General features: G+C 43.0%; 4 protein-coding genes across 6 annotated transcripts; 1 reads left to right on the forward strand and 3 right to left on the reverse strand.

Moving 5' to 3' along the window:
* Positions 1 to 4818: 4818 nt before the first annotated feature.
* On the reverse strand, positions 4819 to 20584 carry paox (polyamine oxidase). The gene is made up of 10 exons (XM_020481380.2): positions 19745 to 20584; positions 13437 to 13613; positions 13022 to 13152; positions 12746 to 12933; positions 11700 to 11890; positions 9941 to 10110; positions 9731 to 9816; positions 9511 to 9623; positions 6155 to 6303; positions 4819 to 6076 (listed from the first exon to the last, which is right to left on the reverse strand). Exons 1-10 carry the CDS (start codon positions 19902 to 19904, stop codon positions 5924 to 5926), a joined length of 1518 nt encoding a protein of 505 aa, XP_020336969.2. The 5' UTR covers positions 19905 to 20584; the 3' UTR covers positions 4819 to 5923.
* Positions 20585 to 32335: 11751 nt separating this feature from the next.
* rassf4a (Ras association domain family member 4a) lies at positions 32336 to 111911 on the reverse strand. 2 transcript variants are annotated; one of them, XM_020481381.2, is made up of 11 exons: positions 111776 to 111911; positions 69225 to 69288; positions 68947 to 69022; positions 45751 to 45866; positions 45593 to 45675; positions 41882 to 42045; positions 41350 to 41451; positions 41200 to 41251; positions 40965 to 41086; positions 38881 to 38978; positions 32336 to 34870 (listed from the first exon to the last, which is right to left on the reverse strand). In XM_020481381.2, the coding sequence occupies exons 2-11, from the start codon at positions 69266 to 69268 to the stop codon at positions 34801 to 34803; spliced, it is 927 nt and encodes a 308-aa protein (XP_020336970.1). In that variant the 5' UTR covers positions 69269 to 69288; positions 111776 to 111911; the 3' UTR covers positions 32336 to 34800. The 2 variants fall into 2 exon arrangements, with proteins under 2 accessions (XP_020336970.1, XP_020336971.1); XM_020481382.2 differs by lacking the exon at positions 111776 to 111911 and adding an exon at positions 70619 to 71929.
* cxcl-c13b (CXC chemokine 13b) lies at positions 83499 to 86843 on the forward strand. The gene is made up of 4 exons (XM_020481383.2): positions 83499 to 83689; positions 83951 to 84080; positions 84442 to 84525; positions 85761 to 86843. Exons 1-4 carry the CDS (start codon positions 83626 to 83628, stop codon positions 85816 to 85818), a joined length of 336 nt encoding a protein of 111 aa, XP_020336972.1. The 5' UTR covers positions 83499 to 83625; the 3' UTR covers positions 85819 to 86843.
* Positions 111912 to 116466: 4555 nt separating the features above from the next.
* On the reverse strand, positions 116467 to 121898 carry tmem72 (transmembrane protein 72). 2 transcript variants are annotated; one of them, XM_031823277.1, is made up of 5 exons: positions 121569 to 121898; positions 119032 to 119098; positions 118344 to 118415; positions 117956 to 118095; positions 116467 to 117716 (listed from the first exon to the last, which is right to left on the reverse strand). In XM_031823277.1, the coding sequence occupies exons 1-5, from the start codon at positions 121642 to 121644 to the stop codon at positions 117304 to 117306; spliced, it is 768 nt and encodes a 255-aa protein (XP_031679137.1). In that variant the 5' UTR covers positions 121645 to 121898; the 3' UTR covers positions 116467 to 117303. The 2 variants fall into 2 exon arrangements, with proteins under 2 accessions (XP_031679137.1, XP_031679136.1); XM_031823276.1 differs by having other exon boundaries at positions 117938 to 118095.
* Positions 121899 to 144179: the final 22281 nt, after the last annotated feature.

Genomic DNA, 144179 nt, shown 5'->3' on the forward strand with positions numbered 1-144179 from the left:
GCACTCTGCAGCAATACGCCATCCCATCTGGTTTGTGCTTAGTGGGACTATGATTTGTTTTCAACACGACAATGACCCAACACACCTCCAGGCTGTGTAAAAGGGCTATTTCACCAAGGAGAGTGATGGAGTGCTGCATCAGAGGATCTGGCCTCCACAATCACCCGACCTTAACCCAATTGAGATGGTTTGGGATAAGTTGGACCGCAGAGTGGAGGAAAAACAGCCAACAAGTGCTCAGCATATGTGGGAACTGTTGGAAAAGCATTCCAGGTGAAGCTGCTTGAGAGAATGCCAAGCTGTCATCAAGGCAAAGGGTGGCAGGATATAACCCCACCCACTTTGCCATAGCACAGCCCCCACACCACTAGAGGGATATCTTCAACCCCCAACTTACCATCCTGAGACAAGGCCGAGTATAGCCCACAAAGATCTCCACCACGGCACAACCCAATGGGGGGGGGCGCCAACCCGGACAGGAAGATCATGTCAGTGACTCAACCCACTCAAGTGACGCACCCCTCCTAGGGACGGCATGGAAGAGCACCAGTAAGCCAGTGACTCTGCCCCTGTAATAGGGTTAGACGAAGAGAATTCCAGTGGAGAGAGGGGAACCGACCAGGCAGAGACAGCTACAGTGCCTTTCAGTTCACCTTCACACTCCTGGGCCAGACTACACTCAATCATAGGACCTACTGAAGAGATGAGTCTACAAAAAACAATTAAGGGTTGAGACCGAGTCTGCGTCTCTCACATGGGTAGGCAGACCATTCCATAAAAATGGAGCTCTATAGGAGAAAGCCCTGACTCCAGGTGTTTCCTTAGAAATTCTAGGGACAGTAAGGAGGCCTGCGTCTTGTGACCGTAGCGTACGTATGTACGGCAGGACCAAATCGGAAAGACAGGTAGGAGCAAGCCCGTGTAATGCTTTGTAGGTTAGCAGTAAAACCTTGGAATCAGCCCTTGCCTTAACAGGAAGCCAGCATAGAGAGGCTAGCACTGGAGTAATATGATCAAATTTTGGGGTTCTAGTCAAAATTCTAGCAGCCGTGTTAAGCACTAACTGAAGTTTATTTAGTGCATTATCCGGGTATCCGGAAAGTAGAGCATTGCTTGTAATCTAATCGAGAAGTGACAAAAGCATGGATTAAGTGTTCGGTGGTTCCCACCGTGAAGCATGAAGGTGTGATGGTGCTTTGCTGGTGACACTGTCTGTGATTTATGTAGAATTTAAGGCACACTTAATCAGCATGGCTACCACAGCATTCTGCAGCGATACGCCATCCCATCTGGTTTGTGCGTAGTGGGACTATCATTTGTTTTCAACACGACAATGACCCAACACACCTCCAGGCTGTGTAAGGGCTATTTCACCAAGGAGAGTGATGGAGTGCTGCATCAGAGGACCTGGCCTCCACAATCACCCGACCTTAACCCAATTGAGATGGTTTGGGATAAGTTGGACTGCAGAGTGGAGGAAAAACAGCCAACAAGTGCTCAGCATATGTGGGAACTGTTGGAAAAGCATTCCAGGTGAAGCTGGTTGAGAGAATGCCAAGCTGTCATCAAGGCAAAGGGTGGCTACTTTGAAGAATCGCAAATATAAAATATTTGTTTGGTTGCACTTTGTTTTATTTCATAGCTTATGTTTTCACTATTACTCTACGATGTCGAAAATAGTAAAACCATTGAATGAGTAGGTGGGACCAAACATTTGACTGGTACTGACTGTATATATACAGTTGAAGTCGGAAGTTTACATACACCTTAGCCAAATACATTTAAACTCAGTTGTTCACAATTCCTGACATTTAATCCTAGTAACAATTCCCTGTTTTAGCACAGATAGGATCACCACTTTATTTTAAGAATGTGAAATGTCAGAATAATAGTAGAGAGAATAATTTATTTCAGCTTTAATTTTTTTCATCACATTCCCAGTGGGTCAGAAGCTTACATACACTCAATTAGTATTTGATAGCATTGCCTTTAAATTGAGTTACTTGGATCAGACGTTTCGGGTAGCCTTCCACAATAAGTTGGGTAACTGAGCCAGGTTTGTTGGTTTGTTGGCCTCTTTGCTCGCACACAATTTTTCAGTTCTGCCCACAAATTTTCTATAGAATTGAGGTCAGGACTTTGTGATGGCCACTCCAATACCTTGACTTCATTGTCCTTAAGCTATTTTGCCACAACTTTGGAAGTATGCTTGAGGTCATTGTCCATTTGGAAGACCCATTTGCGACCAAGCTTTAACTTTAAGACTGATGTCTTGAGATGTTGCTTCAATATATGCACATCATTTTCCCCCCTCATGATGCCATCTATTTTGTGAAGTGCACCAGTCCCACCTGCAGAAAAGCACCCCTACAACATGATGCCTCAACCCCGTGCTTCATGGTTGGAATGGTCTTCTTCAGCTTGCAAGCATCCCCCTTTTTCCTCCAAACATAACGATGGTCATTATGGCCAAACAGTTCTATTTTTGTTTCATCAGACCAGAGAACATTTCTCCAAAAAGTACGCTCTTTGTGCAGTTGAAAAACGTAGTCTGGCTTTTTTTTATGGCGGTTTTGGAGCAGTGGCTTCTTCCTTGCTGAGCGACCTTTCAGGTTATGTCGTTTTACTCTGGATATTGATATCTTTTGTACCTGTTTCCTCCAGCATCTTCACAAGGTCCTTTGTTGTGCATGACACAAGTCATTGATTTGTACTTTTCGCACCAGTTTTCCGCATTATTGTGTGCTCCCATGGTGTTTATACTTGCGTACTATTGTTTGTACAGATGAACGTGGTAACTTCAGGTGTTTGGAAATTGCTCCCAAGGACGAACCAGATTTATTTTGATTTTCCTATGATGTCAAGCAAAGAGGCACCGAGTTTGAAGGTATGCCTTGAAATACATCCACAGGTACACCTCCAATTGACTCAAATGATGTCAATTAGCCTATCAGAATTTTCCAAGCTGTTTAAAGGAAGAGTTAATTTAGTGTATGTAAACTTCTGACCCCCTGGAATTGTGATAGTGAATTATAAGAGAAATAATCTGTCTGTAAACAATTGTTTGCACAAAGTAGATGTCTTAACCGACTTCCCAAAACTATAGTTTGTTAACAAGAAATGTGTGGAGTGGTTGAAAAAGTGGATGCAAACTTCCGACTTCAACTGTATATATATATATACATACACACACAGTTGAAGTCGGAAGTTTACATACACTTAGGTTGGAGTCATTAAAACTTGTTTTTCAACCACTCCACACATATATAAATATAAGAGAGAACAATATAAAAACACTGCTCAAAAAAAATAAAGGGAACACTAAAATAACACATCCTAGATCTGAATGAAATATTCTTATTAAATACTTTTTTCTTTACATAGTTGAATGTGCTGACAACAAAATCACACAACAATTATCAATGGAAATCAAATTGATCAAACCATGGAGGTCTGGATTTTGAGTCACACTCAAAATTAAAGTGGAAAACCACACTACAGGCTGATCCAACTTTGATGTGATGTCCTTAAAAACAAGTCAAAATGAGGCTCAGTAGTGTGTGTGGCCTCCACGTGCCTCTATGACCTCCCTACAACGCCTGGGCATGCTCCTGATGAGGTGGCGGATGGTCTCCTGAGGGATCTCCTCCCAGACCTGGACTAAAGCATCCGCCAACTCCTGGACAGTCTGTGGTGCAACGTGGCGTTGGTGGATGGAGCGAGACATGATGTCCCAGATGTGCTCAATTGGATTCAGGTCTGGGGAACGGGCGGGCCAGTCCATAGCATCAATGCCTTCCTCTTGCAGGAACTGCTGACACACTCCAGCCACATGAGGTCTAGCATTGACTTGCATTAGGAGGAACCCAGGGTCAACCGCACCAGCATATGGTCTCACAAGGGGTCTGAGGATCTCATCTCGGTACCTAATGGCAGTCAGGCTACCTCTGGCGAGCACATGGAGGGCTGTGCGGCCCCCCAAAGAAATGCCATCCCACACCATGACTGACCCACGCCAAACCGGTCATGCTGGAGGATGTTGCAGGCAGCAGAACGTTCTCCACGGCGTCTCCAGACTCTGTCACGTCTGTCACATGTGCTCAGTGTGAACCTGCTTTCATCTGTGAAGAGCACAGGGCGCCAGTGGCGAATTTGCCAATCTTGGTGTTCTCTGGCAAATGCCAAACGTCCTGCACTGTGTTGGGCTGTAAGCACAACCCCCACCTGTGGAGGTCAGGCCCTCATACCACCCTCATGGAGTCTGTTTCTGACCGTTTGAGCAGACACATGCACATTTGTGGCCTGCTGGAGGTAATTTTGCAGGTCTCTGGCAGTGCTCCTCCTTGCACAAAGGCGGAGGTAGCGGTCCTGCTGCTGGGTTGTTGCCCTCCTACACATCTCAGGATGTACTGGCCTGTCTCCTGGTAGCACCTCCATGCTCTGGACACTACGCTGACAGACACAGCAAACCTTCTTGCCACAGCTCGCATTGATGTGCCATCCTGGATGAGCTGCACTACCTGAGCCACATGTGTGGGTTGTATATTCCGTCTCATGCTACCACTAGAGTGAAAGCACCGCCAGCATTCAAAAGTGACCAAAACATCAGCCAGGAAACATATGAACTGAGAAGTGGTCTGTGGTCACCCCCTGCAGAACCACTCCTTTATTGGGGGTGTCTTGCTAATTGCCTATAATTTCCACCTGTTGTCTATGCCATTTGCACAACAGCATGTGAAATTTATTGGCAATCAGTGTTGCTTCCTAAGTGGACAGTTTGATTTCACAGAAGTGTGATTGACTTGGAGTTACATAGTGTTGTTTAAGTGTTCCCTTTATTGTTTTGAGCAGTGTATATATAAAAGAGAGTACAAAACATTTCCTATGAAAGTTTTTGTGCAATACATCAGTTTATTGATATGAACAGTATATTTAAGAGGACAGATTTAAGGCGTGATATTAAACATTACATAAAAAAAATAAGACACTGAAAGTAATGGTGAACATTGTGAAATCTAAAATCATTAGATTTAAATACCAATTGTTAACAGTAAAATCAGACACCATGAGACTGAGTGGCTTGCAATTAATTTGATTTAAGTAATAATCAAAACAATTTCAAATCGTGAATAATCTCCTAAAACAAATATTTGGTAAAGATCATAATATTCAACAAATGGTTCAGTAGCAATAGGTTCTGGGAACATTAACCCACGTTGGACAGTCAAAGATATGGAGCCCTTTTGTGTAAGATCAAGTTGACCCTACACACTGTTTTAAGTTCTATTTTTTGCTTCTCCCCTAATGATTAATATTAGGACTTGTAAGCGGATCCTAGAACTAAACATAAGGGTAACTTATACCCAGAGATATACTGAACAAAAATATAAAACAACATGCAAAGTGTTGGTCCTATGTTTCTTGAGCCAAAATGTAAAAAAACAAACATTTTTTCACAGAAATTTTCCATACACAAAAAGCGTATTTCTCTCAAATTTTGTTCACAAATTTGCTTACATCCCTGTTAGTGAGCATTTCTCCTTTGCCAAGATGATCAATCCACCTGACAGGTGTGGCATATAAAGAAGCTGATTAAACAGGAAGATGATCACACAGGTGAACCTTGTGCTGGGGACAATAAAAGGTAACAGGAATATTTATGTCCATTATAAAGCCATTTTGTGTGTGTGTGTGTGTGTGGGGGGGGGGGGGGGGGGGGTCATTCTAATTGGCTGGGCCTGGCTCCTCAGTGGGTGGTGGTACCCCTGTCCAGTCTTGTGAAATTAATAGATTAGGGCCTAATTTATCTATTTCAATTGACTGACTTCCTTCTACGAACTGTAACTCAGTAAAATCTTGTTGCATGTTGCATTTATATTTTTGTTCAGTATATAACACTTTTACAACGAGTGAGTTCTTGTCCTTATAGCTTTGATCTGGTTGGCTGGAATGTGCTGGGGGCGGAGTAGTGAGATATGAGTCTACCAGCTTCCCTCCAGCCAGTAAGCAGCGCTCCATGGACAGTGGAGAAGAAGGAAGGATGGGTGGCTTCTCCAGCAAACAACACCTGGAGAGGCTGAGAGAGAGAGAATATGAGAGAAAGTGGGTCAAAAGATGACAGAATACATCACATGAACTGTGTATGTGTGTATACCTGTTCCCCTTGTTGTGGTAGTGGTTCAGCCAGGTTGTGTATATCCTGCAGTGAGGTTCCAGTAGCGGTGTAGGTGTAGGAGCCACAGGTCCATGGGTCATGGAACCACTGAGACCTCAGGACACGCCGTGGGGTGATGGTTGGGTTCCCTACACACACAGACAAACACACAGAAACGTAACGTTATGACTAACTACTGTTCCCTGAAGGAGGGAAAAGGAGGTACAATCCAATCTAATTATTAACTCAGTCTTTTATACACTTGGGTAAAAAGGGACATTTTCATCATACTGACATGCTCTCTGAGCTCCCTCGGGCGTGGCTAGTTACAGTTACATGATCTCGTTAGGAATGTGAATTTAGTTTATCTTTACAAAAATATTATCGTCATCCTTGTTATTTCCTACACAGCGTAAAGGATGTAAACCTGATATACACAGTGTGAAAGCTCTTCAAGTTACAAGATTTGTTATATCACTTTTATACCATTTTTAATGACATCACAAAATAGACATTCATTTCCCATATTCCGTCTCTCATCATTCCCCACATTCAGATGTTGAAATATTGTCCCAGTGTTCACTGTTGGACGTTAAGAGTTTTTGAGCGGCAAAACCTTCTGTAACAAATGTATTCCATTCACCAATACTAGAGACCAAATGGAATTGTCTGCTGCCTACAATTTACGATTGACGTGAGGTGTCATAAAACCCCCACACCAATTCCTCCTCCCCTCTGCGGGTGAGAGGGCTCAGTAGACACCGATCCATTGTAACCTGATCTTTGGATCCTATCAGGAGAGTCATGACAAATTAAAGATTTTGTCCCATCCTACAGTGCTTACGAAAGTTCAGACCCCTTCACTTTTCCACATTTTGTTACATTACAGCCTGATTCTAAAATGGATTAAATTACAAAATGTTCCTCATTCTACACACAATACCACATAATGACAAAATGAAAACAGGTTTTTAGATTAAAAATATATATATTAAATAGTATTCAGACCCTTTGCTATGAGACTTGAAATTGAGCTCAGGTGCATCCTGTTTCCATTGATCATCCTTGAGATGTTTCTACAACTTGGAGTCCACCCGTGGTACATTCAATTGATTGTACATGACTTGGAAAGGCACATACCTGTCTATATAAAGGTCCCAGAGTTGACAGTGCATGTCAGAGCAAGAACACAAGCCATGAGGTCGAAGGATTTGTCCGTAGAGCTCCGAGAGAGGATGGTCCCCAAGAACACAGTGGCCTCCATCATCCTTAAATGGAAGAAGTTTGGAACCACCAAGAGTCTTCCTAGGGCTGGCAGCCCGGACAAACTGAGCAATCGGGGGAGAAGGGCCTTGGTCAAGAACCCAATGGTCACTCTGACAGAGCTCCAGAGTTCCTCTGTGGAGATGGCAGAAACTTCCAGAAGGGCAACCATCTCTGCAGCACTCTGCCAACCAGGCCTTTATGGTAGAGTGGCCAGACGGAAGCCACTCCTCAGTAAAATGCACATGACAGCCTGCTTGGTTCGCCAAAAGTCACCTAAAGGACTCTCAGACCATGAGAAATAAGATTCTCTGGCCTGAACACCGTCTGGACGAAACCTGGCACCATCCCTAGAGTGAAGCATGGTAGTGGCAGCATCCTGCTGTGGGGATGTTTTTCAGTAGTCAGGATCGAAGGAAAGATGAAGAAGAAAACCTGCTTCAGAGCGCAGACTGGGGCGAAGCACACAGCCAAGACAACGCGGGAGTGGCTTCGTGACAAATCTCTGAATGTCCTTGAGTGGCCCAGCCAGAGTCCAGACTTTAACCCTATCAAACATCTCTGAAGAGACCGGAAAATAACGGTGCAGCAACGCTCCCCATCCAACCTGACAGAGCTCGAGAGGATCTGTAGATTACAATGGGAGAAACTCCCCAAATACAGGTATGCCATGCTTGTAGCATCATACCCAAGAAGACTCGAGGCTGTAATCGCTGCCAAAAGTGCTTCAACAAAGTACTGAGTAAAGGCTCTGAATACTTATGTAAATAAGATATGTTAAAATAATAAATTTAAAAAAGTAAGAATCACCCCTCCCCTCACTGTTAAAGGAATAGTTCACCCAAATTACATGACAGAAACCCACACTTTGGTTTTGTTTACCTGGCCAATGTTTCAAATGCGAACTTTTTTTTAGCGTTTGTGGCACAGATCCAGTGCAAGTCAATGGAACCTATATTAGCATTTTCGCACTTCATATCCAAGGATGAAGAATCAATACTCCGAGCCGCAGCTCCATACTAATTGTCAGACATGGAGCACTGATACAATATACTCGTTGTTGGGGTGGGACTGGCGTGGTGTGCCCATGGGTGGCTTTTTACATTTTTTTTTTATGTCCAAATAAGTTCGATCCAAATCGGATGTTAGGTACTATACTAAAATATATGAATCCTATAAATTAAAAAATGCCAATTTGGGTGCAATCAATTAGCTTAATTTCCCAGAGATCAAAATTCTATTTCAACAAAATAATGTTGCAGGAATGCGAATTTTATCAGTTTTGAACATAATAAACAATTTCTGAACAATCTGAGATGAGGTGGGTGTCATAACCCCTTTTTCTTGTACTTTTTGAGGTGGAATGACCCAGGGGCGATTCATAATAAAATAGAATTCCCAGGAATGACAAGTGTTGAGCTCGAGAAAGACTACTCCTGTCGGGATCCAACCCTGCTTGTTCCCTCGACTCCGTTACCAACAACCAATCGCCTACAGAGCCCATAACCTGTACCACTAGACACCTCAAAGGGACTAGTGAGCTACAGGCAGGAATCATCAATGAATCCCAGTAATGAGACACCAAGGGGGGAGGGGCGCATTGGTCGCTCAGACCTGTGTTAAGGCCCCTCGCTCCGGCGGTTAGCCTAGCCAAGTTTAAAGGGGCTGCTTCCTCATCAGAGGTGCACACAAGACCCGATTCCTCGAAATCCTCCAACTCCAGGAATTGGAAATAGGAATGGGGTTGCCATTAAGCTGGGGGAAAGCTTCATTCACAGGAAGTCAAGGCTGCTAGCTGATGTTAGCCAGGAGTCTTTTCAGTCCAAGCTAGGCTAGATGGCCTTATTGACCAAAGCAAGGTCCGTTTAGAATAACCAAGCGACTTAACACTATACTAAACAATAGAGCTACCCAAGCAACTCCACCGTGGGGAAGCAGGAATACCTAGTAGTAGCTAGTTCGCTTCTACGAACTATAAGGGAACAAAAGATTAACACACTACTGACTGAAGTGTAGATTACAGACATGAAAGTACAATGGGTTAAACTGCGTATGAGGCATGTGATGGAGGGGTTAGATGTTAGAAGGTTTACCTGTGAACCTGCGTATCAGGTGTGTTACGGAGTGTGTGACGTCCTGTTCTGGCAGAGTCTCCATGAACTCAGACTCATGGCCAGCGATCCAGCCACACAAAACATGGCCATACCTGGAGAGACAGGGGTAGAGAGGGGGAAAGAGGGTGAGAGGCAAGAGGCGTGGGGAGTTCAAGACATTGAGTTAGAGATTTTTAGTTTGTGTGTATGTCTTAGTTACCGCTCAGTGGGTTTGAGGACAGTGAAACCAAACAGTTTCTTGATCCAGAGTCTCTCCACATCTGATACCTGGTCCACCAAGTCTGACTAGAGGGCAACAGTAAAACTTCTGTTACTGTCTGTGTGTTTGCAATGATAGATATATATTGTGTTCCTCAAGGATCCGTTTTGGGCCCAATACTCTTTTCACCGCATGCTTTGTGTTTCATACCTCGTCTTCCCAGACCAGGTATATGACCTCACAGTCGTCGTCCCACCAGGGTTGGTCAAACTCCACAAAGATCTTGTTGTTGGTTCCAAAGCCCATCCTCTGAACAGAGTGCAGCTTGTGGAGGGGTAGAGGAGGGGAGAGGAGGGTACCATGATGCTTCTTCAGATAACCTGATAAAATAATTGTAGATATTATTAGGTACACTGAACAAAAATGTAAACACTTCATGTAAAAAGTATTGGTCCCATGTTTCATGAGCTGAAATAAAAGATCCCAGAAATGTTCCATATGCACATTATGCAAATTTCTCTCAAATTTTGTGCACAAATTTGTTTACATCCCTGTTAGTGAGCATTTCTCCTTTGCCAAGATAATACATCCACCTGACAGGTGTGGCATATCAGGAAGCTGATTAAACAGAACTATCATTACACAGGTGCACCTGTGCTGCGGACAATAAAAGGCCACTAAAATGTGAAGTTGTCAAACACAATACCACAGATGTCTCAAGTTCTGAGGGAGCGTGTAATTGGCATGCTGACTGCAGGAATGTCCACCAGAGCTGTTGACAGATAATTTAAATGTACATTTTTCTACCATAAGCAGCCTCCAATGTCATTTTAGAGAACTTGCTAGTATGTCCAACCGGCCTCACAACCACAGACCACGTGTAACCATGCTAGCCCAGGACCTCCACATCCAGCTTCTTCACCTACGGGATCGTCTGAGACCAGTCACCCCCGACAGCTGATGAAACTGGGGGTTTGCGGAACCAAAAAATGTCCATACAAACTGTCAGAAACCGTCTCAGGGAAGCTCATCTGTGTGTTCGTCGTCCTCACCAGGGTCTTGACCTGACTGCAGTTCAGCGTCGTATCCGACTTCAGTGGGCAACTGCTCACCTTCGATGGACACTGGCACGCTGGAGAGGTGTGCTCTTCACAGATTAATCCTGGTTTCAACTGTACCGGCTTGCTGATGTCAACATTGTGAACAGCGTGCCCAATGGTGGCGGCGAGATTATGGTATGGGCAGGCATAAGCTATGGACAACGAACACAATTGCATTTTAGCGATGGCAATTTGAATGCGCAGAGATACCATGACGAGATCCCGAGGCCCATTGGCATGCCATTCTTCCGCCTCCATTACCTCATGTTCTAGCATGTTCATGTACGGCCCCATGTCGCAAGGATCTGTACACAATTCCTGGAAACTGAAAATTTCCCAGTTCTTCCATAGCCTGCATACTCAGACATGTCACCCATTGAGCATGTTCGGGATGTTCTGGATCGGCGTGTATGACATTGTGTTCCCGCCAATATCCAGCAACTTCGCACAATCATTGAAGAGCAATGGAACGACATCCCACAATCAACAGCCTGGTTCTGACCCACGCCCCTACTTTAAAAAAAATAGCTATCTGCAAATCTGGACTGATTTCCTTATATGAACTGTAACTCAGTAAAATCTTTGAAATTGCTGCATTTATATTTTTGTCCAGTGTAGTTTGAGGTTGTTCTAAAAAAAAATGTAAATGAGAGGAGAAGAGAGACATGGCATGGTGCCTATTTTAGGTAGCCTGTCAGCACAGAAAACTTCCAGTTCTTTGAGACGGTACGGTCACAATGTTTGTTACTGGTTATAAAAGGTTAATGTTTAGCAACTTAGAAGAGATGTCATAAAATGTAATATAAGAGAACATTTTAACAGTAGTCATTTGACATCTGTGTGTGTGTGTGTGTGTGTGTGAGACCTACCGAGAGGGACAGTGAGGATGACGTGGTCCGCTGGGATTCTCTCTCCATCTTCACACTCCAACACAACAGGGTACTCTCTCCCTCCTTTCCTCACCACCCTCTGCCAGTGGACACAGCTGACTGGTCGATGGTAGGAGACTATCCCAGCAGGAAGCTCTTTCATCAAGTTGTCGATTAACCCTTCATAACCTCTGAAAGAGACAGAACAGCAGTCTAGTCAAGTCACTCACACAGCCATGGCACTCAGCGGTAAACTGAGAAAGGTGCAATCGAGGTCCACACACACACACACACACACACACACACACACACACACACACACACACACACACACACACACAGCAGAAGTATTTTTTGACAGCCTAATTTAGATATTTTATGCTTAGAATTTACGACATTTGGTAGGCTATTTGTTACTCAACTTGTTTAGAATTAGATACACGCAGCTTCTCTTCGGGCATTACTTGTTGCCCTAGAATACTTAATAAAGCCTTGCTCACCAGAATAAAGTCATAACATCAATAGAATAAATGTATCAATAATCTAGCTGACATCTGTAAAGTTCTTCTTTAACGTTTAGAGACCAGGGAGAAACTGCAATAACCCGGAAAGATTTTCTGTAAAACTTCCAAATGACACCATTTTGACCGGTTTTATGAAAAGCTGTGAAAACAATCCATCAAGATTCAGATAATAATATTTCAGCTGGTCTTGGATGCATATTTTATGTGGTTAAAATAGCCTACTGTCAGCTTTATTTCTCCGAAAAAGATGGCACGTTTGCAAAGTACTTAACGGTCCATACGCAGTCTCTCAAGATGCTGAAATAAATACATAATTTCTCTCCACTCCTGTTCCAGAGACAAAATTGTTGCTTGCCGTAAAACGATACACCAAATGTTAATTTGGTAGCCTACTAATATTATATTAGGCTACATTGTGAGAGGTTATGGGAGTACAGTCATTGTGCAGATTTCAGTTACTATTCCATTTAACCCAGCCGCACCCCTGCTTTCCTCATCCCCTGCGAGCCCACACAAACTGACCGGGGGAAGGTGCAGTCCAATCCAGGCAAGGTCTTGTACAGTCCAAAGGCTCCCAGGCCCAGCGTGTCCAGAGTGTGTGTTCCATTCACACAACACTCCGCCTTCAACAGAGTACTGATCAAAGACAGACGGACAGACTGACAGGACAGACTGTCACCTTGCCACCGCTCTGCTGCACGCTGACGCACCTACACACACACACACGGACATTTAACAGGCAGACAAGAGATATAGGTATACGGTGTGTATATGTGTGTGGGCGCATGTGTGACGTACCTCTGTCCTTATGAACTCTCCGACACTGCTATACGGTTCTCCTCCCTGTTCGCTGAACTCGCCTCCCTCCTCCAACACCTCAGCAAACAGCTCTACAGCAGGACCCATCAGCTCTGGAGTCAGCTTATGACCTGGTAGAAACATAACACAATGCTAACGAACTACCGACTAGCTAAGACTTTGCATGAGCCAATATTTTTTCTATGGGGTTCATACATTGACCGACAAAAAAACAAAACAAAAAGGGAACGGAGAGCGCATCCACAGTTTGGTCTGTCGCTTGTACATACACAACTCATGTTAGTTCAACTCATTTTAACTTCTGACGGACAAAAAAAAGAAAAAAACTGACTGGGTGACATAATATTACATTTTCATCCATTAAAATCAGTCTCTGTCTGGCCCAACTTTTTACCAGAGCTGGAGAACCAGTTTGGTACCCATGGTGGGTGACCTCCTATAGCCAGGTCCTGGTTCTCCGGAGTCAGGCTCTCTGGGTCCAGCAGGCTGTACTGTCTGGACAGACAGAACACTGGGTTAGCCTCCGACGGACCATGGATCCAGTTAGCACCAATCTCTATGATGTTATTACCTAGAGGAGAGAGTGGGAAGGGAGAGAGAGAGAGTGTAATACATTCAAACAAGTTTTAGCGACACACAGTATACGAGTAGGTTACACAATTACACAGCAATAAAAATAAGTGCTATGGTTTTATGATACAGACTGTAGTTAAGGACGCATCATGGTTTGATATATTACCGCATATTGATAAAGCTACAGCCTACTGTATCACATGCTTTTTTGACAATGTTTATTGACACCGGTCATATTCAATGGGTGTTGCCCATTTCTAAAGTCATCAGTTATTCTGCACTCTGGCACAATCAGATGAGAGTGCCCTGAAATCAGAGTAGATGGCCAGACTGCAGGAATGTCCACCAGAGCTGTTGCCAGAGAATTGAATGTTAATTTCTCTACCATAAGCCACCTCCAACGTTGTTTTAGAGAATTTGGCAGTACGTCCAACTGGTCTCACAATCTCAGACCACGTGAAGCCAACGCCAGCCCAGGACCTCCACATTTCACTTCTGCAGGATTATTCAGGGTGGGGAGTTATTTCAGTCTGTAATAAAGCCCTTTTGTGGGGAAAAACTCATTCTGATTGGCTGGGCCTAGCTGACATTGCAGTCAGATTATGGGTTAATACATTTATTTCAATTGATTTCCTTATATGAACTGTAACTCAGTAAAATCTTTGAAATTGTTGTATGCTACATTTTTGTTCAGCATATATTGGATCTTTGTCCAGCTACTGTGAAAAGTTTGGATGTGTGTAAAACCATCCATAGTCTGCATTGTTTTAACATTATATGCCCACAGGGAGAAAGGATGGTGCCTGTAAGTGTGACATAGCCTATTTAGAATTGGAATTTTATTATTCACTCTTTTTAGGCCTTATCAATAATTTATTAATGTAATCTTGCTTATTGACAATGTTTGGCATGTCCATGCACAGCCATAATGCAATTTACAATAGGCCTAGATCCTATATCAGTGTGAATGCTATTGCAGCCATGCAATTAGTTAGAACAATGTGGACTGCAAACGGATTCAAGTTAACATATTTATCAAAGATAGGTCTACATTGTTATTTTATTTCTGTAAGGCAGTAGTCGATGTGAGTAAGACCTTTAAACAGGTCAACATTCACAAGGCTGCAGGGCCAGACGGACTACCAGGAAGTGTACTCCGAGCATGCGCTGACCAACTGGCAAGTGTCTTCACTGACATTTTCAACCTGTCCCTGGCCGAGTCCGTAATACCTACATGTTTCAAGCAGGACACCATAGTCCCTGTGCCCAAGAACACCAAGGTAACCTGCCTAAATGACTAGCGACCCGTAGCAGTCTGTAGCCAAGAAGTGCTTTGAAAGGCTGGTCATGACTCACAACACCATTGTCCCAGACACAACCCAATTTGCATACTGCCGCAACAGGTCCACAGATGACAATCTCTATTGCACTAAACACTGCCCTTTCCCACCTGGACAAAGGAACACCTATGTGAGAATGCTAAAAATTGCCAAAGACTCCAGCCACCCTAGTCATTGACTATTTTCTTTGATACCGCACGGCAAGTGGTACCAGAGCACCAAGTCTAGGTCTAAAAGGCTTCTGAACAGCTTCTACCCCCAGCCATAAGACTGCTGAACAGCTAACCAAATGGCTACCGGGACTACATGCATTTTTACGCTGCTGCTACTCGCTGTTTATTAACTATTATCTGTGCAAAGTAACTTTACCCCTACCTACATGTACATATTACCTCAATATAGCCCCGTTATTGTCATTTTATTGTTGCTCTTTAATTTTAGTTTATTTAGTCAAATGTTTGTTTTTTCTTAACTCTTATTTTTCTTAAAACGGCACTGTTAAAGGCTTGTAAGTAAGCATTTCACGGTAAGGTCTACTGCACCTGCTGTATTTCGGCACATGTGACAAATAAAATGGTATTTGATTTGATTTAGAAATTAGCCCTGCTGTCACCATTTAGACATTGATACCACATTTGCATTTGCTCATCGTGGAGTTTGTCTTACACAGTGTAGTGCCTTTTAGAGTTGAAGAACACCAACCAATGCAATGTAGAATCAGTTTATTAACAGGTGACAAACAGATTATTTTACTATTGTAACATGCAGTGGGGAGAATTCTATTGTCCCCGTCAGAAGTCCAGGCTTTTGACATAGATGGTAGAGCTCTCATCTCTGGACCACACAAGCTTTAGATTGCATACTGCTAAGGCACTTGTTGCTCTCTACATCGGTCAGCTACATTGGTGACCAGGGTGGGATCCTTTCGATCAGTGGAGGCTGGTGGGAGGAGCTATAGGGGGACGGGGTCATTGTAATGGCTGGAATGCAATGGTATCAAACTCATTAAACTTACGGAAACCACGTTTGACTCTGTTCTATTAATTCAATTCCAGCCATTACAATTAGGCTGCCTCCTATAGCCCCGCCCACCAACTGCCACTGCTTTCGACATCCCTATGGGGCCTAGGCACACAAATTCTGAAGTATGCATTGATTTAATGCATGCATTAAGAACAAATTCTTATTTTCAATGATGGCCTAGGAACAGTGGGTTAACTGCCTGTTCAGGGGCAGAACGACAGATTTGTACCTTGTCAGCTTGGGGGTTTGAACTTGCAACCTTCCGGTTACTAGTCCAACGCTCTAACCACTAGGCTACCCTGCCGCCCCGATGACAGTTCTACAGTCAACAGAGGCCCAGGCTTTTGGCATAGATGGTAAAGCTCTCCTTTCTGGACTGCAACATGGTAAGATTGTGCCCTCCACAGCACTTGATATACATTGATTGGTAGTTTAACCTATAATTAGATACTTCAAATACTGCCTGAGACACCTTTGCTATTTGTCTCCGTACTCAATAAATGGTGAAACACTGTCATGGTGTTCTTTGTTTTCGAATGTATATGCATGAAACATACATCATGAAAACCATGTCTCACACTCAGTCATAGTTTGTAGAATAACAAATGGATTGGTAAGATTTAGGCACAGTCACCTTTTATGAGGTTAGTGGGAAAGTTAAACATTTAAACCACCTAAATATACTCATATTCACTTAACATTTAGTATTCATCATTCTCCATACCTTATGTTCCAATGCATCAAACTCTATGCATGCCCACCATGGAATTGGTCAGCTGCTATTTGAGAACTAATCTGGTTTAGAAATCAAAGTGGTTATCTTATTACACAGATTGTATCGCAAGTTATGCCACAGTGCCTTCAGAAAGAATTCGTACCCCTTGATTTATTCCACATTTTGTTGTGTTACAGCCTGAACTCAATGGATTAAATATACTTTTCTCAACCATCTACACATAATACCCAAAAAGTGAAAACATATTTTTTGAAAAATTAAATACAGAAATCGTATCTATATAAGAATGCACACCCGAGTCAATACACGTTAGAATAACCTTTCGCAGCGATTAAGACTCTAAGCTTAATCGCTGGTTAAGACTAAGACTAAGCACTTTGCACACCTGGATCGTACAATTTTTGTATAAAATTCTTCAAGTTCTGTCAAGTTGGTTGTTGATCATTTCTAGACGGCCATTTTCAAGTCTTGCCATAGATTTCCAAGCAGATTTAAGTAAAACTGTAACTAAGTCACTCAGGAACATTCTTGGTAAGCAACTGCAGTGCATATTCGGCCTTGGGTTTTAGGTTATTTGTCCTGCTGAAAGGTGAATGTCTCCCAGTGTCTGTTGGAAAGCAAACTGAACCAGATTTTCCCCTCTAAGATTTAGCTCTATTCCGTTTCTTTTTATTGTAAAAAACGCATTAGTCCTTGCCGATGACAAGCATACCCATAACATGATGCAGCCACCACCATGGTTGAAAATATGAAGAGAAGTACTCAGTGATGTGTTGGATTTGCCCCAAACATAAGGCTTTGTATTCAAGACAAAGTTAATTTCTTTGCCACATTTTTAGCAGTTTTACTTTAGTGCCTTGTTGCAAACATAAGGCATATTTTGGAATATTTTTAGTCTGTACAAGCTTCCTTCTTTTCATTCTGTCAATTAGGTTAGCCATGATATATCAGACCTATACCACAGGTATGACAAAACATGTATTTTTTGTGCTCGAATTACGATGGTAACAAGATTATTATAGCAATAAGGCTCCTCAGGGTATTGTGGCAACGCATTGCATCGTGCCTAAGTGTCACGCCTTGGTCTTAGTATTTTGTGTTTTCTTTAATTATTTTGTCAGGCCAGGGTGTGACATGGGTTATTGTGGTGTGTTTTTGTCTTAGGGGTTTTGTGGGGTGTCTACGTAGTCTATGGCTGCCTGAGGCGGTTCTCAATCAGAGTCAGGTGATTATCGTTGTCTCTGATTGGGAACCATATTTAGGCAGCCATATTCTGTGAGTGTTTTCGTGGGTGATTGTTCCTGTCTTTGTGTTTGCACCAGATAGGGCTGTTTCGGTTTTCACATTACGTTTATTGTTTTTGTAGGTTCGTGTTTCTTTATTATTTAATAAACATGGATTGCAATAGACACGCTGCATTTTGGTCCGATCCTTGCTACACCTCCTCGTCCGAGGAGGAGATAGAAGAAAGCCATTACACTAAGAACAGCCTCTAGCAGTGGTATATTGGCCATATACCACACCCCCTTGGGCCGTATTGCTTAAATATGTTTTGGCAAATATGCATTTGCAGCGGTCTCCAACACAGAACCCAAACTGGCTGTGCGTGCACCATCGTGCATACATTTCTTTTGTCCCCCCTCACACCCTACGCGTTCACGACACGCAGGTTAAAATATCAAAACAAACTCTGAACCAATTACATTAATTTGGGAACAGGTCAAAAAGCATTAAACATTTATGGCAATTTAGCTAGCTAGCTTTCACTTGCTAGCTAATTTGTCCTATTTAGCTAGCTTGCTGTTGCTAGCTAATTTGTCCTGGGATATAAACATTGAGTTGTTATTTTACCTGAAATGCACAAGGTCCTCTACTCCGACAATTAATCCACACAAAATGGACAACCGAATCATTTCTAGTCATCTCTCCTCCTTCCAGGCTTTTTCATCTTTGACCTTATATGGCGATTGGCATCTACACTTTCATAGTATTACCACGACAACCAGCAAAACAGTTTGTCTTTCAAGTATAACCAATGAGGAGATGGGAGAGGCAGGACTTGCAGCGCAATCTGCATCAGAAATAGAAAGGAGTTATATTTTAGCCCTTGGCATAGCAGACGCTCGTTGGCGCGCAATGATTGAATAACATAGATTTCGAAATGTATTTTGCGACGCGAGCGGTGTAGTCCGCCTGTTAACCTCCATTCTAGCATACATGATTACACACACCTTTCCACCTTTTGTTTTTATTTGGGATTCTATGCAAAGTATATTATTACATGTTTCGTTAAGCTTGCAGCTAGTTCCTTGAAATTAGACAATCATTTTAATTCACTGACAGAGATATGGATAATTAAACACAAATTGACGTTTATAGTAGCTGGCTAGGCTAGTCAAACTGTAATATTGCCTAGCTTTCAATAAATTGGCTAAATGGTCAACGATGTTACCTCTTCACAGGATCAAAACAAATCGTATTGCATGCTGCATATTTCAAGTGCACTCGAAAACAGATATTTATCTATAGCTATTCCTCTTCATCAGACAGCAACTTGCGTTTTCACAACAGGCTGTGTTTACGACTAGAAATAGTAGATAGAAGATTGACTTCATCACGAGGTGTACGAGAGTTCAAATACAGCCGTTCGCCACATTTGCCCGAGTAGACAGTGTTCAAGTATACTTTCTATGAGAAATTTCAAGGTGCCAACACATGTTATGGTCATCATAAGAATGTTTTACTGTCATATGCAACAACACAAAACAGCTCCTTCCTTAGACTGGGATCGTTCAAATTCACGCTTTTCGCCTATCCCCTTGATGGGTGCAGTTGGTGAAGTGAAGACATAACTTCATGACCTTTGATCACATGATTTTTGTAAAGTTCTTGCAGTCGAGATGTAAGCGTAAATCGGACGATTTTATCCCCATAATGCAACACTTTGAAAAGCGGTGAGAATCGACTTGGCAAAAAATGTGATCCGATCGAACCCACCCATTTCTCTCCTCATGTTCCCTCTACACTCACCCATTTTGCCTGTCTTTATCCTTCCTCCACTCCGCCCCGTCGCTTCCAGGATCCTCACATTGCGGAAACCATGTTTGGTTAACTTCAAAGCTGCTCCAATACCAGATATTCCACAGCCAACTATTACTATCTGCGAGTCCATACCGTGCCGAAAAGCCATAACGGTATCCTGATGTCTATCAACTGGTCTCCGTCTCTCCCTCTAGCTTCTTATTCTTCTTCGATGGGGTTTAACGGCGGTTGGCATCCAATGTTAATGGTTCATTACCGCCACCAGCTGTACGGGGTATTGAATAAGAACAACAAAAAAACATTCGGGGAAAGGTGGAAAACGACATCACACTAAATAAAACACGTAAAATAACAAGTAAAATAAAAAGACCATACTTCTTCAATCACAGTCCACTCCAAAATGCATCCCTACACAGGCTCAGGGGCCTGTGTACATTCACAGACAGGATTTATTGCACTGCATCGGCTGTGAAATCGCGAAGACCCCAAAAAACGTCAGCAGCATTCACAATGACTCCAATTTTCTTAGACTTCTTCTCCACTTGTGCTGTACAGTTTATAACTATTGCAATAAATAATACAAAGTCCACCTTTTTAACATGTAACATTTCACTATCCCTCAGTTGATGAGAAACCTTTGCTGGTTGGGGTGGCTCTACTTAACATTGCTTCTTCCCCACCACACGCTCCTTTACATTTTCTCACCACCTCCAGATAAGAGACACGTTGGATGCTCCTTACCCTTGCCACCTCATTCTCCTTCACCCTTCATCGGGCACTCCAAGAATTCAGGTGCATGTTCACCACCACAATTGCAGCATTTCTTCCATCCTGCACACTTGACACATGACCAAATATTTTACATTTATGACACTGAAGGGGCTTGTGCACAAAAGCTCTTACTGCGCATCTCATGAATCCTAAATGTATATGAGGGGAGGGGGGGGGCTTGCCTGTTTTGCATGTTATTTTAGCATTAATACGTGTCACATATCAGTTTACAACAATGTAAAAAATATATACAGAATTTTGTTATTAAAGCTGCATACAAACTTTGTCTCTTTTTTGTTTGCTTGAGTAAGGCAGCTCAAATGCAGGTGTTTCGGGCAAGCTCAGTGCTTTCTGTGGTGGTGGTGGGGCAAGCCAGCAGAAAATACGGAGCGTTGCGCCGTGATTGGCTCAGTGTTCTCTCACTCATGGGGACACTACTTCACCGCTAAGTCTAAGGGTAGACCTAAAAAATGTTTGCCCTTTGGATGCTGCCATAGAGTTACAATAGAAGTGCCCAGCCAAGAAGGCTCAAGGTCATTGGCCACAGATAAAATGACGTCAAATCACATTATATGTACAGTAGCTTTGATTGGACTGATCGTGTAAACGTCATACTTTCACAATCTTAGCTAGCAGTCATCATCATGAATAAAGTCAACAATCTACTGGTAAATCCTTTTTAATCCATGTCATATGAAGAGAAAAAATGAAGAGAAATTATAGATAAAATGCATCGATGCTCATCGGCCATTGGACATAAACATTACACAACAAGCTGGAAATTGCAAATTCAACAATGAGAGGTTCGGAAGGAATCAGTGACAGTGGCTGTGTGGTCCCAAATCTGGAATTAAGGGTCTCTTTTACAAGTTTAAAATGCCATGCTGTCAATGAAGCTCAAAACTGTTAACTCTGAACTGTGAAAACTTGACTTAAGTGAGTTCAAGTGAACTGGGAAGTCAGAAATAAACGAGCCTCGACTGGGAAAATACGCTTTGAACGGTCATCCAACTCAGAATTTGTAAATCCGTCCTCTTTCTAGAGCTACGACCTGAAGACCAATGACATCATCATGATTCAACCTTGCTTTTTTCCCCGTTGTTTTGAAAGTATCATATATCCAGAGAATGCCAGACTTGATGACAACATTTTCCCACGAAGGACCACAGCACAACAAGGTGAGTCCAAAAATGTATTACATGCTGCTGCATAAATTATGTAATATGTCGGGAAATGTATATTCTGTAGCTAAGAATGTGATACTACGTGTATGTTGTGTAGTAAAATGTTAGTAGCCCATGTGCCTCACCCTAATGCTTTGGTCTATTTACCCCTATTATTTTGCCTACTGTTCTGACTTGGTGGTGCACATGTAGCCTATAACCAGTTTTAGAGAAATGTAATCATCGAATATTGTAAGAGATTTCATTGTCTGCTTATATGCCACTTTTATTTATCCTACGGTTCTGACTTGGTGTACAGGGAGAACACTGTAAGAACGGCCATGTTCTGAATTCTGTCGCTGTGCATTTCAAAAGTGCTAAACAAATAGTTATATTGACTACGTCCGCCCTAGCTCGCTCATTAACGTTTTAATCAAAATGACGGATTGCCTCATATTTGCTTGTCGTCCCCTTTATGCCATAGTTTGTACATCTCAATTGACATTAGAAACCACATTTGTTTAAGAAAGTCAGCCATATCAACTATGTTTTTTTAAAAGGCAGTAAATGAGTCTGAATGAACTGTTTTGCTGCCAGACAAGGCTCCACTGATAGCCAGATGTAGCGGTGGTAAGATGTTGGCACTGCTGTTGGGACAGCTTTATGTAGGCCCTAAAATTTTGTGGGCACCGTTTGTCACCATTACAGTGCAATTAATATACTGTTTAGTGTTGTGTTGTGTATGACATGCATCCCACATAATTGTTTTTTGTTGCCCCACCAGATTTACATGCTAAAATCGTCAATGGAAGGGAGAGACTCTTCATCAAAGAACAGTAGGATGGATGAAGTGAACTTCTTTTCTCCATCCACCATACAGGTCAATCGACGTGCACCAACCACTCCATCGATGTCTTCAGTTACATCCTCTACCTTTATTTATCGCGCCACCCCAGAAATAACTCCCTTGATTGGCACCCTGCTGTGAAAATCCATGCAGGAAACATTCCACTCCGATATCTTTTTCAGTCTTAACACACAATTCTTCTTCTCTGCAGACACGCAAACAAATCTAATTAAGACCACACCGTGACGCTCACACTTTCTTCCAACACATTCCAGATTTTCATGGAGACGTTAAATGGATTTCCCAAGTAGCATTTATCCAAAACCCTAACCTTCCTATTTTCCAACATAGCTTTACTTCTCGTTTCCCTTTTTCTTCGCCACTGTAACCCACTCATTCTCACCTTCTGTACGATTAGCTTCACTCGACTCACTAGCAGTTTCAAACAAAACCTCAGTTTACGCCATGTTCCGCATCCATTACAGCTACTCTCTACTCGATCTAGCAGTACAGCTATCTGGCAGAAGAGCTTCCTAAGAGGGTTGTTGCTTCTTCTTCGGTGGGGCTGTTGGCATCCAACGTTATGATGCATTACCGCCATCTACTGTACTGGGGTGTGGGCCAGAGACAAGGAGAAACTAAATCCTACCTGCCAGCCCCTTTTCTCTAAAAAAGACAACAAAATGTTTGAGGCTGTATCTAATTACGTTCTACTCAGTATACTCTTTAAACTCATTTCCTGTATCCCCTTCTCCCTCATACTGGATCTCAGCCTCTCTCCTTCCCTCCCATACTACCCACAATGTTTTAGTACATGCTCCACTGTCTCGGTTTCCTGACAACAATCCCACTTTCCTGTTGGATGCTTTTCCTTTCACATTTAAAGTCTTATTCAACTGGCTGTGTCCCACCCTTAATCTTGTAAAAAAATAAATTGCCTCCTCTCTTCTGTCTCTTCCTTCTGTCCTTCACCTTACCGTGAAATGCTTACTTACAAGCCCTTAACCAATAATGCAGTTCAATAAATTGAGTTAAGAAAATATTTACTCAATAAACTAAAGTAAAAAATAAAATAAAAAGTAACAATAAAATAACAATAATGAGGCGATATACAGGGGGTACCGGTACTGAGTCAATGTGTGGGGGTACAGGTTAGTAGAGGTAATTTGTACATGTAGGTAGGGGTAAAGTGACTATGCATAGATAATAAACGGGTGGCCATTTGATTAATTGTTCAGCAGTCTTATAGCTTGGGGGTAGCTGTTAAGGAGGCTTTTGGACTTAGACTTGGCGCTCCGGTACTGCTTGCCGTGCGGTAGCAGAGAGAACAGTCTTTGACTTGGGTGACTGGAGTCTTTGACAGTTTTTTGGGCCATCCTCTGACACCGCCTAGTATATAGGTTCTGGATGGAAGGAAGCTTGGCCCCAGTGATGTACTGGGCCATACGCACTACCCTCTGTAAGCGCATTATGGTCAGATGCCGAGAAGTTGCCATACCAGGCGACGATGCAACCGGTCAGGATGTTCAATGGTGCAGCTGTTGAACTTCTTGAGGACCCATGCCAAATCTTTTCAGTCTCTTGAGGGGGAAAAGGTGTTGTCGTGCCCTCTTCACAACTGTCTTGGTGTGTTTTGACCATGAAAGTTTGTTGGTAATGTGGACCCCAAGGAACTTGAAACTCTTGACCCGCTCCACTACAGCCCCGTCGATGTTAAAACCTGTTGCGACTCTAGGGGCAGTATTTTCATTTTTGCAAAAAAAAACATTCCGTTTTAAACGGGATATTTTGTCAGGACAAGATGCTAGAATATGCATATAATTGACAGCTTAGGACAGAAAACACTCTAACGTTTCCAAAACTGTACAGATATTTTCTGTGAATATAACAGAACTGATGTTGCAGACGAAAGCCTGAGAAAAATCCAATCCGGAAGTGCCCCAGGTTTTGAAAGTGCTGCGTTCCAATGCGTCCCTATTGAGCTGTGAATGTGCTATCAACCAGCTTACGCTTTCTACGTATTCCCCAAGGTGTCGACAGCATTGTGACGTAGTTTTACACATTTATGTTGAAGAATAGCCGTAGGCAGCTACATTGCGGAAGTGGTCACCTGATGGCTCCCAGGGTGACTCTCGTGTAAAATACAGAGGTAGCCATTACTCCAATCGGTCCTACTGAAAAACCAATTGTCCCGACGGATATATTATCGAATAGATATTTGAAAAACACCTTGACGATTGATTATAAACAACGTTTGCCATGTTTCTGTTGATATTATGGAGCTAATTTGGAATATATATATATCAAATATATATACTTTTTTCAAATATAATACAAACAGAGCTATTTCGCCTACAAAAATAATCTTTTGGGAAAAAAAGAACTTTGGCTATTTACCTGGGAGTCTCGTGAGTGAAAACATCCGAAGTTCATCAAAGGTAAATGATTTAATTTAATTGCTTTTCTGATTTTCGTGACAAGGTTGCCTGCTGCTAGCAAGGCATAATGCTATGCTAGGCTATCGATAAACTTACACAAATGCTTGTGTATGCTTCTGAGATGACAGGGTGATTAACAAAAGGCTAAGCTGTGTTCCAATATATTTCCCTTGTGATTTTCATGAATAGGAAGATTTTCTAGGAAGATTTATGTTCGTTGCGTTATGCTAATTAGTGTCAGTCGATGATTACGCTCCCGGATCCGGGATGGGGAGTCACACTGGGGGCCTGTTCGGCCCGCCTTTTCCTGTAGTCCACGATCAGCTCCTTTGTCTTAATCACGTTGGGGGAGAGGTTGTTGTCCTGGCACCACACGTCCAGGTCTCTGACCTCCTCCCTATAGGCTGTCTCATTGTTGTCAGTGATCAGGCCTACCACTGTTATGTCTTCAGCTAACTTAATGATGGTGTTGGGTCGTGCTTGGCCATGCAGTCATGGGTGAGCAGGGAGTACAGGACGGGACTAAGCACCCACCCCTGAGGGGCAGCCGTGTTGAGAATCAGCGTGGCAGATGCATTGTTGCCTACCCTTACCACTTGGGGGCGACCCGTCAGGAAGTCAAGGCACTATAGTGTTGAACGCTGGGCTGTAGTCAATGAACAGCATTCTCACATAGGTATTTCCCTTTGACCAGATGGGAAAGGGCAGTGTGGAGTGCGAGTGAGATTGCATCATATGTGGATCTGTTGGGGCGGTATGCAAATTGGAGTGGGTCTAGGGTTTCCGGGATGATGTTGATGTAAGCCATGACCAGCATTCCAAAGCACTTCATGGCTACCAACATGAGTGCTATTCTAGTCTGTGCTAGCTGTGCTAGCAAAACAGTGCTGTAGCATAGCATCTGCGTCGTCTGACCACTTCCACATTGAGCGAGTCACTGGTATTTCCTGCTTTAGTTTTTGCTTGTAAGCAGGAATCAAATGGATGACGAGGGAGAGCTTTGTATGCGTCTCTGTGTGGAGTAAAGGTGGTCTAGATTTTTTTCTTCCTCTGGTTGCACATGTGGCATGCTGGTAGAAATTAGGTCAAAGTTTTTAAGTTTGCCTGCATTTAAATTTACCTGCATTAAAGTCCACTAGGAGTGCCTCTTCTGGATGAGCATTTTCTTGTTTGCTTATGGCATTATAAAGCTCGTTGAGTGTGGTCTTAGTGCCAGCATCGGTTTGTGGTTGTAAAAACTACAAATATAGATGAAAACTCTTGGTAGATAGTGTGGTCTACAGCTTATCATGACATACTCTACCTCAGGCGAGCAATACCTCAAGACTTCCTTAATATTAGACATTGCGCACCAGCTGTTATTGAGAAATATACACCCTCATCCCTCGTCTTACCAGACATAGCTGTTCTGTCTTGCCCATGCACAGAAAACCCAGCCAACTGTTTATTATCTTGTCATCTTTCAACCACGACATGGTGAAACGACACAATCCTCTATCCCATGCCCTCCAACACCCTTCCACATCTTGGAATCTCCCTCCTACACACTGCTGTGATATGACCATAAACGTTGCACGTAGTGACAGTATGCGTTCTTCTTCTTCTTTAAGTTTTATTGGCAAATCACAACCAGCTGACAGGTGCATACACCGCCACCTACTGTACCGGAGTGCGAGGCCGGCACGATCTATCTACATACACTATACTCTCTTAACTAACCCTGAATTTCTAATAAAACCTCACTACTCCCATAACCCCCTCCCAAAATACCACCCACTCCCGTCTAACCTCTCTGACCCTATTAAACAACCTCTCCCTTTCTACATCATACATTTCACAAAACAACCGTTTCCTCTACCATACAGCGATTACACATTCCAGTACCATGTTTCCCTATCAATTTCAAAGATGAATTCAGTCCCGTATGCCCTAATCTCATCCTACACAACATAACCTCCTCCCTTCTGTTCCCATTATATGAGAGCATCTCCCGTACAGATTTCCTTGTACATGTACTATAAAAATGTGACGGGATTACTACGTTCATTCCATTGTCTCTGGAATCCAAAAGAACTGAATTTCAATACATTTTTTTTAACCCCAATAGTAGCATCATTATTTCTAACCAGAAATCCTCACGTTCTGACTTTCCAGATATTAAACTACACAAAACTGATGAGTCCAAACATATTACTACTCTTCTTGGTTGCACCTCCTCTATCCACTGCAATGCAGCAATTATCGCAACCATTTCTGTTGAATATACAGATAAATCATTTGTTAGTCTCTTACATAGATTAATATCGAACTCACGAATAAATACACCTGCTCCTGTCTTCCAATTCATGGGATCCTTTGAACCATTTGTATACACTGCAAAGCAAGAATAAAACGGATTACTTGTCACGTCCTGATCTGTTCTGATCTGTCACCTGTTCTTGTGATTGTCTCCATCTCCTCCAGGTGTCGCTTATTTTCCCCAGTGTATTTATCCCAGTGTTTCCTGTCTCTCTGTGCCAGTTCATATTGTATGTTCCCGTTTTCTTCAGACTAAGATCAACATATGGTCTTGTATAAAACTATGGTGGCACATTTCCTAATGCCACAGATGGCCATATAACAATATCTCTGAGTCCATATTCTTCAACCCTTTTTCAAATCTCTGGGCCAAAACCCCTCTTTTGATATCATTCTTATTCCCAGCAGTCTTCCAATACTGTCAGTGTAGGATGATATACTATACTACCCTTCAGTCTTGCCCATTCTTGCCCATTCTGCTAGCTTAACTCTTCTAAGGGATAGTGGCATTTCCCCAGTATCTAATTGTAAAGTCTCAACCGGTGTAGTTTTAGATGCAAAACGCAACAGCAATGTAAAAACCGCAAAACCATTTACAAAGCACGCATCCATTATCTATGGATGATCTCATCAAAGTAGAGCAGCCGGCTCCCAACTTTCACCTACAAGAGCCGCTCCTAGAGCCGACTGGTTTCCGAACGACCCATCACTAGTACTGAGGAGTATTTCTGTCTATAAAAAAGCCCTTTTGTAGATAAAAACTCATTGGCTGGGTCTGGCTCCACAGTGGGTGGGCCTATGCCCTCCCAGGCCAACTAATGGCTGCGCCCTTGCCCAGTCATGGTGAAATCCATAAATTAGGGCCAAGTGAATTTATTCCAATTAACTGATTTCCTTATATGAACTGTAACTCTGTAAAATATTTGAAATTGTTGCATGTTGCGTTTATATTTGTGTTCAGTATAGTTTTCCACATTGTATTTTGGCGATTATTTTTGGTGATGCGAATATTGGGTCGCGACAGGCAACCTGGTTCAATTCCGGTCCCGTCTCAAAACCAGTTGAAAACCCGTGCTCTTTTCTATCACTTCTCAGAGAGACAAACCCAGGTATAATATAATCCAATTGCGGTTTAAGCCATGTTTCTTGTACAGTATATCCGGTAAAACATCTCAATAATGTTTTAACTACTTCAATTCTTATCCATTGGCTATCAAACTCCTAGCATTCCATTGAACAACAAAGACCACCATAATACTATTGATTTGAATTCTGGTTCAGCATCCGATGTATCATTTCTACCGTAACTTCAGATATCCCTATATTGTCTTTGGCTGCCTTACTACTTATGTTATTCATGCAGTCCTGCTCTTATATGGAGCAGTCATATTGATTTCCCAACACGTGAAGTCCAAGAGGTCTACATATTTTCCTACCATGGTCCTCTCTGTAATTGACCATTTATACTCGCGTATCCCATTAACAACCCGGCTGTGTTTCCACTGGCGCCTTCGGAGCCGCCACTATCTGCCAATATGTTTCATCTGGAGTAATTTCAACCCTAGGTTTGTTATTCACTTTCCGAACAGCGTTAGCATAGGATACATTGTTTGTAATTTTGTACCGCTGCGCTTCCATGGCTTTATGTTGTACTTCACATCCTTCGTGTGATGCAAATGTTCTCCGTCACAGTTACAACGTTTAACTTTAGCTTCAGGATCACATTTCCCACGCTCGGGATCCCCACCACACTTAGCACATCTCATTTTATAGATAAAAAAACCAATATATATTCTTATTTTGCACATCTCATTTAACCTTTTCACACATTAGCAACATGCCCTATCCGTTGGCACTTAAAGCACCAAAGAGGACTCTTTAACCAGATAACTGAGTGATCCCTTCAAATTGTAACAATACAGTTGTAGTGTCCACTCGACTGCCACTCTTTTTTGCTTTCCATCCTTTTCGTGTCAATAACTTTTCCTCCTGTCAGGGAAGCCTTGACTGCTTTCCAATGGAATCTCAAATTTCACCAGACCCCCATTTTGTGAGTTTAATTTAGACTATTTGCAAGGATCAGTACCATCCCATAATCCAGCAGGTTGGCAACCTTAAATCACCCCAATCTCTTCCCTATAACTGCTTTTGTCAAATGCAAGGGATGGAAGTACTTACTTGCTGGTTCTGGGAACACTACCATATCTTTTTAACTTTATACTCTAACCTCTTTGTCTACAGTGGTCCTGCACTTTACAGTTCTACAGTACTCTCAACACTACTCATTGTCTCCCCAGCAGTATTCATCCCTCCATCACCCTCATTACGATTTTTCTTACTCCTATTTACAACAGGTGTAAATAGCTGATCATCACTGGTTTTTATCATCAATTATCAATAGCCCTAATGCTACCATCTGAACTATCCGCCATGCCGACCCTAGTCACAGTACTGTTGTGCCAAATCCGCCAAAAAACAAACAAATAAAGATACAGTTTACCAACTGTCCAAAGCCAAGGTGCGCAGCTACGCTGACTTTGAAAATTGCCCCGCTGCCGCCTCGATCACGTCACGACAAGAATACTTTCATCTTCGCGGTATAGTATATGGTATATTGGCGATCACACAATTTAATGTGCATCCTGCCACCTACCGTGTGGGATGGAAACAGGATTCCCCCCAAAACTGCCCCCAAAAAACTACAAAAAACTAAAGAAATAAACTAAATCAAACAACTTTTCTGTTAAAAAAACAAACAGATCTGATCCCTACACAGGCTCAATGGGAACCTGGGAGGGGGGCTCTTCCGGCGCCAGTACCTCTTGCTTGTCTTTAGATGTAAACGTTTCTTAGACTTCTTTGAGGCTTGTGCTGTACAGTTAATAACTGGCAGTGAACGCAACAAAAATCCACCTTTTTAACACACAGGGTATCTTTTGTCTTGAAGCAAACATTTACTGCACGCTGCGGTGCATCCACTACCATATATTCACTAGCATCCCTTCGCATAGGAGATTAGATTGACTGCTTTAACTTTTGCCACCTCAATCTCCTCAATCACCACAATTGCAACACCATCGTTCTTCAGTATACTCTGTCCATCTGCACACACTTGAACCTTGGCAAAGTCCTTTACAATTATTGCACTGGTTTGGGAACGAAAGCTCTTAGAACATATTTACATAACCAAGCTTCACATGTGTAGGTATTTGCTCTTAATCAAACAACAACAGGACCGACAGACTTTCTTCTTTTTCTCCATTCACCCAGCGGGTCAGAGGCCGGGTACCAACTACACCAGGTATTCTCTTCAGGTATTCAACCTGAACATACGTCATCACCCCTGAGATGACTCCTTTGACAGGTGCTCTATTCCGAAGTTCAAAACACAAAACTGTTGTCTGTTGTCCGGATTCTTTTGAGGCCCACTGAAATCTTCCTCTGTTCTTCAGAAATGAAGTTAATCAAATCACTGCTTGATTCGAACTCAGCATCCACTTACGCCATCTTATTGCTTTCTTCTTCTTCGGTGGGGTTTAACACCAGTTAACATCCAATAATGTTTCATTAACTCCTCAAACTGAACTACAGTATAAATCCATGACAGTTTGTGATACAAAATTGGAAAATGGGCAACGGGAAAAATAAATGTAAAGTATATTTTGAATTGCCCTACCAACTAACTCTAAACTCATTAAAACCCACCTTTTGTCAAATGTACATAAAAAGTATGTTTTGGGATTTTAGCAAACAGGGAAATGGTTACAATCCTTTTTCCACCATACATTTTTCCCATAGGGGATTTTATTAACACTTAAAATAAGGTCTGTGTTTCGTGTAGGCTTACCCTGGCATGACGTTTTGATAACTGTGTAAATCTCTCTAGGACAAGGCGACTTTTAGTCATCCTAATGGATCCTATAGGATTCTCTCAAACCTATAAAATTGTGTCACCTCTATCAGAATCCTATTTGACTACTTTTTTTACTAATGGAATTCAAAAGGTCTTCCCCTTTACATTGCTTATATGCATATACAAATTAGAAGGAACAGACATTTTTAGGTACAGTTTTACAAAGATATTAGTATTTCTTTCATTTCATATACACTGCTCAAAAGAAAAAAGGGAACACTAAAATAACACATCCTAGATCTGAATGAATGAAATATTCTTATGAAATACTTTTTTCTTTACATAGTTGAATGTGCTGACAACAAAATCACACAACGATTATCAACGGAAATCAAATTTATTAACCCATGGAGGTCTGGATTTGGAGTCACACTCAAAATTAAAGTGGAAAACCACACTACAGGCTGATCCAACTTTGATGTAATGTCCTTAAAACAAGTCAAAATGAGGCTCAGTAGTGTGTGTGGCCTCCACGTGCCTGTATGACCTCCCTACAACGCCTGGGCATGCTCCTGTTGAGGTGGCGGATGGTCTCCTGAGGGATCTCCTCCCAGACCTGGACTAAAGCATCCGCCAACTCCTGGACAGTCTGTGGTGCAACGTTGCGTTGGTGGATGGAGGACGGTGGATGGTCTGGGGAATGGGTGGGCCAGTCCATAGCATCAATGCCTTCCTCTTGCAGGAACTGCTGACACACTCCAGCCACATGAGGTCTAGCATTGTCTTGCATTAGGAGGAACCCAGGGTCTACCGCACCAGCATATGGTCTCACAAGGGGTCTGAGGATCTCATCTCGGTACCTAATGGCAGTCAGGCTACCTCGAGCGAGCACATGGAGGGCTGTGCGGCCCCCCAAAGAAATGCCACCCCACACCATGACTGACCCACCGCCAAACCGGTCATGCTGGAGGATGTTGCAGGCAGCAGAACGTTCTCCACGGCGTCTCCAGACTTTGTCACGTCTGTCACATGTGCTCAGTGTGAACCTGCTTTCATCTGTGAAGAGCACAGGGCGCCAGTGGCGAATTTGCCAATCTTGGTGTTCTCTGGCAAATGCCAAACGTCCTGCACGGTGTTGGGCTGTAAGCACAACCCCCACCTGTGGACGTCGGGCCCTCATAAGTGTGATTGACTTGGAGTCACATTGTGTTGTTTAAGTGTTCCCTTTATTTGTCTTGAGCAGTGTATAATAGTCAGCTATGCCTACAAAAAAATGGAATGTTCCCTTTACCCTCTTTATGTTGGGACAAGGTGAGGAAAATGTAACCCTGTACCACCCGTGTGTGCCGTTAACCACTTTCTGTACCCCTCTCTATATCGGTCTCCTGATCTGTACTTACATCTGCCCAGTCAAAACAACTCCAATCTCCATACTTTTTTTTTTTTTTTACCCTAGTCCAAAAATCCAATGGGATTCCAATTAAAACATCTTATTAGTATCCAAAAGAAAATCCTATCAGATTTCGGAACCAGTCCTATTCTAGATACAATTGTATAGGGTAGGTTCTATCCTATAGGATAGGATCAAATCCTATAGGAAAGGTTTTAAAATCTGATAGGATTTTTAAAATCATAATCCTATAGGATTTTTTGACTATGTCATAGAGATAGATAGAGGTCTCATCTTTGTAGCTGTGCCATTATAGAACCTGTGACAGAATGGGAAGCGCCATTGAGGCTATCTGTCACGAGTCAGACCGAGGGTGGCTTCCCTTCCCGGTCGTCGTCACCGGCCTATTAGCTGCCACTGATTGTCTTTCCTCCCCCTCCTTGCATGTTTATTGGTAGCACCTGTTTGTAAATGATTCTTTGGGCTTTATTAGACAGCCGGCCTGCCTGTTTGTTGTGCGGGATTGATTAATTATTGTGACCTTCGGCTCTGTAGTAGAGGAACGTGTTTGTTCCTGGTCGTGTGTTTCAGTTGTAAATTTTTCAGATAGAACAAGGAGCAATTAAGGTTAGTTATAAATATCTTTGATGGTAGCTAGGAGAGGGGCGAAGGTCCGATTTAGGGCCTAGTAAAACCTTGTGGACAGATTTATTCCTCTCTCAGACTGTCAATGGGGTCAGGATAATTCCAATATGTCAGACCTATCGCGCAGTCATCAATAATTCAATGTGTCTGGTTGATTTCTGACTACTCTACTTTCCCCAAAACACTGAATATGGTGACTGTATGTGGATACTTCTATTCACTATATTCTATTATATTCTTCAAATACAACGTTAATTTGGCACCAGACCACACTACTGTTTAATACTAAATGCAGAAAAATTGCATAATAACAATATGGAGCGTAATAATACTGTGATCTCTCAAGATAAGGATGGTTGAACAAAGGTGCTGGTTATCTACACTGGAGTTAACCCTGCAGCTTCCTCAAGCTGCCGCTGCTAAATATGACAACACTTTTTTATTTTCTGTCTTTCACACGTGTCTCCATTGTGTGATGAACCATTGAAAAGGGAATCCAAACTGTCATTTTTTTTCAACTGTATATAATTGCAAACTAAAACTAAAACTCTTTTTTTACATACAGTGGAATGCTTTGTGTTTGTGGTAATATTTGTTATCCCCACACCCCTGCTGTATAACCCTGATGGGCTAGCCAATACTTTCTCTCTAACACACACACACACACACGCACACACACACACACACACACACACACACACACACACACACACACACACACACACACACACACACACAGGTTGGCAGGAGTCCAAGTCCTATTAGAGTTACAGTATTTATTAGAACAGAATGGAACAAAACCTCTAACCTCTCTGATGAGAGAGACATACATCCTGTAAACAGTCTGTTCTGATTCAACTACTGTAACAGAATAAAGGACTGGCGTGACACCTCTCTCTCTCTCTCTCTCTCTCTCACACACACACACACACACACACAGGTGGAGAGGGTCACTCACTCTCAGAACAATACTAACTCTGCTTCAGTCACCCTGGAAACAACTTTACCCCTTTCTGTGGGAGAACAATGAGGTGTGTGTGTGTGTTGTATCTGTGTGGTAAAATACAGTATGGGCCTAACAGGTCTGCTAACCCTGCAGAAACCTGTAGCATAGGGGAAAAAAAGCCTGCACGCCCTGTAGCTCTCTCATAATCTGTTACAGTTGCTAAATTAGAAATTGGCCTTGACGGAAATGTTGCCTTTCGAGGAAAGCTCAGTTTTAGAAGACCTTGACCTCTAAGACACACAGGAATCAGTATTTTACCAACGATAGTAAACAACAAGATCAATGGAAAGTATTCAATCATAGACAATACAGTAGCAAAAAAGTTACAAATTCTATGAATACAGTTCATTTGCGAAGTGACAAACATTGATGCAAGATGTGGCAGTATTGCATTCTTATTGCTGTTTACATTACATTCACTACGGTAGAAAGCTTTCAACATGTCTGTAGTTTTCATTACTAGAAAAAGCTATACATGCTATGGTTCAACTGTAGTTGTACATGAAGAAAGGTCTCAGTGCTCAAACAATCCGCTTGACTTCCTCTCACTGTAACAGTGTAATGGTCCGGTGAACACGCACACACGCACGCACGCACACACACACACACACACACACACACTCAGACTCAGACTCAGACTCGGTCAGTAGTGTCAGTGATGCCCTCCAGCTGCTGTAGAATCATGGACTTCAGTGCGCTGTACCTATGGACACACACACACACGGTATGGTGGTGAATGGTAGTGGCCTTATTACACTTTGACAAAAAATGATTTCATATTTATATTCTCCTAAAGGCATCTACAAATAAAAGTGTATTGGTTGCGTACAGAGTTTAGCAGATGTTATAGCGGGTGCAGCGAAATGCATGTGTTACTAGTTCCTGTGTTACAGTTCAGTAAAAATGTTTAAAAAGTACACAAATAATAATCAAAAACTAGAATCAAGAAATAACAAATGTCAGGACAAATCCAGTTGCAAATCCACCCAAATAACACTGTACCAGTTATCCAAAATGCATTCTATGCGAATATACACCAAAACTACCTACTAAGATTGATATGTACAGCAGTATAAATATTACAGTGAGCTATGTCAAGAATCCAGTATATAAATACACGGTGTGTATAAACAGTGTAACAAAAATGCAATTATATACAGTGGTAGAATATTAGAATGCACTATGTGAAGAATACAGTATATTAATAAGAATCCGGTATATAATCCAGTATATAAATAAGAATCCAGTATATAAATATGGGACCCTGAGTGGCGCAGCGGTTAAAGGTACTGCATCTCAGTGCTCGTGGCGTCACTACAGACACCCTGGTTCAATTCCAGGCTGTATCACAACAGGCCGTGATTGGGAGTCCCATAGGGCGACAGACACAATTGGCCCAACGTCACCCGGATTTGGCCGGTGTAGGCCGCCATTGTAAATAAGAATTTGTTCTTAACTGACTTGCTTAGTTAATAAATAAAGGTTCAATAAATGTTTATAATAATAAATATGCAGTGTGTATAAACAAACAAAAATGCAATTATGTACAGTAGTGAAATATATTAGAATAATGTCTCATACATGGGACAGCAGCATTGGCTGTGTGTGTTTGTGTATTGGCGTATGCGTGTGTGTCTTCGGAGACTGCATGTGTATAAGGTGTCTGTGTGTGTTTTGTGTAAGTGAGTCTATCTTTGTCTCATACTACTTACTACTCTCACTAACTACAGGATGGCTGTTCAGCAGTCTGATGGCTGGATACTCTCCCTCTTTGTCTCTCTTTACCACACCTGCTGTCTGAACCTATGAAAAGCCAGCTGACATTTACTCCTGAGGTGCTGACCTGTTGCACCCTCAACAACCACTCTGATTATTAGTTGACCATGTTCGTCATCTATGAATGTTTGAACATCTTTTTTATATTTTTATTGTATTTCTTTATTTCACCTTTATTTAACCAGGTAGGCCAGTTGAGAACAAGTTCTCATTTACAACTGTGCGACAAAAACAACAACAGAGTTACACATGGAATAAACAAACTTACAGTCAATAACACAAAAGAAAAATCTGTATACAGTGTGTGCAAATGAAGTAAGGAGGTAAGGCAATAAATAGTAATTACAATTTAGCAATTTACACATATGACCAGATGAGGATGTGAAAGTAGAAATACAGGTGCGCAAAAGAGCAGAAAAACAAAAACAAATATGGGGATAAGGTAGGTAGTTGGTTGGACGGGCTATTTACGGATGGGCTATGTACAGCTGCAGCGATCGGTAAGCTTCTCTGACAGCTGACGCTTAAAGTTAGTGAGGGAGATATATGTCTCCAACTTGTGATTTTTGCAATTTGTTCCGGTCATTGGCAGCAGAGAACTGGAAGGAAAGGCAGCCAGAGGTGTTGGCTTTGGGGATGACCAGTGAAATATACCTGCTGGAGTGCGTGCTACGGGTGGGTGCTATGGTGACCAGTGAGCTGAGTTATAGCGGAGCTATACATAGCAAAGACTTAACGATGACCTGGAGCCAATGGGTTTGGCGACGAATATAGAGTGAGGACCAGCCAACGAGAGCATACAGGTCACAGTTGTTTGGAGGTTTGTTAACACAGTGTGCAAAGAAGGGCCAGATGTATACAGAATGGTGTCGTCTGCGTAGAGGTGGATCATAGAATCACCAGCAGCAAGAGCGACATCAGAGAATTGAACCCTGTGGCACCCCCATAGAGACTGCCAGAAGTCCGGACAACAGACCCTCCGATTTGACACACTGAACTCTATCTGAGAAGTAGTTAGTGAACCAGGCGAGGCAGTCATTAGAGAAACCAAGGCTGTTGAGTCTGCCGATAAGATGGTGATTGACAGAGTCAAAAGCCTTGGCCCGGTCGATGAAGACGGCTCCACAGTACTGCCTTTTATCGATGGTGGTTATGATATTGTTTAGGACCTTGAGTGGGGCAGAGGTGCACCCATGACCAGCACGGAAACCAGATTGCATAGCGGAGAAGGTACGGTGGGATTCGAAATGGTCGGTGATCTGTTTTTTCACTTGGCTTTCGAAGACTTTAGAAAGGCAGGGCAGGATGGATATATGTCTGTAACAGTTTGGGTCTAGAGTGTCACCCCATTTGAAGAGGGGGATGACCGCGGCCGCTTTCCAATCTTTAGGAATCTCAGACGATATGAAAGAGAGGTTAAACAGACTAGTAATAGGGGTTGCAACAATGGCAGCAGATAATTTTAGGAAGAGAGGGTCCAGATTGTCTTGCCAAGCTGATTTGTGGGGATCCAGATTTTGAAGCTCTTTCAGAACATCAGCTGTCTGGATTTGGGTGAAGAAGATGCCGGTGGGGCTTGGGCCATTTGCTGTGGGGTGTGCAGAACTGTTGGCCGGGGTTGGGGTAGCCAGGTGACAAGCATGGCCAGCCGTAGAGAAATGCAAATTGAAATATTGTGGATTTATCAGTGGTGACAGTGTTTCCTAGTCTCAGTGCAGTGAGCAGCTGGACTTTACAGTGTCCCTAAACTTTTTGGAATTAGTGCTGAAGGGGATGCACATTTCTGTTTAAAAAAGCTTGCCATTGCTTTCCTGACTGTGTGTATTCGTTCCTGACTTTCTGCTAGTGCAGTTCGCCACAGGGTGTTTTTGTGCTGGTCAAGGGCAGTCAAGTCTGGAATGAACCAAGGGCTCTATCTGTTCTTGGTTCTACATTTTTTGAAAGGGGCATGCTTATTTAAATTGATGAGGAAAGCACTTTTATAGAAAAACCAGGCATCCTTCCAGGATACCCGGGCCAGGTTGATTAGAAAGGCCTGCCTGCAGAAGTGTCTTGAAGAACGATCTAGCCTTAATGGCTATGTACTCTTATAATCTCCACCGGCACAGTAAGAAGAGGACTGGCCACCCCTCAGAGCCTGGTTCCTCTCTATTTTTCTTCCTATGTTCCAACCTTTCAAGGGAGTTTTTCCTAGCTTGCTCTTTGGGGTTTTAAGCTGGGTTTCTGTATAAGCACTTTGTGACATCTGCTGATTTAAAAAGGGCTTTATAAATAAATTGTATTGATTGGCTTTATAAATACATTTGATTGACTGAAGCTACAGACAGGATTACATAAGTATTTAAGTAATTTAGCAGATGCTCTTATCCAAAGCCACCTACATTAGTGAGTGGAGACATTTTTCATACTGGTCTCCCTCGGGAAACGAACCCACAACCCTGCATTGCAAGTGCCATGCCCTACCAACTGAACTGGTGTGTGTGTGTGTGTGTGTCAACACAGAGTAATGTTGTTCAGTAGGACATTACATTTTGTTGGTGGGTGAAAGTCATTCTATTCAACACAATGTTTACAGAAATAACACACTAACAACACACTAAAAGACAAACCATAGAAACAATATACAATAATGACAAGATGAACATTCAACTTTTACAAGACATCTTCCTCTAACCAAACTAACTGTATCAATGGCACAGCACATTATCCAAGGCAAGTTCTGTATACTGCAGCTAGCCATTGTGTCACGTTCTGCAATGTTTACTTCCTTTGAATGAAAGTTAAAACATAAATTGTGTTGTACAGTACTTTTTGCACAGTTCAGAATTGTTTTGCGAGAGGAAATGTTGCTCAAAAACACAAAAAACACATAAAACACGTAAAAACCACCCAAACCCCTGAAGTAAACTTGTTTGTTGTGAAGAGTGACATACTTACTTTCTGGTCAGTTTAGAAATCTCTCTCTCCTCTTCCTCTTTCAGTTTCTCTACAAAGCTATCCAGGACTGGCATCTCAAAATTAATGTACTGAGCCACCTGGGAAGAAACAGAAGTATTGTCATATAACACCTGCAATATTTTCTCATAACATGAAGTAGGCCTATCATTTATTTTTTACACGTGAGTAGAAGAAGCCAAAATGAGAGTAGAATGGTTGGACTCTTGCACACTATGTACTTGCAAATAAACATTTATCAAATATGTTTATATGACGACAGATCTGTCAGATATAGAGTTCAAATGTGTTACATTTTGAGTTCGCATCCCAAAATTATACTTTATATAAACTAAGCAGGACCCTGTCTTTCAAAGATAATTAATAAAAATCCAAATAACTTCACAGATTTTCATTGTAAAGGGTTGAAACACTGTTTCCCATTGTTCAATGACCCATAAATTAATGAACATGCACCTGTGGAACGGTCGTTAAGACACTACCAGCTTACAGACAGTAGGCAATTAAGGTCACAGTTATGAAAACTTAGGACACTAAAGAGGCCTTTCTACTGACTCTGAAAAACACCAAAATAAATTGCAATGTCCGTACTGTGAGACGCCTAAGACAGCGCTACTGGGAGACGGGAAGGACAGCTGATCGTCCTAACAGTGGCAGACCACATGTAACAACAGCTGCACAGGATCGGTACATCCGAACATCACACCTGAGGGACAGGTACAGGATGGTAACAACAACTGCCCGAGTTACACCGGGAATGCACGATCACTCCATCAGTGCTCAGACTGTCCGTAATAGGCTGAGAGAGACTGGAAGAATCGTTGAAAGAATGAGCGTTACACCGAGGCCTGTACTCTGGAGCGGGATCGAAGGTGGAGGGTCCGTCATGGTCTGGGGCAATGTGTCACAGCATCATCGGACTGAGCGTGTTGTCATTGCAGGCAATCTCAAAGCTGTGCGTTACAGGGAAGACATCATCCTCTCTCATGTGGTACCCTTCCTGCAGGCTCATCCTGAAATGACCCTCAAGCATGACAATGCCACCAGCCATACTGCTCGTTCTGTGCGTGATTTCCTGCAAGACAGGAATGTCAGTGTTCCGCCATGGCCAGCGAAGAGCCCGGATCTCAATCTCATTGAGCACATCTGGGACCTGTTGGATCGGAGGGTGAGGGCTAAGGCCATTCCCCCCCATAGAAATGTCAGGGTTGCTGGTGCCTTGGTGGAAGAGTGGGGTAACATCTCACAGCATGAACTGTGAGATGTTAAAAATCTTGTGCAGTCCATGAGGAGGAGATGCACTGTAGTACTTAATGCAGCTGGTGGCCACACCAGATACTGACTACTACTTTTGATTTTGACCCCCCCCCCCCCCCCTCTTTGTTCAGGGACACATTATTCCATTTCTGTTAGTCACATGTCTGTGGAACTTGTTCAGCTTTTGTCTCAGTTTTTGAATCTTGTTATGTTCATACAAATATTTACACATATTACGTTTGCTGAAAATAAATGCAGTTGACAGTGAGAGAACGTTTCTTCTTTTTTTCTGAGTTTACATCACACAAAACCGCTTGACATAGAAACACCGGAGTTTCTGAAATAATAACAACAGACTTTCTGGTTTTTGATGCCACTAGGGCATTTGATTGCAGGAAAGAGCTACTACATGTTTATTTGCAAGTCCACACAGTGCACCAGAGTCCCATTAAGCTGAAGATAAATACAACGCACCCACATAACTATGATGACACAGCTGTATTGGAAAAACAACAATAAAAGTATTTCAATTTGAGCCTAACATTACACTGAACAGAAGGATATATTCACTGTCAACAATAATGTAGCAGCTGCAATAACATTCTGCAATTAAACAGCCACTGCCCCAATTGTTAATACAGTCCTAACAGGGAAGTCTATCATCAGCATTCCATTAGATCAAATACCACTGATTATGTCACTGGGATATCGCTATGGGTCTGTATTTGGAGGGCCACCACAACATGGAGGCCCAACCTCTTAGAATACACATACAGTATGAAAGAGAGAGAGAGAGAGTGCAGGCTCACGTCATGTGTGACCTCCTCCCCAAGATCCGTCTCCATAATAAAGATTTTGGAGATCTTCTCACAGGGTCCATGAAGCACACGGTACACCAGAGGATACGCACTGTCCTTCAATGGGGTTCTTTCTGCAACACACACACACGCAAACACGTACGCACACACATAAATATACTATTCCATACATACCCAAGCATAAACACACACACACGGCACAAAGGAACGAGATGTGGTCACTTACCACCAGACTCGTGGACCATGTAGAGAACAAACTCATCTGATTTATTCTCCACCTGGAGACACAGAGAGTCAGAAACATGACAATCACATCTGAGAAACTAGTGTGTGTGTATTGTGTGAGTGTGTGCTAAAATGTGTGTGTATAACTCACTCTGAACTTTTGTAGCAGCAGGTTGAGGACCTGTAGTGTTGTCATGGAGCTGTTGACTCGGACGTTAGTGACCGACCCGAACGCTGGAGTAAATACTGATGTCTGGCGAGAACACATGCACGAGTGCACACACACACACACACAGCAAATATATACAGTGAAAAGGGCAGTGGGCCCAAAACGGATATTTGAGGAACAATATAATTTACATTTCAGTAATTTAGCAGCCTCTGTTATCCAGAGAGAAGTATGTGCAGGTAGTGCATTCATCTAAAGGCAACTAGGTGAGACTTCCACGTATCACAGTCATAGTAAGTTCAAAAAAATATGCATAAATGAAGCAGATATCATTAAAGTCAGTGCTATAGTAAGAAAAGACAAGTGCGAGTGTTAGTGGGATTAATCAAGATACTTTTTGAAGAGGTAGGTTTTCAGATATTTTCTGAAAAAGGGCATATACAACTTTGGAGTCACCAGTAAGCACAGCAATGTGTGTGTGTGTGTGTGTGTACATACTGTATGCATGTGTTACCTTGTGGTTATAGAAGTGTCCATTGATGGAGAATCTGTGTGAGCGTAAGTGCTGCAGGTCGGAGTGTGCGTGTGTCTTTGACCTTCTGGTGACCCCCATGAAGGAGGCATCACTCCTGGTTCGCAGCAGCTGGGGGACCTCCTCATCGTCCTCCTCCAGACTACCTGAGGGAGAGAACAAAGAATTAGAACTTCCGCCTCCTTCTGCTCCTCCTCCTTACCCTCATCACCCCCCCCCCCTCATACTCGAACTCAAAAGTAATGTTTATACAGTGTCTGTACAGGCCATAATACCTTTAGTGTATTTATAGATATGTACAGGACCTTCGGAAAGTATTCCGACCCCTTGACTATTTCCACATTTTGTTACGTTACAGCCTTATTCTAAAATTGATTAAATAAATGTTTTTCCACAACAATCTACACACAATACCCTATAATGACAAAGCAAAACAGGTTTTTAGAATTGTTTGAAAAAGTATTTTTTTAAATAACAGAAATACCGTATTTACATAAGTATTCAGACCCTTAGCTATGAGACTCCAAATTGAGATCAGGTGCTGCCTATTTACCTATACAGTATAAGGTCCCACAGTTGACAGCCCATGTCAGAGCAAAACCCAAGCCATGAGGTTGAAGGAATTGTCCGTAGAGCTCTGGGACAGATCTGGGCAAGGGTAACAAAACATTTCTGCAGGTCCCCAAGAACACAGTGGACACCATCATTCTTAAATGGAAGAAGTTTGAAACCACCACGACTCTTCCTAGACCTGGCCACCCGTCCAAACTGAGCAATTTGGGGAGAAGGGCCTTGGTTATGGAGGTGACCAAGAACCCAATGGTCACTCTGACAGAGCTCTAGAGTTCCTCTGTGGAGATGGGAGAAACTTCCAGAAGAACAATCATCTCTGCAGCCCTCCACCAATCATGCCTTTATGGTAGAGTGGCCAGACGGAAGCCACTCCTCAGTAAAAGGCACATGCCAGCACGCTTGGAGTTTGCCAAAAGCCACCTATGGACTCTCAGACCATGAGAAACAATATTCTCTGGTCTGATGAAACCAAGATTAAACTCTTTTGCCTGAATGCCAAGCTTCACGTCTGAATGAAACCTGGCACCATCCCTACGGTGAAGCATGGTGGTGGTGGCATCATGCTTTGGGGATGTCTTTCAGCGGTAGGGACTGGGAGACTAGTCAGGATCGAGGGAAAGATGAACAGAGCAAAGTACAGAGAGATCCTTGAGGAAAAGCTGCTCCAGATCTCTCAGGATCCCAGACTGGGGTGAAGGTTCACCTTCCAACAGGACAACGACACTAAGCACACAACCAAAACAATGCAGGAGTGGCTTCAGGACAAGTCTCTGCATGTCCTTGAGTGGCCCAGTCAGAGCCCGGACTTGAACACGATGAAACATCTCTGGAGAGACCGGAAAATAGCGTGCAGCAACGCTCCCCATCCAACCTGACAAAGCTTGAGAGGATCTGCAGAGAAGAATGGGAGAAACTCCCCAAATCAGGTGTGCCAAGCTTGCAGCCTCATACCCAAGAAGACTCAAGGCTTTAATCGTTGCTACAGGTGCTTCAACAAAGTACTGAGTAAAGGATCTGAATAGTTATGTAAATGTGATATATTCTATTCTAAAAAACAGTTTTTGATTTGTCATTATAGGGTATTGTGTGTAGATTGATGTGGGAAAAAACGATTTTAGAAAAAGGCTGGACAAAACCCTGTCGTTCTCTGTAAACATCAAAGCAGTGACTCCCTCCTGCAGGTTAATGCCCAGAGTACGACCCTACCTCACATAGAAAGCGGCGTAGGTCCTAATCCAGGCACTTGTCATCTCCCGCCTGGACTGCTGCAGCTCACTGTTGGCTGGGCTCCTGCCTTGTGCCATCAAACCCATGCAACTTATCCAGAACGCTGCAGCCCGCCTGGTGTCACCCTGCTCTTCCGCACACTCCACTGGCTTCTAGTCAAAGCTCGCATCCCCTACAAGACCATGGTACTTGCCTATGGTGCGGCAAGAGGAGCTGTCCCTCCCTACCATCAGGCTATGCTCAAAACCTACACCCCAACCCGATCACTCTGTTCTGCCACCTCTGGTCTCTTGGCCCTCCCACCCCAGCGGGGGGGGGGGGGGTCAGCTCCCGCTCTGCTCTGCCCAGTCCAAGCTCTTTTCTGTCCGGGCACCCCAATGGTGGAACCAGCTTCCCCCTGGAGCTAGGACAGCAGAGTCCCTGCCAATCTTCTGAAAACAACTGAAACCCTACCTCTTCAAAGAGTATTTTAAATCATCCCACAGCAACCCCCTCACACCCCCTTCTTACACTGACCTCCCCACCCACCCCACAAAAAAAAGACTCACTGTTGACTTATTGTATTTGTTGTTGCTCTGACTGCTAATAATTACTTATTGAGGACAAATATGTGATATGTGGTTGTCTGACTTAGCTACACTACGTGACCAAAAGTATAGGGACACCTGCTAGTCGAACATCTCATTCCAAAATCATGGGCATTAATATGGAGTTGGTCCTTCTTTGCTATAACAGCCTCCACTCTTCTGGGAAGGCTTTCCACTAGATGTTGGAACATTGCTGCAGGGACTTCCATTCAGCCACAAGAGCATCAGCAAGGTCGGGAACTGATGTTAGCAATTAGGCCTGGCTCGCAGACAGTGTTCCAATTCATCCCAAAGGTGTTCCATGGGGTTGAGGTCAGGGCTCTGTGCAGGCCAGTCAAGTTCTTCAACACCGATCTCAACAAACCATTTCTGTATGGACCTCACTTTGTGCATGGGGGCATTGTCATGCTGAAACAGGAAAGGGCCTTCTCCAAACTGTTGCCACAAAGTTGGAAGCACAGAAGCGTCTACAATGTAATTGTATGCTGTAGCATTAAGATTTCCCTTCACTGGAACTAAGGGGCCTAGCCCGAACCATGAAAAACAGCCCCAGATCATTATTCATCCTCCACCAAACTTTACAGTTTGCACTATGCATTTGGGCAGGTAGCATTCTACTGGCATCCGCCAAACCCAGTGATTCATCACTCCAGAGAATGTGTTTCTACTGCTCCAGAGTCCAATGGCGGCGAGCTTTACACCACTCCAGCTGACTCTTGGCAATGCGCTTGGTGATCTTTGGCTTGTGTGCAGCTGCTCGGCCATGGAAACCCCTTTCATGAAGCTCCCGGCGAACAGTTCTTGTGCTGACATAGCTTCTGGAGGCAGTTTGGAACTCGGAAGTAAGTTTTGAAAGCAAAGACAGATTATTTTTACGCAGTACGTGCTTCAGCACTCGGCAGTCCTGTTCTGCGAGCTTGTGTGGATATCACTTCGTGGCTGAGCCGTTGTTTCCCCTTCACAATAACAGCACTTACAGTTGAACGGGGCAGCTCTAGCAGGGAAGAAATGTGACGAACTGACTTGTTGGAAAGGTGGCATCCTATGACGGTGCCACGTTGAAAGTCACTGAGCTCTTCAGTAAGGCCATTCTACTTCCAATGTTTGTCTACGGAGATTGCATAGCTTGGTTTTCGATTTTATACACCTGTCAGCAATGGGTGTGGTTGAAATAGCCGAATCCACTAATTTGAATCGGTGTCCACATACTTTTGTATAAAGTGTATCTTAAGATGACTGTAAGTCGCTCTGAATAAGAGTGTCTGCTAAATTACTCAAATGTAAATGTCTGTGTGTGTGTACTTACTGGTCAAGGCAGGGTCAGTAGTTCTGTCGAGTATGTTGTTGTTAGATTCTGTCTGCTTTGGAAGAACCTGGGATCTCTCATTCCTACAAACACAAATTCTTGACATAACTGATTGGCACTCACATAGGCTTAGTGCATTTGTGTGTGTGTGTGTGTACCTGTTGACCCCTCCGTAGTGGAGTCTCTCGTTGTCGTCGTGCATCTGCAGTCTGATTGGTCGCCGCAGACCCCAGTAGATATTCAACAACCCCTCGACGACCAGCGCTTGCTCCTCCTACACGCACACACACACACACACACACACACACACGGTGTGTCTGTATAAAACGTGCTGCCTCATGCTCTACTCATTCTCCCACTCAATCACACACGGTCGTGTGGCCGGTCACACACTTGCTCTTCGGACCAGCTACAGGTCTGTCAGTCTCAGAGTGGATTTTTACTGTCAGTGCAGTAAGCAGAGATTGTAATGCACTTCATCACAGGTGAGCTCATCTCCAATATCATTGCTCAAATCTTCAGCTAGGTCTAAAATTTGAGGATATGGTACTTTTACCACTGGTCAAATGTTATTTTGTTTAGGCAGAAAATGTAGCTGGTTTAAAGTATAATTGCTTTATCTGGCTTTTTAAAAATAATTTATATGTGCACAAAATATTTTTGGGGATTTCCTTTATAACATATTGACACAGTAGTATAAAAGGTGAGATGTCACCATAGAAAATTCCATAGATCCTACTATCCATGTGGGTTTTCCAACATACGTAGATGTTGGAATATAGAATGGTAATGGTAATAGTAAGGAAAAACACACGTGAGTCCTCGCGACTCATTGATACTATCATTCCTCTAATTTAGTAATTGTCTTACAAACACAACACAGATCTCTAAACCTCCTGTCTCTCCTCTCTCTCCTCTGTAATATGAAGCATAGATGGCTGCTTCTGCCCCTACCTCACCTCCCCACCATCACTGAGACCTTGGAGGTCCCGGCCCACCAAGCACAGTCATTCTCTCAGTCTCTATCCCAGTGCTCCCAGTCCCTGGAGGGGTTTATAACCAGTATCCAGGCCAGACCAGTGGCGCACCCTAGCTGTGGCCCCGTAAGGCTCCAGAGGATGGCTGTTCTCCAAGTCCCAGATGAAACACTCTGTCTCAGCTTCGCTGCCCCGCGCCATCCGGACTAGAACCACCAGCCCCATTACCCCCACAGGCCAAGCGCTAGAGCAGCTATCAGGCCTGCAGGCTGGGGAGGGAGAGGGAATGTGCAGGTTGAGACCCCATGGAATGTCTGTATGGACAAACACACACACACAAACAAAGACTAGGGGCTCTATTCAATCAGGTCCGCTTTAGCCGACATTGCTCGCTCCCTTGCTCCCTTGCTTTTGGTGGTGTTGGCAGTGGAACTGCGTTAGAGCTGTCAATCTACAAGTGACTCCTGGCATTATACATAAAGTGGACATTGCTATTTGCTGCACTGAGTCACAATAAGAGAATTCACATGCAGCCTTGTGCTCAAGTTTGAACACTGGAATGTGAGATGTAATCTAAACCTCGATTAGGCTGATCTACTGTATATATATCAACGAATTGGCGATTGCACTAAAACAGTCTGCAGCACTGAAGTCAAATGTATATTGTTTGCTGATGATCTGGTGCTTCTGTCCCCAACCAAGGAGGGCGTACAGCATCCCCTAGATCTTCTGCAGAGATTCTGTCAGACCAGGGCCCCGACAGTAAATCTCAGTAAAGCAAAGATAATCGTGTTCCAAAAAAGGTAGTTGCCAGGACCATAAAAACAAATTTAATCTAGACACTGTTGCCCCAGAGCACACTATACTTACCTCGGCCTAAACATCAGCACCACAGGTAACTTTCACAAAGCTGTGAACGATCTGAGAGACGATGCAAGAAGGGCCTTCTACGCCAACAAAATGAACATAAAATTCGACATCCCAAATAGGATCTGGCAAAAAATACTTGAATCAGTTATAGAACCCATTGCCATTTATGGTTGTGAGGTCTGGGGTCCTCTCACCAACCAAGAATTCACAGAATGGGACAAACACCAAATTGAGATTCAATCTCAATTCAAAAACAACGTAAAACGCCAGCAGAATTAGGCCAATACCAGAAAAGTTCAATTCTACAACCACCTAAAAGGAAGCAATTCCCAAATCTCCATAACAAACCATCACCTACAGAGAGATACACCTAGAGAAGAGTCCCCTAGCAAGCTGGTCCTCGGGCTCTGTTCAAACACAGACCCCAACGGTCTAAATTTGCAAAAATGCTTTGTTTTTGCTTTGTCATTATGGGGTATTGTGTGTAGACTGATGAGGGAAAAAATATTTAATACATTTTAGAATAAGGCTGTAACGTAACAAAATGTGGAAAAAGTCAAGGGGACTGAATACTTTGTGAATGCACTGTAAATCCTCATTATTTCGTAAGATGGTCATACCAAGGATCATTTAGCTATTTTATTTAGAATTTTATGACCCCTGTTGGTACAAAAAATATATACATACACACACACTACCGGTCAAAAGTTTTAGAACACCTACTCATTCAAGGGTTTTTCTTTATTTGTACTATTTTATACATTGTAGAATAATAGTGAAGACATCAAAACAATGAAATAACACATATGGAATCATGTAGTAACCAAAAAAGTGTTAAACAAATCTAAATAGATTTTATATTTTATATTCTTCAAATAGCCACCTGAGATTCTTCAAATAGCCACCTTTGCCTTGATGACAGCTTTGCACACTTGGCATTCTCTCAACCAGGTTCATATACATTTCAACAGGTGTGCCTTCTTAAAGGTTAATTTGTGGAATACGTTTCCCTCTTAATGTGTTTGAGCCAATCAGTTGTGTTGTGACAAGGCTGGGGTGGTATGTAGAAGATGGTATTTTACCAAATATGGCTAAGTCCATATCATGGCAAGAATAGCTCAAATAAGCAAAGAGAAACGCCAGTCCATCATTACTTTAAGACATGAAGGTCAGTCAACACGGACATTTTCAAGAACTTTTAAAGTTTCTTCAATTGCAGTTTCAAAAACCATCAAGCGTTATGATGAAACTGGCTCTCATGAGGACCGAGTCATGACTTTCCCTCTTGAGTGAGGATCATAGCTGCCAGATCAGCTCCCCCCCTCTCTCCCACCAGAGTTTTATGACTTAACTGCTGGGTCATTTAATACCTTGCAGAAACTCTCTCCCGCTCTGCAGAAATGGAAGTTGAAAATCCCTTTGTTACAACAGAGAGATTTTGTAGTACAGTAACATCCAAGATTGGATAATGAAGCAATATTTCTGTAATCTAAACATTTGGAATGGTTTGTGGCTATTTAAAGAATAATCATGTCCAACATTTATTGTTTTGTGATATCATGAAAGACATTGTAATGTAAACATTGTAACTTTAAGAGCTTTTACAATATATATGTCAGAGTTGCATCTAAATGTTGTAAAACTTATATGATTAAATATGAAACTATTTGTGGGAAGACAATGTGATTTTAGTCTTCTAAATGAGAAGTTGTATTTTCATATAAACCCGGGCCTAGTATAAAACCCCTCGTGACGAAATCCACATCAGACCAAGTAGGATGACGGTAATAGAGACCATAAAAACGCGGAGCGGTGGCTGCACGTTGAAATGGTAGGAATTTAAAACTCTAGAGACCAGACAGCGTGAAGCGGTGGCTACACGGCTGAGAAATGGTTTACAGGTTTAAGTAGACAATAGACATGAACTTCACATTTCATGTTTGCATATTTAATGCATCAAGATCTATATATAATATATTTTAGGAATACTTGTCAAGGCCGTCAAAAGAAGTGGACCAAAGTGCAGCGTGGTGGGCGTACATTTTCCTTTTTATTTAAAATGTTGCCAACAAAACAACAAACAAAGCCACAACCATGAAGCTTACAGGGCTATAGTGCCACTAACAAAGATAACTACCCACACTGAAAGGAGGGAAAAAAGGGCTACCTAAGTATGATTCCCAATCAGAGACAACAAAAGACAGCTGTCCCTGATTGAGAACCATACCCGGCCAAAACATAGAAATAAAGAAACATAGAAAACAAAACATAGAATGCCCACCCAAATCACACCCTGACCAAACCAAAATAGAGACATAAAAAGGCTCTCTCAGGTCAGGGCGTGACAATACTAAAGATTCCAAACTGAGAGCAAGATAAATCTAAATGTGTTACAAGTGCTTGGTTTGGGCCGGAACACACCGGTACTGAGTACCGGCACCTTAAATTATCTACTGTTCAAATATTGGCACAGTTCCGGCACCCAAAATGAGTGCCGGCACCCATTTCAGTCCACTTCAACCACTGTCTGAAACAAATTTTACTTCTGAGATTCTGTTCTCTGTGCCGCTGATAAATAGTGCTGAGCGATTAGTGCTTTTTGAGGCCTGTTCGCTGTCAGTTCGATTGAACAAAATTTAGTTTTTATTTAATTTACTCCAGTAAAAAAAAAAAAACATTAAATGCACTTTGCATTATGTGGGTTGAATGCTGTAACACAGAATAACACAATAAAGTCCCATGATTGTAGTAACTGCCCATTATACTCCTTATCACTTATTAACCATAAATTATTCACATTTATTTACTTCAATAAAAGATGTGAGTTGTTGTATATTTAATTTGTTTTATTTGATGACTATTATTTCATTCCAAGTCATCATCACATCTCTATAGAACTGCTGCCTATGCTGTCTGACAAAATCACTATTTTGTAGTTCTTCAAAGTAAATAATGCATACTTTTATGAACACTAAATACCAACTATCAATCACTTAGATATTTTGTATTTCCAGGTAGAGATACCTCGGGAAGCAACCGCTGCTTTCTATATCACCTCACGATAGCGCATTCTTCTCTGTTCCATAGCAGTAATAAAAGAAACACATACAGGTAAAGTAGATAAATAAAGGGAGCATTTAAGCAGACAATGAAAGCTCTTACAATATTTGATGATTACATTTCTCTAAAACAGGTTATAGGCTGCATGTGCATGACCAAGTCAGAACAGTAAGTGAAATTGAGGGGTAAACAGACCAAATTATTAGGGTGAGGCACATGGGTTACTAACATCTTACTACACAACATACATTTAGTATTACTTTCTTAGCTACAGTATACATATCTCCCAGGGATATTACATCATTTATGCAGCAGCATAGAATACATTTTTGGACTCATCTTGTTTGTGCTGTGCTCACTTGAACAGGAAGGTGGCATGGCGGTCCTTCGTGGGGCAAATTTTGTCATCAAAGTCTGGAATTCTCTGGATTTATGGTGCTTTTAAAACAACTGAGAACTCTGAAAAAAACGATGTCGAATCATGATGACGTCATTGGTCTTCAGGTCGTAGCTCTAAAAAGAGGCCAGATTTACAATTCCGAGTTGGATTATCGTTCAAAACTAATTTTCCCATTCGGAGCTTGTTTATTTCCAACTATCCCGTTTACCTTGAACTCACTGAAGTCAAGTTTTCACGAGCGTGGCACAAATCGTGCTTCATTGACAGCATGGCCAATGTTAAAATGTTTATAATTTTAAAATTGTAGCCCCTTAATCCCAGATCTGGGACCACACAGCCATTCCACTGAATAGCAGGCTAGTGATTGTTTTGCAATGCTTGCAGTTAGCCACTGTCACTGATTCCTTCCAAACCACTCATTGTTGAATTTGCGATTTGTTGTGTAATGTTTAAGTCCAATTGCCGATGAGCACCTGTACATTTTATCTATAATTTCTCTTCATTTTTTCTCTTCATATGACATGGATTAAAAAGGATTTGCCAGTAGATTGTTGACTTGATTCATGATGATGACTGCTAGCTAAGATTGTGAAAGTATGATGTTTACATGATCAGTCCAATCAAAGCTACTGTACATATAACGTGATTTGACATAATTTTATCTGTGGCCAATGACCTTGAGCCTTCTTGGATGGGCACGTCTAGTGTAACTCTATGGCAGCACCCAAGGGGCAAGAATTTTCTAGCTCTAAACTTAGACTTGGCAGTGACATAGTGTCCCCATGAGTGACAGAACACTGAGCCAATCACGGCGCAACGCTCCGTATTTTCTGCTGGCAAGCCCCACCACCACAGAAAACACTGAGCTAGGCTGAAACACCTGCATTTTGGAGCTGCCTTACTCAAGAAAACAAAAGAGACCATGTTTGTATGTGGCTTTATTAAATCAATGATATATATACATATATATGGCCCTTAGCTGTGGTATATTGGCCATATATCACAAAGCCCCGAGATGTCTTATTGCTATTATAAACTGGTTACCAATGTAATTAGAGCAGTAAAAATAAATGTTTTGTCATACCCGTGGTATACGGTCTGATATTCCAGTTGTCAGCCAATCATTATTCAAATTGGAATCACCCAGTTTATAATTCCCATTATAACCTGGGTCGTTTCAGCCCTCAATTCTGATTGGCCGATAGCCGGGGTATAGCACGGGTATGACAAAACATGTATTTTTACAGCTCTAATTATGTTGCTTACCAATTATATGACGCATTGCATCGTGCCTAAGAACAGCCCTTAGCCGTGGTATATTGGCCACATACCACACCCCCTTGGGCTTTATTGCTTAAGTGGCAACCAGCAGGGGTAGCTACAGTCATAAACATCAGCTTGATGTATCTCTTCCATGGCTTGAACCTTCAGTGTGACAGTGGCTCCGACCAGAAACAACCCTTAATCCATAACCCTAGTCCTGTAGTCCTAGAAATGACCTCTACCCCTACTCCATTGCCAGCAAGCAAACCTTGGCATAGGATGTCATAATTACTGTAAAAGTTACACATGACGATCAAATGAATTAATTATATTTAATTACCTTCATAGCTTTAAAATAAACTCAACCAGCATAAAGCTACCAGAACATGTAGTTAGAATAATAGAGAAGCTATATATGCTACTTTCGCAACACTGCTCACACACTAAGTGGGTCTGATAATGCACAAATGAAATGGCATGCATGCAGACAGACAGACAGAGACAGACGAGTCTACTGGCACTTTTACTACCATCAACAATGTATGTAGGGCATTATAAGTACATCACCTGACAACTGTTCAGGTCATATGAGCTTAAAGTAACAATGACCCATACTCAATAACACACATGCACATGACGCATGCACCCACGGACCCACCCAATCATGCACGCTAACACACATGCGCACACGCACACACACACACACACACACACACAACCGGTTTACTTGGCAAGGAATCCACCTACAGGTCCTTACAAAAATGATTTCAGTGTTTGAGACTCTGGCGAACCATGACTATTGGATGTACAGTGCCTTGAGAAAGTGTTCTTATACCCTTATTCCACTTTTTTGTTGTGTTACAGCCTGAATTCAAAGTTCTGGCTTCAGACCAAGAAGTCCTTGAGTGCCCCAGCCAAAGCCTAGACTCGAGTCCCATGGAAAATCTGTGGAAAGACTTTCTGTTCACTGCCACTCCCTGGGGTGGCAGGTAGCCTAGTGGTTAGAGCATTGGGCCAGCACCCGAAAGGTTGCTGGATTGAATCCCTGAGCTGACAAGGTAAAAATCTGTAATTCTGCCCCTGAACAAGGCAATTCACCCACTATTCCCTGGTAGGCTGTCAATGTAAATAAGAATTTGTTCTTAACTGACTTGCCTAGTTAAATAAAGGTTAAATAAAAATATCCAACTCAACAGAGCTTGAAGAAATTTGCATGGGAGAAAATCCCCAAATCCAGACATGCAAAGCGGATACAGGCATACATAAAATGACTCAAAGCTGTAATCACTGCCAAAGGTGCAAAGTATTTAATTTTTAATACATTTGCAGAACTGTCTAAAAACATGTTTTCACTTTGGAATAAGTCAAGAGGTACTTTCTGGTATATCAGATTTGTTACAGCAAAATTCAAAAATCAAGAAAAAAACAAACAGTGCATCACTTAATGCGCACAACATTATATTGCGTAGTTGGACCGTTCTAGTGCAGACTCTATTGCAGGAGAAGCAATGCTTTTTGATGACAACATCAAACAGGCTTGAGCCGTGCTTCAGGCTGCAACTCACACAGAGACAGCACAGCTGCCCCCCGCCCCAGATATAATTTGTGCCTCCCCAGTTTTGCTTCTCCATAAACATAAGAAATAGTAGACAAATGACCTTGCCTGTTTTTGCCAATGTAGCGCTGCCAGTCCTGCCAGAAGGTGCAGAATGGGACAGAGGCTATGTCTCTGCCTATCCCAGTCTGCTGCCCCCACATGCTTCAAGATGGCCACTATTGTTCCTGTACCCATGAAAGCAAAAGGTAACTGAACTAAATTACTATCGCATGTAGCACTCCCTTCTGTCATCATGAAGGGCTCTGAGAGACTAGTTAAGGATCATATCACCTCTACCAGACCTGTCACCCTAGGCCCACTTCAATTTGCTTACCGCCCCAATAGATCCACAGATAATGCAAACACCATCGCTCTGCACACTGCCCTATCCAATCTGGAAAAGAGGAATACCCAGGTAAGAATGCTGTTCATTGACTATAGCTCAGTATTCAACACCATAGTACCCTCCAAGCTCATCATTAAGCTTGAGGTCCTGGGTCTGAACCCTGCCCTTTGCAACTGGGTCCTGGACTTCCTGACGGGCCGCCCCCAGGTGGTGAAGGTAGGAAACAACACCTCCACTTCGCTGATCCTCAACACTTGGGCCCCACAAGGGTGTGTGCTCAGCCCCCTCCTGTACTCCCTGTTTACCCATGACTGCGTGGCCGTGCACGCCTCCAACTCAACCATCAAGTTTGCAGACGACACAACAGTAGTAGGCTTGATTTCCAACAATGACAAGACAGACTACAGGGAGGAGGTAAGGGCTCTGGGACTGTGGTGCCAGGAAAATAACCTCAGGAGGCTGAAGAAATTTGGCTTGGCACCAAAAACCCTCAAAGTTTTACAGATGCACAATTGAAAGCATCCCGTCGGGCTGTATAACCACCTGGTACAGCAACTGCACTGCCTGCAACAGCAGGGCTCTCCAGAGGGTAGTGTGCTCTGCCCAACGCATCACCGGGGGCAAACTACCTGCCCTGCAGGACACCTACAGCACCTGATGTCACAGGAAGGCCAAAAAAACATCAAGGACAACCACCCGAGCCACTGCCTGTTCATCCCGCTATCATCCAGAAGGCGAGGTCAGTACAGGTGCATCAAAGCTGAGACAGAGAGACTGAAAAACAGCTTCTATCTCAAGGCCATCAGACTGTTAAATAGCCATCACTAACACATTAAAGGCTGCTGCCCTTAATATATAGACTTTAAATCACTGGCCACTTCAATAATTGGAACACTAGTCATTATAATAATGTTTACATATTTTGCATTACTCATCTCATATGTATATACTGTATTCTATTCTACTGTATATTAGTCTATGCCACTCTGACATTGCTCATCCATATATTTATAAATTCTTAATTCCATTCCTTTACTTAGATTTGTGTGTATCGGGTATATGTTGTGAAATTGTTAGATATTACTTGTTAGATATTACTGCACTGCACTGTCGGAGCAAAAACATCTGCTAAACACTTGCATGTGACCAATAAAATGTGATTTCATTTGATATGCTGGGTGTGCCCTCATAACCCGAGGGCACACCCAGAGGGGTGAGGGAGGGGAGATGTAATATATAGTAGGTACAATTCCCAAATGCATTCTGACTGGGCACCTAGCCATTCAATGTCATAAGGTACCGCCTTCATTACCTTGTCTAGGAAGCTCATTGGATCCCAGGGTGGTTTTTTTTTCTTACAGAGGGGTACAAGTTGTTCACTTTTGCAGACAGCTAGGCTTACAGCGAATAATAGGCCAGCTAGTAGCTACTAGCTTCGTTATGTTTTATTGCTTGTTGCCTAAGCTTTGATCAGCATTGATAGACCTATCTGAAAATGGCTGGGCACTGCCAAGGGCAGACAAGCTCACCAACCAACCTGCAGGCCTGACCACTGAGGTTGAGGAGCCTAGCATCAAATGTTATACCCACCCATCCCCCACGCCACCTGCTGACCAACAAGAAGCAACTTGGTTACCCCGGTCACGAGCACCTGACGACCTGTTGGATCTAACCAAAACTGAGCTAGTGGAAGCAGAGTGTATTGTGGCTGGCACGTTCTTGCAAAGTGAAATCTCAACCACAGCCAGCAACAACACATGGACCCCATTCAGTGTTCCTCAAAGATACGGCGGGCCTTTGTCAGCAATGCTGACTGTGCTGTTGGCACCGAAACAACATCAGCAATGTGCAAAAATATTGTTCTCCACCCCGAAGAAAGTATTCGATAAACACAGACTCTGAACACAGAGCATGTTACAATGTTACAATCAATGAAAAGCCCAGCTTGTCCAGCTGACATTTGGGAGGGACCTGACAAGTATATTTTGGCAGGAAGGAGAATGAAATCAAAAACTTCTCATGAGTATCAACACAGCATCGAGGAGGCTGCAACTCTTCTAAATGGTAAGCTACAACCTTTATCGCCCTGGCCGCAATGCCAGAATTATTTTTTCATTGGTTTTCCCTCGTGTAAGCCTACTGGTGGTTTGGCAAAAGTTTTAATGTAAGGTACAGTTTAGGGCTATGCTTATGCATCATTTCTATTTATCTTTGATTCTTAATGTCATTACTTGCTTTTGCGGGTCTAATTGCTATTGATCAATATACAGCTTTGCGTTATTTGATGGGTATATGGACAATGACCAATGGTCATTAAATGGTTGTGCTATAAGTTTAGCCCTGGATGTCCCCTACAGTGGTGCTGAAATTGGTAGCGCATCAAACGTTATCCATCAAACGGCGCTGACTAGCGGTAGCCTTCTGTCCATGGTCCTGAATCGATGGTTGCATTGTGTTCTGTTTTAATGAGCACATCTTGGGCTACCAGTCTTTGTGAGGATTCTCTTCAACATCGTGTGCTTTCTTGTGTCAAAGATTACAGCTGTTGTGTATGGCTGCATTTCAGATAGGCCTAATTTAAAAAAAAAAAAAAAACATTTTGTATGTTACAGTAGTAGGACCAAGACCGTGTGTAGCTTACTAAAGGAAGTAGGCAAACGTTCACTCAGTTATCATTCATTTGCATTACACATTAGTTGTGTGATAGGCTACCGTAAAAGTGATGTCAATACTATGAAAATGGTAACACCTGCTAAAGCCACCTCCATTGTCACACTCAATACAACAAAAGCATGGGAAAACTAGGCTATTGCTCTCAGTCAGTAGTCACTTTACTTTTTTTCAAAATGGTCCCACCCATTCCAAGTCAAAATGTGATTGGTTCATTCCTCGGTCACTCCAAAATACACTTGCATAGGCAGGCCCATTACGTTGTCGGGTAAAAGCGGGGAGGGAGTAGCACCATTCTCAAATCCAACAGTAACCTGTGGAAAATCTGTGGTAAACATTTGGCAACGAAAATATTTAGTGGCAAACAGTTTGAAAGAGTTTTTTTTTCTGGCAGTTCTCTCAAGATTCTATTTCAATATGTGGGAAACCTGTGACAACAATAATCTGTGTTCCAAGATCAGTAACCGTTGATGACCAATCAGGGGGATTAGAAATGTCTGTTGGAAAAAGGAAACCAAGCTATCTAGCTAGCTAGCTTCAGTGCGATTGGAAAGTACTCAGACTCCTTGACTTTTTCCACAGTTTGTTACGTTGCAGTCTTATGCTAAAATTGATTGGCATTCAAGTCAAAGAGTTTCATCAGACCATAGAATCTTGTTTCTCATGGTCTGAGAATCCTTTAGGTGGCTTTTGGCAAACTCCAAGTGGGCTGTCATGTGCCTTTTACTGAGGAGTGGCTTCCGTCTGGCCACTCTACCATATAGGCCTGATTGGCGGAGTGCTGCAGAGATGGTTGTCCTCCTGGAAGGTTCTCCCATCTCCACAGAGGAACTCTGGAGCTCTGTCAGAATGACCATTGGGTTCTTGGTCACCTCCAAAACCAAGGCCCTTCTCGCCCGATTGCTCAGTTTGACCAGGCGGCCAGCTCTAGGAAGAGTCTTGGTGGTTCCAAACTTCTTCCATTTAAGAATGATGGAGGCCACTGTGTTCTTGGGGACCTTCAATGCTGCAGAAATGTTTTGCTACCCTTCCCCAGATCTGTGCCTCGACACAATCCTGTCTCTGAGCTCTGCGGACAATTCCTTCGACCTTATGGCTTGGTCTTTGCTCTGACATGCACTGTCAACCTTGGGACCTTATATAGACTGGTATGTGCCTTTCTAAATAATGTCCAATCATTTTAATTTGTCACAGGTGGACTCCAATCAAGTTGTAGAAACATCTCAAGGATGATCAATGGAAACAGGATGCACCTGAGTTCATTTTCGAGTTTCATAGCAAAGGGTCTGAATACTTATGTAAATAAATGTGGAAACATTTCTAAAAACCTGTTCTCGCTTTGTCATTATGGGGTATTGTGTGTAGATTGATGAGGAAATTGTTTTATTTTATACATTTTAGAATAATGTTGTAGCGTAACAGAATGTGGAAAAAGTCAAGGGGTCTGAATACTTTCCAAATGCACTGTACCTACTAAAGTTGTCCGGTTAGTGTCTAAATATTAATTAAACTTCCTAATGAACTTTAACATTTGATTAGCTAAATGATGCCTACTGTAGTTAGCAATGTCATGTTTTATGGGATAGATTGAAACACATTTTGTTGATACTAGTTTCAATTTGTCAGGACAACTGTCTGGCTAGTGCTTAGCTAGCTAATGTTAGCTATCATATTTTTGCACAATTAATGTATGTGGTAGCTAGCTAGCTAACTAATGATTTGCCTGAACAGTTATATGTTTAGGTGAATATGTTGCTCTCTTTTAATACATGTCAATATGCTAGTCTCACGGTCCAGTAGCATGTTAGTTAGCACAACATCTAAGGTAGCAACAACATGAGTTGATTTGGCCTCAAAGCAAAACTTTACTTTTTCAGATGTATACCCTTACCCTACCAGTGGTGTTGGAAGATGCTGTATTGTGAGGAGGATGCATCAACACCCTGGAAATAAAGCTAGCTCCTTTGTATCTTGTGTTGTTCCTTCTCTCTTTCTAGAATTCGATCAGTTACAAGACAAAAATACAGCTTGAGGCCTTCAATCAAACTGAGGACAGAGAAATATGTGTACACCAGGTCAAGGCTTTTTACATGCATGGCTTTGAGATGTAAGTAACACTTCAAAAATGTTGGGTTGTTTTCTGTAAAAACATCCAGGTTGGGTTGTTGGTGCTGGGTTATTTAGGTTGGATTATGGACATTTGACCCAGCCAGTGGGTTAATTCTCCCGCTAGCAGCGCGTGGAGTCCAGCAGAATGTGAGCAAGTATCGAGATGTGGCATTGTTGTAACCGGTAACTTGCAAGTCTTTTAGTGTGACTGAGTGGAAAACGGCTAACGTTATTTTGACAGACTAAGGGTGTTTTGGCTGACTGGAAACAGTGAAAACGGTAAATAACAAATGTTACGAATGATGAATTTTGTGGTCATTCAGGTTGTCCTATCATAATTATGTAGTTAGCTTAGGCATTAGCTAATGACCGTCAGCTAGCTAGCCATTTCCTGAGCTAATATCTCTGGCTGTGATAATGCTAGCTTACCACGTGTTATCACGGAATATACGTAAATGTAAGGTTTTTGGTTGATGTTTGGTTAGCTGGCAAACTATATCAGTGTCTGTAATGGTAGCTAGCTAAGGTTCGCTAGCTAGCTACCTTAGCTAAGTCTGACACTTTTTCTGGACTGTGTCAGACACTGTTCAACTTGTTAGCGAACGTTAGTTAAATTAGCTGGCTAGCTACCATAGCTAGATTTTACTTTGCAGAAGATGGCGATTAAGGCAGCACCCCACACCTCTCTGATTCAGAGGAGTTGGGTTAAATGCGGAAGACACATTTCAGTTGAATGCATTCAGTTGTGCAACTGACTCGGTTCCCCCTTTCGCAGTGGAGGAGATAGACCAGGAAACGCGCTTGCTTTTGGACAACTCAACCAAGATAGACCGCAGATAAATCATTGTGGGAAGAACAAGCAAGAACGTGGACAGAGCCAAGCACAAGCTATTGGCCCATTCTAGCATATACAGTTGAAGTCGGAAGTTTACATACACCTCAGCCAAATATATTTAAACTCAGTTTTTCACAAGAGAATGATTTATTTCAGCTTTTATTTCTTTCATGACATTCCCAGTGGGTCAGAAGTCCACATACACTCAATTAGTATTTGGTAGCATTGCCTTTATTTTTATTTTTAATTGGGTCAAACGTTTCTGGCAGGCTTCCACAAGCTTCCCACAATAAGTTGGGTGAATTTTGGCCCATTCCTCCTGACAGAGCTGGTGTAACTGAGTCAGATTTGTAGGCATCCTTCCTCACACAAGATTTTTCAGTTCTGCCCACAAATTTCTATGGGATTGAGGTCAGGGCTTTGTAATGGCCACTCCAATACCTTAACTTTGTTGTCCTTAAGCCATTTTGCCACAACTTTGAAAGTATGCTTGGGGTCATTGTCCATTTGGAAGACCCATTTACCATCAAACTTTAACTTCCTGACTGATGTCTTGAGATGTTGCATCAATAACAACAATACTGAATGAACACTTATTTTAAGTTAATGTAATACATCAATTTAGCCTCAAATAAATTATGAAACATGTTCAATTTGGTTTAAATAATGCAAAAACAAAGTGTTGGAGAAGAAAGTAAAAGTGCAATACGTTTAAGTTCCTTGCTCAGAACATGAGAACATATGAAAGCTGGTGGTTCCTTTTAACATGAGTCTTCAACATTCTCAGGTAAGAAGTTTTAGGTTGTAGTTATTATAGGAATTATAGGACTATTTCTCTCTATTATACCATTTGTATTTCATATACCTTTGACTATTGGATGTTCTATTCGGCACTTTAGTATTGCCAGTGTAACAATATAGCTTCCGTCCCTCTCCTCGCCCCTACCTGGGCTCGAACCAGGAACACATCGACAACAGCCACCCTCGAAGCATCGTTACCCATCGCTCCACAAAAGCCGCGGCCCTTGCAGAGCAAGGAGAACAACTATTCCAAGTCTCAGAGCGAGTGACGTCACCGATTGAAACGCTATTAGAGCACACCCGCTAACTAGCAAGCCATTTCACATCGGTTACACCAGCCTAATCTCGGGAGTTGATAGGCTTGAAGTCATAAACGGCGCAATGCTTGAAGCACAGGGTAGAGCTGCTGGCAAAACGCACGAAAGTGCTGTTTAAATGAATGCTTACGAGCCTGCTGCTGCCTACCATCGCTCAGACAGACTGCTCTATCAAATCATAGACTTAATTATAACATAATAACACACAGAAATACGAGCCTTTGGTCATTAATATGGTCGAATCCGGGAACTATCATTTCGAAAACAAAATGTTTATTCTTTCAGTGAAATACGGAACCTTTCCGTATTTTATCTAATGAGTGTCATCTGATGAAGATCATCAAAGGTTTGTGATTAAGTTTATCTCTATTTGTGCCTTTTGTGACTTCTCTCTTTGCCTGGAAAAATTGCTGTGTTTTTCTGTGACTTGGTGGTGACCTAACATAATCGTTTGTGTTGCTTTCGCTGTAAAGCCTATTTGAAATCGGACACCGTGGTGGGATTAACAACAAGATTACCTTTAAAATAGTATAAGATACATGAATGTTTGAGGAATTTTAATTATGAGATTTCTGTTGTTTTGAATTTGGCGCCCTGCACTTTCACTGGCTGTTGTCATATCATCCCGTTAACGGGATTGCAGCCCTATGACGTTTTAACTAGTGATTATGTGAAGATTGATTGTTTTTTATAAATGTAATGCAAGCTAGCAATTTACCTTGGCTTCTTGCTGCCCTCGCGTAACAGGTAGTCAGCCTGCCATGCAGGCTCCTCGTGGAGTGCATTGTAAGGCAGGTGGTTAGAGCGTTGGACTAGTACCCGGAAGGTTGCAAAAACGAATCCCTGAGCTGACAAGGTAAAAATCTGTCGTTCTGCCCCTGAACAAGGTAGTTAACCCACCGTTCCTAGGCCGTCATTGGAAATAAGAATGTGTTCTTAACTGACTTGCCTAGTTAAATAAAAGTGTAAAAAAATAAATAATAATAATAATAAATTCCGCCAAATCGGTGTCCAAAAATACAGATTTCCGATTGTTATGAAAACTTGAAATCTGCCCTATTTAAATCGGCCATTCCGATTAATCGGTCGACCTCTAGTCAGAATGGAGACAAAGTAGAGTCGCATTTCAACAGCTCAGACACGAGAGGTATGTGGCAGGGTCAATCACGGATTACAAAAGGAAAACCAGCCCCGTCGCGGACCACGAATCTTGCTCCCAGACAGACTAAACAACTTCTTTGCTCGCTTTGAGGACAATACAGTGCCACTGACAAGACCCGCTACCAACACCTGTGGGCTCTCCTTCACTGCAGCCAACTTGAGAAAAACACTTAAACGTGTTAACCCTTAAAAGGCTGCCGGCCCAGACAGCATCCCAAGCCGCGTCCTCAGAGCATGCACAAACCAAGTGGCTGGTGTGTTTACGGACATATTCAATCAGTCCTTATCCCAGTCTGCTGTTCCCACATGCTTCAAAAGGGCCACCATTGTTCCTGTACCCAAGAAAGCGAAGGTAACTGAGCTAAATGACTATCGCCCTGTAGCACTCACTTCCGTCATCATGAAGTGCTTTGAGAGACTAGTTAAGGACCATATCACCTCCACCCTACCTGACACCCTAGACCCACTCCAATTTGCTTACTGCCCCAATAGGTCCACAGACGACGCAATCACACTGCACACTGCCCTAACCCATCTGGACAAGAGGAATACCTATGTAAGAATGCTATTCATCGACTACAGCTCAGCATTTAACACCATAGTACCCTCCAAACTCATCATTAAGCTCAGGGCCCTGGGTCTCGACCCTGCCCTGTGCAACTGGGTCCTGGACTTCCTGACGGGCCGCCCCCAGGTGGTGAGGGTAGGTAACAACATCTCCACCCCGCTGATCCTCAACACAGGGGCCCCACAAGGGTGCGTTCTGAGCCCTCTCCTGAACTCCCTGTTCACCAATGACTGCGTGGCCATGCACACCTCCAACTCAATCATCAAGTTTGCAGATGACAGAGTGGTAGGCTTGATTACCAACAACGATGAGACGACCTACAGGGAGGAGGTGAGGGCCCTCGGAGTGTGGTGTCAGGAAAATAACCTCACACTCAACGTCAACAAAACAAAGGAGATGATCGTGGACTTCAGGAAACAGCAGAGGGAGCAGCCCCCTATCCACATCGATGGGACATTAGTGGAGAAGGTGGAACGTTTTAAGTTCAGCAGCAGCGCCTCTTCAACCTCAGGAGGCTAAAGAAATTAATCTTGTCACCAAAAACACTCACAAACTTTTACAGATGCACAATCGAGAGTATCACCGCCTGGTATGGCAACTGCTCCGCCCACAACCGTAAAGCTCTCCAGAGGGTAGTGAGGTCTCCACAACACATCACCGGGGGCAAACTATCTGCCCTCCAGGACACCTACACCACCCGATGTCACAGCAAGGCCAAAAAGATCATCAAGGACAAAAGCCACCCGAGCCACTGCCTGTTCACCTCGCTATCCTCCAGAAGGCGAGGTCAGTACAGGTGCATCAAAGCGGCAACCGAGAGACTGAAAAACAGCTTCTATCTCAAGGCCATCAGACTGTTAAACAACCATCACTAACATTGAGTGGCTGCTGCCAACATACTGACTCATCTCTATCCACTTCAATAATGAACAAATTGATGTAATAAATGTATCACTAGCCACTTTAAACAATGTCACTTTATATAATGTTTACATACCCTACATTACTCATATCATATGTATATACTATACTCTATACCATCTACTGCATCTTGCCTATGCCGTTCGGCCATCACTCATTCATATATTTGTTTGTTTGTATGTATGTATGTATGTATGTATGTATTTTAAATTTTTTAAAATTTAATTTTACCTTTATTTAACCAGGCAAGTCAGTTAAGAACATATTCTTATTTTCAATGACGGCCTGGGAACAGTGGGTTAACTGCCTGTTCAGGGGCAGAACGACAGATTTGTACCTTGTCAGCTCGGGGGTTTGAACTCGCAACCTTCCGGTTACTAGTCCAACGCTCTAACCACTAGGCTACGCTGCCGCCCCCGTATGTATGTATGTATGTATGTATGTATGTATGTATGTATGTATGTATGTATGTATGTATGTGTGTGTGTGTGTGTGTGTGTGTGTGTGTGTGTGTGTGTGTGTGTGTGTGTGTGTGTGTGTGTGTGTGTGTGTGTGTGTGTGTGTGTGTGTGTGTGTGTGTGTGTGTGTGTGTGTGTGTGTGTGTGTGTGTGTGTGTGTGTGTGTGTGTGTGTGTGTGTGTGTGTGTGTGTGTGTGTGTGTGTGTGTGTGTGTGTGTGTGTGTGTGTGGTGTGTGTGTGTGTGTGTGTGTGTGTGTGTGTGTGTGTGTGTGTGTGTGTGTGTGTGTGTGTGTGTGTGTGTGTGTGTGTGTGTGTGTGTGTGTGTGTGGTGTGTGTGTGTGTGTGTGTGTGTGTGTGTGTGTGTGTGTGTGTGTGTGTGTGTGTGTGTGTGTGTGTGTGTGTGTGTGTGTGTGTGTGTGTGTGTGTGTGTGTGTGTGTGTGTGTGTGTGTGTGTGTGTGTGTGTGTGTGTGTGTGTGTGTGTGTGTGTGTGTGTGTGTGTGTGTGTGTGTATGTATGTATGTATGTATGTATGTATGTATGTATGTATGTATGTATGTATGTATGTATGTATGTATGTATGTATGTATGTATGTATGTATGTATGTATGTATGTATGTATGTATGTATGTATGTATGTATGTATGTATGTATGTATGTATGTATGTATGTATGTATGTATGTATGTATGTATGTATGTATGTATGTATGTATGTATGTATGTATGTATGTATGTATGTATGTATGTATGTATGTATGTATGTATGTATGGAGAATAATGTATTTACAGTTTTATTCACATGTTTTCAAGTGCTGGTGACAAATAATGCATTCCGATTATTGCAGAGATTGTAATGGACACCTATGATGAGTGTAAAATACTTTTTAGAAGGTTCTACTGATTATAATGAGCTAATGCTAACCTATTTGCCAGCTATGTGTGGTGCCATGTTTGTTGACAATATACAATGCATTCTAGTTGTCACGTAAACGTCTGTCAGACCAAAGATGGTATAATGAGGTGAAGGGTAAACTTCTGTAAGTGAATGAAGGGAAGTGAATGATCATATTAGACACCCCCCCCCTTCAACATACATACTTCAAACAGACCAAACTAATCTTGTCTCCTCTTATTATCTGTGGTTGATGAGAAAAAACAAACACGGCGGATTACTTTCGATTTCTAGAAAGTGTTTTACACAATTATTTCGATCAATGGTCAGCTCACCTGTGATGTGATTAATTATAAATAGTAATTGCTATTAGTAATTCATATTTTGGTGTCTGACAGCCAATAGTTATCTAAATATGACCGTTTGTGTTATGTCAATCTTTCCTCAGTTAGCACTAGGACTAATGTAGCCCACATTTCCCAGTTTCCATGATTGTGTATGCTGTCACTACTTCTGTGAATGTGTGAACGTTTCATCACAAAATAAACTGGTCACATTATTTATCCTTTATTTAACTAAGTCAGTTAAGAACAAATTCTTATTTTCAATGACGACCTAGGAACAGTGGATTAACTGCCTTGTTCAGGGGAAGAACAACAGATTTGTACCTTGACAGCTCACGGATTTGAACTTGCAACCTTCTGGTGACTAGTCCAATGCTCTAACCACTAGGCTACCCTGCCACCCCAACATAACTTTCTAAGGACTGTTTGAGCAAAATGTTTATGTGAAAAAACAGTGTGGCTAGAACAAATGCTGACTGTTGCGTCAATCAAAACTGGACATTCTAAATAACTGTTCTAATCACACGGGTTTGAGCGTACTCTGCATGGATCACTGTAGAATGATCACACCCGTTTGTTGGTATGTGTGAAAAGGTTAATGGAAGCTTCTCTAATGTCAAACATGTAAAGTTTGGTGTACAGCAGGGGAGGTCTCTAGGCCCTCTACCCTTTTCTATTTTTCCCAATGACCTGCCACTGGTATTAAACAAAGCATGTGTGTCCATGTATGCTGAGGATTCAACAATATACGCATCAGCCACCACAGCTAATGAAGTCACTGAAACCCTTAACAAAGAGTTGCAGTTTGTTTTGGATTAAGCGGCCAGTAATAAATGGGTCCTGAATAGGGCTGTTGGGGTGACCATATTATCGTCACACCGGCGGTCATGAGTCATGAAGGAAGTCAAATTCCATATGACCATGTTGTCACGGGAATTAGGCTTCTCCAAGCTCTGATGCTGCTGGTCATTAGTAGCCTACCAAACTTGCTAACTGCCTGGTACCCAGCACTCTATTGTCCATCTAATCACTCTGACATCAATGCAAAGCTATTCAAAAATCAAATGAAACACTTCATGAGAGCCCATGAGCTCATGTTGTGCATCATTTCTATAGGCTATGCAATTGCAGGAGAAAACAGAGTGATGGTCGCTAATAAAAAGAGGAGGATCCCATCAGCTTTCTATAGGCTAGGCCTACTATATTTATTTCTCAACTTTCCTAGCATTAAGCAAATTGGTTATATTTACAACAGAAGTATAGCCTACTTGGCTGGCATGAAGAAAAAAACCACAGGGAAAATGTCCTCCATTCGCTATTTAAATGCAAAGATGACGTGTATTTTTTCCCGCTGTCCCTGTTTCGATACAGGTGCATGATAATGGTCCATTCTAAATCAAAACAAATGTCACACATATATTATTTAGTATATGTAAAGATAAGATTAAATCAAGAATAGTCTGATGGGTGACAATATTAGCTTATCACTTGTGAATTATATGTTATCATGATTATCATGAATGATGCCCAGCATAAGAATCAATGCGACTTGTTCGAATCATAGTCCCACACATCATGTAGCCTAGCCCATAGGCCTATATGTTTTAATAAGATTCGTATCACTAAAGTGGCCAAATAACTTCTTCAAATTAATCAGATTAATCCGCTTTACAAGGGGTGTAGAGCCTAACTGGCATATATAAGCAGCGCGTGAGTTTCAAGTTTGTACTATGAGGGATAGTAAATTGACATAGGCTAGTGCTTTTGCTGTTTGTTAGGCCTACTCATATTATAATGCTGGGTTAATAATAATAATAGTTGGATAACAGATCAGCTCTCGGAACTCATTAAGAATCTTCAATATAACCATTCATTCAGAAGGTTAAATAAATATAAACACAGAATATCTAAGGGGCTTTTATATAACTATAATGCAGGGTTAATAATACTACTAATAATAATCGTTGGATAACAGATCTGCTCTCGGAACTCAATATAATAATTATTTCAGAAGGTAGTAGTAGGTTATAATAAACAGAAAATTGCGTATCAATTCATAAACCATGTGCCATGAAATCCGGACATCGAAAATCTCTTCCCAACTATGTTTCAATCCATATGGCAGAGCTGTAAATTTTTTGGTCCTCAAATGAAACTGGTATATATTTTTTATTTATCACAATTTTCTTGAACCAATTTTGTTCTTTAATGCAGGGCCGACAGACAAGTTCCTTACTTTCCGCCCTTCCACTTGATAAAGGTTCCAATTGAGGAAGATTATTTGATCAATTACTATATTTGAGTTTAACCACAGTATTTGAGTTATTATTTGTTTAGACTTATCTGGTGGATTAAACTGAAATTGCAACCAACTTTCTATGGCTTGTTTAAAAAAATTACGATATTTTGGAGATGATTTCATTTTCAAATAACTGAAAGTGAGCGGTTGTAATCTGAATAAAGGGAAAAAGGCCATTCTTGAACATGCGGTGAGACATTCTTACTAATTTGTAAATAAAGCCAGTTTGTTATCTAGAATGATTTATTTTCTGTGTTTAGAGGTGGAGAAACCAAAAGCCCACCGTGGCTATTTTTAGAAAGTGTCAGTCCATATGTCAAGTGTAATTCCCCCATTGTATTTACCCAAGTTCTCTCTTAACTCCAGGACCACTGACATTGTTTGTTTGTTGTTGCCTGATGCAGGAATCTAGTGCCAGAGAAGAGAGACTCTCAGACTGAAAACACCTCCATTCATTTACGAAAAGATAGTAAATTTGTGCCACAGCTTAGACTACCCATAGATCAGCTTTCTAACTCCCCCTTGTGATCATGTGGTGCAATGACAGAATGCCACCATCTACCACTAGCGGTCACGGCATAAGCTCGTAACTTTTAAAGGAAGAACCCCTGTACCTAGTCAGTTGCAAAACTGCATGCATTCAACCAAAATGTGTCTTTCGCATTTAACCCAAGCCCCTCTGAATCAGAGACACTCATGGCTCATCCATCCATTGATCTATTAATTCACAGGAACTTCCTCCCGTCACTTCTCACACTACATACATGATAAATAAACATCACTTTAGCACATAGCCAACTGATGCAGTGAAGCTACACCACAAAAACAAACATTTACAGTATAACTGCTTTGCTAAGCACCTCATCAAGACGTAATTTGTAAAAAACAAATAATGCCTTTGTTCATGTGTACTGCAAAGTTATGGTGAATAGGTTTCTAACTATTGCATTGTAAATCAGTAGAGCTGTCAGTGAGTGTTTGTGTGTGTGGAGAAGCAATATATAAACTGGTTCCAGTTCAGTTGGATGTCTTCATACATTAATCTGACCCCTTTAAGACGTTGTTATACCTGAAACGCCAAACTGACTGACAGGCAGGCAGGCAGGCAGGCAGGCAGGCAGGCAGGCAGGCAGGCACACACACACACATACACACACACACACACACACACACACACACACACACACACACACACACACACACACACACACACACACACACACTGACAGCTCTACTGATTTACAATGCAATAGTTAGAAACCTATTCAGCACAACACATGAACAAAGTATTTTATTTTTTGCCTTGAGTCAGTCCTTATCAGCATGGGAGTGTAGATGAGACATGCTGATTACCTACCGCAAGGTGAGTAAACTACTCCAGATAAAAGTGAAAGAGTTCCCACAACTACAGGTGACTGATGGACAGAGTAATTTAATGTACCAGGCCAGTTTACGAAGGGCTCCTACCTCTCTGTGTCGGAGTTGGAAGCTCTTCCCCTCATGGTAACAGTTGTAGGTCCTGAGCAGAGACAAGATGTCTGACCTGAATATCAACACAACACCAGAGAGAGAGAGACAGGGTTAATGTAGGTATTGATGCATTCCACTCGTGGTACATTAACATTGGATAAGTAAGAAGCTCTGTATACGTTAGTTCATTTAAAAAAAATATTACACATGACTACATACATGTGGTCCTACGTAATCTGAGGTCATATTCAGGACAGACACACAGCTGGACTCACTTTGGGATAAACTTCTCCTCATCCAGCTTCACATAGTCAGCCATTCTGAGATACACTCATACAGCTAGGAGAGAGAGAGAAAGAGAGAGAGAGAGATTTATGTTAACAAAACAACGCAATAATTTGTGTTGGGACGTAACCAGAGCTTTCTGTTCTATAGAGATGCTGTAGGGGGAAAAGTATACACGCTGTACAATATACACACTGTAATAACATGAATGTAGTTACTAACATTTTCAGAAACATAGACTCAATTTCAGAGCACATACAGTAGTAACGTGTTGAATATGAATTACACTAATACTTTCATCTGTACAATCTACAGACTAAAAGTGTATTACAGGAGACCGGAGGCAACACTCCTTCCACTTTTCGTGCTACATTTCAAGATGGTCATGGTATGGAACTTAGGAACTTATTTTTCTATTTTCCCAGGGAAGTACCTAGATCTCAATGGGGAAAAAATAGGGAATAGTTGCATGTAAATACCTGTCTGGACTAAAGCATGTATGTGTGTGGGTGTGTGCTTGTGTGCGTGTGCGTGAGCGAGCGTGAGAGCGAGAGCATGAGAAAGAGAGCCGAGCTAGCACATTTGGTTCCTTGGCAGTTGTTGAACTTCGGTAAAACGGATTTTTTTTTAAACGTTCTCAGAATGTACATTTTTAGGTTGCAGGGAGTTTCTGAGAACGTTTTACTATGGTTCCCTGAAAGTTTTCCAGGGAGGTTTTATTAACATTCCGAGAATGGGAATTATAGGTTATTTGAAGGTAATTCATTAACATTCTGAGAACATTCTCTAAATCTTGTGAATGTTTTGAATGAAATGTTTAGGTTATTTGGATGTTTTTTAACAACTTCCTTAAAACGTTCACTGGATGTTTCAATAAGACTTATTAACTTATTAATAATAAGACTTATTAACTCTGCTAGTTTAGCTGTTTTAATTTCCAAGCACAGATAAAACATATGGAACCCGTTGCACACCAATCATTAAAACACGAGCATAACAATAAACATTCTCTGACAAGGACATGAGGGGAAACAGAGGGTTAAATACACAACATATAATGAATGGGATTGGAACCAGGTCTGTAGGAAGACAAGACAAAACCAACGGAAAATTAAACATGGATCAATGATGGCTAGAAGACCCGGTGACGTCGACCGCCGAGCACGGCCCGAACAAGGAGAGGCTTCGACTTCGGCAGAAGTCATGACAGTACCCCCCGACGTCTCGAATTCAGGATGAATCGAACGGAGTACGCCGGGACACCCTCGATGTCCAGAGGGGGCGGAGGAACCTCCCGTACCTCAGCCACCACCGGCCTGAGAAGAGACACATGGAACGAAGGCTTAATACGGGAAACGGGGAGAAGCTGTAACCTATAACATACCTCGTTCACTCTCCTCAGGACCCACAAACCGTGGACCCAGCTTCCGGAAGGGCAGGCGGAGGGGCAGGTTTCGGGTTGAGAGCCAGACCCTATCCCCCAGTGCGAACACCGGGGCCTCACTACGGTGATGGTCTGCGCCAACTTTCTGGCGCAGTACGACGCGCTGAAGGTGGACGTGGGCGGCGTCCCATGTTTCCTCTGCACGCCGGAACCAGTCGTCCACCGCAGGAGCCTCTGTCTGACTCTGATGCCAAGGAGCCAGAACCGGCTGATACCCCGATACACACTGAAATGGAGAAAGGTTAGTGGAGGAGTGGCGTAGTGAGTTCTGTGCCATCTCTGCCCAGGGCCCACTCCCGCGGCTGGTCCTGGCAATAAGACCTCAGAAACCTACCCACATCCTGGTTAACTCTCTCTACCTGCCAGTTACTCTCGGGGTGAAAACCTGAGGTAAGGCTGACCGAGGCCCCCAGACGTTCCATGAATGCCTTCCAAACCCTTGACGTGAATTGTAGCTTGTCGTCACCCCAATCAGACACTATATCCTCAGGCACCCTGTAGTGCCGGAAGACGTGTGTAAACAGGGGCTCCGTAGTTTGTAGGGCTGTAGGGAGACCGGGCAAAGGGAGGAGACGACAGGACTTAGAAAAACAATCAATCACAATGACCAGGATCGTGGTGTTACCCTGTGAAGGTAGGAGATCGGTTATAATATTCACCTACACCTATACACCTAAAATTCGACCACAGCCGTTGTTGAGCGGTTAAGGGTTGTAACTTACCTCCGGGCAGGTATCTAGGAGCCATGCACTGGGCGCACACTGAGCAGGAGGAAGCATAAACCCTCACTTCCTTAGCTAAAGTGGGTCACCAGTACCTCCCATTAAGGCAGCGCACCGTCCGACCGATCCCAGGATGACCAGAGGAGGGTGACGTGTGGGCCCAATAGATCAGCCGATCGCGGACAGCAGACGAAACGTACAGACACCCAGCTGGACACTGAGGGGGAACGGGCTCTGTACGTGATACCCGCTCAATGTCCGCGTCCAGCTCCCAGACTACCGGCGCCACCAAACAAGAGGCTGGGAGTATTGGAGTGGTATCCATGGACCACTCCTCTATGTCATACAGCCGAGACAGTGCGTCTGCCTTAACGTTCTGGGAGCCTGCTCTGTAAGAGAGGGTAAACACAAAATGGGTGAAAAACATGGCCCACCTTGCCTGGCGAGGAGTTTCGGTGGCGTAGCCGAGCACAGAGAGCACAGCTCCTATCCCAGCCTTGGAAGTGTCCACCTCCACTATGAACGCCAAAGAGGGATCCGGATGGGCCAACACAGGAGCAGAGGTAAACAGAGCCTTCAGGTGCCTAAAAGCCCCGTCCGCCTCAGCTGACCCCTGCAAGCGCACCGGGTCCCCCTTCAGCAGTGAGGTAATGCGAGCAGTTACTTGACCAAAACCCTGGATAAACCTCCAGTAGTAGTTGGCAAACCCTAAGAATCGCTGCACCTCCTTCACCGTGGTGGGAGTCGGCCAATTACGCACGGCTGTAATGCGGTCACTCTCCATCTCCACTCCTGACATGGAAATGCGATGCCCTAGGAAGGAGACGGACTGTTGGAAGAATAGACATTTCTCAGCCTTGATGTGCAGGTCATGCACTTTGCGCACCAGGGACACATGCTCGGTGCGTGTAGCGGAGTATATCAGAATGTCATCAATATACACCACTACACCCTGCCCGTGCAGGTCCCTGAAAATCTCGTCTTCAAAGGATTGGAAGACTGATGGAGCATTCATCAACCCGTACGGCATGACTAGATACTCGTAATGCCCTGAGGTGGTACTAAATGCCGTCTTCCACTCATCTCCCTCTCAGATACGCACCAGGTTGTACGCAGTCCTGAGATCCAGTTTAGTGAAGAAGTGCGCCCCGTGCATTGACTCAATTGCCGTGGCAATAAGAGGTAGCAGGGTAACTGTACCTCACCGTGATTTGATTTAGACCTCGATAATCAATGCACGGGCGCAGACCTCCATCCCTCTTCTTCACAAAAAAGAAAAATACAGAGTGGGAAAGCGACCGTGCATTTGGACAATTAATAGACACTGCAGGAAATAAAACTGAATAAAAACATCTGTCTTGTCCGAGACCGGAGTCTACACAGACCGGTGCACTATAGCCAATCAGAACTACAGTAGGCCTTTAGTCACGACTTCCGCCGAAGTTGGTGCCTCTCCTTGTTCGGGCAGTGTTCTGTGCTTGTTGTCACCGGCTTGCTAGCTGCCACCGATCCATGTTTCTGTTTTCCATTTGTTATGTCTTGAGTGTACACACCTGGTTCCCATTTAGTTATTATTATTTCCCTATTTAACCCTCTGGTTCCCATTATGTGTTGTGCGTGATTGTTCCTGTTATGTGTTAGTCTTGTGTGTTAGGGTTTGTATTTCCCTACGTGGATACTTTGTACTGTTTATTTTTTGTTGTTGAGTAAAGTACGTTATTTTCACTCAGTTCTGTTTCCTGTGCTTCTATATAGTGGTGTATATAGACAACATTCTAATATACTCCGCTACATGCGCCGAGCATGTGTCTCTGGTGTGCAAGGTGCTTGGTCCCCTGTTGGAGCAGGACATGTACGTTAAGGCTGAGAAATGTCTGTTCTTCCAACAGTCCGTCTCCTTAATAGGGTACCGCCTGTCAGAGTCAGGGGTAGAGATGGAGAATGACCGCATTTCAGCTGTGCGTAATTGGCCTGACTCCAACCATGGTAAATGAGGTGCAGCGGTTCTTAGGATTTGCCAACTACTACCAGAGGTTTATCCGGGGCTTCGGTCAGGTAGAGGCTCCCATTACCTCACTGCTGAAGGGGGGACCGGTGCGACTGCAGTGGTCAGCTGGGGCGAACAGAGCTTTTTGTCAACTGAAGGCTCTGTTCACCTCGGCTCCTGTGTTGGCTCATCCTGATCTCTCCTTAGCGTTCATAGTTGAGGTGGACGTATCCGAGGCTGGGATAGGAGCTGTGCTATCTCAGCGCTCGGGTACGCCACCAAAACTCCGCCCCTGTGCGTTCTTTTCGAAGAAGCTCAGCCTGGCGGAGCAAAACTATGACGTGGGGGACCGGGAGCGGTTGGCTGTTGTCGGGGCTCTGAAAGCGTGGAGGCATTGGCTTGAGGGGGCTCAACACCCTTTTCTCATTTTGACTGACCACCGCAATCTGGAGTACATCCAGGCGGCGAGGAGAATGAATCCTCGCCAGGCAAGGTGGGCCATGTTTTTCACCCGTTTGTGTTCACTCTATCATACAGACCAGGTTCTCAGAACGCTAAGGCAGACGCACTCTCTCGGATGTATGACACAGAGGAGCGGTCCACGGATCCTACTCCCATACTTCCGGCTTCTTGCCTGGTGGCACCGGTGGTATGGGAGGTTGACATGGACATTGAGCGGGCGCTACGTGCGGAGCCCACTCTCACCCAGTGCCCAGTTGGACGTAGGTACGTTCCGTCTGATGTTTGTGATCGATTGATTTGTTGGGCTCATACGTCACCTTCCTCTGGTCATCCTGGCATCGGGCAGACAGTGCGCTGTCTTAGTGGGAAGTACTGGTGGCCTACTTTAGCTAAGGCCGTGAGGGTGTATGTTTCCCCCTGCTCGGTGTGCACCCAGTGCAAGGCACCTACACTCCTACCTCGGGGGAAATTACAACCCCTACCCGTTCCACAACGGCCGTGGTCCCACCTATCGGTGGATTTCGTGATGGATCTTCCTCCATCACAAGGGAACACCACGATTCTGGTTGTTGTGGATCGGTTTTCTAAGTCCTGACGTCTTATTCCTTTGCCCGGTCTCCCTATGGCCCTACAGACTGCGGAGGCCCTTTTTACACACGTCTTCCGGCACTACGGGGTGCCTGAGGATATAGTGTCTGATCGGGGTTCCCAGTTCACATCAAGGGTCTGGAGGGCGTTCATGGAACGTCTGGGGGTCTCGGTCAGCCTGACCTCAGGGTTTCACCCCGAAAGTAATGGGCAGGTGGAGAGAGTTAACCCGGATGTGGGTAGGTTTCTGCGGTCTTATTGCCAGGACCGGCCGGGGGAGTGGTCGACTTTCATCCCCTGGGCAGAGATGGCCCAAAACTCTCTCCGCCACTCCTCCACTAACCTGTCTCCATTTCAGTGTGTACTAGGTTATCAGTCGGTACTGGCAACGTGGCATCAGAGCCAGATCGAGGCACCTGCGGTGGATGACTTTTCGGAGCTCGGAGGAGACCTGGGACGTTGCCCATGTATGTCTGCAACGGGCCATCAGGAGACAGAAGGCGAGCGCCGACCGCCACCGCAGTGAGGATCTGGTGTATGCACCGGGAGACCGGGTCTGGCTCTCGACCCGAAACCTGCCCCTTCGCCTGCCCTGCCGGAAGCTGGGTCCGCGGTTTGTCCGGCCATTTAAAGTCCTGAGGAGACGAGGTATGAACGAGGTATGTTATTAGGTTACAGCTCCCCCTGATTATCGTATTAACCCCTCGCTCCATGCGTCTCTCCTCAGGCCGGTGGTGGCTGGGCCACTCCAGCAGTCTGAGGTGTAGGAGGTTCCTCCGCCTCCTCTGGACATCGAGGGGGCCCCGGCGTATACTGTGTGATCCATCCTGGACTCAAGGCGTCAGGTGAGAGGCCTTCAGTACCTCGTGGAGTGGGAGGGGTACGGTCCGGAGGAGAGATGCTGGGTGCCGGTAGAGGACATACTGGGCCCATCCTTACTACAGGAATTTCATCGTCTCCACGCAGATCGCCCTGCGCCTCGTCCTCCGGGTCATCCCCGCGGCCGGTGTCAACGCGCGGGTTGACCGGTGGTATGGGTGTTGAGGGTGTTGAGCCTCTGGTTATCATTATGTGTTGTGCGTGATTGTTCCTGTTTTGTGTTAGTCTTGTGTGTTAGGGTTTGTATTTCCCTACGTGGATATTTTGTACTGTTTTTTCCCCCTGGTAAAGTACGTTATTTTTACTCAGTTCTGTTTCCTGAGCTTGACTCCGTCCTCACCTATACACCACTGACACCTTTATACAAACAAGCAATTTGCCACACGGGCCTGCCATCATTCAATTTTAACTGGACTGGCAGTTGCAAGCGCAACTTTAGAGCATTACAACGCATTCGCCAAAAGCCACAAAATACACCTAAATGGATTTCAAACATGTAAACGCCATGGGAATCCTCTTACATTTGGGAACTTTACAGTTTGATTGTTCAAACAACCAGGAAAAGGTAGGTTCTCTCTCACTCAGCTATGCACATAAACAACTAATGCTAGCCAGAGTAAGATGAGCTAAAAAAATCTAACGAAGGCACATTAGATAAACCCTCTCAAACTTTTTGGTCTAGTTGGCCATCAAAATTGCACTGATACACGATGTGGAATTGTAGCCTCCTCGTCCTTCTGCAGCTTGCCTGCCAGTGCATGCTTGTCCAAACCAAGCACCCAAGCTAACTGGCTAAAGTTGGCTAGCTTGCTAGCTAACTTCTTCCAAACACAAATAAGAGAACACCTCACTCTGACCGTTTTACTCGCCGTATCAGAGCTGGTTAGACTGTTTACATGTTATCTAGAGCATTCTTGACTAGCTATTACTTTTTGTGTCTGTTTACTGTTTATTTATTTATTTCATAAATTCATCAGTCGCTCTGCACTCCGGCACACTCAGCCGAGAGTGCTCTGAAATCGGAGTAGATAGCCAGAGTTAATCTGCGAACGCAAGAGAAATGCTAACTGAATAATAGTCATTCAAGTTCTTGCTAGATAATCAAATGACACCTGCATCTCTAGCTGTGTTTAGCCACTGAAAGTGTTCAGCGAAATAACAACACAATGTCAAATACAGGTTGTTTAGTGAAATAACTAACATCTAACCACATTAACCATTACTCTCTTGCGGGAATTCCACCAACGGTCCATATGTAGCCAAACCAACAATGTTGAGTCAAAAATAATCTATTTTTTAATCTATGAAGTTGGTTTTGTAGCATAATAAACTGGGAATTTTATAGTTTTGACTGATATTATGATTGTCTGTTTCATATCTGCAAAGTAGATAAAATATTATTTAGATTGGGACATACTGTCTTATTATGTCCGAGTTCATGGACTGCTTATCCTTTAACATCATGCTGTATGTGGCTGCTGTCTTTCCATCAGCATGTAGTGGTGCCTGGAGAAGTGGGTATACTCAAATTTAGCCAAAAAAGTTCCGAAACGGCCCCTCCAGCGAAGGAATGGCACCATGTGTGAAAAATTCTAGGTTTTTCTATGTTTTTTAAATGAGTTTTCCTATAGATTTTTCACATTTTCACTCTCAAAATCACACCTTTAATGGTAAAAGTCCACAACAATGCTTAAACCACATCAATCTGATTGGGTGGGCCTGTCAGGGTCAGTCTCCCCAGTGGGTGGGCCCCTTTCCACCCAGGCCCATCCCTGTCTATGCCCCTGATGCAAACAGTGCATGATGACAATTGCACATCAGAAATAGCCTAACCAATAGTTCGGACAAAAAAATGTCAATACCTGGTTTGCATACCCATTGTTGCCTTTGTTACTGGTAAATATCATACATGTAAATGTCTTTCCTACCCTACAGGCTACTGGTGTCATTCTTCTGTGAGCTGCTCCATGCCAAAACCAGTTGAGAGCTGCACACTCTTGCTGCCTACAGATGATATCCCTTCAAGCGGGATGGCACCGACAGAGAGGGCAGCTATTGCTTCTAGCTCCTAAGCAACTTTGCAGTATTTTTGTGTGTTTTTTCTTACATTATTAGCCCAGGAATTTTGTTGTGTTATTACATACAGCCGGAAATAATTTTAGATATCAGAGCGGTGGTAGCCCACCAGCATTACGACCAGGAATATGACTTTCCCGAACTGATTCCAGAGGCTGATCCAAAACACAGCCGGCGGAGAAGAGGTATTTGGAGTGGACCTTTAGTCCGACTCAGGAGGCTCGCACACCATCCACCGCTTTTGAGTATATTACTCGCTAATGTTCAGTCTCTGGATAATAAAGTAGACGAGCTCAGGGCGATAATCTCCTTCCAGAGAGACACCAGGGACTGGAAACATGGCACTCTCAGGATATACGGTCTTCGTCCATACAGCCAGCTGGGTTCTCAGTACATTGTGCAGACAGGAATAAAGAAGAAAGGTGGGGGTGTATGTTTCATGATTAACTACTCATGGTGTGATTGTGATAACATACAGAAACTCCAGTCCTTTTGTTCACCTGACCTAGAATACCTCACAATCAAATGTATTACCTCCCAATAGAATTTTCTTCTGTTATAGTCACAGCTGTGTATATTCCACCTCACAACAAAATCATTATTTATAAGTTAATGGCTAGCCAATTACAGAAAATATCTTATGGTTGTGAGTGTGGTGAAATAAAAGCAGGGCATTCTCCCGGAGAATTTTAGAACTTGGACACTGTCTTGTTGGCCTAACATTATATCCTAATTTGACTTTGGTGCAGGTTCTTCACATTACTGTCTCTGATAAAAACACATACACTGGACCAAAGTTTATTTGTCACATGCACAGGATACAGAAGGTGTAGTGAAATGTTTACTTGCACAGTGGAGTCTTTGACATATAGCTAGCTTAACTTGAAGTGAAAATAACTTTGACAAAATTAGAAATGTGTAATATCTGAAAATGTAGCTAGCTAGACTATCTTACATGGATGGACGCTTCTACTTCTGTCACGGATGCTATGGTTGCCCTTAGTTTGAAGATGTAATCCAGAGCCTTCTGTGTGTTCTCTTTTTGACTCCCTCTGCACATTTCCAATCAAACGCCAGATTTTTCTCCATCTCCTTAATTATCATACTCTAATTCCATTTCGCATTCCACTGAATTCCAAACTCGGTCCTCCAGAAAGTGGAGAGCAACAGTTTTGCAGTTGAACTATGTGATATCTTTCAAAAAAGCTGCATTAGAAAGGATGACCTACACGTACTGACCAGCTCATGTTATAGACAGAAGAGTGCTACATGGCAGACCAATCCAAACTCATCTCTAGGCTTGTCCAGCCCATCCATTATCTCAGAAAATCATGGCTAGCGGGAAGGTTGCTGACTTTTTCCGTGGCTTTTTTTATTTTATTTTTATTTAACCTTTATTTAACCAGGTAGGCTAGTTGAGAACAAGTTCTCATTTGCAACTGCGACCTGGCCAAGATAAAGCATAGCAGTGTGAACAGACAACACAGAGTTACACATGGAGTAAACAATTAACAAGTCAATAACACAGTAGGAAAAAGAAAAAAAAGAGATTCTATATACATTGTGTGCAAAAGGCATGAGGTAGGCGAATGATTACAATTTTGCAGATTAACACTGGAGTGATAAATGATCAGATGGTCATGTACAGGTAGAGATATTGGTGTGCAAAAGAGCAGAAAAGTAAATAAATAAAAACAGTATGGGGATGAGGTAGGTAAAAATGGGTGGGCTATTTACCGATAGACTATGTACAGCTGCAGCGATCGGTTAGCTGCTCAGATAGCAGATGTTTGAAGTTGGTGAGGGAGATAAGTCTCCAACTTCAGCGATTTTGCAATTCGTTCCAGTCACAGGCAGCAGAGAACTGGAACGAAAGGCGGCCAAATGAGGTGTTGGCTTTAGGGATGATCAGTGAGATATACCAACTAGGCTCTTAAATTAACAATTGTATTTGTACTTACAGATGGCATACACGTTTGTTATGAAGGCACATGAACATTCACATGTTTCAGAAGACATTTCTGCAAATTGAGAAATCGAGATATCATTTTACTAAACTGAATAAAAATAAGAAACTACACATTGAAACAAAGATAAATGACAAAGAATGACAGGCAAACTCAGCTCCACCATTCATTGAATAAGATGGCTCATTCATCACAAAACTCACTGATATTGCCAACTACTTGAATTCTTTTTTTCATTTGCTAGATTGGCAAATGTAGGTATGACATGCCAGCAACAAACACTGAAACTACACATCCAAGTATATCTGACCAAATTATGAAAGACAAGCATTGCAATTTTGAATTCTGTAAAGTGAGTGTGGAAGAGGTGAAAAAAATTGTTGATAATGACAAGCCACCAGGGTCTGACAACTTGGATGCAAAATTTATTTGGATAATAGCGGATGATTTTGCCACTCTTATTTGCCATATCTTCAAATTAAGCCTACTAGAAAGTGTGTGTCCTCAGGCCTGGAGGGAAGCAAAAGTCATTCCGGTAGTAAAGCCCTCTTTACTGGCTCAAATAGTTGACCAATCAGCCAATCCTTAGTAAACTTTTGGAAAAAATTGTGTTTGACCAGATACAATACAGTAAACAAATTGACAAAAGACTTTCAGCATGCTTATTGTGAAGGACATTCAGTAAAGCCAGGATGTCTATGTATGCGGATGACTCAACACTATACACGTCAGCTACTACTGCAACTAAAATGATTGCAACACTTAACAAAGGGCTGCAGTCCGTTTCAGAATGGATGGCAAGGAATAAGTTAGTCCTAAATATTTAAAAAACTAAAAGCACTGTATTTGGGACAAATCATTCACTAATAAATATTGTCCCAAAACTAAATATTGCAATGAATAATGTGGAGATTGAACAAGTTGAGGTGACTAAACTGCTTGGAGTAACCCTGGATTGTAAACTGTCATGGTCAAAACATATGAATACAACATTAGCTAAGATGGGGAGAAGTCTGCTCTGCCTTCTTAACAGCGCTATCAACAAGGCAGGTCTTACAGGCCAGTTTTGTTGCACCCGGACTACTGTTCAGTCGTGTGGTCAGGTGCCACAAAGAGGGACTTAGGGAAATTGCAATTGGCTCAGAACAAGGCAACACGGCTGGCCCTTGGATGTACACAGAGAGCTAACATTAATAATATGCGTGTCAATCTCTCCTGGCTCAAAGTTGAGAAGAGATTGACTTCACCACTACTTTTATTTGTGAGAGGTATTGACATGTTGAATGCACCGAGCTGTCTCTTTGAACTACTGGCACACAGCTCGGATACCCATGCATGCCCCACAAGACATGCCACCAGAGGTCTCTTCACAGTCCCCAAGTCCAGAACAGACTCTGGGAGGTGCACAGTACTACATAGAGCCATGACTACATGAAACTCTATTCCACATCAAGTAACTCGTGCAAGCAGTGAAATTTGATAAAAGAAACTGATTAAAAAAATACACTTTATGGAACAGTGGGGACTGTGAAGAGACACAGGCACAGACACATGCATCGTTGAGAAGCTAAGTTATTGAAATGACATGGAGCTGTAGGCCTAATAGTCCTGCTTGCTGTAGCTTTTTTAACATAAGTTACTTAATTAGCATAAAGGCTTACTTCAATATACAGTATATCAATCAGTCATTCATTTGTGCATGTCATCACACAGCATACAAGTAATCCATGTCTTTAAATACAGTCAAGCATTTTAGTTATAAAACTAAATAACAAAGGGACCTTGAATAATTAAACAATGAATAAACCTAAATATGTCGGCTAAAGTGATTGAATTCACAAATGCATTTGACTGTTTTTAATATTGGCTGTACTTGAGACTAAAACCTTTTTTTTTGTTTATAACAGACTATATGGGATTGATTATAATTTGTTTGTAAATTATTATTGTATTTGTTGTGCTGTTTACACTGTTAGAAATGTAGCTTAATTAAAATGATTAATATTATGGTGTTTCTATTCCAAGGAAAACAAAAATGCATTTTACAGTAGCCTATGTAGGCCCAAGGGTTTCCGTCAGGAAAATATTTGCACTGTACAACGTGACCGGTCGGGAGTTGACCTAATCGACTGCGAGTGAAGAGCAAAATTATCCTACCATTTCCATATCCTAATTGTAGGCTAACCAACACCCAAACAGAGATTCAGTGAATATAAAATCAGATTGATTTATGAAGACCAGTCAACATTGCTGGTCTCAAAGCAGAGCGAAAACGGTGCTGAAATCGTTAACCAAACGTGGGTAGTCTATTGCTTCAAATCCTATTACAACAATTGGATGACTTTGGGTGTTTTCAGTAAGCAACAATTGCCTTCAATTGCATTAGCCTACTTTATTTCAAATATTTCTGTCATTCAGTGATATTTATTCCCATAGTAATTTGTTATGGATCCATCAAGATGTGGTTAGACAACAGTGCATGTGGTGGGCTATGCAAAGAGATGGGAGAAGTAGCATGCCTTGCAAACATCTGTTTTTCTTCATCCTCATCATTCAGTTAATTTAAATTCAATTGTAATACATTTTGTCACTCCTTTTCAACAACTACAAATCACTTTTGCATGTGCTCCAAAGGGATAACTTGAAATAACATGATATAGGCTAATTAAATAATCGAAAGGAACATTTTCATTATTTATTAGTCTAGTGGAAAATTATTTTTAGCATATAATGTGAATTAGGCCCCATGTAAATTCATTGACAAATCCACGATAGATACTGTTTCATGACCAACAGGTGCTGTTAGATTACAATATAATTGATCTGCTAGTTTGGAACCGTATAAACAATACTACAAAAGTAGAAGTAATACCAGAAAGTCTGTTCTAATGAATAAAAATGATAAAGCCTTTAGTACAGCATAGGAAAGTTTAAAAACAGCTGGATTTGCAAAATTGCTTTGTCCAACATTTTACGGTGGCATGAGGCTTGGTGATCATAGAATCAGTAGGATATTATTAAACAAACAGTCAAATAGGCCACAGAAGCAGGAATAGCATAGGGCTGAGTGACTCACTCATTCCTGGCTTTCGTTCAAAGTTATAATGCAGGGTTCAAGACATATTCTGATTGTCTTTATGTAACAGTATAACTTTAGACCGTCCCCTCGACCATACCCGGGCGCGAACCAGGAACCCTCTGCACACATCAACAACAGTCACCCCTTGAAGCATCATTACCCATCGCTCCATAAAAGCCGCGGCCCTTGCAGAGCAAGGGGAACTACTACTTCAAGGTCTCAGAGCAAGTGACTTCACCGATTGAAATGCTATTTAGCGCGCACCACCGCTAACTAAGCTAGCCGTTTCACATCCGTTACATTTAGCATGCAGTCTCTCCTTTCGCTACAGCCAATTTTGTTTGAATTATTATGTGGATTATAATACATTTATATAATTGTAGGGGTTGATGTAAAACTTTAGAGTAGTTAAGCATCGAATATATTGCAAGTTCGCCCTTTTTTGGCCATTAGGCTACACTCCACAATATGACTGAACTCTGATTGACTGCAGCATCTATCCGTAGTCTAAACTGTGGCACAAATTGGGGGATTTTTCACACCTAGCCGAGCTATTAGACTATCATCTTGTAAATTAATGGAGGTTTGAATGTTTCAGTCGGTCTCTCTCCTATCGCACTAGAGTCCTGCATCAGGCAAAATAAATCAGCTGGTGGGTCATCCCGGGGGTTGAGAAAGAACTTGGGTAAATACAAACACACATCCTCAACCCAAATGAGATGGTTTGGGATGAGTTGGACCACAGAGTGGAGGAAAAGCAGCCAACAAGTGCTCAACATTTGTGGGAATTCCTTCAAGTCTGTTGGAAAAGCATTCCAGGTGAAGCTGGTTGAGAGAATGCCAAGTGTGTGCAATGCTGTCATCAAGGCAAAGGGTGGCTACTTTGAAGAATCTAAAATATATTTGGATTTGTTTCTTTTTTGCTTGTATATATATTTTCCTTCAATATTTCCCCTAACCCTACCACCCCTCCCCTCATTGGAGTTAACCATTGGACAACAACACTTAGGATTCATCTTTCAGCTTATACATACTCATATTTACTTTCGCTGAAAGGGAGAAAGGGAAATTCCAGTAAGCGTGTGAATGCTTGGAAACCGCAGATATGGGCTTTAGGGGGCGGAGTGTGTGGATACATAACAGAGGCTCATGCAGCTCTACTGTTCACTTCAGTTCTCAGTTTAAATATGAACTCTGTCTCGTCTTTCTACCTGCTGGCGAGTCTGTCACTTTACTGCCTACTGCTTACAGGTAATAACCTTACACACACGCACACGCGCACACAGGTTGGGTTAAAGTTTGTATAAGCAACATTACGATTGTGAGTCAGTCTGTCAGTCTGTACTCTGTGGGCTGAATAGTAACTAGAGATCTGTGCACTCAAACTCTAATCTGTTTTTCTGGAATATTATTTTCCCACGTGGTGTAATGAGAGTTAAACTGTGTGTGACATGATGACATGAGGAATTTCACCTGAATCACCATTTGCTGTTTCCGTGCCCGTCTCTACAGTGGGTAAAGGTGAGGGGCAGTTTGTTCCAGGGAGGTGTGAGTGTTATGACACAAAGATAACTGTCAGCGGACCACTGTCTGACCTCAAAGTCACACTCAAAGGCCTCACCTGCAACACTGACCAAATCATGTAAGTATCAGACCACACATGCACACACAACGGCCCACACCCAGACATACAGACATGTGCACGCACACAGACAAGCTATAGTATCGTAAAAGGTTATTAACATCAAAGCTATTTAAAGTAACTACCCACTAGGCACACACTGGTTGAATCAACATTGTTTCCACGGCATTTCAATAAAATTACCTTGAACCAACGTGGAATAGATGTTGAATTGATGTCTGTGCCCAGTGGGTATGAGTGTATGTGTGTGATAAACCATGTGTTTCCTCCTCGTGTTGTGTCATGACAGTGTGTGTGTAATGATTATCTGTGTCCCTGTGTTTGTGTGTGTGTTAACTGTGTCTCTCTCTCTGTGTTGTAGAGTGGTAATGAAGAAGACCAGTGAGCCTGTGTGTGTGAATCCAATGGGACAACTGGGAAAAAAGCTACTGCGCTGCTGGAAGAAGTAAGAGACATTAACATCCAGTACTTGATTTACTTCACTTTACTTCCCAGTTAGCACATTTTGTTCCTTGGAAGTTGTGGGAACGTAAGCTTTTGGTTTCCCATTGTTTCTGGGAACAAAAGCCATACAGTACGTTTCCTGACCGGTAAAACTGAAACGTTCTGAGAACGGAACAAAATGTTACCTGTTCTGGTAACTTACATTTTAAGGTTGCAGGAAGGTTCTGAGAACGTTTTACTATGTTTCCCTGGCTGTTTTCCTGAGAGGTTTTTATTAACATTCTGAGAACAGAAATGATAGGTTATTTGAAGGATTTTCAATAACTCAACATTTTTATTGAATGTTTCAATAAGACTTTTACTAACACTTGACAGAGTTTTGTTGACGCTGAGAATGGAATGGATATGTTTTTAAATAACATTCTTTGAACGCTACTAATGCTTTCTTGTGTTTTTTTACGGAAAGTTTTCTTAATGTTCTGAGAACATGACTTTAAATAGAACAGTGAGGAAACCCTGCAGAAAATATCATGCTGAACTACTGAAATTCCCACAAAAAATTGAGAAGCACGTAGTCTCTTAACATTCTCTGAACTATTTGAGAACATTCCCTTTGTCAAACCAGTTGGAGATCCTAGAACATTATCCAAAATTGTAAATGTAACCATGTTTGAACTTTTTGTTCTGTTAAAGTAATGAAATACCAAGAAAATAATGTGCTGAGAATGTTACAAAGCCAAGCCAAGTATCCTGCACCATTCCCAGAAAGGTGTGGGAAGTTTGTATGGAAAATAACCACAGGCAACGACGCGCTCAGTCTCACCAACACCTAAGAAACATATGGTTTTCAGAACGTTATGTGCTAGCTGGGTTCACTTCAGCATTTTTTTACTATTCTTTTCAGTACTTTACTGTACTGTAAGTGAGTAGTTATATGGCATACTTCCGAAAGACAATCTAGAATGTCTAACAAATTTGGCAACACAATGTAGCAAAGGTTGTTGAACGCAAGGCTGGTTTGCGATTTTAGTTGACTCTAGATGAAAATATGCATGTATACAGTATGCTGCAGAGTAAATACTGACATGTGGGTTTGATAAAATTGAGTCGTTAGTTCATAAGATCATAAAATCCTGTCAACATGTTGTGATACAAAGAGCCGTTCAGCTAGTTTCTCTCTCTACCTCCAACAGCTGTACTAAACGTATTTTCTCTCTCTCTCTCTCTCTCTCTCAGAACCAGCGGATTGGATAAGAAGAGGTGTCTGAGAAGGAGGAGAGTGCAGGGGAAATGAGGACAGAAACAGAGGAAACTCAGGGGACAATCTAAAGAAAGCAAAAGAAGGGCAACACCAATCCCTGCCATTCTCCTGACCAGTACTGTAGTGTTCTAGCTAGTTTACACTGTAACCCTAGACTAGACCAGACCAATACACTAGAGGCACTACCGACACCAGAGGCACCGGTACCAGAGGTACTACCAATTATAGACACCAGATGACAACTACAGACACCAGAAAAACTACTGACACCAGAAGCACTACAGACACCGAACTAGAATCTGGGTTTACATGAGATGTTGAATATGGCGATTGTCCTTTAAGCCTACCTAGGAAGTAGCCATTCAACTTGCCATTCACCAGCTTTTCAAGCTTAATAATGACAAAATACGTACTTACCAAAGAAATGGAGTTTCGCTGAGCAACTATCACCATTACTGCCGTTATGGACTAACTAGACGATAGGCTATAAAGGCCTGGGGAAAGATGTACTGTACATCAAACATACCCTATAAGGTCTACATAATTGACTTGCATGAAATATTATTGCATTCTGTGTAGCGTGGGTGAAACAACAGATTGTTGTGACGTTCATACAATGTTGTCAATCAATTACCTTTCCTGTTGCTGGATCAGCCGACCTGTGCGTGGCAGTAATGAGGGATTTTATTGAAGGTGCAGGAGAGGTAGATTTAGCGCATGCACGCTTGGTCAAAAACAATACTTAGATTCAGACAATACTTTTTTTGGGGGGGGGGTTGTATGTAACTTTCTATTTAGACTTTTTTTGCAAGTACATACCGACCGTGAGCCCCGATTCTTGTTCATTCAGACACCAGAGAAACTATGGACAACAGAGGTTCTACAGACACCACATACAAATGTGTTGTGTTGAATGGATATCATTAATGTATCATTATGTTCGGTTACAGACATTGTCGTTTCTAACTGTTTATCGTAAACACTGTTGGTATCTATGTTGCTATTTGTAATACTTTTTCAAGGTGTTTTGTAATAAATATTAAAACTGATGCAGTGACTGACTGTTGTTCAATATGTTCTTGTTTTCTACAGCCATTATAACATTCTGTTATTATCATTCCCTCTCTCTCACTCTCCAAAAACTCCCTCTTTCTCCAACCCCCCTCTCTTTCTCTCACTGTGTCACACCCTGATATGTTTCACCTGTCTAGAGCTTGTCTCCACCCCCCACCAGGTGTCTCCCATTTTCCACTGTGTATTTACACCTGCGTTTTCTGTTTGTCTTTTGCCAGTTCGTCTTCTATTGTCAGGTCGTCCCAGCGTGTTTCCTGGTTTTCCCTGCGCTCAATTTTTTATTTTTTAAAACTTTTCCGGTTCAAAACTTTCTGCCTGCCCTGAGCCTGCCTGCCATTCTGTACCTGCCTGATTCTGAACTGGTTTATGAATTGCTGCCTGCCCTGACCCTGTCTGCTGTCCAGTACCTGTCGGACTCTGGTCTGGTTACAAACCTCTGCCTGTCCTTTGCCTGCTCCTCGTGTTATAATAAATTATCTGAGAACTGAACCATCTGCCTCCTGTGTCGGCATCTGGGTCATATCCTGAGTCTGGATACAATGAAGAATTATGTAATAGACTGTTTCCATGAAGGAACCAACTTCTTTTGTTAATCAACTAGAATCTCATATCAGCTACAGCAGGAAAGTTAATATTACACATCAAATATCATTACTAATGCTAAATATTTTACAACACATATCCAGAACCAAACATCTTCTATAAATGATTCTGGTTTTATTGTCCTGAATAAGTGACTGTCACGCGCATGTGTGATTAGACCTGAAGACTTTTGTTATCTCCCCAAGCTAATGCCCAAACTTGACTTTTTGTGAGGTGCTGAAGACCTTGGTTCAAACCCAGTTGGTCACATCCACACCATGGCACATGACAGCAGGTGTTTTAGTGTTTCTATCCGTCTCTGAAAGAGTTAACATAAAATCAAGGCAGAACAGATAAAGTTACACTGGCTGAGTTATGGAAAAACACAGGAGACATTTTTTATTGAGCCTTTATTTCGACAGGGAGTCATGCTGAGACCTAGCTCTCTTCCACAGGTGAACCTTGTGTACATTTGATGTGTATTGGTGTGTTTACTACACACATCACTGTTCACATAACTATTCACATCAATACACGAAAAGAAAAACACAATTATAGAAAACAAACATTTTTCAGGAAAAAGGTCCTCAAATCAGCCTTTTGAATTGCTCTAGAGGCACCAATTCCTCCAACTTTAGAGAGCCTGGAGACCATTACACAAGCAAGGTGCAAAACAAACTAAAAGCAGGTTTACTTAACTCAGTGGAGATTGAATTAGCCATCCCTGAGACCTGGTCTGGTGTCTAATACATCTATAAGGTAGCCCTTTACACTCGTACCCGTACGTACACAAGTTCAAAATGACTGATTTAGACCTAAGTGCCTAAATATGGAACGCGGTGGCTGTACAGTGTCATGCTATACATGAGGTCAGAGTCTCTGCATCACAGCTCTGTATGAGTATTAACTGAGAGGCGTTCTGAACTTGAGCACTGCATGCGACAAGAAGTTGCCCCCATCCCTCCTGCTAAATGGGCAACTATTGCCAAACAAACTGGTTGTCTGAGTGAGGGAAATGCTGTCAATTATGAGGACTCAATGTATTTTGAAAAATGAGATAGAGGATTATAATAAATACTGCTTTGATGTCATACAAGCAGGCCAAACACTTGTGAGTCCAAATGTGCACTTCACATTTCCATGTCATAAAACTCATGTGATTGTTAATGTTTATCATCACTATGTTTGATGTACAGTTACAAGATGACATGGCGTTATACCCTGGGGTGTCCTGAACAGAATGAGCCTGTTTGTTGTATTGTGAATAAAATTTGCTGTGGACCTTGCCTCTGAATGCACTCATGACCCCCTTCTACGCACACCAAAATTACGATCTGCTTCTCTGAATTGCCTTGTGAAAGCCTAACAGTGTAGGACCGTCTTTGATCATTTAACTAGTCATGTTGGCCACAGAACAAGCTTTGAAATGATACCCATCTGACTCAGATTGTTGTTTGCGCAATCCAAATCGCAATAGTAAGTGTGATAGCAGGGATGCAGGACTGTGTTCCAAACAAAACAACTACAACTGAACTTGCTGTAGTTCCTCAACGGCAAAGTTAGGAGAGCACAAAAAAGTACCTTATAGTTGAAGACTCTTCTTTGAGTCATAAAAGTACATTGAAATTACTTAGGAATTGTGCATACTTTGGAGAGGTATGTAGCCACTTGAAGACTCCAGGTAGACCTTTCACTTAAACCCGTTTTTTGTTTGTTTTATCACTGCATTCAGAAAGTATTCAGACCCCTTCCCCTTTTCCCAATTTTGTTTTGTTACAGCCTCATTCAAAAATCAATTAAATATGTATTTTTGTCATCAATCTACAAAGTGAAAACAGGTTGTTAGCCATTTTTGGAAATGTATACAAAATAAAAACTGAAATACCTTATTTACAAAAGTATTCAGACCCTTTGCTATGAGACTCGAAATGGAGCTCAGGTGCATCCTGTTTCCATTGATCATCCTTGAGATGTTTCTACAACTTGATTGGAGTCCACCTGTGATAAGTTTAATTGACTGGACATGATTTGGAAAGGCACACACGTCTATCTATATAAGGTCCCACAGTTGACAGTGCATGTCAGAGCAAAAACCAAGCCATGAGGTTGAAGGAATTGTTCGTAGAGCTCCGAGACAGGATTGTGTTGAGGCACAGATCTGGGGAAGGGTGCAAAAAAATGTGCAGCATTGACGGTCCCCAAGAACACAGTGGTCTCCATCATTCTTAAATGGAAGAAGTTTGGAACCACCAAGATGCTTCCTAGACCCGACCGCCCGGCCAATCTGAGCAATCGGGGGAGAAGGGCCTTGGTCAGGGAGGTGACCAAGAACCCGATGGTCACTCTGACAGAGCTCAAGCGTTCCTCTGTGGGAGACCCTTCCAGAAGGACAACCATCTCTGCAGCACTCCACCAATCAGGACTTTATGGTAGAGTGGCCGAGAGACGGAAGCCACTCCTCAGTAAAAGGAACATGACAGCCCGCTTGGAGTTTGCCAAAAGGCACCTAAAGACTGTCAGACCAAGATAAACAAGATTCTCTGGTCTGATCAAACCAAGATTGAACTCTTTGGCCTGAATGTCAAGCATCCCATCTGGAGGAAACCTGGCACCATGCCTATGGTGAAGCATGGTGGTGGCAGCATTCTGCTGTGGGGATGTTTTTCAGCAGTAGGGACTGGGAGATGCGAAGGATCATTAGGGATCATTCAATATTCCCTTTATTTAGTTGTTCAGTGAAATCATCCCATGTGAAGAGTCAACTCATTTAATTCAAGTTCAATTCATAACTAAATTGTTTAAAAAAAATGTATATTGGAAGGATTTAATAATGTACAATTATGTCTACTTATGATAAGGTAAAATGTTTATGTGTCTGTCTCCATACAATATGGTAAATTCATCCAACTCAAAAAACTCTACAAATCTATATTTAAATGGTAATAATATTAATTTGCATATATTTCTGTTAATTCCCATATTCCCTTTAATTGCCACAGAAAGGTCTCTGAATATTCCCCAAAATGTGCAACCCTACATCAAACACATATCTTACAAGTAATTCAATTTTTGTTTGGTTAGCCATATAACTTTCCCTGACATCACATTGTAATTTTCAATTGACCTGATATCGTCGGATGGCTAGTATTCAATGTCTGCGGATGCGTTGTCTTCTACCCAAGATATAAAATGCAATCATAATTGACCGTAGTGCATATAAAGCACACACAACACCTCCTGGTGGTTTCATGATGACTGAAAACATAACCGTATGACGAACGAGTGACGAATTTCCGGGCAAGGGCAGTCCATTTAAAATGAACACATTATTCTCTCGCCCCTTGCCCTGCAAGTCTCAACTCATCATACGTCATCAGAAGTGTCCACTTAATTTCAGGACTGAGGGGAGAGGGTGTGTCTTTTGCGTGTTTGGAATGCAGAGAGAGTGAGCATGCTAATATTTAGTATTATTTTCACTTTCAGTTACTTAGCTAGCAAATACAGCCAACTCAAACACCCAGCTCAAACAGAGAGAGATGCTATCTTAGCTAGCTGGCTATGGCTATCCATCACTGGAACTCTTCCAAGTCAAGCTAAGGTTTTGATTTTATAAATGTTTTGCCACTGAGGCCCCTCAGGGGTGCATGCTTAGTCCCCTTCTGTACTCTCTGTTCACCCACGACCGATTGGCCAAACACGACTCCAACACCATCATTAAGTTTGCTGATGACACAACAGTGGTAGCCCTGATTAACGACAGCGATGAGACAGTCTATAGGGAGGAAGTCAGAGACCTGGCAGTGTGGTGCCAGGACAACAACCTCTCCCTCAATGTGAGCAAGACAAAGGAGCTGATTGTGGACAACAGGAAAAGGCGGACCGAACAGACCCCCATTAACATCGACAGGAGCGGGATGAGAGTTAAGTTTCTTGGTGTCCACATTACCAACAAACTATTATAGTCCAAACACACCAAGGCAGTCGTGAAGAGGGCACGACAACACATTTTCCCCCTCAGGAGACTGAAAAGATTTGGCATGGGTCCCCAGATCCTCAAGAAATTTTACAGCTGCACTATCGAGAGCATCCTGGCCGGCTGCATCACCGCCTGGTATGGCAACTGCTTGGCATCTGACCATAGGGCACTACAGAGGGTAGTGTGAACTTCCCAGTACATCACTGGGGCCAAGCTTCCTGCCATCCAGGACCTACAGTTGAAGTCGGAAGATTACATACACCTTAGCCAAGTACATTTAAACCCAGTTTTTCCACAATTCCTGACATTTAATTTAATTTAAGTAAAAATTCTCTGTCTTAGATCAGTTAGGATCACCACTTCATTTTAAGAATGTGAAATGAGGGTGACCAGTCCGGGGCCCGCAACGGGTTTGCCCAGTCCGGGGCCCGCCGCGAGGGTCCCCAGTCCGGGGTCGGTGGCGAGGGTCCCCACACCAGAGGTGCCACCAAAGTGGGGTGAGCCAGAGGTGGAGTGGGGTCTACGTCCCGCACCAGAGCCACCACCGCGGACAGATGCCCACCAGGACCCTCCCCTATAGGTTCAGGTTTTGCGGCCGGAGTCCGCACCTTTGGGGGGGGGGGGGGAGGGGGGGGAACTGTCACGCCCTGACCTTAGAAAGCCGTTTAATTTCTCTATTTGGTTAGGTCAGGGTGTGATGTGGGGTGGGCATTCTATGTTTTGTTTTCTGTTTCTTTATTTCTATGTTTTGGCCGGGTATAGTTCTCAATCAGGGACAGCTGTCTATCGTTGTCTCTGATTGGGAATCATACTTATGTAGCCCTTTTCCCCTCCTTTCAGTGTGGGTAGTTAACAGGGCTATGATGCCTCTAACAAAGTTAAGCTTCACAGTCGGTTTGTATTGTTTATGGTTTTGTTGGCGACGTTCTAATAAAAAGGAATATGTACACTCACGATGCTGCACCTTGGTCCTCTTCTTACGGCACCCGTGACAAAATAATGACTTATTTCAGGTTTTATTTCTTTAGTTAGTATTAATTAGTATTTGGTAGCATTGCCTTTAAATTGTTTAACTTGTGTCAAATGTTTCGAGTAGCCTTCCACAATAAGTTGGGTGAATTTTGGCCCATTCCTCCTGACAGAGCTGGTGAAACCGAGACAGGTTTGTAGGCCTCCTTCCTCGCACACGCTTTTTCAGTTCTGCCGACACATGTTCCATTGTTTTGAGGTCAGGGCTTTGTGATGCCCACTCCATTACCTAGACCTTGTTGTCTTTAAGCCATTTTACCACAACTTTGGAAGTATGCTTGGGGTCATTGTCCATTTGGAAGACCCATTTGCGACCAAGCTTTAACTTCCTGACTGATGTCTTGAGATGTTGCTTCAATATATCCACATACTTTTCCTCTTCATGCTGCCATCTATTTTGTGAAGTGCACCAGTCCGTCCTGCAGAAAAGCACCCACACAACATGATGCTGCCACCCCCGTGCTTCACGGTTTTGCCGGTTCTGGAGCAGTGGCTTCTTCCTTGCCGAGTGGCCTTTCAGGTTATGTCGATATAGGACTTGTTTTACTGTGGATATTGGAGGATAGCGGGGTGAACAGGCAGTGGCTCGGGTGGTTGTTGTCCTTGATGATCTTTTTGGCCTTCCTGTGATATTGGGTGGTGTAGGTGTCCTAGAGGGCAGGTAGTAGCAATGCGTTGTGCAGACCTCACTACCCTCTGGAGAGCCTTACGGTTATGGGCGGAGCAGTTGCCGTACCAGGCGGTGATACAGCCCGACAGGATGCTCTCGATTGTGCATCTGTAAAGGTTTGTGAGTTGTTTTGGTGACAAGCCGAATATCTTCAGCCTCCTGAGTTTGAAGAGGCGCTGCTGCGCCTTCTTCACCATGCTGTCTGTGTGGGTGGACCATTTCAGTTTGTCCGTGATGTGCACGCCGAGGAACTTAAAACTTTCCACCTTCTCCACTACTGTCCCGTCGATGTGGATAGGAGGCTGCTCCCTCTGCTGTTTCCTGAAGTCCACGATCATCTCCTTTGTTTTGTTGACATTGAGTGTGAGGTTATTTTCCTGACACCACACTCCGAGGGCCTTCATCTCCTCCCTGTAGTCCGTCTCGTCATTGTTGGTAATCAAGCCTACCACTGTAGTGTCGTCTGAAAACTTGATGATTGAGTTGGAGGCGTGCATGGCCACGCAGTCGTGGGTGAACAGGGAGTACAGGAGAGGGCTGAGAACACACCCTTGTGGGGCCCCTGTGTTGAGAATCAGCGGGTGGAGATGTTGTTACCTACCCTCACCACCTGGGGGTGGCACAGGTGGCACATCAGGAAGTTGAGGACCCAGTTCCACAGGGCGGGGTCGAGACCCAGGGTCTCGAGCTTAATGACGAGTTTGGAGGGTACTATGGTGTTAAATGCTGAGCTGTAGTCGATGAACAGCATTCTTACATAGGTATTCCTCTTGTCCAGATGGGTTAGGGCAGTGTGCAGTGTGATGGCGATTGCATCGTCTGTGGACCTATTGGGGCGGTAAGCAATTTGGAGTGGGTCTAGTGTGTCAGGTAGGGTGGATGTGATATGGTCCTTGACTAGTCTCTCAAAGCACTTCATGATGACGGAAGTGAGTGCCACAGGGCGGTAGTCATTTAGCTCAGTTACCTTCGCTTTCTTGGGAACAGGAACAATGGTGGACCTCTTGAAGCATGTGGGAACAGCAGACTGGGATAAGGATTGATTGAATATGTCTGTAAACACACCAGCCAGCTGGTCTGCGCATGCTCTGAGGATGCGGCCGGGGATGCCGTCTGGGCCTGCAGCCTTGCGAGGGTTAACACGTTTAAATGTTTTACTCACGTTGGCTACAGTGAAGGAGAACCCACAGGTTTTGGTAGCGGGCCGTGTCAGTGGCACTGTATTGTCCTCAAAGCGAGCAAAAAAGTAGTTTAGTCTGTCTGGGAGCAAGGAATCGTGGTCTGCGAGGGGACTGGTTTTTCTTTTGTAGTCCGTGATTGACTGTAGCCCCTGCCACATACCTCTTGTGTTTGAGACATTGAATTGCGACTCCACTTTGTCTCTATACTGACGCTAGCTTGTTTGATTGCCTTGCGGAGGGAATGGCTACACTGTTTGTATTCAGTTATGTTTCCGGTCACCTTGCCCTGATTAAAAGCAGTGGTTCGCACTTTCAGTTTTACGCGAATGCTGGCATCAATCCACGGTTTCTGGTTGGGGAATGTTTTAATAGACGCTGTGGGTAAAACATCACCGATGCACTTGGTAATAAACTCACTCACCGAATCAGCGTATTCATCAATGTTGTTGTTCACCACAATGCGGAACATATCCCAGTCCACGTGATCGAAGCGTGGAATCCGATTGGTCAGAGCAGCGTTGAACAGACCTGAGCGCGGGTGCTTCCTGTTTTAGGTTCTGTCTATAGACAGGGATCAACAAAATGGAGTCGTGGTTAGCTTTCCCAAAGGGAGGGCCTTATATGCGTTGCGGAAGTTAGAATAACAGTGAACTAGGGTTTTGCCAGCCCTGGTAGCACAATCGATATGCTGATAGAATTTGGGGAGCCTTGTTTTCAGATTAGCCTTGTTAAATTCTCCAGCTACAATACATTTATTTTACCTTTATTTAACTAGGCAAGTCAGTTAAGAACATATTCTTATTTCCTATGACTGCCTAGGAACAGTGGGTTAACTGCCTGTTCAGGGGCAGAATGACAGATTTGTACCTTGTCAGCTCGGGGATTTGAACTTGCAACCTTTCAGTTACTAGTCCAACCACTAGTCTACCCTGCCACCCCAAATTTAAATGCAGCCTCAGGATATATGGTTTCCTGTTCTTTCAGGTCTGTCGATGTGTCTGCTTGGGGGGGAATATACACGACTGTGATTATGATCGAAGACAATTCTCTTGGTAGATAACTGGTTGTTTTGCAAATGTTGAACTTATAATATGGCAAATGCCGACCGCGTTTTCGTAACTTCATAACTCTTTATACTCTTTTTACTTATAATTTTTGTCCAAAAGGAAAAGACATGCTGTCGCAAAAGGTTAGCAGCTACATTTTGCAACAGATACACGGTTTCCGGATACTCCCGTAAAGCCCAGCTCATTGGCTATCTAGCTAGGTTTATTTGACTCCGATTGGTGCTTATTTGACAAAGTTAGAGTTGATCAAGTGAAGACTGCCCGCGTCATCGTTGTGCCATAAAGGCGTCACTCTCTGACCAAATTTGGTGTCCTATAGGATATACTATACCCCTAATGATATAGTGAAGTCTGGCTATGTTCGAGGATCTCTGAGGAATACATACGAACGTGATTTGACTGGTTGAAACAAAGTTTAGGGTTAGATATTCACAGATTCCTTTCTTTGCATAATGAACGAGTGGAAATACAAAATCGATCATGCATGCTATATGGACCTTTTTAGGATATAAAAAAGGATTTTATCTAACAAAACGACACTTCACGTTATCTCTGTTATATTGTGTTATATCGCAGTAATAGCTACTGTAAATTGGACAATGCAGTTATATTAACACGGATTTAAGCTTTCAGCCGATATAGGACACTTATATGTACCGACATTTGTTGTTTCTCTAAAATCTGCGATAAGGTGCTGCATGATTTACAACTATCCCGTTGACCGAACACCTATCCCTAAGACGATTTATGAAGTGCTTGTCATTTTACTTGGTCTGTAACACCACGGGCCCAATAGGTGACTGTCAATTGCATTGTATTGTGTTGTATGATGCAAGACACCACTTTACAAAATAAAACAAACGACTCCCAGTCCAAATACCTTCTGTGGTCCAAGGTCATTGATGACTGCCTTCAGCTCATCTGCAATGTAGAGACTGGTGTGTCTGTTGTCCCTTGTGTCTGTGCTCTTGTAGAATACTAGTTCAGGGGTGGAGATGATGTAGTTAATTATTTCTTGCCCACGAACATCAGACTTGATTGCAATACAGTCCGCTTTCTCTATGATTTGCTTGACCTTAACTTGAACTCTGTTGAACTCTGCATCCAGCAAATGAGTAGATAAAGCATCTCTGGTTGTAAGGTGTGTATGCTGGGCGAAGAACATTCAGAAATCTCTTCCAATACACATTGCCTGTGAGCATCAGAGGTGAACCAGTTGCATACACTGTTCGAGCAAGACATTCACCAGTATTTCTCTGACTATGTTCCTCCATTGAGTCAAAAAAACCTTCTGATTCCAGGAGGACCATGAGCTGTTCCTATGGATAAGGTGTCTGATTCATAATTTTCACCTCAAATAGAAGTAGAGACTTTTTCCAGATGCTGCTTGTTGTGAGTGCTGAGGGAACTTTATGCACTTGGCCAGATGATTCTGCATCTTTGTTGAATTTCGCACATACGATTTGGCACAGTATTTGCAAATGTACACAGCTTTTCCTTCTACAATTAGCTGCAGTGAAATATCTCCACACATCAGATAGTGTCCATGGCATTTTCCTGTAAAGATTAGAAATGAATGAGGCAAAAATTCATGTACAGATAAATAGTTAAGCAATTAGATTAAACAACTCCTTCATAAGATAAATGTTTTAAAATGACACATATGGAAACAGGTGAATTAACACTCCCCAGTTATCAGGCTCAAGCAAGCTAAAACTCACATGGTAGCAAAACTAACTAGCAGAAATTGTTAACAAGTTAGAAAGGATTTAGGCTATTTAGGCTACTACTATTTACCCCAAAAAATCATGTATGTCGTGTAAAATATATTCGCCACACCCACTATTGTAATCAAAACTTACCGGAAAGCATGTTGTCCTTGGATCAGGCAGGGTAGTAGTGTGGGCTCAATAACATCTCATTAGTGTGCAAGATCTTGAGAATCAGCTGTACATGTGATGGAAGAATGCGTGCAGAGGGTTGCAATTCCATTGAATTGGGGATAGTTAACCAAAATATGCCACAAGACCTAGAATTGCCTTATGGGTATCCCACAAAAAAGGGATACCCTTTTGCGACGTCATATGCACTGGTAGTTCAATTTCTAACTTATTTAAATTTGTTTTTGCTTACACTTGTATATTGACTTTTCCATATTGAATTGATGGTGTATTTCAGGCCCCGGAGTGAATAGAATTGTATACTCACACACTCGATCAGAAACGAGGGCTGAGGGGCTTACTTTGCCAACTTCCCTTGCTTGGCTAATTGTTTGGACCGACGGTAAAAATGGCCATCAGGGATTCCCCCAAGGCATAACACAAGTGTAAGTGGAGGAGAGTGTGTCTTTTACGTGTTTGAAACGCAGCCTCTTTCTTTCGGGCTTCTTTCCTAATTTTTGAAGGAATTCATTTATTTAAAACTGTTCAACTATTGTCTTTCTCTCTCTTTGCGTCAACTATTCACTATACTTGATGTACTGCAGTGCTAGCTAGCTGTAGCTTACGCTTTCAGTACTAGATTCATTTTCTGGTGCTTTGATTGGGTGGATAACATATCAGAGCTCCTGCAGCGGGAACTGACAGGTTGGAGGGCGTTGTCATAATTACTGTGTAAGTCTATAGAAGGGGGTGAGCCTCCAAGGTTTTGTATTGAAGTCAATGTACCCAGAGGAAACTGGGAAACTGAAACTAGCTGTCCTCTGGCTATGCCATGGTGCTACCCTACAAAGTGCTGTTGAGGCTACTGTAGACCATCATTGCAAAAGTGTCTTATCAATTATTTGGTGATGTGAATATATTTAGTATAGTTTTATCTAAAATTCGATGGTTAATGGTTCAGTATTTACATTTCTCTGAAATTCACTGAGGAGGATGGTCCCCCCTGAGGAGCCTCCACTGGTACATATGCATAAATCATCAGATACATGTTTTTATTATTTGGAGAGTGTGATTTACTAGAAACCATGTGACTGGGAGCTGACTGGATATGGGCATGCAGGAAACAAGGGGTGAGGGACACACACACACACACACACAGTGCCTTTGTCCCTCCACTGCTTGTTTCCGGCATGCCCATATCCAGTCAGCTCCCAGTCACATGGTTTCTAGTAAACTACAGGGCTCCTGTGAAACCTACTTGAACCTACTTTACCAGGCCATCTGGGGTCACACACACACAAACACAACAGGGCTGCAACATGGAATAAAGCATCACTAGATACTAAAACTAAATTACGGTCTCTCAATAATTACTAATCCACATACTGTCCCGGCCCACTGTGTGAGGTATTACGTAATCTACCCTGACCTGGAGTAACACTAACCTATGACACCAGTAAAGCCTCTGTGTCCTGGAGTTGGCTAAACTGATTTATTTTAAAACACTTGTTTCCTGTAGAACGTGTTTTGTGACAGAGGGCAGAGAAGTGGGGACAAAGAAGGAGGAGAAGAGAGGGAAGAGAGATAAGCAGAGAGCTGAGAGAGAGGGGGAGAGAGAAAGAGGAAGAGAGAGATAGGCAGGACAGAGAGCAGAGTGCACAGAGGGACAAGAGGCTGACCAATTCATAAGGTCAAATCTGTTCGTCTTTCTGAGAGTGACAACCTGGGTAATAGACAGAGCTTTATAGAGTTAGAGCTATATAGAGTTAATGAGTTATATTGTTGCACAACTTTGATGGGAGTGGGGGCCACAAAAAAGTGTCACGTGCAACTAGAGGGAGAAAAATAAAAAAAAATAAAACTCTAGACCACCTTTACTCCACACACAGAGAAGTGCACAAAGCTCTTTCTCGCCCTCTATTTGGCAAATCTGACCATAATTATGTCCTCCTGATTCCTTTTTACAAGCAAAAACTAAAGCAAGAAGTACCAGTGACTCGCTCAATATGGAAGTGGTCAGATGATGCGGATGCTACGTTACAGGACTGTTTTGCTAGCACAGACTGGAATATGTTTCGGTATTCATCCAATGGCATTAAGGAGAATACCACCTCAGTTACCAGCTTCATCAATGCATTCATGCTTTCACCCGCAGTGAGAGTACATACAGTGGAAGATGGAAGTTTACATACACCTTAGCGAAGTACATTTAAACTCAGTTTTTCACAACTCCTGACATTTAATCCTAGTAAAAAGTTAGGATCACCACTTTATTTTAAGAATGTGAAATGTCAGAATAATAAGAGAATAACTTATTTCAGCTTTTATTTCTTTCATCACATTCCCAGTGGGACAGAAGTTTACATACACTCAATTAGTATTTGGTAGCATTGCCTTTAAATTGTTTAACTTTGGTCAAATGTTTTGGGTAGCCTTCCACAAGCTTCCCACAATAAGTTGGGTGACTTTTGGCCCATTCTTCCTGACAGAGCTGGTGTAACTGAGTCAGGTTTGTAGGCCTCCTAGCTTGCACACGCTTTTTCTGTTCTGCCCGCAGATGTTCTATAGGATTGAGGTCAGGGCTTTCTGATGGCCACTCCAATACCTGACTTCGTTGTCCTTGAGCCATTTTACCACAACTTTGGAAGTATGCATGGGGACATTGTCCATTTGGAAGACCCATATGCGACCAAGCTTTCGTTCCTGACTGATGTCTTGAGATGTTGCTTCAATATATCCACATAATTTTCCTTCCTTATGAAGCCATCTATTTTGTGAAGTGCACCAGTCCCTCAAGCAGCAAAGCAGCCCCACAACATGATACTGCCATCCCCGTGCTTCATGGTTGGGATGGTGTTCTTCGGCTTGCAAGCGTCCTCCTTTTTCCTCCAAACATAATGATGGTCATTATAGCCAAACAGTTCTAGTTTTGTTTCATCAGACCAGAAGACATTTCTCCAAAAAGTACGATCTTTTCCCCCATGTGCAGTTGCAAACCGTAGTCTGGCTTTTTTTAATGGCGGTTTTGGAGCAGTGGCTTCTTCCTTTCTGAGCGGCCTTTCAGGTTATGTCGATATAGGGACTCGTTTTACTGTGGATATTGATACGTTTGTACCCGTTTCCTCCAGCATCTTCACAAGGTCCTTTGCTGTGGTTCTGGGATTGATTTGCACTTTTCGCACCAAAGTATGTTCATCTCTAGGAGACAGAACACGTCTCCTTCCGGAGCGGTATGATGGCTGCGTGGTCCCATGGTGTTTATACTTGCATACTATTGTTTGTACAGATGAACGTGGTACCTTTAGGCATTTGGAAATTGCTCCCAAGGATGAACCAGACTTGTGGAGGTCTACAATTTTTTTCTGAGGTCTCGGCTGATTTCTTTTCATTTCCCCATGATGTCAAGCAATGAGGCACTGAGTTTCAAGGTAGGCCTTGAAATACATCCACAGGTACACCTCCAATTGACCCAAATTATGTCAATTGTTCTATCAGAAGCTTCTAAAGCAAGACATACTTTTCTGGAATTTTCCAAGCTGTTTAAAGGCACAGTCAACTTAGTGTATGTAAACTTCTATCCCACTGGATTTGTGATTCAGTGAATTATAAGAGAAATCATCTGTCTGTAAACAATTGTTGGAAATTATTTGTTTCATGCACCAAGGTAGATGTCCTAACCGACTTGCCCAAACTACAGTTTGTTAACAAGAGATTTGTGAAGTGGTTGTAAAATAAGTTTTAATGACTCAAACCTAAGTGTATGTAAACTTCCGCCTCCAACTGTACATATCCCAACCAATAGCCATGTACTGTATTACAGGCAACATCAACAACCGATCTAAAGGCTAGAGCTGCCACTTTCAAAGAGCGGGACACTAATTCGGACACATAAGAAATCCCGCTATGTCCTCAAATGCCACCTGCACAGTGACATAACAGGCTAAATACCTTTTATGCTCACTTTGAGGCAAGCAAAACGGAAGCATGCATGAGAGCACCAGCTGGTCCGGATAACTGTGCGATCACGCTCTCCATAGCCGATGTGAGCAAGACCTTTAAACGGGTCAACATTCACAAGGTTGCTGGGCCAGACGGATATCCAGGATGTGTACTCAGAGCATGCACGGACCAACTGGAAAGTGTCTTCACTGACATTTTCAACCTCTCCCTGACCGATTCTGTAATACCTATATGTATCAAGCAGACCACCATAGTCCCTGTGCCCAAGAAAGAGAAGATATCCTGCTTAAATTATCATCACTAAGGACCCTAGGAAAAAAAACTCCCTCTGCAACAGGATCCTGGACTTCCTGACAGGTCACTCTCAGGTTGTAAGGGTAGGCAACAACACATCTGCGACGCTGATCCTCAACACATGGGCTCCTCATGGGTGCTTGTTTAGTCCCCTCCTATACTCCCTGTTCACACACGACTGCGTGGCCAAGCACGACTCCAACACAATCATTAAGTTTGCTGACGAAGCAACGGTGGTAGGCCTGATCACCGACAACAATGAGACAGCCTATAGGGAGGATGTCAGAGACCTGGCAGTGCGGTGGTAAACAACAACCTCTCCCTCAACGTGAACAAGACAAAGGAACATGCCCCCATTCATATCGATGGGACTGTAGTGGAGCGGGTCGAGAGTTTCAAGTTCCTTGGTGTCCACATTACCAATGAACTATCATGGTCCAAAGACACCAAGACAGTTGTGAAGAGGGCACGACAACACCTTTTCCCCCTCAGGAGACTGAAAAGATTTGGCATGATCCCCAGATCCTCATAAATGTATACAGCTGCATCATCGAGAGCATCCTGACCGGTTGCATCACTGCCTTGTATCCAACCGTAAGACGCTACAGAGCGTAGTGCGTACGGCCCAGTACATCACTGGGGCCAAGCTTCCTGCCATCCAGGGCCTATATACTAGTCGTGTCAGAGGAAGGCCCAAAACAATTGTCAAATACTCCAGTCACCTATGTCATAGACTGTTCCTTCTTCTACCACACGGCAAGCGGTACCGGAGCACCAAGTCTAGGTCAAGTCTAACAACTCCTACCCCGAGGCCATAAGACTGCTGAACAATTAATCAAATATCCACCCGGACTGTTTGCATTGACCTCTCCCCCTCTTTGTTTTTACACTGCTGCTACTCACTGTTTATTATCTATGCATAGTCACTTTACCCCTACCTACATGTACAAATTACCTTGACTAACCTGTATCCCTGCATATAGCCTTATTATTGTTGTTTTATTGTGTTACATAAAAAGGTTTTACTTTAGTTTGTTTCGTAAATATTTTCTTAAAACGGCAATGTTGATTAAGGGCTAGTAAGCATTTCACGGTAAGGTCTACAACCTGTTGTGTTCGGCTCATGTGACAAATACAACTTCATTTTATTTGAATTTAATTACACGAGAAATGGCGGTGGAAATACCTTTATGCGCAAATACTGACATAATTACCATCATATCGAGGTAAACTTGGAGTCAAGCGATGATATGGTGTGTGGTCGTCCCACTACAACTCAGGAAACCATGCAGTTGATAGTGTACAAAGAAACTGGATCCAATTCTAGCTCAACACCTAGGATTTTTTCAATTTCTTGAAGCACATTAGACAAGTATCTTTGTAATTTGGAACATAACCATAAACCATGTGTTTGGGGGCCTGTATCACTTTTATATTTGAGACACTGATGAGAGGAGGAGGAGGAGCTAAAATAATGTCTGTGATTTGGGGATACAGTGCCTTGCGAAAGTAAAACTGATAGAGACATACCCCAAGCGACTTACAGCTGTAATCGCAGCAAAAGGTGGCGCTACAAAGTATTAACTTAAGGGGGCTGAATCATTTTGCACGCCCAATTTTTCAGCTTTTGATTTGTTAAAAAAGTTTGAAATATCCAATAAATGTCGTTCCACTTCATGATTGTGTCCCACTTGTTGTTGATTCTTCACAAAAAAATACAGTTTTATATCTTTATGTTTGAAGCCTGAAATGTGGCAAAAGGTCGCAAAGTTCAAGGGGGCCGAATACTTTCGCAAGGCACTGTATATGCAATCTGTGTATTATTCTTAATTGGATTACTCTAGTTCAATTACAGATAGATATTGTTTTGGGGTATTTCCAAATGTCCTCCCACATCTCCTAGTCAATAGTAACAGGCAATTATTTCTCCCACACTTGCAGAAAAGCAGTAGAAAAGGACCTTAAAGGATCGTAAAATAAACTTACAGACATTTCCCTTTGTAAAAAAAGGCATTCTTTCCATCAGGGTTGCCAATCAAGGTGGTGCTCTTCTAAATATAATGTCTTACTTGTAGAAAACGGAGAAAGTCCTGCTTTGGGAGTCAATATTTCTCAACCATCTGCTCAAATGACAATAAAATCGTATCAGCAAATAAATGATTTAGTCTGCCTATGCCCTTAATTAAGCCAAATGTTAAAGCCAGCATCCAGCAATCCTGGTACAAAATCTGGTTTGTTAAGAATCGGGGTAAGAGTAGAGGTTAGTTTGGACCTTCCCAAAAAACGTTGAACTTGCTTTGAGTTTGTTAAGAGTAGTGGATTATTGCAGTAATCTTTTACTGACTTGAAGCTTCTGAAAAATAAAAGATCCTGCAAGGGGTATTTTAAAAATAAGTCTCAATGTCTAACCAAACTGAGGAGTCAACATTTGTGATCCAGTCAGAAATATAACGTAAGTGGGCACACCACCACCACAACCTAATATTGGGTAGATCAAAGCCCCCCATAGAACCTGGCAGCTGCAATATCAAAACATTTTCAGCATACAAACTTATTTTATGATGAACGTAACCAATGAGTAGACCCTGTATGACAGGCATTACTCTGATGGCCTTGGCCAATGGCTCCATAGCGAGCGCAAATAGGAGAGGGGACAAAGGACAGCCGTGGCTGGTACCTCTGTGTGTGGAGAAGCTATTTGACCTTAGCCCGTTAGTAAGGACAGCAGCCTGAGGGTCATCAAATAAAACCATAACACATTTGATAAAAGTTGTCATCTAGACTAAATTTAGTCAGAGTTAAGAATAGGTAGGACCACTCCACATGGTCAAATGCTTTTTCAGCATCTAGGGAGACAATCCACAGCACTTTGTTGGTAGGCTTGAATAACATTAAGAAGACGCCTGTCATTATTATGTGAGTTGCGGACCTTAATCAAGTCAGTTTGGTCCCCTTTTACAATTAGTGGCAATAACTCTAGTCTTGTGGCTAGGATTTTAGAAAGCAATTTTCTATCCACGTTCATAAGGGCAATAGGTCTGTATGAGGAACAAGACTCTGGGCATTTTCCCTTTTTGAGAATAAGTGAAATGTTAGCTTCCCTCAGTGTTTGAGGGAGACTTTCATTTGAAAATGATTGGTTAAACATATCAAGCAATGGCTCAAGGATCAGGCCATGGAACTCATTATAGAACTCACTACAAAACCTGTCTGATCCTGGGTCCCTACCATTTTGCAAATTCTCAATTCCAAACATTATCTCTTCCTTGGTAATAGGGACATTAAGGAGAGACCTCTGTTCTTTGGAAATAGTAAGGAGCTCAATCTTACTTTGGGTGCATCATTTGTCAGTTCTGAGGCATAAGTATTTGCATAAAATGTCTTCAATTACAAATTTAGACATTTATTTTTATATAAATGGTTGCAATCAGAATCAGTAATAATAGCAATTAACTGGGAGTCTGCTGTCTTTTTTAGCTAGGTAAGACAAATATTTTCCTGGTTTATAGCCATGTTCATAAAGCTTTCCACAGACAAATCAAATTTTATTTTCAGCGTCCTGTTTTAGGAGAGAGTCCAACGTTGATCTAAGGACTGATATTTTTTTAATAGTTCAGGAGTGGAAATTTTTATGTAGTCTTCTTCAGCTGCCAATTCACACTCTAACGTTTTTGCTTTTCATGTTTTTTTTCCATCTCTTAGTGGCTGAGTATGACATAATCAGATCCCTGGCGTACACTTTACAGGTTTCCCAAAGGAGCAACAAGCTTGTCTGTTGATTGAGAGTTAACAGAGAAAAATGCTTTAACCTCTAATAAAATATTATTTACAGTGCCTTCGGAAAGTATTCGGATTCCTTGACTTTTTCCACATTTTGTTATGTTACAGCCTTATTCTAAAATAAGGAGTGTTCAGGTAGGTTTATGGGAGTTTCCATTGGTGCCACGTTGGAGGTAGGTTTATGGGGGTTTCCATTGGTGCCACGTCGGTGGAGAGTCCAGACCAGGTCTCCACTGTGCGCATACCCCCTGAATATGCCGATTTGGCTCTCACTTTCTGTAAGAAGAAGGCGACTAAATTACCACCTCATCGACAGAGGGATTGTGCAATAAACCTCCAGGTAAACGCTGCGCTTCCCAAGAGTCACGTGTACCCATTGTCACAGGTGGAGACGTTGTCACGGAATGTCTGAGACAGGGGTACATTCGGCCCTCCATTTCACCAGTCTCCTCGAGTAAATTTTTTGTGAAAAAAAGGAGGAAGGTTTGCGTCCGTGTATTGATTATAGAGGACTCAATTCCATCACGGTGGAGTTTAGTTACCCACTACCTCTCATCGCTATGGCGGTGGAATAATTTCACGGGCGCAGTTTCACGAAACTGGACCTCAGGAGCGCGTATAATCTGGTGCGTATTCGGGAGGGAGACGAGTGTAAAAACGCGTACCACATCGGGCAATTATGAGTACCTCGTCATGCCGTATGGATTAAAGAATGCTCCAGCCATCTTTCAATCCTTTGTAGACGAGATTCTCAGGGACCTGCACGGGCAGAGTGTGGTTGTATATATCGATGATACCCTGATCTATTCCACCACAAGCGCCGCGCATGTGTCCCTGGTGCGCAAAGTGCTCGGGAGACTGCTGGAGCATGACCTATATGTCAAGGCTGAGAAGTGTGTGTTCTCCAAACGAGCCATCTCCTTCCTGGGTTATCACATTTCCACCTCAGGGCTGGTGATGGAGTGTGACTCTATTAAGGCCGTGCGTAATTGGCCGACTCCAACCACGGTGAAGGAGGAACAGCGGTTTTTAGGGTTTGACAATTACTACCGGAGTTTATCCGGGGTTTTGGTCAGGTAGCGGCCCCCATTAGCTCACTGCTGAAGGGGGGGGCAGAGGCTGACAGAGGCTTCAATCGGTTGAAGGCGCTGTTCACAGATGTGCCCGTGCTGGCGCACCCGGACCCTTCTTTAGCGTTCATGGTGGAGGTGGACGCGTCCCAGGCTGGGGTGGGTGCCGTGCTATCACAGCGTTGGGGTACACCACCGAAACTCCGCCCCTGTGCTTTCCTTTTGAAGAAGCTCGATCCGGCGGAGCGTAACTATGATGTGGGGGAACGGGAGTTGTTAGCTGCAGTAAAGGCTCTGAAGGTGTGGAGACACTGGCTTGAGGGGGCTAAGCACCCTTTTCTCATCTGGACTGACCACCGGAATCTGGAGTATATCTGGGCAGTTAGGAGAATGAATCCGCGTCAGGCAAGGTGGGCCATGTTCTTCACCCGATTTAGGTTTACCATCTTGTATAGACCAGGCTCCCTGAATACTAAGGCCGACGCGCTGTCCCGTCTCTATGACACGGAGGATCGGCCCATCGATCCTACTCCCATCCTTCCAGCCTAGCTGGTGGCACCGGTGGTATGGGAGGTGGACACGGACATTGAGCGGGCGTTACGGGTGGAACCTGCACCTCCACAATGTCCTACAGGTCGTAAGTACGTGCCGCTTGGTGTTCGTGATGAATTGATTCGGTGGGCCCACACACTACCTTCTTCGGGTCATCCTGGTGTGGCAAGGACAGTGCGGAGTCATAGGGGGAAGTACTGGTGGCCCACCTTGGCCAGGGACGTTAGGATCTATGTCTCTTCCTGTTCGGTGTGCATCGGTCAGCTTGACCTATGGTTATCACCCGAGAGTAATGGACAGGTGGAGAGAGTGAACCAGGAGGTGGGTAGGTTTCTGCGGTCGTATTTGCCAGGACCGGCCAGGGGAGTGGTCAAGGTACGTACCATGGGCGGAGTTAGCCCAGAACTCACTCCGCCACTCCTCCACGGACATGTCACCATTCCAATGCGTGTTGTGCTACCAGCCGGTCCTGGTGGGTGGCATCAGAGTCAGACCGAAGCTCCTGCGGTGGAGGAGTGGGTGCAGCACTCCAAGGAGACCTGGAGGGCCGTCCAGGAATCCCTCAAGCAAGCAAGTGGATGGCAGAAGAGGAGCGCTGACCGCCACCGCAGTGAGGCCACCGTGTTTGTACCGGGGGACAGGGTCTGGCTCTCGACCCGAAACCTACCCCTCCGCTTGCCCTGTCGGAAGCTGGGGCCACAGTGTGTGGGGCCCTTCAAAGTCCTGAGGAGAATAAACAAGGTGTGTTATAGATTACAACTCCCTTACTATTATCGTATTAACCCCTCGTTTCATGTGTCTCTCCTCAGGCCGGTGGTAGCTGGTCCCCTGCAAGAAGGTGAGGTGCCGGAGGTCCCTCCGCCCCCTCTGGACATCGAGGGGTCCCCGGCGTACACAGTACATGCTATTCTGGACTCGAGACGCCGGGTGAGGGCCTGCAGTATCTCGTGGACTGGGAGGGGTACGGTCCGGAATAGTGGCAGTGTAGCCTAGTGGTTAGAGCATTAGACTAGTAACCGAAAGGTTGCAAGTTCAAATCCCCGAGCTGACAAGGTACAAAATCTGTCGTTCTGCCCTTGAACAGGCAGTTAACCCACTGTTCCTAGGCCGTCATTGAAAATAAGAATTTGTTTTTAACTGACTTGCCTAGTAAAATAAAAGCTTAAAAAAAAAAAAAAAAAAAAAAAGGTGCTGGGTGAAAAAAAAATATGTGGGGGACATCTTGGATCCGTCAATGTTGAGGGATCTTCATCGCCTCCATCCGGATCGCCCTGCGCCTCACGCTCCGGGTCGTCCTCGAGGCCGGTGTCGGCGCATTGCGGGAGCCGCGTGTCGGGGGGGGGGGGGGGGGTACTGGGGTACTGGGGGGGGGGGGGGGGGGGGGTACTGTCACGACTCCTACCGAAGGTGGCTCCCCTTCCTGTTCGGGTGGTGCTCGGAGGTCGTCGTCACCTTTTTCCCTTCTCTGTTGGTTTGGTCTGATTTGTTTCACCGATTTATTGTTTAGACTTTTAGTTTGGCTATTTAAGTCGGTAGGCCCGTCTGCTCTTCGTGCGGGCTTGTTTATTCTCACTTTGTATGTGTGGTAGTGCGATCTTGGTTTGGTTCCTGTTTTGGGCATTTGTTTTATGACGCTCAGTTTCGTTGTATATACAGTTTTGCCCGGTGCTGAATAAAGTGCTATTCAGAACTTCCTGCCTCCTGCACCTGACTCTGCAACCACTACACCTAATATTGTCACTGTGACCCTTTGAGTTTGTGTCCAGGATCACCTCAGCATGATCCGATATGACTATGCTTCCTATATTAGTAGATAAAACAGACTATAAAAACGTCCTGTGCATAAAAAAAGTTTAAAAACAAGTTCAAACAGGTGCCATTAATACAGGTAACGAGTGGAGGACAGAGGAGCCTCTTAAAGAAGAAGTTACAGGTCTGTTTGTAGGTTACTAAAATACTTCCACCATAATTTGCAAATAAATTCATAAAAAATCCTACAATGTGATTCTCTGGATTAGTTTTTCTTATTTTGACTGTCATAGTTGAAGTTTACCTATGATGAAAATGACAGGCCTCTCATCTTTTTAAGTAGGAGAACTTGCACAATTGGTGGCTGACTAAATACTTTTTTGCCCCACTGTATAAAGCAACCACAAGCTACCGGTGGCTGAAAACACAATCGTCGCGGGATGAACAAGTGATGAATTTCCGGGCAATTTAAAATAAATTCCTTCCTCCCTCCATCCTTGTCCTGCAAGTATATACTCGTCAGATGTCATGACGTCATCAGAAGTGTCCACTTAATTTCAGGGCTGAGGGGAGAGAATGTGTCTTTTAATTGTTTGGAATGCAGTCAGTGTTTTTTCTACAGCACCATTTTGTCCGAATACATTTGCTATTTAACACAACCGTTAGTGACAAAACTATCTGTAGAGTTGAAAATGCGATGGAAACACATTGAGCTTGAGATTTTATTCGATACATGAAAACTTCAGCGGAAAAAGTACATTTTGTGTTCACTACATCATCACACACTGATTTTTACCCGCAACAAGTCAGTTTGGTGGAAATGTTTTTTAGCTGATGTTTTTATATTCACGTGAAAATCTGTTGCCAATTGGACTGACTGACATAACAAGAGAAAAACAAAAAAACATTTTGGAAATTGCACCTTAGTATTCTACTATTCTAACTCTCAACATTAAGTTGAGACTCCGAATGAGTTCCACAAAAGTTTGCCCATCCCTGGTGTAGAGTACTTAAACAATTAGTCCATATTTTTCATTGTGACAATCAATTAAACGCACAACACTGGTGTTCCTACGTCTTTGAGTGGTTCTCATTGGGGTTAGTGGGAGGACACTGGCACCTAGTGGTTAAATCACAAACTGCATTGGCACTAATGATCAGTCTAACCATCTGTAAAGTCACCTGTCATCAGCTCATATCATTAGACTCGACCACAGCAGGACGAACAACACTAACCTATTATCTAACTCATATAGAGAAGAGGTAATGTTGGAGACTGCACTACAATGTCCTATTTAAAAATGTTTCAATTTACATAATCAAATTACTTGTCCCATTTTTATCAATAATCATCCTTGATTCAATGTATTGTCACAGCCCTGTAGGTGCTGGTTGGTAAGAGGATCTCTCGCTCTCTCATTGAGGTTTAGTTAGCTCCACAGGTTGATGGGAGTGAAATATTTTACAGGACACTACAGGTGGGGTTATTCCATTAACCCTGGTCTGGGACCTTTAACTCTGTGACCACAGTGTGTGTGTGTGTGTGTGTGTGTGTGTGTGTGTGTGTGTGTGTGTGTGTGTGTGTGTGTGTGTGTGTGTGTGTGTTGTGAGAGATAGTGAATCCAGAGGAGAACTGGGCCCCTGACAGAGATGACTGGATAACTGGATCATCCAGCATGGTCATACATATTCATAAACTCAAATAGATGTATAAATATTCCACAACGTTAAAGCATCTAAGTCTGTCACCATTTACATGAATTATTAAACCCCAGCACATGGACCTTCAGAGACAGACCGGGCATATGCTCCTCACAACTTAAAAAAATATATATATATGATTGTAGGGGAAGACAGGGAAACAAACCTGGGTAGCTGGCGTGAAAGCCAAACACCCTATGCACCAATAGGGTTACCCACTTGATGAGAATTGTAACGTGGCTCAGATAGCAAGGATCACTACAATGAACAGGAAGGCACATCCCTGTGCCCTCACACATCCAGCCATGCGTTCCGAAGGCCTCACGGCCACCATCTCACTTCTGACAACAGTGTAGGGGAAGGTGGGGCAGGGAAGCAAACCCAGGTCACTGCTATGAAAGGCACCCTAAACGCATTGTCCCAATAGGGTTAACCCACTTGCTGGGAATTGTAAAGTGACTCATATAGCAAGGATTGCTAGTATATGTTCTGTGGTTATCCATCCTGTGTTAACTTTGAGGTGATGCCAAAGGGAAATGTCCACCAGTGCTTGAACAATATAACTCATAGTCTATTCTATTGATGCTCCCTCCTATTATTTTCTGCTGATGTTTCCTATTCTCTTCTATTGATGTCTCTTATTTCATATTCTATTTTACTCTATAGCTGTTTCCTCTTCTATTCTAGTTTAGTCTGTTGTAGGCTATAGATGTCTGCCGTGTGGAGCCATACAGGCTCAGGTCTTTGAGGACAGTATCCCCGTGGACAAAGGCTCCTCAGACAGCAGAGCACTAACTAATTGATTGGATCAGGCAGAGCGAGACTCTGTCCATCTAATTGCTGCTCCTCTTCCCAGCTGGGACCAGCTGGTAACTGTCTATTGTTTGTGTAAAAGGATTTTCTCCAAAAACACAAGTAGGTGAAGAGGCACAGAAAATCTGCTGAAAATGCGATTATGCTTCTAAATCAAATCAAAAAGTAAATACAGTATTTTTTTTTATCTCAGTCTGGAGTGTCGAGCTCAACCGCTTTAATATGCTTGTTTGTTTTGTTTTACGGTTCAGTGCCTCAGAGTTTTCCATAATAGCCCATGGCAACTATGATATGTTTTAAATTATCCAGTCATTTATGAATGACATACTTTATTAACTACCTCTGTCTTATAGCATCATGAATCCGTGCGCTTTTTCCTAAACTCTTTTCTTCATTCAGTTGCCGACCGTGTATAACATTTGACAGATCAAGCAACAAAAAAAAAAAACAACGAGAAGATTGTCGACAGTAGGGTGGCTATATGAACCACAAAAGAACGACGACTGACATAGTAAGGAACTGATGAGCATACATTTAACACAGCGGCTGTCATTAGCATGCTTTGGAATTATCGAATATAATATATTCCAACAATAACTGCAGATCTCTTACCATCACAGAGTGCAAAAGGAGGGTAGCGTTTTTTTTTATTATTCCAATACCCGGCGGTCTCAGTCTGGTATTCGCTGTATCTCCCTTATCTCGTATTTCCCTTAAAACCTCCTTGACCCTGCGCTATTCTGGTGTTGGATTGAAACCGGGTTGAGAGATTGACAGAAATATTATCCAGTAACGGGGCTGATTGATAAGACAAAACCAATAAGATTCATCTGTGGGCGAGTTTACGTTGCCTGAGGATCCAGCGCTGCGTACCTCTTATATGAATATACAGTTGAAGTCGGAGGTTTACATACACCGTAGCCAAATACATTTAAACTCATTTTTTTCACAATTCCTGACATTTAATCCTTTAAAAAAAAATCCCTGTTTTAGGTCAGATAGGATCTCCAGTTTATTTTAAGAACGTGAAATGTCAGAATAATAGTAGTGAGAATGACTTATTTCAGCTTTTATTTCTTTCATCACATTCCCAGTGGGACAGAAGTTTAGATGCACTCAATTAGTATTTGGTAGCATTGCCTTTATATTGTTTAACTTGGGTCAAACGTTTCAGGTAGCCTTCCACAAGCTTCCCACAATAGGTTGGGTGAATGTTGTCCCATTTCTCCTGACAGAGCTGGTGTAACTGAGTCAGGTTTGCAGGCCTCCTTGCTCGCACTTTTTCAATTCTGCCCACACATTTTCTATAGGATTGAGGTCAGGGCTTTGTGATGGCCACTCCAATACCTTGACTTCGTTGTCTTTAAGCCATTTTGTCACAACTTTGGAAGTATGCTTGAGGTCATTGTCTATTTGGAAGACCCATTTTTCCACCAAGCTTTAACTGACGTCTTGAGATGTTGCTTCAATGTTGCTTCAATATATCCACATAATTTTCCTTCCTTATGAAGCCATCTATTTTGTGAAGTGCACCAATCCCTCCTGCAACAAAGCACCGCCACAACATGATGCTGCCACCCCCGTGCTTCATGGTTGGGATGGTGTTCTTCGGGTTGCAAGCCTCCCCCTTTTTCCTCCAAACACACCGCTGGTCATTATGGCCAAACAGTTCTATTTTTGTTTCATCAGACCAGAGGACATTTCACCAAAAAAATACGATCTTTGTCCACATGTGCAGTTGCAAACCGTAGTCTGGCTTTTTATGGTGGTTTTGGAGCAGTGGCTTCTTCCTTGCTGAGCGGCCTTTCAGGTTATGTCGATATAGGACTCGTTTTACTGTGGATATGGATTATTTTGTACCTGTTTCCTCCAGCATCTTCACAAGGTCATTTACTGTGGTTCTGGGATTGATTTGCACCTTTCGCACCAAAGTACGTTCATTTCTAGGAGACAGAACACGTCTCCTTCCTGAGCGGTATGACAGCTGAGGGGTCCCATGGTGTTAATACTTGCGTACTATTATTTGTACAGATGAACGTGGTACTTCAGGCGTTTGGAAATTGCTCCCAAGGATGAACCAGACTTGTGGCGGTCTACAATTTTTTTCTTCACAGATTTCTTTTGATTTTCCCATAATGTCAAGCAAAGAGGCACTGAGTTTGAAGGTAGGCCATGAAATATATCCACAGGTACACCTCCAATTGACTCAAATGATGTCAATTAGCCTATCAGAAGCTTCTAAACCAAGACATAATTTTCTGGAATTTTCCAAGCTGTTTAAAGGCACAGTCAACTTAGTGTATGTAAACTTCTGACCCACTTGTGATACAGTGAATTATAAGTGAAATCAATTTGTAAACAATTGTTGGAGAAATGACTTGTGTCATGCACAAAGTAGATGTCCTAACGGACTTGCCAAAACTATAGTTTGTTAATTAGAGTGGTTGAAACCCGAGTTTTAATGACTCCAACCTAAGTGTATGTAAACTCCCGACTTCAACTTGAAATCACAAAGCAGTATAACAACGTGCCTGAAGAGATTGATTATTATGAATGAATTGGTTAATTATTGCCTAGTGGTAAGATAATTTCCTTCTGCACTGATATGAGAGACAGCTAGACAGGTAAAAGCAGGCTTCCAGAGGGCCACTTTATCCCTTCTTACCTGTCCTGTATTTTCAGATCAGGACAGATGAAGGACAAGAAAGGTGGAAAGGAAACCACAGTTGACTGTTGAGAAGCAGCCCTCACATCCTGTCTTTGAGACTGGATTTGGCATCTTGGAAACTATCACAGGGCAGGAGCTGGTATAAGAGAATCCAAGGAAGTGTGTGTGTGTGTGTGTGTGTGTGTGTGTGTGTGTGTGTGTGTGTGTGTGTGTGTGTGTGTGTGTGTGTGTGTGTGTGGGTGTCTGTATGTGGTGTGTGTGTGCGCGCGTATGTGCATTTGTGTCTATATGTATGTGTGTACCAGAGGGTAGGTCAGTTATTCCAGCAACCAAGACACTTCTACCAGGGGAAACTGTTTGTTTTAGAGGATGTGATTATGACAAAACACATTCCAAATAAGGAACGTGTTTTTGAATGTTTTTAAAGGATGAGGAAGTTTGAGGAAGCAGACTGGAAATATTGAGGCTGCGTGTTAACACCTCTTTCCTGGCTAACTGTTCTCATTCTTTCTCTAAATATCTCCTGAGGTTACTCAGGCAAAAAGCAAGTTAAGTTTTTTGGAAACAGTAACAAAATGTATTGTATCACAGTGCCTTTCTACTTTCTAAATATTTATAACTGATTTAACTGTACTGTATATAAGAACAGGAATACAGTATGTGTATATGAATAGTGTATAATAATGATTTTTGTTGTCTCTTGGTGTCTGGACAATATATGACTCTCTTATCTTGTGTTTTATGTAATGTAATATTAGCTCATGCTGTTCTTGTATCTAGCTGTTCTGCACTGCTGAATGTACAACAGCTAATGTGGATCTGAGCTCTCTTCTCCTCTCACCCCAGCTCCCCAGGACACAGAGCTGAATTTGGGACAGTTCAGTCACTACCCCCTTTCAAGGGGACAATACAGAGCAAGGTTACGAACCATTCAGCTTCCTCAGGACAAAGAGTCCCTGTAACCCACCCTTAATAGCCCCTGGACAATAGCCAGAGAGACCCTGTAGAGGAGTTGTAGTATATACTGAATTCAGAACTCTGATGAGTGGAGCAGCCTGCTTGCTAGTGTATGAAAGAGAAAATGAGGATGACAGGAGGATAGAAGACAACCATGAGGGGATACCACAAGTCTGGGTTCTGTGTGTGTGTGTGTGTGTGTGTGTGTGTTTGTGTGTGTGTGTGTGTGTGTGTGTGTGTGTGTGTGTGTGTGTGTGTGTGTGTGTGTGTGTGAGAGAGAGAGAGAGAGAGTCTACCTAGAGTTCCAGCGCTCTACGTGTTGTCTGATGAATGAGTATCTGCTTCTATTGATTCTCTCCAGAGTCTGGGTTCTGTCTGATAAAGGGTGTGTGTGTGTGTGTGTGTGTGTGTGTGTGTGTGTGTGTGTGTGTGTGTGTGTGTGTGAGAGAGAGAGAGAGAGAGAGTCTACCTAGAGTTCCAGCGCTCTAGGTGTTGTCTGATGAATGAGTATTCTGCTTCTATTGATTCTCTCCAGAGTCTGGGTTCTGTCTGATAAAGGGTGTGTGTGTGTGTGTGTGTGTGTGTGAGAGAGAGAGAGAGAGAGTCTACCTAGAGTTCCAGCGCTCTAGGTGTTGTCTGATGAATGAGTATTCTGCTTCTATTGATTCTTTCCAGAGTCTGGGTTCTGTCTGATAAAGGGTGTGTTTGTGTGTGCATGCTTTTGTGTGTGTATGCGTATTGATTAATAGCTAGAGTAGAGTATATGTCTGAAAGCATGGATTGCTAATGCCATAATTCCTTTTGAGGTGAGTTCTACAGGGTATATTAACAGGATTTATCTACCGACTGTTTGATAGCTAATTGAGAAGACACCTTTGTTGTTGACACCTGTGTTCCTCCCAGAGGAATTGTGTCTACCAGACCTGGGTTCAAATATTATTTGAAATCTTAGAAGAGCCAATTGTTTGGCAGGATCCCACTGGGCAAAAAGTGCTTGAATCAAAGTTGTTTACACATAATTTCAACCCCCCCCAAAAAATCTGTGATGTGTTGGAAAACTGATTGTCATCAACGTAACGGCAATTCATTAATTTTTTTCCCCCAACTTTTAACCTACTGTAAATCCGACGACATGGAGACTTATTTGTGGATTTCACATTGAATTCACGTTAGTTGACAACTCTACTAAGTAAATCCAAACTAGACGTTGAACTGACTTCTGTTCCCAGTGGGTTGCTAGGACAATCCAGGAGTAACCTCTTCCTGTGCTCCATCAGCATGGTCACCCCTCCTAGGTGGTCCGTTACGACACACACGCACGCACACACACCCAAACAGGGAGTGTAATAAATAACCATACACACAATCCTTCACACACAACACAGAAGTAAGCACATATACACACACACACACACTCACTCACTCTCACATAGTGGACCAGGGACAGAAGTTCAGGGACACAGAAAGGGTTCTTGCTGTATATGAATAATGCATGGGGGATGTAAGTGACCCTCTGCCCGAACAGACAAACGCACACACACACTGCCCTGACCCTTAATGCTTCAACCCCCCTACCCCCACACTTCTCCAGATATGTACAGTAAATCATCCATAGCATAAGACAAAGAGGATTTGGTCAAATGACATTGTAGAACAACACCATAAAGCCTCACAATCCGTCGGTACAAAGGGGTTTTATTACTATAGAAATCATTGTACATGTGCAAAACATTATACACATGTTCTGTGTGCAGCTAAAACAGATTCCATACAGCACATACCTTAGTGGACTGCCTCGCTTAAAATCAGACCCCACCATTAAAATCATCATCATTATCATCTTCATCATATGCAATAGATTAAGTCAAACTTAAGACTGTGCGGTCAGCAGTTAGTAACAGCAGCCTTTCCCAAACATCTGTGTAGTGTGTGACCCTCCTACAGCTCGTGGAATGTGGGGCCCACACCTGTATCATACAAAGCCAGTGTTTCTGGTCTTTATATTACCATTAGCTAACAGAAATGTGTTCAATCTAAGAAAGAAGTGGGCAAGCAAACACGTTAGTCTGTTTTCAATGAGTTAACTCTCCTATAGTATATAGACCATTGATTATATGCATTATTTGGCATTGGGTCATTGACTGATGAGCATCAGCATCCAAACGTTAGTCACCACCACCACAATTCACCTTTAACCTCAAGGCCATTGGTTCAAACCTCACCTCAACTGTCCCCCTGCATTACTATATTAGTGTAATATTCAGTCAGTGATCATATGTGCGGTGTCTGAGGAGGTCCCTGGTTCAAGCCCTGCTCCAGCTGACCCCCAACTGTATTGCTTCTGTAGTGTCACACACTTACTCGTCCACTCCTCCGCACCGACAAGGTTCTCCACTTCTGGCAGTCTTTGGCCATCTTCTCCACTGTGCCCCAGCTCTGCTGATGTTAATGGAGCTCAGTCTCTCTTCTCCACCATAATCTCCTGGGCCTTCAATGAATAACAGTAGTGTAATGTTCAGTTCGTGATCATAGGAGCGGTGTCCGAGGTGGTCTCTGGTTCAAAGTCATGGTACTCCTCCATTTCTGTCTCCTCTGTAGCACTTTTCTGGAAATGCACATGTCTATTCTTCTCTTTCCTCACTCGCTCTAGCTCTGACCCTGGCTGCTCCATCTCTACCTCCAGCATGGCCCGGCTGCTCTCTCCTCTCGCCCCCACTCCCAAGCCACTCTCCCTGGGTACGAAGGCCAGCCCTGCCCCTCTCCTGCCCATCGCCATGTGGAGGAAAGAGAAGGTATGTTCTGTCCCTCCTCTCTCAGATACACACACAGAAGTTATCCCTACATTGTCCTCCAGGTCTTTAGGGGACACTGTTTCGGTATTTTTGCTGAGGATGAAGTTGAAGAAGGCTGTGACCAGGAGCATGATGCCTGGAATCATAGGGGAGAACTTTTCAAACTGAAGAAATACAATATATTTAAACATCAGATGTTGTTTTGAATTTAAACTGAATCTAAAAGACATGTTGGGTGAGTATCAATGTTTGTGAATTACATCAACCTTCTTAAATGTAATAATAGTGTGTAGTAGTACCTGGTAACAATAGTGATGGTTAGGTAAGGATAATGCCATGGTTAGGTAATGTTGTTACCTGGTAGAGTGGTGTTACCTGGTATAACAGCATGCCAAACTAACACAGGGTGAAGGAAACACACCACTGACATCATGGAGTAGTAGAGGAACTTCTGAAAGCCTCCAAGACGAGCCATCTTTCCCCACAACACAAACACACGCCACCCTGGGGGGAAACTAGAGAGAGGAGGGGGGGGGGGGGAAGCAGGGGACAGTATTATGTTTGAGGTTTTTTTGTTCACTTCACTTATGAAAGAAATAGCCACACATTTGCTATGATGACAAAGGACAAATTGCATCATATTCCCTATACAACACTCTCGCCCTTTGGCTCCCATAGTAGTGCACCATACAGAGAATAATGTACAATGTTGGATGCACACTTAGACAAAGCCTTAGTTGGAGATTGTGGGTAGTGTACTCACGGCAGACACATCTGCAGGAGGGCATCTAGGAAGTAGGCTACCTCAAACACCATCATACCTGCCCCAGACACCCTAAGGGTTTCAACACACAAACAGATCAAAGAACAGACCAAGAACAAAACAGATGCTAGTGATCAGACAACTACGGACCAGAATAAGGGACAATGTCATACAGAGTACAAATGACATTTACTATCAGAAGACTCGGTCTCCACTGTTGATACATGTAATAAACAGTCTTGCATTTCTCTACTCCTCAGGGAGATGTTTTCCTGTGCTGTGCAGTGCGTGTTGCTTCATGGGAGTTTAGCCATGGGTCACAGACATAATGCAAAGTAGGACAGAGACCCAGGTCACTTGCCTCTCCTCCTGCTTGCCCCGCTCTTCCTGTACTGCCTCCCCCACCCTAGACCACCCCTCCCCTAGCCACCCTCCTCTTTTTCCATTATGAGTGCAGATTGACCTGAAACACACATTCTTTCTTTTATTAAAGTAGTGTGTATGTGTGTGTGTGTGTGTGTGTGTGTGTGTGTGTGTGTGTAGGGGGGGGGGGGGGTCTAGAGGGACTCCTGTGTGACTTATGGGGAACTGTATGTACCAACAGTAACCTATCCAAGTGAAGCAGGAAGTTTTTATATAGCCTATCAGAGTTTAGCAGTGATCGTTTCTATCCAATGAGAGTACTCACAGCAGGTAGATGGCCAGACTGTGGAACTTCCCCTGTCGTAACGTCTCCACTCCTACAACACAAAGCACTGGAGACAGCAGAAGGGCAGGTTACACATGCGCACACACACACACACACACACACACACACACACACACACACACACACACACACACACACACACACACACACACACACACACACACACACACACACACACACACACACACACACACACACACACACACACTTCACATTTAGCATTTAAACAAAATAGTGATGATGATTTAGATGAAATTGATAGTAAATTAACTACTGAATTAAGTACTTTATTCCAAATGAACTCTAGGCCTAATTGTCCAACAGGTTATTCGTACATGTAGTGGCCACTAGATGTCAGAATTACCACATGGCTGTCTTTCCTAAGTACACTATATATACAAATGTATGTGGACACCCCTTCAAATTAGTGGATCTGGCTAGTTCAGCCACACTTGTTACTGACAGGTGTATAAATTCAAGCTCACAGCCATGGAATCATTGGCAAACATTGGCAAACATTGGCAGTAGAATGGCCTTGCTGAAGAGCTCAGTGACTTTCAACGTGGCACCGTCATAGGATGCCACCTTTCCAATAAGTCAGTTCGTCAGATTTCTGGCCTGCTAGAGCACTTAATTGTAAGTGCTGTTGTTGTGAAGTGGAAATGTCTAGTAGCAACAACAGCTCAGCCATGAAGTGATTGGCCACACGTTTGAAGCGCGTAGCACTTAAAAATCGATTGCAACACTCACTACCGAGTTCCAAACTGCCTCTGGAAGCAACGTCAGCACAATAACTGTTTGTCTGGAGCTTCATGAAATGGGTTTCCGTGGTCGAGCAGCCGCACACAAGCCTAAGATCACCATGTGCAATGCCAAGCGTCGGCTGGATTGGTGTAAAGCTTGCCGCTATTGGACTCTGGAGCAGTGGAAACGCGTTCTCTGGAGTGATGAATCACGCTTCAACATCTGACAGTCCAACCAACGAATCTGGGTTTGGTATATGCCAGGAGAATGTGCCATGCCCCAATGCATAATGCCAAATGTAAAGTTTGGAGGAATAATGGTCTGGGTCTGTTTTTCATGGTTTGGGCTTGGCCCCTTAGTTCCAGTGAAGGGAAATGTTAATGCTACAGCATACAATGACATTCTAGATGGCTCTGTGCTTCCAAATTTGTGGCAACAGTTTGGGAAGGCCCTTTCCTGTTTCAGCATGACAATGCCTCCGTGCCCAAAGAGAGGTCCATGAGGCCTCCCAAGTGGCGCAGTGATCTAAGGCCACTAGAGATCCTGGTTGGAGTCCAGGCTCTGTCGCAGTTGACTGGGAGACCCATGGGGCGGCACACCATTGCCTCAGTCTCCCCCTCATCTTTCCAACACTCTACTATCTCTTCAGTAAAGCTTTTACAAAATACAAAAGGAGTGGTACAACCCAACTCCTTGAAAAATGTATTCAAATAAATAAATATCTGCAGTGAAGTTGGTACCACTGCAGTATATCTACATTACATTCAAGAAAGTGAAGTGAGAGTGAGTCAACTGTTTGTGGGTTGCTTGTTAAGGATAGACTACATTTCTTTAAATGGTTTAAATTTTAAATAGGGATTGTGCGTGTGTGACTTTAAAAGGGTTTAAATTTGTGTGTGTGTGCATACATGTATGTTTGTGTGTGTGTGTGTGTGTGTGTGTGTGTGTGTGTGTGTGTGTGTGTGTGTGTGTGTGTGTGTGTGTGTGTGTGAGTAAGGTGACAGGGTTGAAACGGTGGTCACTACTGACATGTGGAAGTCATTGGTCAAATCTGTTTACCAGAAATGCGGTGCTGGAATCTGTACCAAGGGAATATGTCTAGATCAGGGGAACGAGGCTAAATGGTTAGAGGGACTTTATGGAGTGTTTGGAGAATTAACGCTGCCTGTAGACTAGACCTAGTGGAAAATGACATGCTTCTCAAAGGGACGGTGTAGATCTAAAAAGTAAGTGTGTGTGTGTGTCAGCATATGGTCAAGTTAGCCAATAAGACAGTAAGAGATGAGTTCTGTGTGATGTGAGACTAGACACATACCACCCAGCTCATCAGACATATAGATGTCCCATGTATATTACACAGTAAATACCAGACCTTTAAATGGATATAGCAGGAGGTAGAGAGTGTACTGTAGCTGAAACAAAGCAGTATGTGATTCATGCTATGATATAGTATGAGAGTACACTGAGGGAGTTCTGTGTCTCCGTAGCCCTCTAGGAGCACTAAAACACAGTTATATATGATACAATACAGTACATATTAGTCTAGACTATTTAGCCTGCTGTTCTCACTAGAGAACAAGAGGAGATAAGCCTTAAGGTTCATGATCAATCCTATACACTCACTCACTCACTACCTCTGTGATAGATGACAAAATTTGTCTCACAGCACCATTTTAATGTCCAGGCCTACAGTCTGTCTCCTACCTGATGTTGTGTGAATGAGAAAGAGATAGTTTGTGTGTCCAGTCAATTACAGTCCTGCGGTCTCCTACCTGCTGACGTAGAAATACCCAGAATCCTGCAGGCAACCTCTACCACGACCCACCAGGCTGTCACCACGCTGCCCATCGCGCAAACACTTCTCTCCTCTTTTACAACTCTTCTTTCTTCCTTCTCTAATCCACCTCTCTCCAGTTCAAACGTCAGTGTGTGGGTTCTATTGGAGCCTATATTAATGTGACATTTTGCAGTACAATCTCACAGGTGAGCTTTAGTAGCTACAGATACACTATGCAATTTCAGCTCCAGGGGTTACAGTGGTAACAGAGGCAGCATCCACACAGCTCCATGGGGCTCAGTCTTTCTGAGCCGCTCAGTGAGTGGCTGGGTCCTAATCGGTCTAAAGCAGCGTTGAATCACACACACAAATACCCAAGCTTGTGCACACACACACACACACACACACACACACACACACACACACACACACACACACACACACACACACACACACACACACACACACACACACACACACACACACACACACACACACACGCACACACACACACACACACACACACACACACTTAGTCGGTTTATACAGCATTCCACACACACAAGGTGAGTGTGGCCGGTCGGATCATGGTTGTGTGTGTTTCGGGTGTTTGTGTGTGAGCGCTACAGGTTGGTGAAGGGTGTTTGTGCCAGAGTGTTCTTTCTGATGGCTGGTTAAAGATTACCTGGTTTGTGAATGACATTAAAAAATAATGCTGTGGCTGGATTGCCCTTCCCCGAGGTGGTCATAAACACAGACACACACACACGCACGTACGTAAACGCCACACATGCAGGCAAAGACACTTACACACTGAGGTCAATGACCTTCAGAAGATAAGCATCCTAGCTCCCTTCACCAGCAGCATACCACTCTGCAGCCCACTGATGGCTTGCCTTGGGAGCTCGGCAGGGTTGGTCCTGATCAGTCCCTGGATGGGAGACCAAATGCTGCTGGATGTGGTGTTGGTGGGCCAGTAGGGGGCATTCTTCACCCTGGTCTAAAGTGATGCCCCAGGGCAGTGAAGTGCACATACGTAGCTGATGTTACTGCAATTCTTTTACCTCACTTTGCATCCGCACAGCTCTCCCAGTAAATGTGTTTTTGTAAAATATTCAGTGTAAATTGTTAAAAGCAGTCCTTATGCATAGAGTTGTATGGTTTGTTCAACTTTGAAATGAATGGTTTTTGTATGGCATACGTTTTAGGGAAAGGGAAAGGGGGATACCTTCCGCATTTAACCCAACCCCTCTGAATCAGAAAGGTATGGGGGGCTGCCTTAATCGACATCCAAGTCTTCGGTCGTCCGGGGAACAGTGGGTCTTGCTCGGTGACAGAACTTTAAGTGGAATTGCCCCTTGTCTCTTTTTCTATCCATGGGAATACTTGGGAACAGATTTTCTAAATAACATTTTAGCTGAATTCCTGGTTATTTTACAGTCTTTTTTTTTTTAAGCAAAAAAAATCAATAGTGGCACGGTTTTGGCCCACGGGCTGCCTGCTGCCGACTCCTGCCCTAGATGTTTAGAACATACCCTAGATGTTTGTAAAATGGCCAAGCTGTTTAAGCCCTGAGGAACTTTAAGAGTGTGGAAATGCTGTGAAGAGTGGAAAACATGCTGCCGCCGCCAACAAAGACCCCTTGATCAGCGGTGACACACACAGGCGCACACACGCTTACACACACACATACTGTAAGCTGGCACACACACTGAGTACCGGACCTGTGTTAGTCCTATTGGCAGAAACACAGACAGAGCTGGACCTCAGATTGACTCCTGTTGTGGGTTCAAGTATGTAAATCACATTATACACACACACACACACACACAAACTCACTCACAAAGGCACCTTTGTTTCCCACTCCAAGTACACTTGTTTCCAGCTTAACAGCCAGGTTATTTGTGTGTGTTTATCCTACTGTGATGCAAGCTTCTAGCAATAATCAACTGTTTCAATCCAAATCAAACACAACACTCTGTGAATCTGGGAAACTACGGAGGCTAACTGCTGCTGGAGAGACTAAGTTTGTCCAGAAAAGTTAATCAGAAAGAACACAAAATGTGTAGAATAATATGTAGGAATATTAAAAGGGAACAGTTTAAGTGGAGCATGAAGACCTGGGGTTAAATAGCAGAATTTATGAGAGTCTTTTTCTCTGTTTTAGAGTTTTATATTTGATTTGTCTCGTGGGTTTCATAACCACGTCTTTATAACAATTCAATAATGATGAGACTCTGCGGCACAACCCCAATACATCGCAAAAGTATTCTCTGTGACCTAGGACCCAGATGACCATGGTCTGCAGCTGCAACTAGAAGATACTGAACTGAACCACAGCAAATGTATACGTCCTAGAAACAATGCCGTTGTCTTATAGTTCTATTAAGTAGAGTTAGGTCATTGAAGCGCACGTTATGCTGCAAAACATGAACAATTTTCAGCTTTATATTTTTTCTCGTTGCTGCAACTACCCAATAGGCTGGGGAGGCAAAGGTGGAGTCATGTGTCCTTTGAAACATGACCTGCCAAACCTCGCTTCTTAACACCCGCCCGCTTAACCCGGAAGCCAGTGCACCAATGTGTCAGAGGAAACACTGTTCACCTGACAACTAAGGTCAGCCTGCAGGCACCCGGCCCAAGGAGTCACTAGAGCGCAATGAGCCAAGTAAAGCCCCTCTGGCAAAACTCTCCCTTAACCCGGACGACGCTGGGCCAATTGTGCTCCGCCTTATGGGACTCCCGATCACGACCAGTTGTCATAAAGCCCGGGATCAAACCCGGGTCTGTAGTGAGACCTCTAGCACTGCGATGCAGTGCCTTAGATCACTGCGCCACTCGGGAGGCCCAGCTTTGTATGTTTTATCATAACCTTAGACCACAACCACCCAGACTAGCCTGTAAGGAGGTCTGGTCTGGGACGTGATGCTCTAAAACCTCTAGTCTCTCGTCTGCCTCGCCACCCTCCTCAGATGAGAGTGATATAGGGCATACGTGTTTACATCCACATGTACAGGAAATCACAGAAAAGACCACCCACTTATAATGCCCACATTTGAATGAAATGGCCTTACCACATTAACAAACAATGAACACCACAACAACAAACAGTAAACATCACATTGCAGATACAGCATAACAAGAATATCAATGTGTGCCTTCTACCCCTACGTAGCAGTATACCAACAAGACTGGCTGGTGTAATCACTGCACATTTGTTTGGTCTGTCAGTCTCCGACCTCTCCGACACAACAAACTAGGCATAAATAATAAAACACACACACGAAGACACTGTTTTGTGAAACTAAACCGTGATAGCCTGACCAAAATGGAAGGTGTTGTGTGTGCGTGCATGCATGCTTGTGTATGTGTGTGTGCGTGTATGCCTGAGTTTGTGTGCGTATGTAATAAAACATGTCAGACACTAACCCAGTTGCAGTCCGTTGTTGGGGTGATTAGTGGTCGTTACTCTAAGAACAGAATATTGCATTACAGTGTACAGGTGGTGGAACAGACAGACTGTCAACTGTTACCGTCACATCCTCTAATCCTCCCTCTGCAATAATCAAACGGGGTACTTTTCACTCCACACACTCTCAGGGAATTGGGCAGAGAACACAGTCTAATAATGGGAACACAAGACAGGTGTAGATAGAGTATGGTGTGGGTGAAAATAACTTAAGCAAGCTGACAGATATCCAGTATACGTGTGAATATAGTGTCACAGTGTAATTACAGTTCAATGTTTTTATTTGGTGAATTGAGCTGTAGACAGAGGATCTGACACTTCGACAGGCCCCCCTCAAACAATCATGCATGCATGCGACACATACACATACAAACACTGACACACACACTCTTCCCATATTAGCCAGCACTGAGACATGAGTCCTGGGCCTGTAGTCTACCCACGTGGGCATCTGTTACTCATGAAGAGTTACCCACATGGGCATCTGTTACTCATCTTCCTACAGGGAATACAGCTCTAATGGCGATTACGGTGGCAGTTTTATCTGGTGGTTAAACAATTTTCAGACATGCTCAGTAATTACCCTTGTACAGAAACAGTCAGAGACAAATATAGCAGTGTACTTTTCTAAAGGCTTCACTGAGTGTAAATAGTGGGATTTGTTTCTGAAAAAAGACAAAGTCACAATGATTAATTACATATGAAATATAGCACAAGCTGGTTAAGCTGATTGTATCATATTCCAATGTGTCATTAGCTACACCCGATTGTCACACTGATAGCAGAGGTACAGTGAGGTGGAGTATTCATTACTCTAGAGTGCCACCTTGTGGTGGTAGTACTTCACTACACTAAAGTGTTGCAACACTACAGTAAGGCAGTGTGTAACAGAGACTGATGCAAACGGATGTAAAAGCAGTGGCATGTATTCATGGATGCCAAAGGAAGCCAGGATTCTCCAAAAGAATGAACAGCAAAAAAATGTATGTATCTTTCGTCTCTCTGTGTTTCAATTCGCAAGAGGAGAACAAAACAGTGCCCCCTCTGTCTCTGTATGTATAGCCCAATCTATCTGATGCTGTCTGGTCAAAAAGAGTACGACATTGTTGCCACCTGTAGCATTGAATGCAAGGAATGTCAGAGAGCGTTTGGCCTCCCTTTAAAAAAAAGTATCAAACAATAGCCAATCCGCATTGAGATAAATTGAGTGAGCCAAACATGAATGGTCCTGGCAGACCAAAAAAAAGGGGGAAGCCACCAAACACATCACATTAGAAATCAAACGTCATTGACAGAAAACTTTAATTGTTGCATCTCATGTGTCGTTGTCCTCCGGTGGCTAGCTAGCTAGATAAAATTGTCCCTTTCCTAAATTAGCTATGGATAGCAAAATTAACTGAAGCTGGAGACTCATATCTCCCTCACTATAACTTTAAGCACCAGCTGTCAGAGCAGCTCACAGATCAATGCACCTGTACATAGCCCAGCTGTAAATACCCCATCCAACTACCTCATCCCCATACTGTTATTTATTTTATTTATTTTTGCTCCTTTGCACCCCAGTATCTCTACTTGCGCACTCATCTTCTGCACATCTATCATTTCAGTGTTCAGTAGCTATATTGTAATTATTTTGCCACTATGGCCTATTTATTGTCTTACCTCCCTTATCCTACCTCATTTGCACACACTGTATATCGACTTTTTCTATTGTATTATTGACTGCATGTTTGTTTATTCATGTGTAACTCTGTGTTGTTGTTTGTGTCGCACTGCTTTGCTTTATCTTGGTCAGGTCGCAGTTGTAAATGAGAACTTGTTCTCAACTAGCCTACCTGGTTAAATAAAGGTGAAATGAAAAATAAAAAAAATAAATAGAGATAGGAATTTGGACTTGTGGTTTTACTTAATTCTGGCCAATGATGGCCAATGATTTTAACGTTGATTCTGATTCAACCATAAACTCATGCATTGTTCCATTAAAATAACATCAAATTGATCAGAAATACAGTATAGAAATTGTTAGTGACAATGCATGTCATGACTTCCGCCGAAGTTGGTCCCTCTCCTTGTTCGGCGGCTTTCGGCGGTCGAAGTCACCGAACTTCGAGCCATCGCTGATCCTCTTTTCATTTTCCATTGGTTTTGTCTCGTCTTCCATCACACCTGGTTCCAATCCCATCAATTACATGTTGTGTATTTAACCCTCTGTTCCCCCTCATGTCCTTGTCGGTGATTGTTTATTGTAAGTGCTTGTGCTCGTCTGTCCTGGTGTGCGTTGGGTTATGGACCCATTTACAGTGCCTTGCGAAAGTATTCGGCCCCCTTGAACTTTGCGACCTTTTGCCACATTTCAGGCTTCAAACATAAAGATATAAAACTGTATTTTTTTGTGAAGAATCAACAACAAGTGGGACACAATCATGAAGTGGAACGACATTTATTGGATATTTCAAACTTTTTTAACAAATCAAAAACTGAAAAATTGGGCGTGCAAAATTATTCAGCCCCCTTAAGTTAATACTTTGTAGCGCCACCTTTTGCTGCGATTACAGCTGTAAGTCGCTTGGGGTATGTCTCTATCAGTTTTGCACATCGAGAGACTGACATTTTTTCCCATTCCTCCTTGCAAAACAGCTCAAGCTCAGTGAGGTTGGATGGAGAGCATTTGTGAACAGCAGTTTTCAGTTCTTTCCACAGATTCTCGATTGGATTCAGGTCTGGACTTTGACTTGGCCATTCTAACACCTGGATATGTTTATTTTTGAACCATTCCATTGTAGATTTTGCTTTATGTTTTGGATCATTGTCTTGTTGGAAGACAAATCTCCGTCCCAGTCTCAGGTCTTTTGCAGACTCCATCAGGTTTTCTTCCAGAATGGTCCTGTATTTGGCTCCATCCATCTTCCCATCAATTTTAACCATCTTCCCTGTCCCTGATGAAGAAAAGCAGGCCCAAACAATGATGCTGCCACCACCATGTTTGACAGTGGGGATGGTGTGTTCAGGGTGATGAGCTGTGTTGCTTTTACGCCAAACACAACGTTTTGCATTGTTGCCAAAAAGTTACATTTTGGTTTCATCTGACCAGAGCACCTTCTTCCACATGTTTGGTGTGTCTCCCAGGTGGCTTGTCGCAAACTTTAAACGACACTTTTTATGGATATCTTTAAGAAATGTCTTTCTTCTTGCCACTCTTCCATAAAGGCCAGATTTGTGCAATATACGATTGTTGTCCTATGGACAGAGTCTCCCACCTCAGCTGTAGATCTCTGCAGTTCATCCAGAGTGATCATGGGCCTCTTGGCTGCATCTCTGATCAGTCTTCTCCTTTTATGAGCTGAAAGTTTAGAGGGACGGCCAGGTCTTGGTAGATTTGCAGTGGTCTGATACTCCTTCCATTTCAATATTATCGCTTGCACAGTGCTCCTTGGGATGTTTAAAGCTTGGGAAATCTTTTTGTATCCAAATCCGGCTTTAAACTTCTTCACAACAGTATCTCGGACCTGCCTGGTGTGTTCCTTGTTCTTCATGATGCTCTCTGCGCTTTTAACGGACCTCTGAGACTATCACAGTGCAGGTGCATTTATACGGAGACTTGATTACACACAGGTGGATTGTATTTTTCATCATTAGTCATTTAGGTCAACATTGGATCATTCAGAGATCCTCACTGAACTTCTGGAGAGAGTTTGCTGCACTGAAAGTAAAGGGGCTGAATAATTTTGCACGCCCAATCTTTCAGTTTTTGATTTGTTAAGAAAGTTTGAAATATCCAATAAATGTCGTTCCACTTCATGATTGTGTCCCACTTGTTGTTGATTCTTCACAAAAAATACAGTTTTATATCTTTATGTTTGAAGCCTGAAATTAGGCAAAAGGTCGCAAAGTTCAAGGGGGCCGAATACTATTGCCTGCATTGCCTGGATAGATTGTAAACTCTCCTTCCAGAATCACATTAAGCATCTCCAATCCAAAATTAAATCTAGAATCGGCTTTCTGTTTTGCAACAAAGCATCCTTCAATCATGCTGCCAAACATACCCTCGTAAAACTGACTATCCTACCAATCCTCGACTTCGGCGATGTCATTTACAAAATAGCCACCAACACTCTACTCAACAAATTGGATGCAGTCTATCACAGTGCCATCCGTTTTGTCACCAAAGCCCCATATACTACACAACCACTGCGACCTGTATGCTTTCGTTGGCTGGCCCTTGCTTCATACTCGTCGCCAAACCTACTGGCTCCAGGTCATTTACAAGTCTTTGCTACGTAAAACCCTGCCTTATCTCAGTTCGCTGGTCACCATAGCAGCACCCACCAGCAGCACATGCTCCAGCAGGTACATTTTACTGGTCACCCCCAAAGCCAATTCCTACTTTGGCCGCCTCTCCTTCCAGTTCTCTGCTGCCAATGACTGGAACGAACTGCAAAAATCTCTGAAGCTGGAGACTCTTATCTCCCTCACTAACTTTAAGCACCAGCTGTCAGAGCAGCTCACAGATCATTGCAGCTGTTCATAGTCCATCTGTAAATAGCCCATCCAACGACCTCATCCCAATACTGTATTTATTTAGCTCCTTTACACCCCAGTATCTCTACTTGCGCATTCATCTTCTGCACATCTATCACTCCAGTGTTTAATTGCTATATCGGAATTACCTCGCCACTATGGCCTAATTTATTGCCTTACCTCCCTTATCTTACCTCATTTGCACACACTGTATATATACTTATTTTCTTGTACTGTATTATTGACTGCATGTTTGTTTATTCCAAGTGTAACTCTGTGTTGTTGTATGTGTCGTACTGCTTTGCTTTATCTTGGCCAGGTCGCAGTTGTAAATGAGAACTTGTTCTCAACTGGCCTACCTGGTTAAATAAAGGTGAAATATATATATTTTTTAAATCCACAGATGACACAATCTAAATTGCACTTCACACTACCTTCTCCCTCCCGGACAGGAGAGGAAATAACTATGTGTGAATGCTGTTCATGGACCTCAGCTCAGCGTTCACACCATAGTCCCCTCCATGCTCATCAACAAGCTGGCAACCCTGGGACTGAACACCACCCTCTGCAACTGGATCCTGGACTTCCTGACGGGCTGGCCCCAGGTGGTGAGGGTAGGCAACAACACCTCTGCCACGCTGTGTTTAGTTCCCTCCTGTACTCCCTGTTTATCCAAGACTACGTGGCCATGCATATGACTCCAACACCATCATCAAGTTTGCTGAACACACGACCATGGTAGGTCTGATCACTGATGGCGATGAGACAGCCTACATGGAGGACAATAACCTCTACCTCAATGCCAGTAACACCAAGGAACTGAACATGGACTACAGGATAAAGAGGGGAGAGGACTTAACATGATCCACAAACACCCACACAGTCGTGAAAAGGGCACAACAGTGCCCGAGGAGGCAAAAAAATGTGGTATGGGCCCTCAGATTCTCAAAAGGTTCTACAGCTGCACCATTGAGAGCCTCTTGACTGGCTGCATCATCGCTTGGTATGGCAAATGCACTGCCATTGACTGCAAAGCACTACAGAGGGTGGTGCGGACAGCCCAGTACATCACTGGGGTCAAGGTCCCTGCCATCCAGGACCTCTATATCAGGCGACGTCAGAGTAAGGCCTGAAAAATTGGAAAAGACTCCAGCCACCCTAGCCATAGACTGTTCACTCTGCTACCGTCTGGCAAACAGTACCAAGGCATGGGCTCTTGCACCAACAGGCACCAAAAGGCTCCGAGACAGCTTCTACCCCCAAGCCAAATAAATTGTCTGCTAAATAGTTTATTAAATTGTTACCCAGACTATCTGCACTGACCCTAGCTTGCACTGACTCTATGCACACTCACAAGACTATATATACTGGCCCTCGCTTCATACTCATATACCTCGCCAAACCCACTGGCTCCATGTAATCTACAAGACCCTGCTAGGTAAAGTCCCCCCTTATCTCAGCTCGCTGGTCACCATAGCATCACCCACCTGTAGCACGCGCTCCAGCAGGTATATCTCTCTGGTCACCCCCAAAACCAATTCTTTCTTTGGCCGCCTCTCCTTCCAGTTCTCTGCTGCCAATGACTGGAACGAACTACAACAATCTCTGAAACTGGAAACACTTATTTCCCTCACTAGCTTTAAGCACCAACTGTCAGAGCAGCTCACAGATTACTGCACCTGTACATAGCCCACCTATAATCTAGCCCAAACAACTACCTCTTTCCCTACTGTATTTATTTTATTTATTTATTTATTTATTTATTTTTTCTCCTTTGCACCCCATTATTTGTATTTCTACTTTGCACATTCTTCCACTGCAAATCTAAAATTCCAGTGTTTTACTTGCTATATTGTATTTACTTTGCCACCATGGCCTTTTTTTGCCTTTACCTCCCTTATCTCACCTCATTTGCTCACATCATATATAGACGTGTTTATACTGTATTATTGACTGTATGTTTGTTTTACTCCATGTATAACTCTGTGTCGTTGTATGTGTCGAACTGCCTTGCTTTATCTTGGCCAGGTCGCAATTGTAAATGAGAACTTGTTCTCAACTTGCCTACCTGGTTAAATAAAGGTGAAAAAATACACACTATGTACACACTCACTAACACACACTACACTGACATTCTCACACAGAACTGACACACATTCACACTACACACGCACACATACACACATGCATACTGACACAACACAAATACACATACACACACACACACACTTTAACAATCATCACATGCTGCTCTGTTTTTGTATTTGTATTATAATCTATCCTTATGCCTAGTCACTTTACCCTGCTTTCATGTACATACACTGAACAAAAATATAAACGCAACATTCAACAATTTCAAAGATTTTACAGAGTTACAGTTCCTATGAAGACATCAGTCAATTGAAGTAAATTCACGAGGCCCTAATCTATGGATTTCCCATGATTGGGAATACTGATATGCATCTGTTGGGCACAGATACCCTAAAAGAAAAGGCAGGGGCGTGGATCAGAAAACCAGTCAGTATCTGGTGTGACCACCATTTGCCTCATGCAGCGTCTCTTTCACAAAGAGTTGATCCGGGCTGTTGATAGTGGATTGTGGAATGTTGTCCCGCTCCACTTCAATGGCTGTGCGAAGTTGCTGGATATTGGCGGGTACTGGAACACGTTGTTGTACACGTCGATCCAGAGCATCCAAACGTGCTCAATGCGTGACATGTCTGGTGACCATGGAGGCCATGGACGAACTGGTCTCAGACGATCCCGCAGGTGAAGAAGCCGGATGTGAAGGTCCTGGGCTGGCGTGGTTACACGTGATCTGCGGATGTGAGGCCAGATGGACGTACTGCCAAATTCTCTAAAACAACATTGGTGGCGGCTTATGGTAGAGAAATGATGTGCACCTGTGTAATGATCATGCTGTTTAATCAGCTTCTTGATATGCCACATCTGTCAGTCAGGTGGATAGATTATCTTGGCAAAGGATAAATACTCATTAACAGGGATGTAAACAAATTTGTGCACAACATTTTAGAGAAATAAGCTTTATGTGCATAAGGAACATTTCTGGGATCTTTTATTTCAGCTCATTAAACATGGGACCAACACTTTACGTGGTGTGTTTGTATTTTTGTTAAGTATATACCTCAAATACCTCACACCCCTGCACATTGATCTGGTATTGGTACTACCTGTATATAGCTCCATTCATGTGTATTTTATTCATGGTAAAGTCTACACTTGTTGTATTAAGCGCGTATGACAAATAGTTTGATTTGATTTATATAATTTGTTTGTCTCCTGAAAAGACATGACACCTGGTCCTTTGTAGCTCAGTTGGTAGAGCATGGTGCTTGAACCCACTATGCCAGGGTAGTGGGTTTAATTGTGTGTTGTTATTCTGACATTTGCCTTAGAAGTCTGAATTTACTTATTTACAAATGCCCTAAACTAAACTGTTGTTCTGGTCTGTCCTCTCTCAAGGTAATGGCAGAGATGGTATCTAGATGCATGGGAGATCATTGCATGGGAGATCATTTGGCCGATGAACAGTGTGAACCTCAACACCTCCCCTCTAATCGGCTGAAAATGGCTTAAATTGCGATCAGTATGGTCCTTCACCACTGCTTCCGTGAGACCTGAGTCCGAGCCAGCAACCTATACACAGCAGTCGAAGATATCAACAGCCTTTTCTCTTATGCTCTTTCTCTCAGGAGCGACATGGGGTGCATGTGGAGTGAGCATGGAGAGAGATCCAGTCCAAACGTCTCTCATGCTGCTGGTGTACTGGTAGGAAAATGGACAAAGACATAATGGACTGTAAAGGACAGTGGTGGCTCAGGTGAGAGACATTATCAAGGACCATCCACTTTGAACATGTGCCATTAAAAGGGCAAACACTATCTGAAGAAGAACATGAAGAAATGCCAGGAAGAATGAGTGCTGTGAAGGGGGTTGGTCAACCGTGCCAGTAATTGATTTAGGCCTGTCCAAAATTGTTTATTTGGGGTATCAGGTTGATTGTGGAGGTCTGCACAAGGCAGAATTTTGTAATTTAGAATAAGAATGCATTGAAATACCAATCTATCATTAACATAAGTGATGAGAAAAGCAAGGGTCTTAAATTAAAGTGATAGAACCAACGTGAAGCACTAAGGACTCATTCTAAATTTGGATTGGATAATTTATCAATAATTATAATTATGATTTGGAAAGGCAAGGCTTCTAGAGACTTCTAGAGAGCTGTGCCCAGTTTCAACTGTTCTGCCTGCGGCTATGGAACCCTGACTTGTTCACCGGGACGTGCTACCTGTCCCAGACCTGCTGTTTTCAACTCTCTAGAGACAGCAGGAGCGGTAGAGATACTCTCAATGATCGGCTATGAAAAGCCAACTGACATTTACTCCTGAGGTGCTGACTTGCTGCACCTTCGACAACTACTGTGATTATTATTATTTGACCATGCTGGTCATTTATGAACATCTTGGCCATGTTCTGTTATAATCTCCACCCGGCACAGCCAGAAGAGGACTGGCCACCCCTCATAGCCTGGTTCCTCTCTAGGTTTCTTCCTAAGTTTTGGCCTTTCTAGGGAGTTTTTCCGAGCCACCGTGCTTCTACACCTGCATTGCTTGCTGTTTGGGGTTTTAGGCTGGCTTTCTGTACAGCACTTTGAGATATCAGCTGATGTAAGAAGTGCTATATAAATAAATTTGATTTGATTCCATGTTCCATGTTTTTGTGCCTCCGATTGGACGCAGTCTACTGTGCACAAAAGTGTAGGATATACTACTGTGCAACACCCAACACTATTCCTATTAATTATTCTGGATATAATGACACTAAAATACATACAGTTGAAGTCAGAAATGTACATACACTTAGGTTCGATTCATTAGAACTTGTTTTTCAACCACTCCACAAATTTCTTGTTATCAAACTATAGTTTTGGCAAGTCGGTTAGGACATCCACTTTGTGCATTACAATACATTTTTCAACAATTGTTTACAGACAGATGATTTCACTCATATTTCACTGTATCACAATTCCAGTGGGTCAGAAGTTTACAAACACTAAGTTGACTGTGCCTTTAAACAGCTTGGAAATTCCAGAAAATGATGTCATGGCTTTAGAAGCTTCTGATAGGCCAATTGACATCATTTGAGTCAATTGGAGGTGTACCTGTGGATGTATTTCAAGGCCTACCTTCAAACTCAGTGCCTTTATGCTTGACGTCATGGGAAAATCAAAAGAAATCAGCCAGTCTGGTTCATCCTTAGGAGCAATTTCCAAAAGCCTGAACGTACCACGTTCATCTGTACAAACAATAGTACGCAAGTATAAACACCATGGGACCACGCAGCCTTCATACTGTTCTGTCTCCTAGAGATGAATGTACTTTGGTGCGAAAAGTGCAAATCAATCCCAGAACAACAGCAAAGGACCTTGTGAAAAGGTTGGAGGAAACAGGTACAAAAGTATCTATATCCACAGTAAAATGAGTCCTATATCAATATAACCTGAAAGGTCGCTCAGTAAGGAAGAAGCCACTGCTCCAAAACTGCCATAAAAAATCCAGACCACAGTTTGTAACTGCACATGGGTACAAAGATTGTACTTTTTGGAGAAATGTCCTCTGGTCTGATGAAACAAAAATATAACTGTTTGGCCATAATGACCATCATTATGTTTGGAGGAAAAAGGGGGAGGCTTGCAAGCCAAAGAATGCCATCCCAGCCGTGAAGTACGGGGGTGGCAGCATCATGTTGTGGGAGGTGCTTTGCTGCAGGAGGGACTGGAGCACTTCACAAAATAGATGTCATCATAAGGTGGGAAATTTATGTGGATATATTGAAGCAACATCTCAAGACATCAGTCAGGAAGTTAAGGCTTGGTCGCAAATGGGTCTTCCAAATGGACAATGACTCCAAGCATACTTCCAAAGTTGTGGCAAAATGGCTTAATTAAGGACAACAAGGTCAAGGTATTGGAGTGTCCATCACAAAGCCCTGACCTCAATCCTATAGAAAATCTGTGGGCAGAACTGAAAAAGTGTGTGCGAGCAAGGAGGCCTACAAACCTGACTCGGTTACACCAGCTCTGTCAGGAGGAATGGGCCAAAATTCACCCAACTTATTGTGGGAAGCTTGTGGAAGGCTATCCGAAACGTTTGACCCATGTTAAACAATTTAAAGGCAATGCTACCAAATACTAATTGAGTGTATGTAAACTTATGACCTCCTGGGAATGTGATGAAATAAATAAAAGCTGAAATAAATAATTCTCTCTACTATTATTCTGATATTTCACATTCTTAAAACAAAGTGGTGATCCTAACTGACCTAAGACAGGGAATTCTAGCTAGGATTAAATGTCAGGAATTGTGAAAAACTGAGTTTAAATGTATTTGGCTAATGTTTATGTAAACTTCCAACTTCCAACTATTCACAATATGATCTGGTAATGAAATAACATGACAAATACATTTTGTTTTCTTCATGTTACACACTTCAATTTGGCCTACCTTGAGAATCAGACATATCCTCAATTTGGTGCTCGAAAAATCCTTGTAATTTGTGTAGACAATTTACGATTACAATTAAATGCTTGAAGAAGTCCCTGAAAGTCCTTGAATTTGACTTGCCAATCAATGTCTGTATGAACCTGCTTAAAGGCCTATGTTGTTGTAGTTGTAGTTATGACCAATTTGCATATATTCACCTTTATTCCTCAAAGTAAACATTTGGAACTGTATGAAAATCCTTTTTATTTTTGTTTCTAACTATTTTGCCATTTGTTTCCCCCCCAATGTCACACATTGGCACCATTATTTATAGAAATACCCCAAGGATCCTATAAATGTGCTTTTGGCCTAGGGTCTGTCTGTCATATCTCGTGTAATTCTCCCGTCTTACCTGGTGTCTTGTGTGACAAACTGGTGACTTCTGGAAAATAAACTTTTACAGTAGAAAATGGCCTATGTTGCATCGGTAGTCGTCATATACATGATTTATAGTCCCAAAATGGACTAACAATTTTGCAGGATCTACATTCCTCTCTATAGTTTTCACTATATTCATTATCCTCTTCTTGTTGTGGTTGTGGTTGACATTGTGCACTCAATGTCCCCTCTTCCTCTCTGTTTGTTGTGCCATTCAGGGACTCCAGAATTCTCTCTGATGTCAAAGGTTATTATTGGCTGTCTTATTGGCTGTTGCTGAGGCTGTTCCTATAGTGACAAAGTCGACCCCAGAGAAGACATCTGTCACACATACAGATGCTGAGGATTAGACTGTAGCTTTAGCATCTACAGCTGTAACTACTGTAGCTACAGCAAGTACTACTCCAGTTGTTCCCACATCTACTGGCCAGAGAGGGATCTGCCGATTTCGATGAGGATGAATTCTGTCCCTCACACCACACCATAGCCATAATTTCTTATTCAGTACAGTGTCTTCAGTACATCACCCCAGGTATAGGTCCTGCTCCTGGACTGGGGACATGCCTCCTTCTCTCTGTAATGTTGTAATAGTGGAACATTCACAGCCTGGGTTACTCAACATGTTTACTTCACATTTCAACATCTGGAAATATCTAAACCCTCTCCCACGCACTCTAAGACCCATCAATGTGTGTATATCCCTAGCATTTCTGTATCCTCTGCAGGATTGTACTGTGATTTGTGAGGCAATAGAAGAGTGACTCCGCAGATGTACTAACACTCCCCCTTGTGTTTTTTCTCTCTCTCTCTCTCTCTCTCTCTCTCTCTCTCTCTCTCTCTCTCTCTCTCTCTCTCTCTCTCAGGGGTAGAGGACAGTAAAGGAGGTGAGTTCTGACTCCAGGGAAGATTATATGTTTCATATGTTCATCTCATCATGTAGTTCTACTGGCCGTAAAGATATCTCTGGCAAAACTCTTCCACCCCCCTCTCTGCTATTGGTATATCCCATCCTTTACCATGTATGAGCACCTCCGGAACCCAGACCGAACAGATTATTGGCAAAGTGGTGACCTCTTTTCAGAGAAATTATGTCAGAAATTAAATGTAGACTCAGGGATGTGACATCGACGCAGAAAGTAAACAGCATAGTGGGTCAATTTCCCCAACATCTAAGACAGTTGAAGCTACCTACCACGCTCTCACAGTATGAAGTGAATCCGTGCGCATGTACAGCTACTGCATGCAACTGTGTGAGAGCTACATCTTGAATCTCGCTCATCTCAATATCTGCAGTGCTGCTCGTGACAACGTCATTTCGCTGAGTCTAACTTTAATATTAAATACATATTATATATTTTTATTATGCTCTGTTTTGTCCCTATGGGGCTATCAAACCCCACAGGGACAAACGGACTGACAGACATTTCCCAGGTGTCTCTCTGATGGTGATGTGTGTGAGTATGGAGTGTTGGGACAGGTCCTCTACCTGTGTCACAGCTGTCAGGAGAGAAGCCCCACCCATATCTTCATGCCTCACCTCACCTCCGCACTCCACTCCCAATGCCCCACGGTCAGAGTGTGTGCGTTTTTGTATAACTTTTTATTCCACCCTTTATGTGGTATGACTGCTTCTAAATGACATCTATATAATGCTTATGAAGCCGTATGAACGCTTCATAAAGTCTCTATAAATTGTCGTTAGTCGAAAGTGGGAGCCGTATTTCGCTGTGTATCAGATGTACCAGTGTCCGAGCATCTGCCATTCGGCTGGGGGTCAGAGGTGGGCCTGGAGGTCCTGAAAACTCTGGCCTGGGAGGAGGAGAGAGTGAGAGGAGAGAAAGACAAGATACTGAAGTTAAGGAAGGATGGAGTCTCCCTGCTGTCTCCCTGCGTGACCACTCAAGCCATGAACTATCTAATGACTGTCCATCTCATGATGTTGTGATGTTGTTTTTCTAAATACATTTTCTTGTGTACTTTGAAGCTCTTTGAGATTCTTTGAAAAAGACCAAAAATATAAATGCATCATGCAATAATTTCTATGATTTGATTGATTTATAGGAAATTAGTCAATTTAAATCAATTCATTAGGCCCTAATATATGGATTTCACATGACCGGGAATACAGATATGCATCTGTTGGTCAAAGATACCTTTAAAAAAGGTAGGGGCGTGGATCAGAAAACCAGTTAGTATCTGGTGTGACCACCATTTGCTTTATGCAGCGTGACACATATCCTTTGCATAGAGTTGATCAGGCTGTTGATTGCGGCTTGTAGAATGTTGCCCCACTCCTCTTCAATGGCTGTGCTAAGTTGCCAGATAGTGGCAAAAACTGGAACACACTGTCGTACACGTCGATCCTTGCGACATGGGGCCGTACTACCAAATTATCTAAAACAACGTTGGAGGCGGCTTATGGTAGAGAAATGAATATTCAATTCTCTGGCAACAGCTCTGGTGGATCGGTAGTAATGATGTGTAATGATCATGCCGTTTACTCATTTTCTTGATATGCCACACCTGTCAGGTGGTTGAATTGCCTTGGAAAAAGTGAAATGCTCACTAACAGGGATGTAAACCAATTTGTGCACAATATTTGAGAGAAATAAGCTTTTTGTTTGTATGGAACACTTCTGGGATCTTTTATTTCAGCTCATGAAACAAGGGACCAACACTTTACATGTTGCATTTATATTTTTATTCAGTATAATTTAGAAATCAAAAAAATATTAGCTGACTTGGGCTTATTGACTGACTATTAGTGACTGACATAACACAAAAACTGCCGATGTGAATACTGATAGTTCCATCCAGAATGCTGCAGACTAATAACACTGATCTTTCGTGGCAATTTCACTCTTAAGTTTTGTGTTACCAGTATGTAGCCAGTCTACATGTGGCAGGCAAACTCGGACAAGTCAGGTGACGTGTTGGGCAAGTGTGTGAGCTTCAGTGTGTATGACTGAGAATGTGTGTAGATGTTTTGTGTGTGCATGCGACTGTGTGTCTGTAGACATATCGCTTCGCAAAACAATCCCTATTGGCCGTAATTCTCATTAAGATGTGTTTGAGACTCTTCCTAAATTGGAGCCAATTGGAAGCTGGGGATGATTAGGTGGCCATGATGGTATGAGGAACAGATTGGAAATTTAGCCAGGACACCAGGGTTAACACCCCTACTCTTACGATAAGTGCCATGGGATCTTTAGTGACCACAGAGAGTCAGGACACCCGTTTAAACATCCCATCCGAAAGACATCCCACCCTACACAGGGCAATGGGTTGCATTCACTCTTCAACGAGGTCCGGAGGGCCGCACTAAAAAAAGGTATTGTATTTCCTTGTCGCCAAAATGTGCAAGAAATGGTCCTCTATCCATAGCTTTTGGATTTTTTCTATGCTTCCTGCTTTCGTTTCGATGACTGGTTAGCAAGCTGGGTAGAGTGACGAGACGATAAATGCAGGTTCATTATCATTTCTACACAGATTAGATTTGGTTTTAGTCATTTCAATGTTGATTGAGATCATTTTAAATAACAAAAAGAAAATGAATCTAACCACCTGCTGACCGGATTGAATGGGCTGTATGTTTGACATCCATGGTCTAGAGAGGCTAGCAGGCTACCCCAACTCTGATGAGCTTTCTCTGGCTAGACATCATGTCTGCCAGTCTAGCACAGCTCAACTTTACAATGACTAGCTTTCACGAACTCAATTCCTGGCTGGATAAGATGGAGTTCTCATTCGACACCAAACATATGCACATTCTACAACTATAAAACACATCGGAAGAGCAGTTTCATGAAAATGGAAAGTTCATATTACAGAGCACAAAAGCAACATCCAAAACTGTTCACAAGAAGTTCACAAGAAGTCCCCTGTAGCCAGACACTTCAATGCAGTGGGGACAATTTATATTCCAGGGAAACGAAATTGTACAGACACCGAGGGAGGAGGAGATAGAGTGAAACTGTTGTACAGAGAGAGGCATACTACTATATATCCATGACTTACACATTGAAAGCATTAGAGGCCTGAATGAAGAACTTCTGTGGCTTCCTGTGAGCAACATCTGAGCAGTACAAAAGAAAATTTGTGAAACCTCCACTCTACATAGTCAAAGCGAATCTGTCCCAGTTATTAAAACACCTCCAACACAGAAAGGCACAGCAGCGCCAACAGAATAACAGGGATCTGCTGTTTTTTGTCCTGGCGGTCTGAACTCTCCAACATCTAGGTTCACATACACACACATTCACACAAACATACATGCACACACACATACATGTTCATATATGAATGCACACACACACATACATGCACACACACACATATATGTGCATATATGAATACACACACACACACACACACACACACACACACACACACACACACACACACACACACACACACACACACACACACACACACACACACACACACACACACACACACACACACACACACACACACACACACACACACACACGAACTCCTTGAATATCCCAACAGCTTAAACATCAGACAGACATTACCCAGAAAACAGTGTTATTCCACCGAGATTCTCTTCCCTCCTCTCTCCCTAACACTCATCTTCCTACTCTCACCTAATGACCTTTTAGTCGGGGAGTCCTATGGAGAAGAGCTGTGTGTCTCTGTACAAGCCTACAGTGCCTTCAAACAGTATTCATACCCCGTTGACTTGTTCCACATTTTGTTGTACCCGCCTGCCTAACTATTTTGCCTGCCTTGACCACGAGCCTGTCTGCCACTCTGTACCTCCTGACTCTGATCTGGTTTGGTCCACGACCATTCTATTGCCTACCCCTTTGGATGAATAAACATTGTGAGACTCCAACCATCTGCCTCCTGTGTCTGCGTCTGGGTCTCGCCTTGTGGTATGATACTGTAGAAGTAGAAATATGTATAAGGAGAAACTAAACCTGTATAACAAGTTGTACAAACATTGTCCTGTTTAACATTCACGTTCAATTTCACTACGATGACTACATAAAACAGTGTAAAGGATGTAAAGATTGTGTGTATTGCTTTGTTGAGCTATTCTATTCATATTAAAGTTTACACACAAAATATTTTCATGTCACACGATTTTTGAAACCTCTCACTCAAAGTGTAAAACTACACACCAAATATCCAAAACCATAAGCTATTTCTCAGCCTTTGACTCAGTTGTCAATTGCATAAAACACTTTTTTCAAAACACCACACACAATTCTCTACCTACAACACAAAAATCTAACAGGAAGTGACTTGCTTTCCTTTTCCAAACACAACCAAGTAATATGCTACACTTATTCACCAGGACACATACATTTTGAAGGAGATGTGAGGCATTTTGCATTTTGTGTGTGCAGTTTTGGGAATTGTGTGTAGAGTTTTGAACAAAGGAGGCAGTCTTGAAAACGTGTGTAAGCAGTTGGAAAAAACTGTAAACAATTCCCAAATGTGAGAGAGAGGGAAAGAGAAATAGAGAGAGAGAGAGAGTGTGAGAGAATGGTTAGCGTGCTGCTACTGTGTGTGAGCGTGTCTCCTTTCTGCCCTTCTGTAACCCATCTGAGGATGTTCGTCAAATGGAGCGATCTGCCACCTGGACACAGGGTCCCTTCCTGTCACTCTCGACTCTGATCTCTAATCCCTGACCCTGGAACCCCTGACCCAGCCCTGACCACACAGAAGCCTCAAATCAGCAGGTTCATGGCTGTGCTCTCACCACCAACCGCTTCTCTCCTCCCACTCCCTCTTGAAGCCTAATGTTGAACACTTTCCCTTTGACCGCCATGTTCACAGGTCCACATTGCTATGACGGCCATTGTTTAGGGAGAGGGCCATCAATTTCACAGGTCTACGTGATCTAATATTAGAGAGGGAGAAGAGGAGAAAGGGAGTGGGAGAGGAGGGGTTGGAATGGAATGAAAGAGAGGGGGTAGATAGCAGTGAGAGTGTGGAGAGACTAGAAAGGGTAAAGGAAGGGGAGAGGGAGAGGAGGGTTAGAGGAAGAGGGCAAGAAAGATAAACAGGTCGGAAGGCAGTAACACAGTGTAGTGTGGGTTCTAATATAGGATTGTGTGGGTGAGATGTGAGAAGCAGAGCTCTCATCATGAGGTAATAGTTGCAGAGAGAGGAAAGGGTTTCTGTGAGGTGACAGATCCCTGAAGCCACATACCATGTCTAAACAAATGAAAACACACCATGATAATCAGTCATATCACATGCACATGCACACACATGGCAATAATTCATACTAGCGTTGTATCCAACAACACAGTGAAAACCAGCATTCACCACACAGTACATAGAGGGCAGGTAAATATGATGGACTATGATGTTCGGCCAGCTATAACAATGGCATTGTTTACAAAGCCTTGAATCTATTTTCAGAATCCACATTTTTTTGTGAATGCTGCTATGACTGACTCGGTTTGGACCTGAGTCTCTACGACACTGTGTTAAGTCCGCTGAGCTGAAGCCGTATGGGCATTAGCAGGGTGCCTCCATTACACTATGGTGGAGGAAGGAGTGAGTTACTCCCATGAAATGTCAAGCAATTTGAGTTTGAGAAATGAGCTGTGATGTAAATCCTTGTATTTTACCATTGTTCTTTGCTAAATTAATTCAAATAATACCGATCGATTCCTCCATTTGGTTATATTTTATATAACACTTTTTTTTTTAAATACATAGTGATCTCGTTTCCTCTTTAGTTGTAACATACATTGAATTATGATTTCCTGCACATTTCTCCTCAACACTGTGAATTCATCACAGTCACCATCTGCCCCACAGGAACTCAAGCTCTTAGGGCCAAGAATAATAACCAGAGAACAGGTATACGGCGCTAAAGACATACACTTCTACAACACTGAATCACTAGCTACACTGCAGCCCACCTCTCAAGCCACGTATACGACCCAGGAGAGAGATGGCATAAGAAGCATCATCTATCATTACTACGTTAAGAGTCAAATGAATGTACAGAGAGAACGCTGCGTGTTATCATACAAAGACTTGCATTTTGATCTATATAAATGATGGACTCTGATACAGTCCCATTTGATATCTTGACAAAATGAGATAACATTTGTATCTCCTATAAAAGCTTTGATTTGTACCTCTCGCACACATAGACACACCACACACACACACACACACACACACACACACACACACACACACACACACACACACACACACACACACACACACACACACACACACACACACACACACACACACACACACACACCGACACACAGATCAGTGTGAGGTGAGTAACGGCTGACACTGCAGCTTGTCCAGATTTCGTGGTCTCTCTCTGTGATGAGGGCGTCGTTTGTGACACGTCATTGGGTCTTCTGACCTCTAATCTCTGACCCTGTGACTCCTGGGGTTCTGTTAGTATAGACCCTCAATCCCAGGAAGATGTGATGTCAGACCCGCTTCACTACCCCCACCCCCCCACTGTCCAGGCTTTCTCTTAATTGTTTTTAACTCACTCATTCTTTAGCACTTAGCTGGTGGAAACACACTATGCACATGCATAGATATACACACACACACACACACACACACACCAGATAATCTTTATGATAATGAATGGATTTGAGAACTGATTGCAATCAGTGGTCCTATACGGTTTCATGTGTGCGTCCCCTGT

Source organism: Oncorhynchus kisutch, linkage group LG4 (genome assembly GCF_002021735.2).
Source record: "Oncorhynchus kisutch isolate 150728-3 linkage group LG4, Okis_V2, whole genome shotgun sequence".
Lineage (NCBI taxonomy): Eukaryota > Metazoa > Chordata > Actinopteri > Salmoniformes > Salmonidae > Oncorhynchus > Oncorhynchus kisutch.

Coding starts and splice junctions, on each gene's coding strand:
- tmem72 (XM_031823276.1), bottom strand. CDS start 121,644: ATGGGCAGCGTGGTGACAGCCTGGTGGGTCGTGGTAGAGGTTGCCTGC. Junction 119,099..121,568: donor GGGTATTTCTACGTCAGCAG/GTAGGAGACCGC, acceptor TGCTGTCTCCAG/TGCTTTGTGTTGTAGGAGTG. Junction 118,416..119,031: donor AGTCTGGCCATCTACCTGCT/GTGAGTACTCTC, acceptor TGAAACCCTTAG/GGTGTCTGGGGCAGGTATGA.
- rassf4a (XM_020481381.2), bottom strand. CDS start 69,268: ATGGCTGACTATGTGAAGCTGGATGAGGAGAAGTTTATCCCAAA. Junction 42,046..45,592: donor TACTGACCCTGCCTTGACCA/GTAAGTACACAC, acceptor TCTCTCCCTCAG/GTAGTCTGGAGGAGGACGAT. Junction 38,979..40,964: donor GGGAGGAGGTCACACATGAC/GTGAGCCTGCAC, acceptor GTTTCTTCCCAG/GTGGCTCAGTACATTAATTT.
- paox (XM_020481380.2), bottom strand. CDS start 19,904: ATGGCTTTTCGGCACGGTATGGACTCGCAGATAGTAATAGTTGGCTGT. Junction 13,614..19,744: donor GATAAAGACAGGCAAAATGG/GTGAGTGTAGAG, acceptor TCTCTCCTCTAG/GTAATAACATCATAGAGATT. Junction 13,153..13,436: donor AAACTGGTTCTCCAGCTCTG/GTAAAAAGTTGG, acceptor TGTTTCTACCAG/GTCATAAGCTGACTCCAGAG.
- cxcl-c13b (XM_020481383.2), top strand. CDS start 83,626: ATGAACTCTGTCTCGTCTTTCTACCTGCTGGCGAGTCTGTCACTTTAC. Junction 83,690..83,950: donor TTACTGCCTACTGCTTACAG/GTAATAACCTTA, acceptor CCGTCTCTACAG/TGGGTAAAGGTGAGGGGCAG. Junction 84,081..84,441: donor TGCAACACTGACCAAATCAT/GTAAGTATCAGA, acceptor TCTGTGTTGTAG/AGTGGTAATGAAGAAGACCA.